Source organism: Peromyscus californicus, unplaced genomic scaffold (genome assembly GCF_007827085.1).
Source record: "Peromyscus californicus insignis strain IS unplaced genomic scaffold, ASM782708v3 Scaffold_18__1_contigs__length_77618521, whole genome shotgun sequence".
NCBI classification, from domain to species: Eukaryota; Metazoa; Chordata; class Mammalia; order Rodentia; family Cricetidae; genus Peromyscus; species Peromyscus californicus.
In genome coordinates, this window is record NW_026294480.1 from 59,993,198 (window position 1) to 60,137,376 (window position 144,179).

Below are 144,179 nucleotides of genomic sequence, written 5' to 3' on the forward strand. Positions count from 1 at the left end.
ATGTACGTAAGCCCTCCACCAGGACACCCAGCATTCACACACACACACACTCACACACACACACACACACACACACACACACACACACACGCGCACGCGCACACGCACACACACACACACACACACACACACACACACACACACACATTTTAAAAAAAAACCCTCTTAAACATCCAAAGATAGGGGCTGGAGAGATGGCTCAGTGGTTAAGAGCACTGACTGCTCTTCCAGAGGTCCTGGGTTCAGTCCCCAGCAACCACATCATGGCTCACAACCATTTATAATGAGATCTGGTGCCCTCTTCTGGCCTGCAGTCATACATGCTGTATACATAATAAATAAATAAACCTTAAAAAAAAAAAATCCAAAGATATAAGTAACCAAAAGTGCTAATTTGAAGCTAATCATAAGTGTTACATAATCATATATTGATAAGTATGATCAAAGACAGCCTGGCTTTTACGTTCATCAGTTCCTTGAAATTGTTCATGCCACTAGTATCATTAATAATTCCTCTCTTAACATAGAGTGGTGGATTTTTCAGCCTTTAACCTTACTTGACAGTTCCTTCCTTCTGATATTAATCATGTAGATGTACACGGCTAGAACTGAGGAGGTCTTGCCAGCGTAGGAAAAGAGAACTACAATACTTCAGATGGTCCAGTCCTACCAAACTTCCTAAGTGATTTAATAACACCATCGCCTCAGCTTCTGTTATTAAGAGGTTTTTTTTTTTTTAAATCTGCAGCCAAACGCTTGCTGCTGACACTCTCTATAATCATCTTATTCAGAGATTACTTACCCCAAACTAAAAAAATAAGTGTGTCCCAATTCTCCAATGCCTTGTCTCTTGTTCACCTTGTAATGCAGTCTGGGTTTCCTCCTCAATGGTCCCTTAAAATTGTTGGTGCTGGCGGCACCAAAGACCATCCGCTGGTCCTAAGGGTCCTTTTCAGCTTTTATTCTTACTTGATGGTTCCTTATGCTCGGACCCTCTTTCCCATCTCCCCATTCTCAAAAGGTTTGGTCCCTTTGACATTTATGACACTATCATTTTGTTTGTTTTTGTTTTTTCAAGACAGGGTTTCTCTGTGTAGCTTTGCACCTTTCCTGGAACTCACTTTGTAGACCAGGCTGGCCTCGAACTCACGGAGATCTGCTTGGCTCTGCCTCCCGAGTGCTGGGATTAAAGGCATGCACCACCACCGCCTGGCACTATCATTTTTAACTGAAGAGTTATCTGTTCTATTCCTAAATGCTCACCTGAAGCTTCTGTAGTCTGGACAGCCCTGGAAAGCAGTGTTGCCAGGGAAACCTCTTCTTAAGAAAGGAATTTAGAACGGGACTCAGAAGGAAGCTTTGCAACGGTTTTATTAGTGTCTGAGAGAAAGTTCAACAGACCCGAGAGAGAGAGAGAGAGAGAGAGAGAGAGAGAGAGAGAGAGAGAGAGAGAGAGAGCCATGGTGTTTGCGACTGAGGTCAGCCAGCACCTGGGTGGTGGAAGGGTAAGGTCTTCAGAGAAAGAGGAGAAAGCCCAGACTTCAGGGAACACACGTGTAGGCTTTGGCCAATATCTGACGGGAGGAAAAGGCAAAGGCAGGACCGAGAAAAGCAGGCAGGCTCTGCCGTGCTGCTTCATGGGGTACCTCGCGTATCCCCGACAAAGGGCTGCTGGGAAGGTAAGCACACTGTCGCATGAAGGGGACAGTTCCTCCCCTTGCCTGTACGTGTCTGCACGTGAACTAGTGTCCCTACTCAAGTGACTGACAGGCCCAGCCGGATCCTTAGCAGGAGAGAATAGTATATAACGTTTTGGGTATCTTAGACTGTGGAGTCTCCACCCAGGGTCGTAGTCAACTTAGATCCTATTCTTTTGACCAGAGGAAGTAGCTTTGCTTTGAAGGGCCTCAACAGGGCCCAGATTCCTCCCCACCTCTTTATCCTGCTACTTAAATCCGAAGAAGGGAGTTTCTTGTTCAAGGGTTAACAAGAAAACAAGAGGTGGGATCCGAAGCCCACCCGGAGAGAGGGGTCCGTCCTTAATGGCCCCCAATCTCTGTAATGGGGGGGGTGCTTGTTTGTTCAGTAATCATTGCTTTCCCTGGGCTAGTCTGTATAGATCAACAAATCCTTCTCTAAGCTGCAAATCACACATTTGAAATATATGCGTGGCTTCAGAGATGGAGTGTGAGCCATGGTTCATTGATGACAGGTCTTTGAGAAGCAGGTCTGGAGTCCTTCAGGTCTGAAGCCTCCACACTATCCACTACCTCTGTTCCGTGGCTATCAAATCAGTTCCTAGAAAATGCTAGTTAGTGTGTAGTCCACTTATCCTCATGGAGCTTTCTGTAAACCACGAACTATTTTTATGATTCATTAATGGCAGAGAGATAAAACTGGGATGGTAATTTATACACTAAAAATTTCTTAAAGATTTATTTACTTTATCGTATGTCTTAGGAGTGGTTTGCCTGCATGTACGTATGTGTACCACATGTGTGTCAGGGAGGGCATTAGATCCCCAGGAACCAGAGTTACACACGGTTGTGAGTTGCCATGTAGGTGCTGAAAATTGAACCCAGTCTTCGGCGAGAGCAACATGTACTCTAAAACACTAACCTGGATCTCTAGCTTCCCTATTTTTCTAAATTTTATAAACTTTATTATTTAAAAATATAACTTGCAAATAAATAAAAACACCACACACCAAAATTAACCAGACCCAATGTCTATTCAACTCAACAGACACGGTGACAATAGGCGTTTGGGGCTGGAGCCCATTCCGTGCTCTGACCTCTCAAAAGAGACGATTAACTCAATTTGCTTTCTCAGAACTTAGTGTTGTGAAACATCCTGGCTTTCATGGCTGCTCTTTCCTAACCCTCCTCGACTTTCCTCTGGCTCCGTTTAAATATTCACAGAGGGAGGGCCATGAAAGTCCAGAATCCAGTCTACGTATTTGATATCCTCCACGGCATACTTCAAAGCATCTAAAATAGTTTTTCTCCTGTCATTTTTCCGTATCAGTAGAAAAGAAGAAAAATGGAGATTCCCTAGGATGTGAGTGCCAGCAACACAGTAACGTCCATAAACATCTTGAAAGAGAGTCCCTCTCCCGTACCTGGGTCTCTTGGAGCCCAGGATGACCTTGAACTCCCAACCTCCTGCCTCAGCCCCAAGTGCTGGGATTTCAGGTGTATGCCCCTAGGTGCGGCCATCATCAATTCTCTAGAATGATTCTCCTTACACATCTCTCTAGTACTTTTAAAAGTTGTATTACATTTATTTATTTACTTACTTACTGGGAGGGAGGGTCAGGTGTACCATGGTGAGTAGAGGTCAGGGGACAACGTGGGAGTTGGCTCTCTCCTTCCACTGTGCAGGTCCTAGTTAATTGAACTCAGGTTGTCAGGTTTGGCTACAAGCCTCTCTGTCTACTGAGCCATCTTGCCAGCCCTCTCTCTGGTATTTTCAAGAATGCTGGCTGTTGGCTCTTCAGAGCTCACACCAGACCTAGGCCCAGTTCTCAGAGATCTCTCAGTGTATGGCCCACACTCCAGAACTGGTTACCACCTGGGCTTTCCTTCCACTCTTCACTCCTACCCCTGATGCTGAGGATCAAACCTGGGGCCTCCTAGTGGTTGGAAAGTACTCTGTCATTGTGCTATATCCCTGACCCATTTTACTTTTGATTTTGAGGCAGGATCTCACTCACTTCCCCAGGCTGGCCTTGAACTTGGGTATCTCCTGCCTCCGGCTTCCAAGTAATTGGGATTATAAACCTGATCTACCAAGCCTGACTTCACTTGGTACTCATCCATGAGCTGCTGACTAGCCATCAAGAGCTGAGTGCTTGGGGACCTGGTATTCCTTCCCTGTCTCTCTCGGGGCTCTCTTCTTAGGAGCTCTCATCCTCTGTAGGCTTTATGGCTTCCTTTTCTGTCTCTTTTCAGCTCCAACTCCGTGTGCTAACCAGCTTGTTCGCTGTGAGTCCCAGCCTATTCCCACGGGGAGAAATCTGCCTAACCCGCCTTTCTAAGGGTGAACTGGGCTGTATATATATCATTGGTTAGCCGTGGGTTGCCTAGAGCGAGGCTAGGCTGTTGGCTGGTGGGGATAAGAGCACAGGAATGACTTAGCTCCTAACGGCACAACATGAACAGAAGAGGGAACCTGGGCAACTTCCTAGGAGAGTCAAGATGCGGACTTCTAATGCAAGAGAGGACCTCTTTGCGAGGCTGAAGTCCCATGCATTCCAGTGATGTGCTCGGTTTTTCTTTGGTTTCTGATGTTGTTGTTTGGTTTGGAGATTTTTCTAAAAAATAAAGACTTACTCTGTATCCCAGGCTGGCCTGGAACTTGAGGTAATCCTCCTGCTTCAGTCTTCCCAAGGGCTAGGATGACAGGCATGAGCCACTGCGTGTGTCTAGCTACTGACATTGTGCTTTCAACGTAGCTTCTTGCTGTTGTATCCTCAGAAAAAGAGGGATGTGAGCCCGCTTGGCATAAATAGAGAGTAACTCTCCTGAGGCCGCTGGGTACCGGAGCTGGAGGATAGGAAGCCAGGCTCCCATTCCCACCCAGGGGCTTCTACCAGTCTTGCCTGGGAACCCAGCTCAAGCCTGGATAATATTCCTGATAGTCAGGAAGCATTTGTAAACAAGGGTCCCTCTTTATGTAAGAGGACATACCGAAAGGAATGATGGGAGAGACTTTTAGTATACGATTATGCAGATAAAACATTTAAAAATGTACATTTGGTGTCATTTCAAAACTCACAAGCTAAGAACTCATTTTAGAGTCTATTCTGGCTACAGATTCTTAAAAACTTTCAAATCCAGCTTTCTTTAGTACCTAGGAAAAGTTCAAAACCCTAATGATTTGAAGAAGTACATCAAAGGATTATTTCTCGGTTTTTCCCTCACCATCCACAGTGCCGAGGGTAATCCTGTCGTCTCTTAAGCTTGTGTTTGACCTGTGTTGTCAAATGCTTTGTGAAAAGCTGTTCAGAAGGGCGCCGTGTGATGTCAGCTCGCATTAATTCCTTCTCCAGGAGAGGCACTCAGTATTCAAACTGTGTTTGTGCTGGCATAATCTATTTAGTCTTCAGCTTCGTTTCTGACAGTTTACAAGCACGCTTCCTTGGGAAGCCTCTTCTCTCTGCAAGCCTTGTGGAAAAGCAAGCCTCAGGAAGGGCAATCACAATGTCCCCAAAGCCGCTTTCCACGGGAACCGTTAGGAAACTGGAAAATATTTGAGAGAGCCGCCTAAGAATGTGTGTGACCAACTGGTAAGAAGTGCAGCTGTTTCCACCAAAACATCTTATGAAAACTGAAAACTAGCACTTATCCACCTAAGGAAAAATGTCTCAATAGAGCAAATCCATTCATGTCAATGCATCTTTTCATGTAAGAGATAATTTATTCACTTGTTTTCAGCTATCAGCCACATACTGCGTTTCTAAAATCATGAAGTCCTTTAACTCCCTTAGAATCATGATTTCATATTAGCAAACACCTAATTTTTCTCTGATTAGTTTCATACACATCAGTGTGGGGTAGTAAAACATGTTCATCTTAAATTCCTCATTTGAATGGACAACACAAATTGCTGATTCATCAAACCACTGCGTTTAGAAAACAACTAAGAAAAAGCTTTTACTAAGATGTTGACCTAGATTTTGATGATTTTGAGATGAAGTCTTGGCAACCTTTATTCTGGTTGGAGCGGGACTCTCGAGCAGTCCCGTCAGCTACAGCCCAGCTGGCGGGCACGGCTCCTACTCAAGTTTTCACTTCCTACCGTCCTTCTGAAGCCTGGTTCTGGCAGGTTCTGTGAGCACCAGGGGCTCTTGGATGATGGTTGCTGTGTAATTCTTCCCCAGCAGTTCAACCTCCACCTGCTGCCCCACGTCACTGAGCTCTACAGGGACATAAGCAAAGGCCAGGCTCTTCTGGATGCTGTAACTATAGCTTCCGGACGTTGTGTTGCCAACCACCTGAGAAAGAAGAACAGCTGTCCTCAGTGTGGTATTGTGTTCCCCCAAAGATTGTGCATGCTATTAAACTTATCTGGGGTCAGAGACAGAGCAGCCACAATATTAAACATAAAGGATAGGCAGTGGTAGCACACGCCTTTAATCCTAGCATTCCAGAGGCAGAAATCCATGTGTTCAAGGATACAGACAGGCATGGTGACTCATCACGCCTTTAATCCCAGGGAGTGGTGATAGAACGCAGAAAGGTATATAAGGCGTGAGGACCAGAAACTAGAAGCATTTGGCTGGTTAAGCATTTGGCCTGGTTAAGCATTCAGGCTTTTGAGCAGCAGTTCAGCTGAGACCCATTCTGGATGAGGACACAGAGGCTTCCAGTCTGAGGAAACAGGACCAGCTGAGGAACTAGCGAGATTCCTGCTACATCTGGCGCCCAACGTTTGTGGTACGAATTCATGAAAAAGGTGCTTGCCTGCGGTCTTGTGGGCCCCAGCTCAGGCCCGAGCTACACTTGGCCAGTTGTGGTGGTGCACACTGGTAGGATTTGCTGAAGGAGAGAGAGGCAGGAGGATCCCGAGTTTGAGGCCAGCCTAGGAGGCTTGGGAGAAGCTTCGGCCCAGACCGAGCCACAAACAGCAGTGGGACCATGGAGGCAGTGGCTACTGCTCCATTGCCAGCTCCTTCTCATCGTGTTGGTGACTGCGGTGATGCTGCTACCTGGGACGAAGGATTTACTGCTGCTTGTTCAGAGAAGAATTGCCAGGACCATCATGTTACAAGAAAATATCGGCAAAGGTCAGTTTAGAAAAGTTTGGCAAGACAAATGGTGGGGAGAAATTGCTGTGAAGATTTTCTCTTCTAGGGAAGAATGTTCATGGTTCCGAGAGACAGACATTTATCAGACTGTGATTACTCCAAACCACAGAGGAGGCAAAAAAAAAAAAATCTGCAGGGAACCATGACCATGCCTAACAGCAACTTTGGAATCTTCAAAAGGAAGACGGGACTCCACAAAGATGATTCCACATGAACTATGGTAAAGCCATTAAGCTGATTAACACCAAGGAAAGATTGACGTTGGACTACAAACTACTCAGGACAATTTTGAGATAGCTAGCTGACATGATCCAGCTTGATGGACTACTCGAACAAGGACCCGACAAGCCCTGAACTTTCCTATTATACAGAGACTGGACAAATGATACAGGACTTGACAATTAACCCAAAAAATTTCTCTTCAAGATTCCCTAAAGATATCTTCACCCCTAGAAAGCAAAAAGAAAATGAGAATAAGATGTGAGATAGATCATTGAATCTACTCTGAGAAAAAAGATAAAGAAACAATAGGATAAATAGGTAAATCACTGAATCTACACTGAAGAAAAAGGGGAAGATATAAAAATGACAAAAGGTAGACTACTGAATGTATTATGAAAAGAAAAAAGAGAGAATATGGATATGATAAGATAAAAAGGGAGATTATGGAATCTACTTTTAAAAAGGAACTACTTGTTTTAAATAAGATAAGTAACGAAAATTTTTTTGGCCTGAGTTTATCAGATGTTACTGGACTGGACATTGTTAATATATATAATGGAGTTTGCTGTGGGATGGTCTGTATGTCAAATGTGTTGCTGATTGGTCAATGAATAAATCACTGATTGGTCAGTGGCCAGGCAGGAAGTATAGGCGGGACTAACAGAGAGGAGAATTGAGAGAACAGGAAGCTGGGTGGGAGAGACACTGCCAGCCGCCACCATGACAAGCTGCATGTGAAGATGCCGGTAAGCCACGAGCCATGTGGCAAGGTATAGATTAATGGAAATGGATTAATTTAAGCTGTAAGAACAGTTAGCAAGAAGCCTGCCACGGCCATACAGTTTGTAACCAATATAAGTCTCTGTGTTTACTTGGTCAGGTTTGAGCAGCTGTGGGACTGGCGGGTGTCAGAGATTTGTCCTGACTGTGGGCCAGGCAGGAAAACTCTAGCTACAGGAGTTTTTATCTGAATCTGTCAAATGTTAATGGACTAGACATCGTTAATGTAATCTTGACTGTGTATATTGTATATACTTACTGGATATAATTTTTCTTGTATTAGTTATAAGCTTTTTTAAATTTTAGACAAAAAGAGAGGAAATGTGGTATTGTATTCCCCCAAATATTGTGCATGCTAATAAACTTATCTGGGGTCAGAGACAGAGCAGCCACAATATTAAACATAAAGGATAGGCAGTGGTAGCACACGCCTTTAATCCTAGCATTCCAGAGGCAGAAATCCATGTGTTCAAGGATACAGACAGGCATGGTGACTCATCACGCCTTTAATCCCAGGGAGTGGTGGTAGAAAGCAGAAAGGTATATAAGGCGTGAGGACCAGAAACTAGAAGCATTTGGCTGGTTAAGCATTTGGCTGGTTAAGCATTTGGCTGGTTAAGCTTTCAGGCTTTTAAGCAGCAGTTCAGCTGAGAGCCATTCGCACATGAGGACACAGAGGCTTCCAGTCTGAGGAAACAAGACCAGCTAAGAAGTTGGCCAGGTGAGGTTAGCTGTGGCTTGTTCTGTCTCTCTGACCTTCCAGTATTCACCCCAATAACTGGCCTCAGGTTTGATTTTATTAATAAGAACTTTTAAGATTCCTGCTACATCTCAGCATATTAGCATAGTGGTCAGAGCATTGTGCTCCTTGTCTCCAGATGTTTCCCCAGCTAGAGTCAGTTCACAACGGGGAGGGGGCTGTTAGCATCTATTCATTGTCCATTATATAATTCATCCCGAAATAGTTACAGTGTATGTAACTTCACTCCATCCTTTCTCCTTCTGGTCCCTTTCTTCTCAAATCGCCTCCTTTCTACTTTTATGTCTTATCTACAGATACTTTTCGATCTGTATTCCACAGATGAAAGCAAACACGTACCATTGTCTTTCTGAGTCTGGTTTCTGTCACTTAATGCCCTGATCTCCCGTTCCACACACTCTTCTTTGTGGCTAAGTAAAACGTCTTTGGATATTTGCACTATTTTCTTTAATACCTCTTTTGATGGACACCTGAGCTGACCCCATGTTTGCTATTGTGAATACTGCTGATCATGAGTGTGGTATCCCTGTGGTGTGCTGACTCGGATTCCTTCATGTATTCTCAGGAGTGGTATGGCTATAATGCTGATTTCAGTCTTTGAGGAACGTCCACACTGATGTCCATGGTGGCTGGACCAGTTAAACTTCCCACCAACAGTGTATGAGGGTGTCTTTTCCCCTCACATTCTCACCAGCACTATTATTGTCTGAAGAAGGACTGTCTGGGGGAGTGCATTTTCAACCTTGCCAATTATAAGGTGTGATGTTAATTGTTAGTTTTATCATGTGTTCTAGACTCTGGAGAAATGAGTAGAAGTCCTGGTACCTACCTTCAAGAGCTTCCAGCTTAGTTGGGGGAATTAACAGAGCTACAAGAAAATAGAACCCAACAGCCGTGGCTTAAAACATGAAAGACTTTCTTTGAAAACAGTGGGATTAGGTTGACAGAAATAGAGGATGAAAGCTTCCAGAAGGAGGGAAGGCTACAACCAGCGAATGGTAGATAAACCAATAAAAACGGGGTGGGTGAATTTGGACCCTATCTCACCTAGCAATGGGCAAAGAAATGAGCCATCAAAGCCAGGGGTGCTTCAGGGAAACTGGGGTGTGACAATACCAATCAAGCAATCAAAACCCAGGAGACGAAAACGGGCTTTATCCAACAAAACAAACAAACAAACAAACAACAACCCATGCACTGAGTCCCATGAGAGGATCAGAGGGTTAGTGCAAGGCAGATCTAAAGGGAAGATGACAGAGAAATGCAAGCAGAACGCCGGGCTGGAGGTACGGCTCAGCAGTGTCAGCACCCATGTCCGGTGACTCCCAACTACCTGTAACTCCAGCTCCTATAACTGGCGCCCTCTTCAGGTCCTTAGGCACTGCACACACATGGTGCACATACAGACGTGCAGGCAAACAGGCATGCACATAAAATAAAGACTTTTGTTTATAGAAATCAGAATTCAAAACAAATTGTTAGGTCAAAACACTGCTTGGAAAAAAGAAGACAACAAAGACAAAATATGATCTGTAAAGAAATGTACACACATACATGCATACACATACACACCTATATACTCATACACACATACACATACACACATATACATACACACATACATACATATATACACACACATACACACATATACACATACACACCTATACACACATATACATATACACACATACATACATACACACATACAGACACATACACATACACACACATACATACACATACACACACAGACACATTCACACACACACACACACACACACACACACACACACACACACACACACACACTTGGGGTCTCATAACATTCTGCTGGTCCTTCTGGCCCCACTGTCCAGCACTGTGGACTGCACGTGGCTGATGTCAACACTCACAGCATGAGTCCACCTGGTCCCTCAGACAAGAGTTCAGTTTAGCACACACCACTTCCAGTCTTTTAGATGTTAACACACTCATGAACTTAACTGTAGACCCTTATCTCTGAGGTCTGGGCTTCTAACTATGTCTTTGAAACCCCAAATCAGCAGCTCTCGTGAGATTCTCAGCTTATGACGAGAACCGGTTATTAAAGACACAAACAACGGAGCTGAATGTTTTCACCTGTCATGTGATTGACAGCTAAAATTCAGCACGTGCTTTGAAGTTGTTTCTTCTCCTCTGGGTCGGAGTTTAGTAGCAGAAAGTAAGGATTGGGGTCCAAGAGGGTGGGGTTTTGAAGGCTGTCTTGGTGACTTTGGTTGCATTTCTAAGTCTGTAAACCAGGGATTTGTGTTGGGAGGTGGGAGAGTTGAGCTAGTTTGCCTCGGTGACTTAAAAAACAGGAAGAACTCTGGGTGACTCTGGGTGCAGCTCCGAGTCACTGGTCACAAGCCCTCGGTCACTTCAGAGATTCCTCAGCCGTCCTACCTCTCCCAACATCCCCACAGGAAATGCCTTCAGTCATTTCTTCCTTGGTCACCCAAGGAAAACTTGAGTGCTAATTTTTAAATGTGCTTGTTTTGTGCTAGCATTGACTTTCTACTTTAGCCGGGATAGTTTCAAAGTCGAGCCTTTCCTTTTATCTTACTTATAAAATCCACAGAGTTTTTTTTTTTTTCTTCTAGCACAAACTCTAAATAGTTCTACTCCTACTCTTTTGGGTTCAATTAGATCCATCCGATCCATCCGTTCTCGATGAGGACACCATTAAGGACACTTGTCCCACCCTCGCCTAGTAGGCCTTCACTCTGTTTATTGGAACATTGACCTTGGGTTTTTGTTTGTTTTTTGTTTTAGCAAATGTATATCATTCTCATTTATTTTTAGCCTTTCTCATTTGTCTCTTAAATTCAGTCTCTAACTGATGTGGGACAGCACGGGAAATGACCTTTGACAGGGTGACCCCCTTTGAAGCTTCATGGTAACTTGTGCCTCTGCTGTTGCTGTCCCTGTGTATTGCAATCTTTAAACAGAAGGCGAGGAAGAAGACAAAGATACCGACCATGGCCACCACCTCCTGAGCTCTCTAGACTTTCCCAGGGTCCTCTTCCTGAAAACGGCCTTTGCTGCTAAGGGTCTTTCAGAACTAATGTCCTTCTGTCTTGACTTTTTAAACTTTAACCATGTCTAAGTACAGACATTGCCCAGCCCCCACTTGCACTCTGCTTTTCCGAAGGCTACTCCTCACCATTTGAAGTGCATATACCTGTGGACTTCCCTCTTTGTCCACCCCGTCTTCTCTTGTGTGGAAACTCCACAAAGACAACGGTTCTCTTCTGTTTGATTTGTTGATGTGCCTACAACATTGCTGGCACAGAGTAAACGACAAAAATAAAAAAAAGTGTTGAAGAAGCACATAAGCCTATTCTCCGTCTCCAGCACTGGGAATGCTTGTAGGAATAAAATATAAAATATCAAAAGCATGGGAAATAAGCCAGGTCAGGAAACAAAAAACAAAAATATATGTCAGTTCTGAACCTAAAGAGTATCGGACCCGAGGGATAGCCTCTCATGTTTGGTTGGATAACTGTGGGTGTTAGTAGAGAGGGTTCAAAATGCTCCCAATTGCCTCACGTGGTGACACATGCCTTTAATCCCAGCACTGGGGAGTAGAGGCAGGTGAGGCCAGCCTGGCCTACATAGCAAATTCCAGGAGAGCCAGGGCTACCTAGAGAGGCTGGCGCTCTCTCTCTCTCTCTCTCTCTCTCTCTCTCTCTCTCTCTCTCACACACACACACACACACACACACACACACACACACACACACACACACAACCAACCAAGCAAACAAAAATAAGCACTCTCAACACAAAGAAATGATAATGTCTATGATAATGGAGATGTCAATCACCATGAGATGATTACCCCACATCCTGTCATGCTTGAGAGTGTCACACGGCCCCTCATAAATGTGCATAATTAGTGTGTCAATTCAAATCCTTACAAAACATTTTTAAAGAGTGGTCTTTGGAAGTGAGGATTTGTTGTGGAATATTATTCTAACTAGGAATATTATTTTATATTATATTATATATTAACTAGTTACATTGTTTTTGCTGTGGAGCATTAATTTAACTGTGTAAAGGTGTGTTCCTTTTGTTTATGTTGTATTTGTTTATCAATGTAAGGATGTGTGTTTAGTTATGTAAAGATATGTTGCATCTGTTTCACCTTGCCCACCTAAGGCACCTGACTGATCTAATAAAGAGCTGAACAGCCACTAGCTAGGCAGAAAAAGGATATGTGGGGTTAGCAGGCAGAGAGAATAAATAGGAGGAGAAATGTAGGCTCAAAAAGAAAGAAGAAGGAGAGAATGAGGGAGACGCCCAGGGCCAGAAGCCAGCCAGATATAGAGACAACAAGAAAGTAAGAAAAGGTAAAAAGCCCTGAGGCAAAAGGTAGATAAAGAGAAACAGGTTAATTTAAGTTAAAAGAGCTAGCCAGAAACATGCCTAAGCTAGACCGAGCATTGAAAACTAGTAGTAAGTCTCTGTGTCGTGATTTGGGAGCTGGTTGGTGGACCAAAAGAAGTAGCGTGGTACAAGGATTTAAAAAAAAAAAAGAAGGCTTTTAGCATGGTAGACATGGTGACCCCACTGAGCATCAGGAGCAGACAGGCTTCTGGTAGTAAATTTGAAAGGAAGGGTCCTATACTTGGGCTAGAACTCTATTAGCAGCTGACATGTGGTAAGAAAGATGAAAGTTAAGTTGAGCAGGGGGTGTGGTTCAGTCAGGAGGGCACCTGCCTAGCATACACAGAGTCCTGGGCTCCATCCCAAGGTCAGCATAAAGCTGGGTATAGTGGCATGCTCCTGAAACACCAGCCAGCACTTGGAAGTAAGGAGAATCAGAAGTCCACAGTCATCTTTAGCTACAGAGAGTTCAAGGCCAACCTGGGTAATATGAGGCCCTGTCTCTAAGTCACAAGAAAAGAAAAAATACATGATATAAACTCAGTGTATAAGTTTGTAAAAAAAAAAAAATACAATGTTACAGTAGAACTTGGATTTTCAGGTTTGCTAACTTTAGTTTGAGTATGATCATATTGACTATGGCCAGAAGTCTGTCGGTGGTTGTGATTGGCCTGGAGCTGCCTAGAGGCTGTGTGAGCATGGCATCTCCAGCATTCATGGCTGAGTAAAGCAGCATGTTGGTGGGAGGGTAACTGAGGACCACTGCAATGGTTAATTTTGATTGACAGCTTGCTTGAATTACTAAACACCCGTGAGATTAGCAAAGCCTGGCTCTGCGTAAGTCTATGAGGATGTTTCCAGTTACAGTTGCATCCTGGGAGCTCTTCTCTCATCAGCGGAGTGGTGCCGTGATGGATCCATGATAAGATAGCACTAGGGGAGGTAGCAAAAGCTAGGAGGCGGAGCCTAAGCGAGGAAGTAGGTCCCTGGGACCGTGTCTGGGAGCCTCTGTCTTGCTGTGGCCACTTCCGGTTGATTTCCCCCTCCATCTTCTGCCTGTCCACCATGAAGTGAAAAACCTGCTTTGCTTCACTCCCACCACCATGATGTTCTGATCACGAACATGGGGCCAGGCAGCGGAGGACTGGGCTCTCTGAAACCTTGAGCCAAAAGACTTCCTCCCTCCTGTAGGTTGTTCATTCTCTCGGGTAGTTTGGTCACAGCTACACAAACTAACCCAGACACTTTAAGAAATGCTGAAGAAGGTGGATGGGGGTAAAGGGAAAAAAACATAAAACAAAGGAAAGATAAAGTTGGGGGATTAATGACCAGAAAAAATTTAGAGACACTAAGAGCCACTGTGCTGGCTAGTCTTATGTCAACTTGATACACAAACTGGAGTTATCTACACAGAAAGACTCTCAGGCCTCCATAAGATCCATTTTTTTTTTCAATTAATGGTTGACAGGGAGGGCCCAGCCCATGGTGGGTGGTTCTATCCTTGGGCCAGTGGTCCTGGGTTCTATAAGAAAGCAGGCTGAGCAGACTATGGGAGGCGGGGCAAGCCAGTAAGCAGCTCCCCTCCATGGCTTCTGCATCAGCTCCTGCCTCCAGGATCCTGCCCTGTTTGAGTCCATGTCCTGACTTCCTTTGATGATGAACAGTGATGTGGAAATATAAAGCCCCCCCCCAAAAAAAAACCAAAAACAAACAAGCAAACAAACAAAAACCCCAAAAACAAAACAAAACAACAACAATAAAAAACTTTCCTCCCCAACTTGCTTTTTGGTCATGGTGTTTCCTCACAGCAGTAGAAACCCTGACTGAAACAGCCATCATTATCCTGTCCAGGGGCCTCATTCTGTACATGAGGAAATCAAGGTGAGAAATCAGGTCAAGAATCTGGTTAATAGCAGAGTTGGTGCTTGGTAGAAATCATGTCAACTGTGGGCAAATCAGAAACCGGAGGAAAAACAGGGGTTGCTATGTAACCCAGGCTGGCCCCAAATTCACCGCATAGCTCAGGCTGGCCTGAAACTGATGATCCTCCTGCTTCAGTTTATGGGATGCTGGGATTACCAGAATCCTTGGCTACCAACATGTATTAAGGAATGAAGTCTAGAGCTGGAGAGATGGCCCAGTAGCTGATCGAACTTGTTGCTGGATTTAATTCTCAGTGTCCATATGGTGGTTCACAACTATCTGTAACTCCATTTCCATGGGATCCAAAAATAGAGGAAGGAAAGAGGAAGGAAAAGCCACAAGGAACAACTCAAACAGAAGAGCAAGCTCAGCCCCATCTGAGAGGGGAAGTGAAGACCAGCCTGGAGAAGATGGCAGACAGGAACCGGAAATCCCAGGAAAACCTGTTAGCTCCACCGTGTGTGTAACATGATCAGATACGCAACTGCGGCATATAATTGGGTTGTAGAGTGACTTCAGGGGTTCACCAGCAAGGACAGCAAGAGGGCAGACTGGCATAGCCAGCAGTCTTTAGAGGAAGGGGCAAGAATCAAAGCCCGAGTGTAGGTGGATTGAACTCAGCTCCATCAACCAACCACTAACTACAGAAACTAAAAGGATTTAACCCAGTCTCTCTGAGCCTCATCTTTACAACCGAAGTGGTCACACAGATCTAACTGGGATGCTGTAACACTCAGTGAGCAAACGTGAAAAGTGTCTGGTGTGTAGGGGTCATGCGGCCACATCAGTTCTGTCAAAAGGCTTGTGTGTCAAAAGGCCTTAGTGTGTGTGTGTTTGTCAGTGAGGTTCCCCGACTCCAGCCATCTACCACTGAAGGGTGGAGAAAATGAAATAAAAAGTCAGAGATGCTGCAGTAGATGAGAAAATCCACAAGTCCAGGGTCTCTGAGCTTTGAGCATTAACAAAGCTGACCCTGCTCCACATAGAACAAATAGCTCTTAGAAGAGCTTGGAAGGGCCGTGCTCTCTCTCCCCGTCATCTCGCTGAGCATCCCACACCAGTCAAAGCACATCCTAATGCTGAGCCACACTGGACTTTACAAACAGAGAACGTGAAGGGAATGGGGTCCTGCTGATGGGCTAGCCCACTAACCCTGGTTATACTGAACTTCAAGAAGGACATGAACAATGCAAAGTTGGAAGACGGCAATCGATTCTTCCTGAAGAACGGAGTGGTGTGGCTGCTTTCCAAGTCACCTCCAACCCTCATTGTCCTGATGGGTCCATTTGGATTTGTGCTTGTTATGCTAATTGTATCTTTTAAAGAGATGCTGGAGAAATTAAATCAGAATACCAAATTCTTACAAAATCCATCTTTTGCATTCATAGATATAAATATGCTGTTACCCAATATTTTTAAACACACATAGATTCTTCCGTTTGCAAAAAAAATGAGCAGCATGTCAGTTTCTTGTCAGTGAATTGCTTTCTGTATCTCTAAAGTCAGCTCAGAAATTAAAAGTGCGCCATCCTTTCAATAAGTGAATAAATGAGGGGAAAAGACACCCTAGTAGTGCACAGAGACGTTCGGTCGTGGGTGATGTGGTGGCCCTGGCACCCACCTTGCCCTTGTACCAAATGCTTTCATTTCCCTCCGGATCCACATCCTCCGTTGCCAAGGTGAGGCAGACGAGTCTCCGTTTCAGCCCCTCGGCTTTGATCCGCCTCAGCGCTTGCTTTCCGACGAAGTTGGCCGGCTGCAGGAACCCAAGATAATGATGATGAATGAGGGCTCCGACACCGTGACAAGGTTAGCGATGCAAGCATTTAAATTTGTCTTTGCTGTTTTCTCACCAATTACACACCAAATAAAAGTACAGATTGGATCAAACGTCTAGACAAATATGTCTTAGTGCCCAAATGACAGTACCAGCCACCCATTCCTGTGGAATGAGTTAGACTTAATGTAATAACTTGGGCAGATAATTTTACCAGAGCCACCTCAGCAGAAAAGCGTAAGGCGCTGCGCTGTGCTGGCGGGTTACAAAAATGACCCCGTATCTAATGGGTCTGGACAGTGGCATCAGCTGTCTGAACAAAGTATGTCTCAATCTCTACCCATTGGAAGCTTTTTTATAAGAAACAAACATTCTTTGGTATGTGATGCCAGAAAACCCCCAAAATGCTACGCTTCCCTCTCCTTCAGAGTAACACTCCTTGGGATGTATTAACTACCAGGCTATCCTCATTAGTTCATTCAGGAGATATTTGTTTTGCCGGACTCCAAGTGAGGCCTCGTGTAGGCTGTGGGGTTACAAAATGAGTCAGATGTGGGCGTCTGGAACAAAGACCTTATTCTTGAACCCACCCTTTAGCCCTTCTTCCTCCTTCCAAGTAACACGTGACAGATGACACTCATGCTCCAGCTTGAAGACTTTCCCATTATTAGTCACCCCACAACTGAGCTGGACACACAGGTGAGCAGTCACTGATCAGTGGGGACCCTGGGTAACAGAGAAAGGAAGATGCAATTCTACCCAGCCAGAATGCCGGGGGACCTTGGATAAAGTAAGACAAATTCACCAGAGGCTAAGAGCGAGGACAGGGCCCAGGAGAGAGGCGTGCCCTTCAGGTGAGATGATAATAAGCCTACAGAAGCATGTCTTTAGGGGCGGAGAGGGAATTCAACACACAAAGCTCACCTTGCTAAAAAGACATTAGAGATGCAATAAAATTTCTCAAAATCAACTGTCACGTACACTCAAAAGTAAACTAAGAACTCCATAATCCAAAGAAGCCACCTCAAACTTCTATTTCTCTCCTGGCCCAGAAGGCAACAATAGTTTGTGCCAAAGATGTCCTCTGTGGCCAGCATTAAGATGGAAACATTTAGGACTGTGTGCAGTCAACCCCATGACCTCTGAGAATCAGCAGGAGGTCCTCACACCCCTTCCACCCGATGCCCCTCACCATGCCTTCCCTGATGCTAGACTCCCAGGGTGCAGCCACAGCACTGTATTGGTCCTGCAGGGATTGCAACTCTAAGTTGCTGACCTGCACAGGATGCTGAAGAAGGCTTCCATTACCCACGGTTTAAATACTATACAAACCCAAAGTCTAATTCTCTCTCCTTTCTTTCCCAGTGTGACCCAGATGGCGAAACCACCTCTATTACAACCCAGAGCATGAAAACATACAGATCAGCACATGAGCTAGTTACTACGTGAAGAGTTGAAAAGGGAAATCACAGGAAGAATTTGACTTATTTGGATCCATAGATAAATTTTAAAAAATTAAAAATTAAAAAACAAGTTTTATAAGCAAATTAAGTATACAGTGTGGGCTGGTAGAAAGACTCATGGGCATGTGCCACCAATCCTGGTGACCTGTGTTGGATTCCCCAGAACCCATAAACATAGCAAAGCCTCTGTGTGTGAGCCCACACACAATCAAAGAATAAATGTAAAAAAAAATGCATACTATACGGTCAACACTTACTGTAGAACCTGGAAAATACAGATGACGCAAAGCAACTGCGGTGTCCCCGGGGATCACCCCTACACACCACCCATTGTGATGAGCATTTTGTTACATTTATTTAATATCCTCTGTGCAATGGTTAGTCTTGTCAACTTGACAGGGCTTAGAATCCTCTAGACAAGTCCCAGAACATACCTGTGCAGAATTAGGTTCCCTGAGGTGGGAGGACCCACTTCAACTGTGGGCAACACCATTCCATAGGCTCTGGACCCTCAGTCTGTGACCCTAAATACACCCTTCCTTCTTTAAGACACTTTTGCCAGGAGACTTTATTATAGCAAAAGGAAAAGTAACTAATACACTCTATATATTTATAGTCTGTACTTTTCAGATAAGAGTACTGTAAACATTTTTATATATTTGCCTCTAACAAGAACAGTGGTTATATAAACGATACAAAAAAAACATTTATTTCAAACTTTTTCAAATGTTCATTCTCTTTTGTTACTTTACAGCCCATCTGCTTAGGTTATGAAATTGAAATCGTAGGAAACTAATGTTACTACAGCTAAACTCTGTATCTCCAGATACAGAAGAGAGACTGTATAATGGCAAAGACTTCTGCTCTGTTTTTGAAGAACATTTGCTACAACTGATGATGGCAGGGGCTGGTTATAACCTCTGTCTTCCTAGGAGACAACATCTGTGGAAATAAAACAAAAAGGCCTATGACTGGGTAGAAAACACTCACACAGGAGTGGCTAGTGCCTTACATGGTGTGATTTGCAGAATGCCAATGGCTCTTAAATTGTTTGGTGTAGTAATCCTCACAGTGACTCTGCGGTAGTATTGGGCAGGTACACCAGGTCACAGAACAATGACTTGAGGCTCAATCACGTGGCAACAGAAACCAGCATCTGTAGGTTTTGTCCATATTTTTAAAAAAATCTGTATCAGAATGCATGGCTGATAGAAATACTCAAAGTGCTGAGTTATAGATGGTGGTTCATGTCTGTCGTCCTAGCACTTGGGATGTAAAGGCAAGAGGATTTTGAGTTCAAGGCCAACCTAAGCTACATAGTGAGACCCTATCTCAAAATAAAATCAATAAATTGTAAGAGCCAAAATTAACCTGTAAGCCCAAGGACAAGGTGACTTCCTGGAGTACTGGGAGCTGCCGTTCTTGAGAAATAACAAGCCATATGTTTTTACTTCCCTAAACAGGTTTGTTTGAAAACAATGCCCTGACAACCAAATCCTCACTGCTCACACATCCTGTGATGGTTCAACGTGATCGAACTGAGAGATGCTGAGGATGTTTGTAAAGCACACCTTGGTGAGTCTGCCGGGGCACTCTCAGAGATTAGACCATGAGAGCTCTGACATAATGGTTTAATCGAGGGTGAATTCAGAATTCGCTTAGACCTATGGGAGTTGGTGGGCCTGGCTGTAGGCGATTGGTTCCCTTGGTTCCCTTCTGTAACTCCAGTTCTGCTCTGCTCCCTGGTGGCCATGAGGTGGAGAAGTCCCTTCGCATAGGCTCTCACTAGCATGATCTTATACTCCAATATATGAACGGAGCCCTCTGAAACCGTGAGCTGAATGAATTCTTCCTCTTTTGGGTGGTTTCTGCCGGGCATTTTGTCACAGCAATGAGGACAGTCACAGAGCGAAGTCAGTCCTGCCCCTCCCCAATCTTAAAGTGCAGGCATGACGTTTCATCCCTGCTGTATTTGGTTTACCTCTCAAGACTGTAGGCTTGACTCTACTACCTACTAATTAATTATAAGTGAGAAGAAACGAGTCTGAAGTCAGTGCTGTAGTTAGAAGTGGTGCTTTTGGAATGACCCAAGAACAGAAATACATCTGTTTAATGAGTCATTGATGAATTACCTATATAAATAGCAGTTAATGTCTTTGAGAAATGTCCAGATTTCTGAGGCACTAAGGCTTCAGCTTACAAATAGTCTAGACTATTTTTTTTAGTGTACTACTTTTAAATACCAATAAAAGTCATTAAGGCAGCCACCTGTAATACACACTAATTTAACATCCATATACATACACACACACACACACACACACACACACACACACACACACACACACACACACACAAAGTAGGCTTTAAGTGAAAGGTAATTACTCATCTTCTATTAGCCCTGCTAATGGCATGCATATTACCCGAATGCTGATGTAAATTAAATAAATTAAACCAGTGTATTTTGGGGAGTGATTCTTAGGGAAATGAAGTGTTTGAAGACACAGTCAAATCTGACCGCTGCACTGGGGCAAGATCTGGATGCAGAATTGGGAGAGGGGCCTGCCATAGACCAGAAGAGAGAATAAGGTTGAAGTCTTGGGCCTTTCTTTCCCATTTATATGGGGTAAAACCGCCATCAAAAAATTCAAGAATGTCATCAGTTTGACTTAACTTTTTGGCTCATATCCTTTAAACTCAAATATTAAAAGTTCCAAAGACAGAAATGACTAAGTTTCACATCTTGCATCACCGAATCCCCAGGAACCAGGCGTGGGCACCCAATCCTGTTCTGTGTTTTTCAGCCCCTGGTTACCAGCTCCTCCAAAGGGCGGAATGAAGATGAGAATCCAGGTGACAGCTCCTGTCACTGTCCCTCATGCACACTGGAAAGCTTCTTGTTTAAAATGGGCTCAGAGAAATCACTGAAGGCAGCCCGGAGGAGGCCTCCTTGTAAAGTTTGTGGCCATCGCCAGCCTGAGACTGCGTTAACTGTCGCATCCTTTGGTCAGCTTTTCGGCGCTCTGTGCATCTGGGTGTGACTCAGAGATGCTGAGAAAGCTGCATCCTGGGCTCACTCATTTGGGGAAAGGATTGACTTGGTCTGCATCCCATCAAGACAAACCACAGCCTCATTCGTTTCCTATTCCGAGTTAGACCACAGAAGCCTTTGAGCAGCTTGTGACTTGGGCCAGTCTACAAGAACTGCAAGGCCAGTGAAGGCTGGAGGGAGATTGAGCAAAAAAGCTCAAGCCCGGGCAGCCCTGGTGTGCTTTTACTGCCACACAGCCAAACATGTCGTCAATAGATCCTTTGTAGCGAAGTGTTAAATCACGAGTTTAGCCGCTGTTGTTGGCTGGGAAATGAAATCTCCCACATACATCAAGTTTTCACTCTCAGGCACAGGTGGCCGAGGCACATCTCAACTAGCATTTTCCTAGCCGAAGTACTAGCCAGAAGAGAATTCCTTCTCAAAAAAAAAAAAAAGGCTTTAAGGGAGCAGGAAAAGGGACTCTGGCAGGTATAGGGAAGGAGAGGATAGAAGAGAAACCCAAGGAACAAGTACAGTGTCACACACCTGGAATCCCAGCCCTTGAGAGGTTGAAGCAGGAGGATGACGGGTGTAGAGCCATTTTGGACTAAGTGGCGAAACCCTGTCTCAAATCCCAACAAGACAATCTGTAAACTGAGGAAAACATTAAAAACATGCCTAAGGCAGACCAATAACAAGGGTAATTACCATTTAAACCAAATTCAAATTTTTTGAAAACTAAAATAGTCCCTATTACACATGTTCTGTGACTTTCATTCCATTCAATTTTAAGGAAAATATTAGGCTTTGAAGCTTATGACTCAAAAGAAAGCTGTGGGATGGATGAGTGACCTTACCAGGTACACTTTTACATTTAACTTCAGCAGCAGCTAAAGTTTTAATATTCTCACAGTACAATTGATCATTTGCAAATTCTGCAAGTTCAATCAACTACACACCAAAAAAAATGGTCAGGGGAGAAAAAACACGCTTGTGTTGAACTTCTGTGAGCATTTTTCTTATCATTTCCTAAACATTACACGATGGCCCCATTTGCATAGTATTTGGGTTGTATTATGTGTTGTGTGATTTGAAGCATATAAGAGGATGCGGAGGGCTCAGAACTGGGTTCCTACACTGTTTTCTAGATGTGTTTGAGCCCATGGAGATTTCTGTACGTTGAAGTGGCCAGGTCTTCACTACCCACCCATCACAGGGACAGCTGGAGTTTTCATCTCTCTCTAGGGCAGAGAGATAAATGAGTATCCGTTTGGTGTTTTGAGTATATGCAAAGCAAACAGCTCTTAAGGAAATAAGCATGAAGAACAGAGCAAAGCTTTGCTACCTACATCTCCTCCCAGGCTCATAGCCTGCTTGGGAGGTTTATGTTTTCATCATTATCTAAGTAAGAGTGCTTGTAGATGAAATAATTTGTCTTAGACCGGCAAGTGGAACAGAAACCACTGAAGTCTGTCGACAGCCCAGACTTAGTTGCCACTTAGAGTGCCGGGTTGAGCTGAAGAGGCAGCCAGTGCTCTGAGCATGATGAACACTACCCAGGGCAGGCCCACAGGAGTTCCCAACACCCCTTGCCTTTAATTTCCACGCACATCTGAAGAGCCCAAATCCATGCTTCCCGAACAAAGCTCCAAACCCACAGGCACAGCTGCGTTCCAGACCTTCCCACTCAGTTATTCCACACCCACAAACCCTCCAGTTTGCCAGCCACATCTGTCCTTTTTCCAATGCTGACAATGTCCCCTGTCTTTCTCTCCACCCCACGGCGCCTCGGGTGAGTGCCATGCTACCTCCTAATAGTGCTCACATTATTTCCTTCTCCACCCCACAGCCTCTGCTTAACTGAAGCCTTTGCCCTTTCTCCACTGGCCTCCTTCAGTAATTGGGGAAAAGATCTTCCTGTCACACCAACAACTTTCTTTTAATCAGTTTTCCATCACCAGAATGTCACTTCTTGCTCAAAAGCCTTAAATCACTCCTTAGCTCCCCTTTCTGATGGGTACCGCTGCATTCCTGACAGCATTTCTGGACACTGCTTTCAACAGAATACACGTACTGAAAATTCTTCATGTGCCAGTCCCGAGTTAGGTGTAGAAGATAAAATAGCAAACCATATTTTGTATTGCTAGCACCTGAATTGAACTGTATCATTCTATTCAAATTAAATAAATAGAATAAGTTTACTTTTTGAACAAGTAAAATAATTTCAAATGCTCAAGACCTACAAGGAGATAATATCTGTGAAATTTATGTTGGATTCCATACTTTAGAAATGATCTAATAAAACCTGAAAATATCTTAAAAAGATCAATTGTAAACACCAAGTTAATTTTACGCCCAAAGCAAAAGACTTAACATTAGGAAATAAATATAGTTCAACAGATAACAAGTAAAAAAGAAAAATTAGCTGATTAGATGTAGAAAAACCCTTTAATAAAACTAATATTTACTCCCAACTAAAAGAAAACATTTAGCACTAGGAACAGAAGGAATCGCCCCAACCTGATACAAAGTGGCTGTGAAAACCTATTGAACACTGTCCCTGGTGTCCACAGTGAACACTGTCCCTGGTGATGGGGGCAGACACTTTCCACACGAGGTAGGATCAAGGCAAAGGTATTTGTAGTCACCACTTTTGTGTGGCTTTGGTGAAGGTTAAGCCAGTGGAGTTTCTAAGCAGTGCAGTAAGGCAGGAAAAAGAAATAGAAGACTTTAAAAGAAAAATGAAAAGCTGTATTTTTAAACGACATGGTTGTCTGTGTAGTAGATCTAACAGAACCTGCAAAAAAGATCTACCAGAACTACTGAGTAAGACTGAAAAGTACAGAAGCCAATTGTATTTGTGTGCATCTGTACATGTGTATGTAGGTGTAGAGGTGTGTATGTGTGTGTATTCTTGTAGGGGGTGCATATGTATGTGTTGAGTGCGGGTATATGTGTGTGTGCAGGTCTGCGGGTATGTGCGTTCTTGTAGAGGGTGTGCAGGTGTGTGCATGTGGAGTGTGTGCATGTGTGGGTGTGCAGGTGTGTGCACTCCTGTAGAGGGCACGTGTTTGTGTGTGTGGAGTGTGTGCATGTGTGGGTGTGTGGGTGTGTGCACTCCTGTAGAGGGCACGTGTTTGTGTGTGTGGAGTGTGTGCATGTGTGGGTGTGCAGGTGTGTGCACTCCTGTAGAGGGCACATGTGTGTGTGGAGTGTGTGCATGTGTGGGTGTGTGGGTGTGTGCACTCCTGTAGAGGGCACATGTGTGTGTGTGTGGAGTGTGTGCATGTGTGGGTGTGGGGGTGTGTGCACTCCTGTAGAGGGCACGTGTTTGTGTGTGTGGAGTGTGTGCATGTGTGGGTGTGCGGGTGTGTGCACTCCTGTAGAGGGCACATGTGTGTGTGTGCACCCATGGAAACTAGAGATTGATGGTGGGTGTCTTCCTCTATTTCCCTCCGACTTGTTTTCTGAGACAAGGTTTTGCACAGAACCTGGAGCCCACTGACTGGACTAGAACTTTGGCCAGCAAGCCCCCAAGACGATCTTGTTTCTGCCTACCCAGTACTGCGATTACATGTGTACACAGCCATGCCGGGCTTTTCAGGAGCTGAGAACTGAAACTCAGGTCCTCATAACACGGACGGCAGCACTTTTCTGACTGAGCTGTCTCCCAAGCTCCCAGTTGCATTTCTGTAGATTAACAATAAGCAATTGAAAATTGAATTTAAAACACCATTTATGATGGTATTACATTGTGAAATACTTAGGTAGGAAAATGTACAAAGATGCACAGACATGTACTAGAATCTACAAAATATTTTCGAGAAAAATGAATGATGCTCCAAATGGGCACAGAAATACACATTGTTCAAGTGTTGAAGACTTGAATTAACCTATAGATACAGTGTATTTCCAATCAAAATTCCAAGGGCTTTTAAAAATCAATTGACACACTGATTCTACAATTTATGGAAAACCGAAAGGACCTAGACTAGCCAAAATTAATCTCACACAACCTATAGTAATTGAGGCAGTGTGATATTAGTATCAGGAAACACTCGTAGTTCAATGGCACATGGCAGAGCCCAGAAATAGGACCTACGAATATACATGAGCTGAGTCCTCCAGATCTGTGCAGTCGGTGAGTGCAGACAAGGCAACCTTTTCAACAAATGGTGCTGGAGACTGAAGAACCACGTGCAAATGAACTTAATCCACACCTCAAAGCTGATAGAAAAATCAACTAAAAGTGGATCATAAATCTAAAAACGAGAAGGTGGTTTCAAACTTTGTTTCAAAATAAACCATTTTTTAAGTGTTTACAATTTCTAGAAGAAAACACAGATAGATGGCTATCGCCAAAAACTTTGGGTTAAGCAACAGTTTCTTAGACATGAGTTAAAAACATCATCCATAAATGATCAATTGAGGGCCAGTGAGATGGCCCAGTGTGTAAAGGTACTTGATGCCAAGCCTGAGGACCTGAAATTAATCTGCAGGACCCACATAGTGGAAGAAGAAAATCATTAAGTTGTCTTCTGGCCTCTAAGTCACATGTATGCCCTCCCCCACAATCATCAATCAATTAAGGTGAACCGTATTAAAGATCAATTGATAAAGGCTTTAAATTTTATAAACTAAAAACTCTGAAAGACACAGTTCAACAAACAAAATAATAAGATGCAAATTGCAAAAAATATTTACAAAGCCTGTACCTGATAAAAATTTACATGTAAAATATAAGGACCTTGAACAACTCGGCAATAAGAAAGTAAACTCCACTGAAAATGAGTAAGAGATCTCACCAGACGCTTGCCGAAGAAGAGACAGAAGTAGTAGACAGAGAAATAAAAAGATGCTCAACATCATTAGCCATGAAGAAAACAAATTACAGCCACTCCACACTTCACAGAATAACTCCAGTTAAAGAGACTGACCAAAGCCCAGAGGCGGTGGTATATGCCTTTAATCCCAGCACTCAGGAGGCAGAAACAAGCAATCTCTATGAGTTTGAGGCCAGCCTGGTCTACAGAGCAAGTTCCAGGACAGTCAAGGCTATAGAGAATCCCTGTCTCAAAAACAAAAAAAAAAAAAAAAAAAAAAAAAAAAGAAAGAAAGAAAAGAAAAAAGAAGAGAAAAAGAGAGACCGACCAGGATAACATCTGACAAGGCTGTAGAGAGAGTGAAATTCCTATATGCAGTTTGTAGAAATCTAAAACAAAAATGATGCACTTTGTAAAAATCAGCATCTTAAAACCTTAGCATAGGGGTTGGTGAGATGGCTCAGTGGTTAAGAGTATTTGCTGCTCTTCCAGAGGACATGGGTTCAATTCCCAGCACCCACATGGCAACTAACAAACCAGTTACAGGGGATCTGACACCCTCTTCTGGCCTCCATGGGTACCGCATGCACATGGTGCATATACATAAGTACAAACACACACACACACACACACACACACACACACACACACACACACACACAAACACACAGAGGCAAACATACATATAAAAATAAATCTTTAAAAAAAATAAAATAAATACAATATATCCTTGCCATTTGACTCAATAGTTATCCTCCCAGGTATTTATCCGAGTGAAAAGAAAGCATATGTTCATAGAATCAGTTGTACAGAAATGCTGCTAGGCACGGTGACACACGCCTGTAATCCTAGCACTTGGAAAGTAGAAGCAGAACGGGAGAATGGTCAAAGTCATCCCCAGCGAGTGGGTGAAGAACCACCCTGGGCAACATGAAACACCATTTCAAAATAAATATATTAAAAAATGTTTATAACAGCTGTGTTTGTAATAGTCCTAAACTGAAGCAACACAAATGTTCAGCAACATGTCTGTGTTTCAGCAAACGGCAGTCCAGAAGATGGACTACGGTGCACCATCAAAAGCAGTGAGCTGTTGCCGTGTCAGCAAATGCAATGGGTTTGCACCCTGATGCATGCAAAGCCAAAGCATGAAGAAGCAGAGAGAGTTTTGCTACCTACAGTAGACAAGAACAGCACTGAGTTATTTCCAAAACAACACCCTTCTCAAACAAAGGAAGCCCATGCATACTTATGTAATGGTTGGCCCATGGCTGAGCATGCTTGGTTGAAAGTCTTAATTTAAGAAAGACAGTAGACACATTTTTTGATTTCTTAGCTCAAGGATATGGATCATATATTTAAACGTTAAAATGGTGGACAAAAGGGGCCTCTGAGCATGCTCAGTTTTCAAGTTCTGGCTGGAAATAAAGGAAAGGACATTTTGAAGTTACAGTAACATAGGAGTTTGCCACCAAAGACTCCTGCTGCATCTTGCAACTAACATGTAACAACATGAATGACTCTTGACTTATGCTGACCCATATCCAAAAGTGTATATGGCATATATAATAGTTATCTTTGTCAACTTGACATAGCCTAGAGTCACCGGGAGAGAGTCTTGATGGGGGATTGTCTGCAATGAGTTGGTCTGTGGGCATTTCTAGGGGCGGGACTTGTCATAATTGATGTGGGAAGACCCAGCCCACTCTGGGTGGCACCATTCCCTTGGCAGGGCTTTCTGAACTATGTGGAGAAATCAAACTGAACACATCTAGTCTCTCTCTGCTGCGCACGTGACCGGCTCACTCCAGTTCCTGCTGCCGTGACTACCCCACATGATGGACTGTAACCTGGAATTGGGGGCTAAAATAATCTCTTTCTTCCCTAAATCGCTTCTCGTGGGGTATTTTATCACAGCAACATAAATGAAACTAGAGCCCTGTTTAATTTCATTTATATAGATGTTCCGTTTATTCCAAAAGATGCCAAAATAAATTATAGTGACAGAAAACAGGTAAATGGGTGCCTGGGATAGGGTGGAGCTGTGAGGAGGGTTGGGAGGTAGGGATCACCAAGGGTTGTGATTATTCCTTTTGCCTCTGGGGTAAGGTATATGCTAGCTTTATTGCAGCTATAATTTCATTTGGGTATGCATATCAAACCTTTCAAACTGTTTACTTCAAATGCCAATGATTTTGTGTTCAATATGCTGTTCAAATAAAAATAATATACATAAAAGAAAAATAGTCTAAAATTACTTAAAATTTATTCAGAGACCAGAGTTTCCAGATTTAAAAGCTTTAAAGCAGTTAGTAAAGAGCACACTTGAGCTTTTAGGGTAGAAATATTGTTTCATAACTGAAATTGGATATATATGAGGATGATAATTCAATAGCCGTTAGTCTAATATACCCTGACAGGTGTTCTGAGGATGGTAAAATATACTTCAGCCCGGGCTTAACTCCCCTTCTTCCCTTTTTCCCCTCATCACTTAGCAGTGAAGGTGGGTAGGAGGGTAAGGATGGCATAATTAAAATGGCACAATTATACAGCTCATAAAGAAACAGAATGGCTCCATCCTCCATGTAAAGTGGCATTTTGTAGACTTTGAGACTTGCAGAAGGAGGCTTCGTTTTACAGATTAGGAATCTCAGGTACAAAATGAAATTGAATTGTTCTCTCGGGCTTCATCGATCGGGTAGAAGGACTTTGCAAAACATCCAGGGGCCCGGCAGTTAGAAGCACTTGCTGCTCTCACAGAGAACCCCTGGTTCTGTTTCCAGCACCCACGCTGGACAGCCCAGCTGTCTGTAACTCAGTTCAAGGGGATCTGACACTCTCTCTTCTGACCTCCATAGGTAGTAGGTAGGCACATGGTACACACATATACATGAGTGTTACTTGGACATACAAATATAAATAATAAATATTTCTTAAATCCAGGAGCTGGAGACATGACTCAGTGGGTACAGGGTTTGCCCTGCACTATGAGGACCTGAGTTCGGATGTCCTCTACTCACGAAAAGCCAGACATGGGAATATGCAACCCCAGTACTCCTATGGCAACACGGGAGGTAGAGGCAGGAGAATCCCAGGACACTCCTTGGCCAGCTGACCCAGTGTACACAGTAGTGCACAAAAGAGACCCCACTTCAAACAAGGTGGAGATGAAGACCAACACCCGAAATTGTCCACACCAGTACCACAGCATGGGTGAACCCCGCCCCCTACATACACATACACACACACACACACACACACACACACACACACACACACACACACACACACGTTTTAAAAAGCCCATCCGGGACTTGCGCTGTGATTCAGTGACAGAATGCTTGTCTTGCAGGTCTGAGATGTGAGACCCTCATCTCAATCCCTACCTTCTCAAGGGAAAATAGCCGCTTGCTGTACACGTATAAGAACGAAGATGTGGGGCACAATATTAGTGCCATGCCGCAACCAGGACAGGCCGCAGACCTGCGAACTTCCTTCCGACACTGCAGGCCCCACAGCACGGCGCTCTGCTCAGTCCTACTGTTCTGTTGTCTAGTCTTAAGACCACCCTGGGTATGGGGCAAAAAGAACTAAGACAGTATCATCATCTTCATGCATTAAAAAAGAAAATGAAACAACGCAAAACAACTCGCCAGGGGGCGCTGTGAAGCCATCTGGATCCTACTTTTAGAATATTGGGTGTGGTGGGGGGGGGGCGGCTGACAAGGTGGCTCAGAGGTAAGGACACTTGCTGCCAAGACTACTAACCTGAGCTGGATCTCTAGAGCCCAAAAGGAGAAAAACAATTCCTACACGCTGTCCTCTGAGCTCCACACATGATGTGGCAAGCGCACGCCCCCTCTCCCTCCCCAAAACAAAAACACACAAGAAAAACTTTAAAAGGATAACATTGGCTTGGGACAGGTCGGGTGTTTTCAAATTAACTACATCAGAACAGCTACATTCAAACAAATCATTGAAAGTCAACTGTGGCAGCACACACTTGTAGGATCAGTACGCAGAAGGAGGAGAGGCAGGAGTTGCCACAGATTTGAGGCTAGCCTGGGCTACACAGCAAGACTCTTGTGAATGCAGGGCAAGCATTCTACATTACCCTGCATCTCCAGTTCTCTTTTTAACTCTCCCTCCGGTTCCTCGATCTTCTGTGTGTGTGTGGTGTGTGTGTGTGTGTGTGTGTGTGTGTGTGTGTGTGTTACTGTATACATGGGTATGAGTTTGTATGTGTTCAGGTCCAGGTGAACATGTGTGCACACAGAGGTTGTAGGTTGATGTCCGGTGTCTTCCTCCATCAGTCTGTGCTGGCTTAGTTTCATGTCAACTTGATACAAGCTAGAGCGGCGGTTCTCAACCTGTGGGTCACAACCATCGGAAAACACCTATTTCCAACGGCCTTAGGCACCGAGGCGCTGCTCGGTCGCAGCGTTACAGCTATGAAGCAGCCGTGAAAATACGTTTATGGTTGGGGGTTCCTCAGTATGTGTCTTCCAATGGTCATGACCCACAGGTTGAGAACTGCTGAGCTCGAGTTATCTGAAAGGAGAGACCCTCAGTTGAGAAAAATGCTTCTATAAGGTCTGGCTGTAGGGCATTTTCTAAATCAGTGACTGATGGGGGAGGGCCCAGCCCATGGTGGGTGGAGCCATCCCAGGGCTGGTGGTCCTGGGTTCTATAAGAAAGCAGGCTGAGCAAGCCATGGGGAGCAAGCCAGTAAGCAGCACTCCTCCACAGTCTGTGCATCAGCTCCTGCCTCCAGGTTCCTGCTCTGTGTGAGTTCCTGCCCTGACTTCCTTTAATGATGAACAGAGATATGGAAGTGTAAGCCGAATAAAGCCTTTCCTCCCCAAGTTGCTTTGGTCATGGTGTTTCATCTCAGTCATAGTGACCCCCAACTAAGACACTCGCATCTTATTTTTTGTGACTTGGCATCTCAGTGAACCTGGATCCTCCCTTTCTGCCCAGTGTCTGGGTTACAGGTGCACACCGCCATGCCTGGCTCTTAACTTGGATGCTGGGGTTCCAAACGCAGATCCTTATGTTTGCACTGCAGGTACTTTCGGCCTGGTCTTATGCAGCCCAGAGTGGTCTTCAACTCACAGCAATCCTCCTGCCTCAGCCCTCTTTCATTTTTTTTTAAATTTCGACTCTAGGTCTCACTACATTGCCAAAGTGGCGTTGCAGTCATCTGTAGCTCAAGCAGGGCTTGAACTTGAGACCCTCCAGTCTCAAACCTAGAAGTAGCTGGGATTAGCCTTGCTAAAATTCGTTTCAATTCAAGTAGGGTGGAGAATGGACCTGGGGTTGGGGATAAATGTATAAGAAAAAAAACCTGCTCTACCTAAGCACATCCCTCTGGGTACTTAACTCTCTGACTCTAGACATGAAAGGAAGTTTGGTAATCGCAGGAGAGAAATCCCAACGAATGCCTATGGTGTCCAGAAGCTTTAGTGATTAGAATAATGTATCGCTCCATTCCCAAAAGCTAACCAAATGCTGCCGATTTCCTCCCCGCATAAACTTCTTTTGGAATGAATCAAAATACCATGAGAACAATGGTAAGACTTATTTTGCTAGAGGAGGTTTGGTTTTAAAAAGCAAATTTTTGATTGGGTTGACCAATTTCGCTGGTTTGAAATTCTTCCTTTGCGGTGCTACCGCTCACGTCCACGAGATGGCAGTGCTGTGCCCCGCGGCCCCTCCTGCAGGGCAGTGTTTCCAGAATACAGGTATCATCCTGAGTGAGGTAACCCAGACTCAGAAGGACAAACATGGTATGTACTCACTCATGAGCGGATACGAGATGTAAAGCAAAGGATAACCAGACTGCAACCCACAGCTCCAGAGAAGCTAGATAACAAGGAGGACTCTAAGAGGGACGCATGGATCACCCAGCAAAGGAGAAATAGATGAGATCTACATGAGCAAACTGGGGGTGAGGTGGGGTAATGGAGGGCAGGGGATGGGGGATGAGAACATAAGGGAATGGGAGGTTCGAGCTGGAGCAGGGACAGAGTGAGAGAGCAAGGAGAGAGATACCATGACAAATGAAGACATCGTGGGAGTAGGGAGAAACAGAGTGCTAGGGAAGTTCCCAGGAATCCACAAGGATGACCCCAGCTTAGACTACTGGCAATAGTTGAGAGGGTGCCTGAACTGGCCTCCTTGGGTAATCACATTAATGAATTTGCTAACTGTCATCATAGGGCCTTCATCCAGTAACTGATGGAAGCAGATGCAGAGATCCACAGCCAGGTGCCAGGCTGAGCTCCAGGAGTCCAACCAATGAGAGAGAAGAGGGATTCTATGAGCAAGGGACATCGAGACCATGACTGGAAAAAGTACAGAGACAACTAGACAAACTAGTGGGAACACATGAACTGTGGAGCCCCCATGGTACTGGACTAGGCCCTCTGGATAAGCGAGACAGTTGTTTAGCTTGAACTGTTTAGGGGACCCCCAGGCAGTGGGATCGGGCCCCATCCCTGGTGCATGAGCCGGCTTTTTGGAGCCCAGTGCCAATGGTGGGACACTTTGTACAGCCTTGGTTCAGGGGGAGGGGCCTGGACCTGCCTAACTGAATGGACCAGGCTCTGCTGACTCCCCATGGGAGACCTTGCCTTGTTAGAGGAGGGAATGGAGGGTGGGTTGGGGGGGAAGGTTGGGGGTGGGAAGAGGGTGGAGAAGGGCAGAACTGATTCTCCCTCCACCTCTCAGGGCTAGCAGCAGAAAGCTGGGCACTTTAAGGAGTCAGGCATTTTTATCTTTATTTTAAACAGCCAAATGCAGACTTCTGTCACCACAAGGAGCAATCTGCTGCTAGGAGCTGCCCAAATTCCAAGCACCTGCTTTCCCTAGTCTAGAGACAGATGGCGCCTCATAAAAATAAAAGCCAGGGAAAATGCACAGAGAAGACGGATTCCTTTAAGAACTCGTTCTGGGGTCCTTGTTCCTAAAATCCAGCGCTACAAACACACATATTTCCTGTTGATACTTTAGCTGGGAATTTGGGAACTGATGCAAAACGTTAAAAAAAAGTTCCCATAGCCTGGTTTATAGACACATGTTTACATATTCCCACAGGAGAGAAAGCCGACCTAGGAATTAAAAATGAGAGCGTATTTGGGGACTCCTACAAATACCTCAGAGCAGCTGTGGTTCCTAACCTTGAACACAGTTGACTATGGCAAGTCCTTTCCAGTTCTTTCATATAACTCTCAAGCACGCCTCAATGGCATAACCTCATTTACATGTGTAGGACTGGCACAGATGAGCGGGACCATCATAAATTGGCCTCCTATGATATGAGTCTCCACAGTAATTATGCAGCCTAGTGTTTCTCAATTCCTAGGAACCCCTGTAGGGCTTATTAAAACACGGCTTTGTTGGCCTGGCTCCCAGATACTCTGCTTTTAGTAAGTCTAGGATTGGACCTGGGAATTGGCATTTCTTACAAGTTCCCAGATGAGGACGAGGCTGGTAGCCTGAAGACCACTGGTGTAGAGCATCCCTTTGACACATTGATGCCAATAATGATTTTTGGGGCCTGTGTCAGCTCCTAGGGAAATACTCACTTTGTACTGGGCACAATGGAAAGATGTCCTTTGTTTATATTAGATGCTGTCATCAGATACAGCCTGCTCCATAAGCACCTGCTTAATCCGATGTGGCGAGACAGCTTTAGCCTTTGAGTGTGCAGGAAGAGTCATCGTCTGGTCTGCTTGGTTTAGTTAGCTGATGTGCAGCCTCACCGGCCACCAGAAGTGGCCGATACATACACAACGTAGCACAATTTCTATAAAGATGTCTGCTGAAATCCAACTCATAATCACCTTATGACTTTTGTTACCTTTCTTTGGTTTTTCAAGACAGAGTTTCTCTGTGTCGTCTTGGCTTTCCTGTTGCTCACTCTGTAGACCAGGCTGGCCTCAAACTCATGGAGATTGTCTGCCCCTGTCTCCTAAGTGCTAGGATTAAAAGTGTTCGCCACCACCACCCAGTGATTTTTTATTACCTTTCATCTTGGGTTTTAGTCTTAACCCTTAAAGAAGCTGGATTCTGCTATCTTAAATCTCTAGCCCAAGGGTTCTCAACCTTCCTAATGCTTCGACCCTTTAATACAGCTCCTCATGCTGTGGTGACCTCCCCCACCATCAAATTATTTCATTGCTACTTCATAACTGTAATTTCACTGCTGTTATGAGTCGTAATGTAACTATCTGATAGGCAGGACATCTGATATGTGACCCCCCCAAAGGGGTCATGACCCACAGGTTGGGAACCACCGCTCTGAGGCACACTCCCATAGATTGAGCTCATCAAATTATGACAGATAGTTGATATGGATAAATTAAGCAGTGTTTAGTATTTATGTTCAACTGGTTTCTTCTATACCCACACTTGGTTAAATTTTAAAGCATGTCTCCAGTGCAAAACACTGCCTTCCTCTTAACACTTGTTTCATACACACTTGAGAACGTAAACATACCTTATTCAGCTTGACAAAATATTCCAGTCCAGCTTCCAAGGGGTTTGTATCACAGTTCATCTGAAAGGGAAACACATTTCGGATCTCGGATGAGCATGTTAATTTGGTTCACATCAGAACTGTGTTGCCTTTAAAAGGTTTAGCACTTCACCAAGATCTGCCTGCCTCTGCCTCCAGAGTCGGGGATTAAAGGAGTGTGCCACTCCCCCACCCCCAGCAAGTCTTAGTACATCTTGGGTAGGGGTGAGGGGTAGACAAGTTCCCCATTACCACAAAGAGAACAGTAAAATGGAAAAACAAACCTATTGCCTTCATTCAGCAAATACTGGCAAACGCTGGCTTCACCCTGGACTGATGTATAAAACTGATTCAAACAGTAACATCACTTTCTTATATTATTCTTTCTAGCAAGGGCACTTCATGGTTTTTGAGTAAGATTCTCAAAAAGACTAATTATGGACTAAGTCTCCAGAACAGTATTTTTAATTCAAAATTCAAATGAAGTCTTCAGCAAATGCTGTCATTTAAATATAGCAAGCACAGAAACAGAGTTGGGATTTGCTGCCACTGCTCCTTTATTTTAAAGATATTAATTAATTAATTTTTATTGTGTGCACATGTATGTGTCCACGTCTGTGTGTGGCTAGGTGCAGGTGTCCTTGGAGAACCAAGGCATCGGATTCCCAGTCCCAGAACTGGAATAACAGGGGGCTGTGGGCTGTTTGAGCAGGATGCTGGGACCTGACCTTGAGCCCTCTGCAAGAGCAGTACTGTTACTGCTCTCAACCACCCAGCCGTCTCTCTGGCCTCTTTTATCTTGATAAATATTTGAAGGCTAGCACATGCTGTTCCACAAACAAGAATCTCGTGTGTATTATGCAATAATTTTACATAATTATGCTTCTTAAAGTTCTTAAGTGACTTTGCTTATCCTGCAATTAGCCATGAATGGGAGTAAAGAGGAAAATGTTGATGGCGGGACACTGGCTTCTGTGGAGTTCAGGAAAGAACAGGGGAGGTAAGGCTGGACCTCAAGAGTGGTTGAATCGTGAGAGGATACATCGATTCAGGGGAAAGCCAATACTTAGTACTAAACCTGAATAAAGTTACGAGGTTTTGTCTCTGTTTTGTTCTTAAGTTATTTTTTTCCTCCTCAAAATTTTATTAAAAGATTCGAATTTATATGATGAGAACTAAGGAAAGATGAAAGTGCTTGAGATAAGCTCTGTGGAAACCGTTAAACGTATAGAAACGGGAACAGACAAGTGCCACGCCGTATTCAGTTACTGTGGTTAAGAACTTTCTAGACGTCAGCCTGTTTTGTCCTCTTTATGGCAATGGGAACTGCTTGCTCTAACCTCCCACAGAGTCAACACAGGACTTACATAAACCAGATAAACATAAGGCTACTTTACACCACGAAAAATTGTTCTCGTATTTCTTAAATCAGTTTGAGTTACCAGTTTGAAATTGTTTTTCAGTCTGCTCAAACTTGGAGAATGTTTTTTTGTTGTTGTTGTTTTCAGGAAAAACAGAGCAGCTTCATCGTTGTTTCAACACTAGAGGGCGCTCTGGCACTGTTGGGAAACAGGGCCCTAAGATGGAGCGCAGCGGGAGGAAGCAGGGAAAAAACTCCCACCAGAATACAGCAATGCTTAACTCTCAGGGGGCTGCCTCTCTGCACTCTTTTGGGGAGATCATGGAGACAAAACTGTCCTGTTTTTCCGAGGGTGCTAGCCTCACCCAAGTCCAGGCTGTAGACTATGCTCTGAAGCAGGCAAGAACTAATTTCCTCCAAGCTCGCTTCTATGCTAAGGCCCAAGACTCCTTACCTGAGCTAGAAATTAATTGTATGGTGTGTTTGTTCGGCTCATAATAAGCCATCTCTGTGTCTATGTTAATTCTGTAGGATAAATGCTCTATTTTATAGAAAGACAGAATTTCCAAGAGATAAGCCACAGAATAAGCATGTGAACGTGCAGGCTGTAGAGGATAGACTTAAACCCGAGAGTCTCCACTCCGAGGCCCATCTTTTCCATGGCCCCTAAAACCTCAGTGTCTTCCAAGGAAATAGTTCTCTGAAAAAGTTAGGAGTTTGGTTTTCTCACAAGGAAATAAAAATAGGTGAATAGGACCTGAATCGGGAATCTGGATCATGTGGTTGGATGTAAAATAAGAGTCGTGGTAACAGTACATTCATGGACAGCTGGGAAGATTGATAGTTAAATGCCAGACTCGTGGGACAAAGGCTTCTAGGTGTGCCTGTAGTGTGCCTTGATTACAACAATTGATGTAGGAAGACCCATCGCGACTGTGGACACTGCATTCCCCGGACAGGGATCCTGGATGAGTTAGAATGCACAAAGCCAGCCCAGCAGCTGAACGCAGGCATGCAGCCATTTCCAATTATGGACATGATATGACCAGATCTCTCAACCTCCTGCGACTGTGACGTCCCCACTATGAAGGACTGGAACTGGAGCTGAGAGCTGAATTCAGCCCCTTCTCCCTGAAGGTGCTTTGGTCGGGGCATTTTACCACAGCCACAGGGAAAAACAAAACCTAAGGCAGAAGCTCAGTAGAATCAATGGGTATAAAAATGTTGCATAAATGGTAAGCATTATCCAAAGAGAAACCCTTGGTTACTGCTATTACTGGTGGGGGATAGAACAACACAAACAGGACCACTGTGCCCGCCCCTCAGGAAAAAGAACATTCCTTCACCCAAGGATGTTTTATGAGAAAAAAATAAGACACAACGTAACAGAGGAGAAGGCAGGGATTTGAGGGGCGATAGTCGAATCCTCAGAGGATGTCAGAAAATGTCTGGGGTTCACCACCAAGCCGGGGGGGGGGGGACGGTATTTAGGCAGAATAAACATTATCCCAGAACCCAGTCAATGTTCAGTGGTAAATAGGGGTGCGTCCTCTTTCCCTCACCAAAGTCATCTAAGAGTGTATGATTTCTCTTACGGCCAGAATTGATAGTGATACTGTCAAAACTTGCCCTCCATCAAAAATTGGAAACAACCAGCATAAGGTTTTAATGAGGACGATAGTATCCAAACCTCTGATCCCCAGGCTCGGAAAGCTTTCTCCAGTCTTAAGGCATTCAGGGCATATGTTCCAAAATTGTCGATCCTCTCCTCCTGGCCTGCGTTCATGATGAGTTCATATAGCGCTGCGGAGTCTTCTCGTCTGTGGTACAGCTCCCACCCCAGCTCACCTGAAAAGCACGGGCAGAGCCCACACAGGAGTGAGAGCAGTCCTTGCAGGGTGAGCACTCACGTACATTAGCTAACACACTCAGGAGGAGCCCCACTCACACAATGCAGTCCTTGCCAGTTTTTAGCAGAACAGCTCACAAGGAGCTGGCCATCTCATCTCCCAGGTCATTTGCGTGTAGTCCTGGCTCCCTCAGAGGGTGGATGCTGGATGATTCATCATCTCCAGAGACAGACAGACTCTAGTCAGGACTTATCTCCCACCGTGGACCTTGGCTCCATCCCAAGCCTCGACTGTTTCAGGACAATGATAGGAGGTAAACAGCTGGCATGTATTTTCAAGGGGTTCAGCTGGATATGGGGAGGACATCTATGATGCCTACACTCAGAAAGTTGAGGAAGGATTGTGACTGCAGGGCTAACCTGGGCTACTGAAACGCTGTCTAAAAACAAAACAAAATAAAAGCCTTAAAGAGCCAGTTCAGACAGTAATGGACTTACCATGTACTTAAGCATGAAGGCGTGAGTTTGATCCTGAGAATGCACATTTTTAAAAAGCACGGGGTGGGGTGGGGGTACTCAATGGCTCAGTGAGTAAAGGTGACTGCTGCCAAGCCTGATGACCTGTGTTTGATCCCTGAGATCCACCACACACTGGAAAGAAAGAACTGGCTCTTGCCAGTCACCCCGTGTGCTGGGGAAGTAGGCACTCTCTCTGGCCAGCCAACAAGGTACCATCCAGGGTTGATCTCTGGCCCTCACATGCACACATGTGGACCCCCACAAACATGCACACACATATGCTCACATACACAAAAACATATGATAATGAGCTCAAGGTTTAGGCACTCTGGTTTCCAACCCAAGAACCACAAGCCTTTAAACATATAGAGAATGTGAAATTATTCGCATTTCTTTCTCATGGATAGCCAGCTATAGCCTTTAACTCTTTTGCTTCTCATCCCTCCACCCCCCGACATGATCCTTTCATTCACCACTAGAGCTAGGTGCTAGAAAACCAAAGAAAAGAAAAGCTACAATCCAAAGACTCCTTATTTTTTTATCCCAGTCTCCCTTTTTGCCAAGGTCGGGAAAAGTTAGAATGGAAAGCCAGGGATTTGTGATGTTAACAGTGAGCACATTCCTTGTACCCCATCATCACGGTTGATAATGATGGACTTCACCATGACACCACCAGAGCAGGAGCAACATGGAGCGAGGTGAATGCCTGGGCACACAGCGCCCCTTCAGTAAGGGGACACAGGAGTGACAGGAACTAGAGGTAAGCCTGAGTGTCACTGGGTAATGATACATACTCCGTGCAAAGCTGGGCGAAGGTCCCCCAGAGAACACACAACAGTGGTGGTGGGGGGGAGGATTGCCAGGGACCATGCTCTAGTGCAATGGTTCTCAACCTGTGGGCCTCGACCCCTTTGGGGGGTCAAACAACCCTTTCACAGGGGTTGCCTAGGACCATCAGAAAACACAGACATTTGCATTATGATTCATAACAGTATCAAAATTAGTTATGAAGCAGTAACAAAAATAATTGTATGGTTGGGGGTCACCACAACATGAGGAACTGTACCAAAGGGTCACAGCATTAGGAAGGTTGAGAACTACAACCCTAGTGGAAAGCTTGGCATGGGCACATCAGGCTGGAAGCCTGTGAGTGTTCCCATACAGTCTACTGACTGGGGTGTTCTAGTTACTCCAATGGCCATCCTTTGCTCCTTTGTCTGCTCTTCCAAAGAGAAGCAACTAGAAATGGGTGGAAACGCTACAGGAGTAGGAACGGCCAGACAGACTTCTTTCCTTAGAGTTGGGCAGAAGAAATCTTCCTTCAAAATCAGAGAAAGTCGGGGAGGGGAGTGTGCATGAGTGGTCATGGGTAAGTTTGAGTGTGTGTGTGAGTGAGCACATGAGTGTGAGAGTGTAGAAAGGTGAGCATGAGTGTGTGGGAAGGCGAGTAGAAGTGTGTGTTCAGGTAAGTGTGTGCATTGAAAGGTGTGACTGTGTGGGGGGGTAATGTGTGAGCATGTGAGTATGTGTGAGCATGCATTGTGAGGGTATAACTGTGTGTGGGGGTATGTGTGAGTGTGTGAGTGTGTGTGTATGAGCATTCATTGTGAGGGTATGATTGTGTGTGTGGGTATGTGTGAGTGTGTGAGTGTGTGTGTGTGTGTGTGAGAGAGAGAGAGAGAGAGAGCATGCATTGTGAGGGTATGACTGTGTGTGCGGGTGTGAGTGTGTGAGTGTGTGTGTGTGTGTGTGTGTGTGTGTGTGAGAGAGAGAGAGAGAGAGAGAGAGAGAGAGAGAGAGAGAGAGAGAGAGAGCATGCATTGTGAGGGTATGACTGTGTGTGTGGGTATGTGTGTGTGTGTGTGTGTGTGTGTGTGTGTGTATGAGCACGCATTGTGAGGGTACAACTGTGTGAGTGTGCATGTGTGACTGTGTGTGTCCCATTTCTGGTAGCCTTTCCTTACTATGGGTTGTTTTCCAGTCCTTACCAGTATAAGAGATCCTTATAGCAGTGACAGGAATGTCAGACATCTTTAAAGTCTTGGTTTGGAGAAACTTGAAAACACCATCGCTGAGGTCTTCTGAGGTCAGCTTCTGAAGGACCCGCCTGGCATACGGCCCTGCCACTCCCAGGACCCCGAGATCATCAGTTATGTTTCGAATTTCAACATTATACCCTCCTCTGACAGCTGCTTCTTCAATCCATCTGCATCGGGGTCATAAGCACTGTGTAAGCGTCGCTTGGATAATGCAGGCTTCGAACGTGTTATGTCTCTGAAGACTTGCTTCAAGTTAGGAATGATCAGAAAGTCCCTAGAGGGTCATGGCATGCAGCCACATCACTTTGAAAGCTGGCAAAACCGAGTCCCCGAGAGGTAAAGAGATTCTCTTTAAATTGCCCACTTAAGACTCGGGAGGGAATTTTCCAGGTAACAAGAATTGTCCGGTTTAAACGAGCTTTGCCACAGTTATAAATAGTGATGGTTCCGCTGCATTTAAACTAATGGTTCCCTCTCCAAAAATTAATTTAAACCTGAATTTGCTTCAATACCTGTATACAAGATGCACACTTGTGCTGCTAGCCATTAATAATGTGCCTGCCACCAGACACATAATTGCTCTGACAATCACCAAGAAAAGAGAAAAACTCTGCTCTCAATTTCTAGGCCTTGATGAGGTTTTGGAAGGCAGCTCTCTGGCCTGTCTGTAATTTATTGAGCCATCCCTGGAGCCCTGGGAGTCTATCACAGTGTTCGTCTAGACGAGGAGAGGCTTTAGTGGCTAAGGTGACCTCCACACCCCTTACACTTGCTCATCAGATTTCCATAATTCTACAACTAAGGCAAGACTGAGTCAGACCCTGATTTAATAATAACGTCCCGTGTACTTGCGGAATACTAAACTGAGGATGGAAACTTCACAGCGGCCTGGAAGTCCCGGCAAAGGCAGGTCAGCAATTTTTAAGTAGTGAGCAGTGTGCACAGGTTTCACAGAGGGAGACAATAACTAAGGGAGTAGGCTGGCTGAAGTGAACCCAATGGGGTACCTTAATCAGTCATGCAGACTTGAGCGGTGACTTTCCCACACCTGTTTCCTCATCTGAAAATGTGGATAATGCAAACTTTGCAAAATCTTTTCATTTGGCACATGCATGTGTATTCACACATGTTGTATGTGTATGCACATGCGTGTGTATGTGTGTGTAGAGGACCAAAATTTCACATTGAGTATCATCCTTGATGGTATTCCACCTTATAGTTTGAGGCAGGGTCTCTCACTTGAACCCAAAGCTTGTCTACTCAGATAGTGTAGCTAGCCAGTTTGCTCTGGAGATGTGCCATCTCTGCTTCCTAAGTGCTGGGGTTACCTGCAAGCCATGGTGCCTGTCTGCCATTATATGGTTGCTGGGGAGTCTAAACTCCAGCTCTCGTGTTTGTGAAGGATGCAGCTACCTACAGAACCGTCTCCCCAGCCCCTGCAAAATCTAAGAGAATTCAATGAGGTCATGTCTGAAAGGAGTTCTGGCTCACTGATGATGTTTAATAAATAAGAGTCAATATTATCAGAACCAGTATCCCCGCTGGATAGGTGACCTTGTGGAGTGGGCAGGGGCTTTTGCTTCAACTATTCCTATAAAACACATGAGGTTTAGTCACGTTGGTGAGGTTTAAGAATTAAAGTCAGGGGCTGGAGAGATGGCTCAGTGACTAAGAGAGTCGAGGCTCATGCAGAGAACTAGAATATGGTTCTCAGCACCCACGTATAATTCACAGGCACCTGTAAATCCAGCTCCAGGGGATCTGATGCCTTATTCTGACCTCTTCAACACCTGCATGCACATGCACACATACACACTCACACACACTCACTCACATGTACATTCACTAAACACACACACACACACACACACACACACACTCAAATACACACATACTTTAAGAAAGAACTAAAGTTGTTCTTTATGTACTGTGTGATGATTATCTTTGTTTTATTTATGTGTGGGTGTATTTTGCCTACATGTATGTGCCTGGAAATCCCAGAGGCCAGAAAAGGACATCAAATCCCCTGGAACTGGAGTTAAAATGGTTATGAGCTGCCACGCTGGTGCTGGGAATCAAACCCTGGTCCTCTGGAAGAGATACCAGTGCTGCTAATGGCTAACCCCCCCCCCCAGTCACCATGATGAGTATCTCTAATTGTCAACTTGATGCAACCTAGAGTCATCTGGGAAAAGAGTCTCAATGGAGAATGGTGGTCTATGGACATGTCTGTGGGGCATTGTCTTAAGTTAAATGATGTAGGAAGACTCATTCCATTGTGGTAACACTCTTCCCCAGGCAGGGGGTCCTAAATTGTATGAGAGTAGAAAATGGAGCTAAGTACAACCAAGTGATTGCTGTGGGATAATGCTCTTGTGCACTGAAAAGAATTGTCACTCGAATTGGTTTAATAAAATGCTGATTGGCCAGTAGACAGGCAGGAAGTATAGGTGGGGCGACCAGATGAGGAGAATTCTGGGAAGAGGAAGGGCAGAGTCAGGAGTCACCAGCCAGACGCAGCGGAAGCAAGATGAGAATGCCAGACTGAGAAAAGGTACCAAGTCACGTGGCTAAACATAAATAAGAATTATGGGTTAATTTAAGTGTGAGAAAGAGGAGAGAGAGGTGGCTCAGCAGTTAAGAGCACTGACTGATGCTCCAGAGGACCTGGGTTCAATTCCCAGGCCGTCAGGTGTCCATTCATGCCAGGATAAAATAAAAAAAATAAATATAGGAAGGAAGAATTTAAGTGTAAGAGCTAGTAATAAGCCTGAGCTACTGGCCAAGCTTTTATAAGTAATATTAAGCCTCTAAGTCAATTATTTGGGAAGCGGCTGCCAGGTATTTGGGAGGTGCTGGCTGGACAGAAACTTCTGCCTACAAGTGACTGTGCATGCATTCTCTTGATCGCACACGGAATATGAGTAGCTGCTTGAAGTCCCACCTGCCTTGACTTCCCCACAATGATGGACTATAGCCTGAAGTTGCAAACTGAACTCAGTGTCTTCCTTCTCTGAATTGCTTTTTGTCAAGGTATTTTATCGCAGCAAGAGAAATGAAACCAGAATGTGCTGGCACAAGAGAAACTCTTTTAAGATTGAGCCAGGGTGTCACTGGTTCAAAATGATTTTACTGGATGCATATTTACCTAAGATCGTGAAGCTCCGATCCAGAGCCGGTAATCAACAGGAACTCCCCCGGAGACTGGTGCGAAACAGTCAGCTCAGCATACACTCGACCTTTGGGTGTCAACATGTGACTTATGTTTGTAAACCCCACCTGCTCAAAAGAATTTAAAATCATTTTAGGATGAATTAAACATCTTAACATACATGTAAAGTGTGTGGACCATGAAAAACCCTCACCTCTTATCATTTATATCACGTATATGAACCAAACCAGAGATTAATTTAAATTTTCCATTTAAACAATCATACAAAATTATTTGTCCTAAAAAGAATTGTACTTCAGAGCTGGGAAGATGGTACTGGGGTAAGGGCAGTTTTGGCCAAAGCTGACACCCTAAATTCAACCCCTGGAACCCACAGGGTGAAAAGACACTTGCAAGTTGTCCTCTGACCTCTACACGCATGACACACATAGATAAATTAATGTAATAATTAAAAAACACCACATCCACTTAACTGCAGTCAACTTTTAGGATCTCATTGGTGCAGTAAATGAAATCATTAGTTCCCTAGGCGACAGAAATTGCAGTTGAGAATTAGCTTGCACACTCTCGGTCAGTTGAAATGTTCTAGCATCCAACTCAGAGTACGTGGAATCAAAGGAGGATGGGTCTGAGGTGTTCTTTTTTGAAAGGACCAGGTCAGAATCCTGGACCTTGTCTATTTACCTTTGGAATGACATTTGCAAAGAGATGGTCCAGAAGTCGGATGGAATCTTGGCCTTTGATGTTGAACTTGCCAAATGGAGACAGGTCAATTACACCAACTCTTTGCATAACCTGTTTGTACTCAGAACCTACTGGCTCAAACCAGTTTGTGCGGCGGAAACTTGGCCTGAAACATGATATTTACTATTCAAGACAATTGTCATCCAAAGAATATTTCAATCATTCCCCCTCAATCTAGAAAAGCCTGCTGGGCTGGAAGAGGGGCAACCTCAATCTGTTCTGTAAATCGTATACACATGTTGGAATCTGACCTTTTATAGTTTACTTATCTATCCATTTCACCCATTTTATAGTGAATGAGTGTTAATTAGCGAGGAAAAATAGGACAGAACTCTTGGGTATGCTGGTCTGAAGGGCAGTGTATAAAGCAACAGTCCAGGGGTTTTGAACCCTGGTTGCATATTAGAATCATCTAGGGAGCATTTTTCTTTTCTTTTCTTTTTCTTTCTTTCTTTCTTTCTTTTTTTTTGGGGGGGGGTGCTCTTTTATTTATTTATTTATTTATTTATTTATTAAGAGATTTTTCTATTCGCTTTACATATCAACAGCAATTTTCAAATACCAGTTGTTAAGGCTCATTAAATCTGAATGCAGTGTGTGTGTATACACACATGTATGTATGGATGTTCTGCATGTGTCTGTACACATGTGCATGTATATATATATATATATATATATATATATGTGTGTGTGTGTGTGTGTGTGTGTGTGTGTGTGTGTGTGTGTGTCTGTGTGTGCATGTGTGTGCACACTCACACATGACTATATAGCCAGCCCTTCTCCAGAACTGTGAATACAAGTCACTTTCACTTGTTAAAAAGGGGTTGGGCACCATGGTGGGCTGCAAGGAGTGCCTACGTCTGAAACAAGCAATGGGCTAGCCTAGCACTTTCACTTTTCAGGGAAAAGGCACAGAGTGGCTTCTGGGTCTTTTGAAGCAGCTGATGACAGAGTTGGGTCTAGAACAAAGGTCTCCTGACTCATTTCAAAAGGTCCTTTCCACTTAAGCAAATGGCTTCTAAAGTGCTGTTTTTAGCTTCAAAGCAGGGAGCTAAGTCTGCAGGATTTTCCAGTAGCTTAACTATTAAAATCTAAAAACAAATTAAGCCAGATCTAAACCTCACAAAAGGAAAAACAAAGCTAGTATTTATCCGAGTCACTCCTGGAAAACCAAGCAGGTACTGGGGCCCCGAACATGCTGGGTCAGCTGCTTCTAGAGTGAAACCCTCGTTCATTCACAGCTGCCCCACTTCTGTAGTTTACACCACTGATCTGAATTTAAAGTAGACGCCAAAACCTGTGTTCCCTGTGCATGCATGCTCATGTGTGGGTGCATGTGCACATATGTGCATGCTGAGGCCACAGGGCAATCTCAGGTGCCATACCCCAAGAGCCATCTACCTTCTCTTATTACCAAGACAGGATCTCTCACTGGCCTGGAGTTAGCCAATAGGCTAGGCTGACTGGTCAGCAAGATTCAGGGATCCACCCATCTCCACCTCCTTAGCACTGGGATTACAAGCATGCACCCCTACACCTGACTTTTATTCACGTGTGCTGGGGATCAGACTCAAGCCCTCATATTCTGTACAGCAAGTGCTTCATCATCTGGACTATCATTCTAGCCCCAAAGCCTGTTTAAAACTGCAAAATGTGCACTTGACAGTAACTGGAAATCATCTTCTAGACTTGCTATTCACTTTTCCTTAGTTCACAGGTTCTCATGAGAAAATAATCACCATCAACCCCAGGTCCAGCAATGACACACAGCACTTCCCAGGAACTCAGAGGCCCATTTAGGTGGCATGCCTGATGTTTTAGTTCAACCCAAAATGCGGGTGCTCTTGGCTGTTTCGTGACCCAGAGCTGTGGCTCCTTTCCATGTAGTATTTGAACCTAAGGCACAACAAACCTTCTGTAGTCAATCAAAGCCATGTCAGGACTTGGATGGGGACAAGGAAAGGACCTCTGAGGTTCTGGTAATTGCCGGTAGAAAAGGCTTCACAGAGACTGGCCCATGTCCCCTGGGCTGACCTAGTGAATACCTCCACCACAAGCAGATACATGATACCCGAGTAGACTCACTGCTTCTCTGAAAGTGATGCACAGTTATGATCGGAGGAGAATCCGTGGCCTGCTGTCCTTCTCTGCCCTTGCGGTGGAAGCCCTTGATCAGAACCACAGGCAGGCGAAGACACTCACTTACCTGTACTGAGTGTCCTGGCCGGGTTTATAGAACCAGTGTGGCTGTTCCCAGCCTGCATGGAAGCCCATGGAACACTTGGACGCCAGGGTCTTGTAAAGCCCACTGACCCTCTGGGTTGGCCTCCCGGCAAACCGTTCTTCTTTAGGATAACCGACTGAGGAGGGAACAGCAGTGTTCTAGTAGCTTATCACCGAAATGACACAATATACTGAGAGGATTTTAAAATGGAAACAATAGAACTTACAATCTAAGAGCATATATACATGTACATATACATACATACATATATATATATATATATATCAATGACGTACCCAATACAATAACTCTATACAGCCACATACATCCCTTGCTATGGCTTAAGTGCTGTTTACAGTTCCTCACCACCCCCGGGGGACAGAGCAGAGCGTCTAAACAGAGGTCTGTCGAGATGTCAGCAAGTTGGTACGTCACCAATGTTGTTGAAGCCGTACGATTCTCTGGCTTTGGCCTCCGTATACTGTGCCGTGGTCCATTTGCCATAGCGGTTGGGGTCCAGTTCTATCAGGTCGAAAGGGGGTTCTCCATGTAGGATCCAGTCACTGAGGTACTTCCCTACCCCACCAGCATGGATTATGCCGTAGCTTTTGGATACAGAGATTGGTGCCATGTTACAAATGTGGTGTATTCAAATGGTAAGACATGTTCAAATATCTTACAGGGCATCAAAGTTGGAGTCACCTGTGCCCGTTAAAACACACAAGGAGTACAATCTTTATGCTGTACATTTTTTTCATCAAAACCAGATCACCGCACGTTCTGGCATGCAAATGAAAGGTGCCTAACTGACTGCTGCCTTGTTTTCACAGTTCCACCAGGCGGGATACCAGACCCACAGATAGCCTGTGGCCACTGCCTAGTAAATACGCTGGCTTTAGGGAGGATGTATGTGGTGGGCACTCACCTTCTTGAGCTGGGATTTCCCTGCCTGATAGAAACTGGGAGGTGCCCCTCCATCTCTTCCCGACTCAGTGTAGTGATGATTCTCTTGGATGATGGTGGCCTCTGTGCAAGGAACCTTTAACTTAGAGGCACTCAGCCAGAGGCAGGCACCCAGTGGGGACTTGTGGGCGAGGGCAGAAAGGAATATGACCTCTGTAATTTGCAACTAATAGGTCCCTTGGAGGAGAAGGTCTGCTTGTCCCCTGTTTCCACAAGAAGATGCGTTGGGGTCTCATGTAAACCAGGCTGGCCTCAGACTGACTTCCTAGCTGAGGGTGACGAACTTCTGATCTTCCTCCCCCTCCCTAGCTCTGGTATCACAGGGATATAGCACTATGCCTGGCTTATAGGGCACTGGGGATCAAACCCGGGGCTTTTTTTTGTTTGTTTGTTTGTTTTTGTTTTTTTTTTTTTTTTTTCGAGACAGGGTTTCTCTGTGTAGCTTTGCGCCTTTCCTGGGACTCACTTTGTAGCCCAGGCTGGCCTCGAACTCACAGAGATCCGCCTGGCTCTGCCTCCCGAGTGCTGGGATTAAAGGCGTGCGCCACCACTGCCCGGCAAAACCCGGGGCTTTTTGCATATCAAGTTGGCATTCTATCAACTGAGCTACATTCCCCAGCCCCCAAGGATGCTTTAAACAACACGTATGATTGCATGTGATATCAGAATCACAGTTTCCAGTAGGCTTTATGCAGGTCTACCTGCCCGTTCTTATCCATCAAAGCCTTTCAACATAGATCTATCTGTGGTGCCATGAAAAGGAGCTTTTGAGGAACTGAATGGGGTGAGATTCTTGGAGAGAGAATCGAGGGAAATTGGTACTAAGTTGTGAGAACCCCATTCAATCCCTGGGTTTGATCTCCATTACCACATATTTTAAAAATCCTAACAAAAGAACTCCAGCATCCCCCAAACTATAGTGACTTAACAACCAGCACTTTACTTCTAAGAAGTGTGAGAGGAATTTGGCAGATGGCAAAAGGCTTTCTCCACCACTGCACTCCTTTAGAAAATGGATGTCCCTTGCCTGTTACCAAGTTAGTTCCCAAGGAGAACGCAAAGGCATCACTTGGTGCTTGCATCATGAGGCCTGGCGCAGAGCTGCAGTCATTAAAGATGATTTGAACAAACAGCCAATAGAATAAAGAAGAAAACTAGAGTATTAGAAACTGTGATTTGGCAGCAAAGTGAGTCTGACATCAATAGTCAGCATATTAATGGGACAAATACTAGAAATGAAACACGGGCAAGGAGTGGAATCTTAAATAGGAAGCAGCCCAGGGAGTTATACAGAGGGAAATCACGTTAGACAAACAGGAATTATGGTGAAAATACATAAGACATGTTATCCATTTGATAGTTTGAATATGTCACCTTCTGTTATGAAAACATTCTTGTCCAATTGGGACAAATTGACCCATTGGAAGGCAATGGCATAAAAAGAGACATAAAGAATGGAGGTGATAGGAAATACATGAAGACAGTTTCAGAAGATGATTGTCCTCTGTGTGCTAACCTTTATCGTCTAAGTGCTAATCCCATTATATGACTAGTTCCTGCCATCATTCCTTGGTCATCAAAAGGAGACAACCCCACCCTCATCTTACCCACCCCCACCCCCACTGCATCCCCATGCTCCATCACCTCTTCATTTTCCATCCTGGGGCCTGATATTTTGAAACTGGATTTAACTAAAAGTAAGTGATTCTACAAGAGATGTCAGACCTCAGGGTGCTACTCACCCAAAGCCTATGGCCACCCAGTAGTTTCTGACCCCCTGATGGGGCCCCACCATAGGCAGGATGTCGGGAGAGTAGGTGATGGGGCCGTTGACGATGTTGATGATGTCCGCCTTTTTCAAAACAGGAACCATTTCCATGGCAGCTTCCAGGTGGTCTGTGATCCGGTCCAGGTCAGACTCAAAAAGTTCCTTCCCAAAGCCTAGAGAGACAGACCTCTGTGGTCAGAATGTCCCCGGGTGCAAGCAAGTCTCAAAGCGATGCACTCTCTGAACCGGGTGCCAGTAAGGAAGACATTCCTTTGTCTCTATAAAGACGCTAAACTTGGGGCCAGTGACATGGTTCAGGGTAAAGGCACCTGCCACCAAGCCTAACAATCTGAGCTCATTCCCTAGGCAAGAACTGAGCCCTGGAAGTCATCCTTTGACACCCCCTCCCCCCTCCCCACCCCACCCCCACATACACCGTGGCATTTAAATGTCCACATACACATCTCAATCAATCAAGGTAAAAGACATTAATCCTAACCCTGGCACTCCCTATCCCCACACCAGTACCCATAACATTCCTGGGAACAGTAATGCTATTTCTTTCTAAAACAAAAGTCACCTTTTTAGTAAATAGAAATGGAAGTTTATGTTCGGGTTTTTTTTTTTCCCCAATCAATTTAACCCAATCATTATTTTAAAAAGAAAAATAATTTGGTTTGTCGGGAGTTTGTTTGTTTGTTTGTTTTGTTTTTTAAATCTTTCAATTAATGTAAAAGGGAGAGCAAATGGAGCGTATACAGTTATTCCAGGACCCTGGAGAATGAGGACCACTGCTCCAGGATCCAGGATGGTGGACTTAAGAACCCTTTGAACTCCCCCTTCCCCAGGTAGCCTCCTTCCTGAAGCTTGCTCCCATGTGCATCCACACAGGCCACTGTTCTGTGCACAGAGGTGAGTTTTGCGCAACAACTATCTTCCTCTTGTCCTAGAAGTCGCTGTGACTCAAGGCACAGCCACAGATAAACTTCATGACGTTTGTCCACATAATTTCCACCCGGGTTTTTAGCCCTTCTTGAGGTCTGCAGGACAGGGCAGTGTCATGGAGCCTCCAAGCTGGCTTGGTTACACTAGAACACCTGGACACCCATGCCAGGAGCAACACACAGTCCGAATCTCCCTCCAGCTAGGATTAGTTAAATATTTGTTCTGCATTTATTGGGAAGAAAAGCTACAGCATGGGCAGGGTGGAGACAGAGCCCCTCCTCACACCGGCCTCCCCTAGCAGCTCAGCCCTCACTCTGAAGTCAGGAGAGATTCTGTTCAGACCCAGATGTGCAGGGCCCACTGAGCAAAACCAAAGTCCTCCGGCTGCAGGACCAGCCTCTGCAGGAGGTGAGGTGGGTCAGACACCCTTTCCCGTTACACGGGATGGAGGGATATGTTCTCTGCCCCAAACTACGTATCAACATACAACTCCAAAAAAAAATACACTTTTATTTTTCTTCATGTTCCCTCAAATATTTCAGCGCCCAAACCATATGTTAGCTCCTTTTACAGACTAAAACTAGAAGGTTTGGGAGATGGCTCTGTCTAGAAAAGAACTGGCCTTGCAAGCAGAAGGACCTAAGTTCAACCCCAGAGCCCATGTTTTAAACAAACAAACAAATAAATAAATAAATGAAAGCTGGGTGTGGCTGCATGCACTTGTAATCCCAACACTAGGGAGGTGGAGGCACAGTGGATCCTGGGGCTCACTGGCCATCCATCCTAGCTTCTGATGGGTTCCTGGCCAGTGAGAATCTCATCCCAAAAAGTAAAATAAAATGTAGACATGTAGATAATGTTCCCCAGGAGGTTCTCAGGGCTTCACATGTACACACATCTGTGCATACATGCACTCGCATACATGGACACGCACATACACACAAGATTAAAACTAGGGACTTCTGCCTAGATAACCCAATTCTTGATTTGGCTTCATGGAAATGTTTCATGGGGAAAAAAAAATGAAAAACCAAACAAAAAAACCTTGGCCCTTCTCCGCTATGGCACCAGAACAGATGGCGCCTCCTGTTGCCGCCTAGAGCTCTGAGCCTTCCCTGCTTGTGAAGTGCAGGAGGGCTCTGCCCATAGTTCCAGCTCTGCTGAGGACTCTGGCCTGCATTCTTTGCAGGCTGGATGTCCGGTCTTGGGTACTTGCAGTGTGGACAACTGTCAGAGCACGTGCATCCATCTGTATTCAGATCTTGAAACTAGACCAAGCAGGCAGATCGAGGGCAAGGGGCTGGCAGAAGGTTGGCATGGGCAGATGAAAATGTACCTGGAGCCTTTCCCAGCGGCCCCGGCACAGGCGTCATCTTCTCTCCTCACCCAACTGCACCTCTCTCCCCCCTTTCCTCGGCTCTGCTTACCCTCCACAAGGGTATGGAGACAGTCACCTCCAGCCCCTCGCTCACGCCATCCCAGACACCTGAAGGCCAGCACTGGGGTTCTGTCTTGCTGTCTACCTGGCTCCCAGCCGTGGGGAGTTGACCCATCTTTCCTGCTTCTTGCCCCTTTCATTCGCCGAACCCACCTGGAGGGACTCCGTGAGTGACCCAGGAGGCCTGGAGTTTCATCTTCTCCTGACTTTCGTAGGGGCCAAACAAAAGCCCGTCCCTTTCCTGTCGGAGGTAGTAGGATCCTTCCAGGTCACGGAGTACCGGGAGTTCTCGTTTCAAAGCTTTCACTTCCGGTATTGTTGATGTGACCACGTATTGATGTTGTACAGGGATGAGAGGATGCTCTAGTCCAATCATTTTGCCTACTTCACGAGCCCAAAATCCTTAAGTGAGAAAATCGTTTAAAAATACATCACCACGTGTATACATATACCTATGGCATTGATATACAATTTGTATTTAGAAACATCTTCATTTTTTATGTGGTTCCAGTGCTGGAGATCAAACCAAAGGCCTGGTCCATGCTTGCCAGGTGGAGCTCTACCACTGAGCCATATCCCCAACCTCCTAAGTATCTTTGAACATTGAAAAATTGAATGGAAGGAAGGGAGGAAAAGAGGGAAGATGAGACAATAGTGGGCATTGTCCAGAGTTCTGATGATTATCTGAAAATCAAAGGTGCTCCTTCCATGGAAAAACTTATTATTCACAAGCTAAGGTGATCAGAAAAAAATGAAAGGGAAAAAAAGTAACCCAAACATTTTATATATATATTACAAGAAAGGTGGTACAAGCCCTGCCTATAGACAGAAACAGTTAGGCAAAGGGCGAGTCCTTGTGTGGATGTGATCAGCACAGTTCAGAACATCACCACCTGAGGCAGCTCTCCAAGTCAGCTCCCACACCCTCCAAACCTGCTCACCTCAAATTGTTGAGTCAAGGCTCTTCTGTTGACTTAAAATTTAGAGTCTATGTACTTTGGGAGGGAGAACAAACACATTAAGTTCTGCTACTTCCAGAGTGACAGTGAGCTCGTGAAGCTCCTTCTTGGAAAGCACTGTAGTCAAAAAGCAGGAGAAACTGGTAGGGAAGCTCAGTGGTGAGACTTTGAGTTATGTATGAGGCCCTGGGTTCAACCCTAGCACAGCAGAAAGGGAAACAACAAGATGGAGACTGGGCACATCAGTTCCTAAAGAAGATGTTTTCCCCTGCACATCATTTCCCAAGGCTAGACCTGGATATGTATGTCTGAAAGACCCTAGAGACTATGACCATCAAATCTAAAAGGTTTTGCTGCTGCTGCAAGACTTTAGTGTCTGTCTGTCTCTGTCTCTCTCTGTCTCTCTCTCTCTGTGTGTGTGTGTGTGTGTGTGTGTGTGTGTGTGTGTGTGTGTGTCTTTTTTTAAAACATGGGGTTACATGTAGCCAGAGCTGGCCTTAAACACTTAATGTTTAAGTGTTTACTGGTACTGAACTTCTAAACTTCTGGCCTCCATCTCCCTAGTCCAGGACTCCAGACTTGAGTCACCCAATTAGCAAGACATTATTTTAAATAAACATCACACCTTTACCAATAAAAGGGTATTTCAGCATCTAAAATGATCAATGTGGGTTTTTTTTTTTTTTTTTTTTTTTGGACAAAGGAGTGGTGTTGTTTCACCCATCAATTAATTATTTGTAGGGAGGGACTTCTGTTGACCGGCTTGTTTCATAGCAGTTTTGAGTAATTATCAAAGGACTGACAAACCCTCTCAAATACTGCTGTTTTTTAAGTTGTAGTCTAAAATTTCAACAGTTTCTGTTTCTGCTTTTTAAAAGAATCTGGCAAAGGGTTCTGAGATCTTCATCATTACATAGCTCAAGGCTAGGGATGGAAGTACCCATGAGTCAGCCTGGGAACTCAGAGCAGGTCCCCAGAGCAGGTCCCCAGAGCAGGTCCCCAGAGCAGGTCCCCAGAGCAGCTAGCCCTTGTCTCCATTTGAGCAAATGCCATCTATATGCTCTCTTGCTCGGTTTTGGTCTGTCAGGTTGTTCATGCTTGAGTAATCACCCACCACAGGCTGCCCTTTGTAAACTTGGAATCCAACCTGTGGGCATCAGAGGCATGTGCTGGTCTTCAATAATTTAGAGACTTAATTTACTGTTTCCTGTTGAAAGGTACGAATTACCAATGTCGGAGCTTTGTAGAAAAATATAGTAAAGCTATATATTGTCGTTATACACACTAGGACAGTTTTTAAATCTAAAGTCAAACATTTAGCCAAGTAATTCAAAGTAATGCATGTCCCCAATCTAGTTGTTCCCATTAAAAACATAAATTGAAGAAAATAAATTCTGTCCTATTCAAACATAATTACAAATTTCTGAGTTCGATGCCTTGCTTATTAATGCATTTTATCATTAAAATAAACTATCCATGTTTGCCCGCAGCTCATCTTACTGTATTGCTTTAAATCCCACAAGCTCCCCACCGGTTACCCTTTGGTGTTGGAGTGTGAGACGCCTCCTTTTCTGTATTAAATTAATCTAAGTCCAACCAGGATTATACTTCAACTCCTGCCAGAGCGCCCAGCAACCAAGGTCAACGCAGTGAGTCAAGCATCGAAAAAAATCATCCTAAAAGGAAGTCACTGAAGGGCCCATAAGGGGGAGCACAGAAAACAGCCCCTGTTTAAAAGAGTGCAGAGCTGGTCATGTACCTCAGTGGTAGAGCCTTTACCCAGCATGTGTGAGGCCCTATGTGTGATGCCCAGACACACAAACACAGACACACACACACACACACACACACACGCACACACACACACATGCACGCACGCACGCAGGCATGCACACATGCACATGCTTGTGCATGAATGCACATGCATGCGTACTAATTTAGCAAAGATACAGTGATGGAAATAAACGAGATTAGAATGGAGGGAGCTTGATTCAGGACCGGATTTACTTCTTCAAGATGCCCTGTGCACAGTGACAAAGGTCTCGTCTGATACGGTGACAGGCAGAATGCAGCAACTCCTTTTGGATAAACACGAGGCTCCATGTGAGGGTCATTCCTGATTTGTCATTCTAGAGAAATTCTTAAATAAAATTTACAGAGTTTTCTCAGGTTTAATGAGTCAGCCAGACACAAGGTCAAGAGGCACTTTCCTTACTGTGGACAAGAAAGCTTCACTTCACAGTGAGTGGCCTCTGTGTGTGCTAGGCCAAGTCTCCATGCCGTGTCCCTGTGTTCTGTATCCCTGTGTCCTGTGTCCTGTGTTCCTGTGTCCTGTGTCCCTGTGTCCTGTGTCCTGTGTCCCTGTGACCTGTGTCCTGTGTCCTGTGTCCCTGTGTGCTGTGTCCTTGTGTCTTGTGTCCTGTGTCTCTGTGTCCCTGTCCTGTGTCCCTGTGTCCTGTGTTCTGTGTCCTGTGTCCCTGTGTCCCTGTCCTGTGTCCTGTGTGCCTGTGTCCTGTGTCCTGTGTCCCTGTGACCTGTGTCCTGTGTCCTGTGTCCCTGTGTGCTGTGTCCTTGTGTCTTGTGTTCTGTGTCCCTGTGTCCCTGTCCTGTGTCCTGTGTCCCTGTGTCCTGTGTCCCTGTGTCCCTGTGTCTTGTGTCCTGCGTCCTGTGTCTCTGTGTCCTGTGTCCCTGTGTCCCTGTGTCCCTGTGTCTTGTGTCCTGTGTCCCTGTGTCCTGTGTCCCTGTCCTGTGTCCTGTGTCCCTGTGTCCTGTGTCCCTGTGTCCTGTGTCCTTGTGTCCTGTGTCTCTGTGTCCTGTGTCCCTATGTCCTGTGTCCTGTGTCTCTGTGTCCTATGTCCCTGTCCTGTGTCCTGTGTCCTGTGTCCCGTGTCCCTGTTTTTCTGTGTTTCTGTGTCCCTGTGTCCCTGTCCTGTGTCCTGTGTCCCTGTCCTGTGTCCTGTGTCCCTGTGTCTTGTGTCCTGTGTCCTGTGTCCCTGTGTCCCCATGTCCTGTGTCCCAGTCCTGTGTCCTGTGTCCCTGTGTCCTGTGTCCTGTGTCCCTGTGTCCCCGTGTCCTGTGCCCTGTGCCTAAACAAGGTGTGGAATAAAGTAGAATCCAGCTCATTTATAAAGCTGTGGGTAGAAAAGGGCAGTTATTCTGCTGCACGCTAAGATGTAGAACACTGAGAGTCCCTCCTCAGGCCTGCGTGCTCACAACTAGGGTCACATGAAAAAGAAAACAAGAAAAGAGGGGAAGGGAGTGGGAGGAAAGGAAGAGAAGGGAAAGGCAGGGGAGGGATTAGAAATGGATGAATGAATGTGCAGGCTGTGGCTCAGTGGCACGTAGCGTGAATGAGGCCCTGGGTTCAGTCCTCAGCAACAGCCCCCAACCCTGCCCCTACCACAGCCAAAGAAAAGGTCTTGAAAAAATCATCTGGTACAGACAGTACAGTTTAAAACGCAGTGTCTAGACCAGGGATGTAGCTCAGAGCTAGGACACCAGCATCCTGGCTAGTTTTATGTCAACTTGACCTAAGCCAGAGTCCTTTGGAAGAGGGAACCACAACTGGGGAAATGTCTCTGTAAGATTGGCTGGAGACAAGCTTGTGGAGCATTTTAAATTAGTGGCGGATGTGGGAGGGCCCATCCATGTGGGTGGTGCTGTCCCTGGGCTAGCGATCCTGCCTGGGGTGTAAGGAAGCAAACTGAGCAAGCCTTGTAAGTAAGCTACGCTCTTCTGTGGCTCCTGCTTCAGTTCCTGCCTCTGGGTTCCTGCCCCAACTTCCCATGGCGACGGGCTATGAGGGAGGAGTACAAAATGAAATAAATCCTTTGCTCCCCAATTTGTTTTTGGTCATGGTGTTTTTTCACAGCAAGAGAGACCCTCACTAAGATAACTGGCCCAGCTTGTGCAAGGCTCTGGGCCCAATCCCCAGCATTTCAAAACAAAATACATACAATAAATACACTTTGCAAACCCCCAGCTAGACTGCCTAAATTAAAATCTTTCTGAAGCCTGGGAAACATTCCAAGGTGATTCCCAGGTACCCTACTTACTTGACAAGCATGTTCCTTAGGAAGTCATTTCCTAGTGAATGTTTGCTAGATGGTTTTGGGCAAAAGAAAGGAATAATCTAATGATTAGCACCAAGAAGCCATGATAACATGATGCTAACGTTCCCCAGACAAAGGCAAAAACTCTCAAGGACATAGGCATTACAGTCCTAATTATTATCATTATAACTAATGTTTTTACTGTTTTCCACATATACCCTGCCCTGGGTATTTTACATTTTACTGTCCACAATAACTTTTTGAGAAGATATTATTATCTTTTATAAGTTGCTAACTTGCCTCAAGCACGGGCTTGGCAAAGCATGTGTCTCTGGACCAGAGTGCCTCAGTGCTGTGGACAAAGCTGGAAACACATCGGCAAACTCCCCAATCTTTGTTCTCACTCACTCCTTACGGGCATCCCAAAGACTCAGCAGCCTTCACGTTTCTCACAGTGTGACTGTGCTTCTGAGTCTGCATCCTGGTTCCTTTAATTGGATTCCAGAGCTACCCTCAGGACTTTGCCCCGAAGGTGTGTGGCATCTTGGTCTCACTGAGTAACTCTGGGAAATGTTCCAGCTGCCACACTCCAAAACCATTAACACGATGCTTGCTTTTATTCAGAAAATTGATCTTATTAAAACAGCATCCGTGCTACAAGAGGGGCATATCTGGATCTCTGCCAATTACCAAGGCCAAAGCTTACCTTATAGAATGCCTCCAGCCTTCAGAAAAAGCTTCTTGAAAACACAGATAGAAATACACACACACACACACACACACACACACACACACACACACACACACACCCCTTACTTCCCAGGGCCTACTAATATGTAATCAATGACTTCCACCCAGTGGAAGAAAAGGAAGAGAAAATGGGAAGGATAGATTATAGATAGTTGAAGATTTGGTGTGAATGGGATGGAGTTGAGAACTGAGACAGGACAGCTCACACAGCTTTCAGCAAGGAGCTTCCTAGAGTACCACGGAGAAAGAGTAAAGGTAGTTGGGCAGCTGTGAGGAGCCAAGCATGAAGGGAAGGACGGCCACCCTATGCAGGACCATCATTAGAATCAGAACCCTAGAACATGTCTTCCCAGGCAGCTCAGACAGCCTTTTCCCAGGGCTATCTGCACTGCTTTCCCAAGCCCTCAGAATTTCACTGCTGCATAGAAAATGCCACCTGATGACCAGTTCCTGGGCTCAGGTCAGATCTTTGGAGCAACTCTCACTTAGCTCTTCAGAAATGCTTTAGATGTCATATTATGCAGTTAAAAAGAAATGTTGCCATGGTACCCTATTACGTAAGTAATTTTATCCATTTTAGAAAAGCAATGGGTAAAGGTGTTAAACTGAGAGTTATTTCTCAAAATATACATTATGGCTTCATGAGTTCCTGAAGCATTGTGTTGAAACAAAACACAGTGGGCCTCTGTGCAAGCTTGCCTAAAATAAGTGCAGGTGTTGATTAGTAATGTCTGCCACAGGAACTGGATACGGAGGTCTCAGCGTTATCACTGTGAAAGTAGCCAAATGTTTTAGGAGTAAATTTAGGAGACCATAAAATGTTACAAACTTACAAAGAACCTTTGTTATTTGGTGGAGTTGGTGGGATGAATGATTTCAAAGTCTAGTCTTCTTCTTCTTCTTCTTCTTCTTCTTCTTCTTCTTTTTTTTTTTTTTTTTTTTTTTTTTTTTTTTTTTTAGTTTTTTTTGAGACAGGGTTTCTCAATGTAGTTTTGGTACCTGTCCTGGAACTAGCTTTATAAACCAGGCTGGCTCAAACTCACAGAGATCTGCCTGGCTCTGCCTCCGGAGTGCTAGGATTAAAGGCACTCGCCACCACCACCTTCTAAGCTAACTTGGACTAGAGGTTCCCAAGGACCATGGGACAGAGGAGTGACAGACAGAGAATCGAGGGAAGTTTAAGGCCGGACTCAATTGCTTGTACTTTTTAGACAAGTTTTATAATGTGTTTAATAACGTTTTGAAAGGTAAGGGGTTAAAAGTTTTTGATTAGTCAAAGTGATCTTTGGATAAGAGAGAGAATGAGAGAGCAGAAATGATCAAATCTGCCTCAAAAGGTAAACTAAGAACAAGTTACTTGGTAAGAAACTGGAACAGTGGAATTTAGTTTGTTTGCTTGCTTGGTTATTTGTTTTGAGGCAGGGTCTCAAGTATCCCAGGCTAGACTCCACCTCCCTATGTAGCCAAGAGAGACCTTGAACTTCTGATCCAAGGGCTTCATGCATGCTAGGCAAGCACTCTACAGATTGAGCTCCATCCTTAGTTCCTGGAACTCAATCGTGAGCATAACCAGTAAAGGATAAAGGTAAAATCTGAAAGGAGAAGAAGCCTAAGTTGGCGAAACACAATCTAGACTAGAAGGGACTACATCGGTGAGGATGGAGGGTAAACCGAGGCAGAGTGGCAGAGAGAAGGCTGGTGGCTTACCGGCAGCATTCACAATTCTATTTGCTCTCACGGACCCTTGTGGAGTTTCCACATCCCATGTCCCATCTGGCCTGGGCTTCAGAGATGTCACTGGTGCAGGATACTTTAGAAGGGCCCCGTATTTCCTAGCCCCAGCAGCCAGGGCCATTGTCATTGAATAAGGATCAATGTGACCATCTCCTGGATTATACAGTCCAGCTAAAATCTAAACCAAACATAAGAAAGTCAGTATTCAAAGAAATGTATATTTATTCCTCAATGCAAATATATCCTGCTAAACAGATGTTTAATAAGACTAGACTTTAAAAGTGCATCAGTGGCTAGAGGTGTACATAGCTGTGTGGCAGAGGGCTGCCCTGACATGCACAGGCCCCTGGGTTTTGATTCCAGCATGGAGGGAAAACATCTTGAAAGCAGTTGGCATGCCTGTTTTCTAAGTCCTACTTAGACTTGAGCAAGATTCACAGTGAGAGTTGAGTGACTGGTCACAATGACAAGCCACAGGATAACGCCTCGCCGTGGTCTCCAATAGTGGGACACATGCCACTAAGAACAGAGTCTAGTTTCCGATCTTCCGGCAGGTAGTCTCTCCAGCAGTGGCTGAAGCTAACATTAAGTTCTAGTCAATGGAAATGCAAAGGGAAGAGTTACATGGCAGCTTCTGTGAGCCACTCCAAAAAGACAGTTAGTGTATGTCCATCTTTGTTCCTTTCTCCGCCCTGGGGTCTGGAATTCAGATATGGTGCCTGGGCTCTAACTGCCATTGTGGAATAATAACACAAGAGTCACACCCCAGGAATGACAAAGCAGTGATCCAGAAGGTGACTTGATCCTTGAGATCTTGATGACTTTGTAACTACTCAATACATTCTTAGTTAGGGTTCCTATTGCTGTGATGAAACACCATGACCAAAATCAACTTGAGGAGGAAAGGGTTTATTCAGCTTAGGCTTCTAAATAACAGATCACCATCAAAGGAAGTCAGGACAGGAACTCAAGCAGGGCAGGGGCTGATGCAGAGGCCATGGAGGGGTGCTGCTTACTGGTTTGATCCTCATGGTTGCTCAACCTGCTTTCTGATAGAACCCAGGACCACCAGCCCAGGGATGGCACCACCCACCATGGGCTGGGCCCTCCCCATCAATCACTCATTAAGAAAATGTCTTACAAGCTTGCCTAGAGCCTGGTCTTATGGAGTCATTTTCCTCATTGAGGGTCCCTCCTCTCAGGTAACTTTCGTTTGTGTCAAGTTGACATAAAAGTGGCCAGGACAAATGCTTAAATGAAAGGGAAATAGACTTGCTTAAGCATTATTTTTTTAGTTTCTCATGTTTAAAGCCAGATCTAATTCTAGCTGACATATCAGTTATAACGTATTTAATTATTCAATACTGTAAATAAATTTGCGTGTTAATGCATCTCTGATATCAGCTGGGTCTGGTGGTGCTGGTCTGTAATCCTAGCTACTAGGAAGGCTAAGGCAAGAATTCCAAGTTCAATACCTGCCTGGAATAGAGTGAGTTCTGGGGCAGTTTGGGGAGACCTTGTCTCAAAATAAAAAGCAAACAATGGGCTGGGAGGGTAGTTCAGCACTGGAGTGGTAGCCTAGCAAACGAAAGCACCAGGTTTCCATCTCCCCCGTATCCATGTGCACACACATACATGCTTGACAAAAACGCATACTCAGTTCATAAATCAACAATGACTTCGTGCACATCTGCTCTGTGTTAAGGCTTCAGCTTAGGTCTTGTGAGAGAACTAATAAAGGATGGGCAAGGGGGAACGAATTGACAGAGTCGTGCTATAATGAGATCTCGTCTACTGGACAAGAATCTGCCATCAACTATGAAAACAGAGTTTTGACAATTGTTTTTCCTGCATCTGTTTAAACTATGTTGTGCTCTTTGCCCTTTGTTAATGTGATGTTACTACATCACACTGACTGATATTTAGTTTTTAAACCAATTTTGCATTCCTGGGACACACTCCATTTGACCATATTGTAGCATCCTTGGTACAATTTACTGTATTTTTGTTAAAGACTTTCACATCTATATTCATAAAGGACTATAGTCTGTCTTTTCTTCTGATGTTTTTTTTTTTTTGTCTCGTTTTTATGTCAGAGCCATACTAGCTTTATAGGCTGTGTCGAGAAGTATTCAATTCTAATTTTAGAAGACTTTGTGAAGGATTGTTATTAATACCACCTGGCCAAGGCTCGTCTTTGTCTGAGTTTTTTTTTCTTACTATAATTTAGTCTTTGTCCTTATGGGTCCAGTGCAAAAGACTTGGAGTTTTAATGGAATTCACACTCCTGACGACTTGCAAATGTCACACTGGTGTTTTCTAACGACCATGTCCTTGTAGTGATCCCATGTCTGTTTGGTTTGGCACTCTGTCCCTGGTCCATGTGTTTCCATTGCCTAATATCTTTGAGAAAAACCTGTAATGATGAGAGCTTCTGGGGAAGTGTTGCAGGGTTGACATATAAAGAGACATAAATGGATTCTTAGTAGTGTAGTGGAGGTGGATTTCAGTGAAGACCCTGCTCTTACACAACCCCATCGACAAGGAGTTCCCATGGCCTGTAAAGACTCACAAGAGCACAGCACTCTGGCACCCACAACAGTTACATAACACTCAGAGACAGGACTATGACACTGTCACTATCAGGGTAACAGCTGTCTGCTTCCCTAAACAACCTGCTGGCTACCCATATCCAGGATGTCTGCACAGCACGAGTCAGAGGACCCGGGTTCAAATCTTTCCTCTAGTAATTCTGAACTGAACAAACTCATCCCACTGTGTAAACTATTTAAGACTCTGCTTTCTGGGCCATAATAGCCAGATTTTTCATAGGAGGGCCTTACCATGGTCTCTGTTGCATAAATATTACTCTAGTAGATGTTAATGCTGCTATCATTGTGCTAAAAGGATGGTCACCCAGGAGGGAAACACATTACCTTTCCTGTCAAGTGGATTCTCTTAAGGAAATTCAGAGTTGATCTAAATCTGTGCCTGGCGCAGTCTGAAAGGAAAGAACAGCCAGGAGCCAGGAAGTGTATGAGGATGGTACAGGGCTTCCTGGGTTTTAAAAATTCAGTAACTCCTTTCTAGACTCCTCATAACAGGATGTCATTCTCTTTGAAGTCCCCCAACAGACAGCTGGTGTGTGGAAGGACTTCAGTGTGAGGGATCTGGTCCTAGAAAGGCTTTGAAATGTTTCTTTAGTCATCACAGGCAGAAACTAAAAGGGTTTTCATCACCCCTGCGTATATTACTTAGTAACAGCTCACCTTGTGATTTGCCCACATTCCAGGATCAATCACCTCGTGTTGCCTTTCTAAATGTATGCATGGATTATTTTTACTTTTAACTTATTAAACTCATAAATTCACTGAACTCATTAAAATACATTTTAAAAATAATTTTAGCTCAAGTTGACAAAGTGAAATTGCCCTTCAAATAAACATCTTGTTAAAGCAGGGCAGTGGTGGCACACACCTTTAATCCCAGTACTTGGGAGGCAGAGGTAGGCAGACCTCTGAGTTCAAGGACAGCTTGATCCACAAAGAGAGTTCTAGAACAGCCAGGGTTGTTACATAAAGAAAACCTGTCTCAAAAAAACCAAAACCAGACAAACAAACAAATAAAATACCTTGTTCATGTTGAGTAAAGGGAACATCTCTTGGATTTTTTCAGGCTCAATAATATACTGTTCTGTGGCATGCCAGTTGGTCCGTGTCATTTGATATTTAAATTCATCTACCCTTACAGGTGTCGTAGCAAGTCTGATACTACCTGGTTGATGGAATCCCACCACCTGTGACAATAATTCCAATAAAAGCATGTCAATAAACTATCCTCTGGCACTCCAACACAGTTTTCCAACACAACAAAAACTCAAGTGAGTAAAAGAGAAATTCACTATGTGGCAAACATATTAATTACATAGGATATTTGTAGCTTATGAAGAGATATTCATTCAGCAGTAATTTACACCAGGCAGTACTGTAAGCCTGAGGTGCTGGGTGAACAAGAGAGGCAGAGCCCCTGATTGATGGAACTCTCCATCCACGGGTAAAGGCAGGGCAGTTAAGAGCGTACAGATGCATGGACCGAGGGTTCAAATGCAGAGTGAGGGAGCAGTCCATGAAAAGGAGAAAGCCAGAGGGTTTAAGGAGGGACTCTAGAGAACCGACATGCCGCTACAGTGAGAGTGATTGTAAGTTCACGCTCATTTGGCATTTCATAGTCTTTCCATTTGAAAAGCCTCGGTGAAGCCCGGGGTCACAGAACAAGAGGGCAGTCCTGGTCTTCAAGTTGCTCACACTCTGCAGGGAAGATCAACAATAAAGTAACGATGACAGTGGGACCGTGTGTTAGAAGAGTGTGCACACACGCTGTGTGTAAGAAGAGTGTGCCTACAAGCTGTGTGTAAGAAGAGTGTGCACATCATGCTGTATGTAAGAAGTGTGCACACAAGCTATGTGTTAGAACAGTGTGCACACACACTGTGTGTTAGAACAGTGTGCACACATGCTGTGTTAGAACAGTGTGCACACATGCTGTGTTAGAACAGTGTACACACACTGTGTGTTAGAAGAGTGTGCACACACGCTGTGTGTTAGAAGAGTGTGCACACACGCTGTGTTAGAACAGTGTGCACACACGCTGTGTGTTAGAACAGTGTGCACACACGCTGTGTGTTAGAACAGTGTGCACACACGCTGTGTTAGAACAGTGTGCACACACGCTGTGTGTTAGAAGAGTGTGCACACACGCTGTGTGTTAGAAGAGTGTGCACACACGCTGTGTGTTAGAACAGTGTGCACACACGCTGTGTGTTAGAAGAGTGTGCACACACGCTGTGTGTTAGAACAGTGTGCACACACGCTGTGTGTTAGAACAGTGTGCACACACGCTGTGTGTTAGAACAGTGTGCACACACGCTGTGTGTTAGAACAGTGTGCACACACGCTGTGTCTTAGAAGCGTGAGGGGTTGCTTGTCCATGTAGGGTGAGGGCAAAGTGATTCCAGTCAGAACAGGAAAAAAGGAAGCAACACAAATTTAGAAAGCAGAGGTGTGACAGCACCTAGAACATTCCAGAAGTATACGCTGTTGAGAACAATTAAAGCTCAGGAGCAAAGGAAACAGAGACAAGAGAGGATGTTAGAAACTCAGGCGACGAGGGCTGGAAGTCCCAGACCCTGCTAAGCCTTTGGTCTGGCCATCAGCAAGAATAAATGCATGAAAACATGAAGAAGCCTTTGATCTGAGCCCATGGAAGCTTTTTAGTTTGTGAGTTCAGTCAATATGAGAAGGGATGAAAATAAAGACAGGGAGGAGGCTTAGTGCGCTGTTTCTAAAGTCACGTGACAGTCGGCTCAGTCAGACCCTGTGCGATCCCCTTGCTGAAGTGTTCTGACTCTGTATTTTCTAGATATGGGAACCGGCTAAACAAAGTTTGAAAAGTCGCTATTTATTATCTCTTCCTTTTCAAACAAATGAAGACTAGTTAATTACATGGGTAATACGCTTGAAGAAAATGAAGCGATGTGAACATCGAGCCCGGCTCTTCCCTGGACCTTCCTCTCTACCACAGCAAGCACTGCACATGCGCCTGTATCTAAGTGGCCGAGCGCACAGACCCCTTCAAACTAAGTGCGTTTACCTGTCCGGTTTCTTCTTCCAGCTTCTCGTAAAGTTTGATGCTGTCATAGTGTATCTTCTTCAAGTTTATCCCGGGGTGAAAGTAAGTTGTTAAGCCTGCCTTAAACAGAGAGAGGGAAGAAAAGGCTGGACTAAGTCAGCGTTTGCACAATGTTGATAACTTCTCTGCTAAGCAGTGGCGTGATGCTGCTGAGACATGAAGGCGTATAGCGGGGATGCAAGAAAGAACACACGGGTTGGAGACCCCAGAGCAGATGGCTCATCACAGGGTATATGAAGCAACTTCAACCACTCAAGTCGACTGAGAGCCAGCCCACAGACGTGTCCACGAAGAGCCTAAAAACCACCAGGGAAAGGGTAGGTGGGAGGTTTAGAACATATGCTGCTGTTGACTGTCTTTTTATCTGAAATGCATGGGACCAGAAGTGTTTTGGCTTTGAGTTTGGGGCCCATCAAGATGGCTCAATGGGTCAAGGTACCTGCCAGCAAACCTGAGGAGCTCCATTGGCAGGATCCCCAGAGACCACTGGGTAATAAGGGAGGACCAACTCCTGCACATTGTCCTCAAATATTCATGGCACATGTGAGTGAACAAGTGCACACACACACACACACACACACACACACACACACAAGTAAATTAATTAGTTCCTGGGCAGTGGTGGCACACACCTTTCATCCCTGTGCTTGGGAGGCACAGGCAGGTAGATCTCTGAGTTCAAGGTCAGTCTGATCTATGGAGGGAGTTCTAGGAAGGCCAGGGCTACACAGAGAAATCCTGTCTGGAAAAACTAAAACCAGTAATTAATTAAATGAAATTAAAAACAAAAATATAGATTTTGAATTTTTAAATTTTGGATATTTGCATATATACAATAATGCCTTGTTATGAGAGCCCAGGTCTATATAAAAAGAAATCTATTTGTTTCCTAGACACTTTATATACACATTATATTATACAGTATTCCAAATAACTCTAAATAGGCAGCTCCTATACATACTCTTGTTGAGTAAGTACTGATTAATTATTCTTTGGAAAAGATTGATTAATATTAGAAATGTTGTAGCCCCTTCCATCAACTCTGAGAGATGCAATGTAGCATCCAGACCAAGAATTCTAGGCAATTACACAAAGCAAGAGTTTTCTTAATTAAGTATCTGGGGTCTCATTTTTCAGCTAATGTATCTTGGGGAGCTCATCAGAACACATCTGTTCAAACTCAACTCCATTTAGGAATATTTATAACTTTCTCCTATGGGAATTTGGTTCTCTGAAACGAAAACTATTCCCATTAAAGTTGGTCAACCACCGTTTAATGCTCAACCACGCTCAATGCTTCTATCTAAACTTGTCGAAGCATCTAACATACACACAAGTGATGCTTCTGACAAGAATTCCATCCCAGTTCCTGGCTCTGGTAAGAGTAGAGAAACATTTCACTACAAAAGGACTGCTGCCAGGGTCTCGGAAACATGGCCAAACCACTCTTTTCCTTTCACATGTTTGATATTCGGTGGTGCATGATATTTTGCTCGTGTTCTGACAAATAAAGCTTGCCTGGAGAGCAGAGGGTGGAGCTAGCCACTAGTAAACCATAGAGGCCAGGGGGTGGTGGTACATGCCTTTAACCCCAGCACTTGGAAGGCTCATGCCTTTGATCTCAGCACTTGGAAGGTTCACGCCTTTAATTCCAGCACAATCGGGAGGTGGAAACAGGAATATAAGGCAGGTGGAGACAGGATCTTGGCCCTCTTTTCCATCTGAGGATTCGTAGAGGTAAGAAGTCTCTAGTGGCTGCTGCTCTGCTGATCTTTCAGGCTACTACCCCATTATTTGACTCTTGGTTTTTATTGATAAGACTAATTAAGATTATGCTTCAATTCAGTGTGTGTATGGACTTTCCTCATTCAATCAGGGAGCCATCTCTAGCCTTCAGGTATCTGCCACTGACCATAATTCTGTCTTCAATGCATCTTCTACCCATCAATTGAGAAAATGAATGCTCATGAGTACTGGTTAAAGTTCTGATCCTGGAGATCCTGTAAGCCACAGCAGAGAGAGAGAGAGACAGACAGACAGACAGAGAGACAGAGACAGAGACAGAGAGAGAGAGAGAGAGAGAGAGAGAGAGAGAGAGAGAGAGAGAGAGAAAGAGAGAGACTGGGCCTGACTTGAGCTTTTGAAACCCAAAGCTCACCCCTAGTGACACACTTCCTCCAACAAGGCCACACCCTCTAATCCCTGTCAAGTAGCACCACTCCTTAACAACCAAGCATTCAAATATATGAACTTGAATAGGGGGCAATTCCTATTCAAACCACCATACCAGGTCACTAGAAAGTTCCATTATCTACATCCATCTATACTGTATCCTCTGTTACCCTACCCCAGAAACTAGGGGCTAATAAATTTTCATTTGAAAGAACCACATGGATTCATTAAAGACATTTAGCCCTGTGTACTTTGTTTAGGGAACAAATTCTTTTGGAAATGCTTAGTCAAGAAAAAGTTAAATCCCTTACTGAAAGAGAATATCCATCTAGGAACAGTCCATGCATCTCTCTATTTGCTGGGACAGTCAGGAGTAAGTGAGTGGGCTTTTCTTAGCCGTAATAACTAGTTAGCAGTCTTTTATGTTGGCTTTTGTTTTTTCATTTGTGTTGAAAATCTAGAGCTATCCCTACCATGCTTCTACTGTGTTCAGATCATTTGAATATTCTTTTTTTTTTTTTTTTTTTTTTTGGTTTTTCGAGACAGGGTTTCTCTGTGTAGCTTTGTGCCTTTCCTGGAACTCACTTGGTAGCCCAGGCTGCATTTGAATATTCTTGCATACTGTCTACTGTTAATTAAACACCTGCTTTGTGACATTTGGACATGTGGAGTACACAGTGTTTTTCTCTTCTGTGACTTCAACATGGATATAGTAAATGAAAAGCTTGAAAAAGAAGAAAAATACTGGTCTTAGCCTCCAGGCACATGGTTAAATGCCAAGTCACAGAGCAGGGGACATTAAGAAGTAAAGGGGCTGAAGAGATGGCTCATTAGTTAAGACTCCCAGACATGGTTAAGACCAGAGAAGTCTTCACAGCAAGAGATCCTTGAACTCCAATGACTTGAAGAAAAAAAAACAAACAATAGCAGTTGGTCGAGAAGGTAAAGGAAAAGGCGGAGACAGAATCCTTCCTTCGGAAGCACAGCCCTTTGAAGCAGGGCGTGGCACAGGCTGCCATCCCAGTACTAGGGAAGTAGAAGCAGGAGGATCAGGAGTTCAAGGTCATCCTTGGCTACATAGTGAGTTCAAGGGCAGCCTGGGCTACATGAGATTGACCCTGTCTCAAATACACACACACACACACACACACACACACACACACACACACACACACACACACACACAATCTTTGAGTAAGTTTAGAATTTGCAAATTCTTGTTGACATAAATTTAAACTAACAAGAAAGGAATGCTCTTCCCTAGAGTGCCATGACAATTACCAAGTAAGAGAATCATGAAAGGGTGCTACGTAGTGGGGACTGTGTTGGAGGCTAACTCGTGGTGTTTTCCTGTCTTTCCGGGACTTCTGCTGCCTCAGAAACTCAGCCATTGGCCTAAACCATAATCCCAGTGGCCCAAATCTTTTATTCATACACTTATGCTCAGAATGTTTGCACATAACCACTAAAAATATTCTTATGCCTTTATTTACACAAAACATGTAAATATAGGTTACTGTATTAATAGAGATCGTAAAGCACACTAAATGAGCTTGGGGTGAGTGGAGTATTTTAAATAAATTTCATCTTACTTATTGTGCCAGAAATGTTTTGGATATTAAGCTCATGAATCACGTTTTTGATAGAGTGTTGTGATTAACGTACTTCATTATTAAGCTCTGTACACACTGGATTAACCTTTGAAAATACAGCCTGATTCTGGGCTTTCTTTACATCCAGAATGGTTTATTTGTTTGCTTGTTTTAATTCCTTTTTGTTTTAAGCAGTCAGCCTGGGTAGCCCAGGCTGGCATTAGACTTTCAATCTCCCTGTGCATTAGTTTCTTGCTGGGAGCAAATACCAAACCGGAAGCCACTTGAGGAAGAAAAGGTTTATTTTGCCTTCCAATTTGAGGATTACAGTCCATCGTGGTGTGGAAGGCACAGAAGTGGGGTGAAGGCAGCAGCTGCATCTGCCCTCAGGAAGCAGCTCTCGAGGGGTGAATGCTGGGTCTGAGCGCTCCTTCTCCTTTCCATTCAGCTGGGGACCCTGGCCTGTGGCATGATGCACCCCACAGTCAGGTGGGTGTTCCCACCTCGATTAACACAATCTAGCAACGCCCTCACAGATGTGCCCAGATGTTTGTCTTCTAGGTGATTCTCGAGTCTGTCAACTTGACACATAGGATTAGCATTCTTCCTAGGCCTCCTGTGCTTGAGACTGATTTCAGGGGCTAAGACAGCAGCAGATGCCTCTCAGTCCTGCGTGGACCCAAGTGGAAGCGGTGTTCTCTGTGTGTTAAATCTCCTCTTCCATTTCAAGCACCTGTTACTGCACCGAACTATACAAACGTTTCTGGTGACCGATGACTATCATGTTCTTGTCTCTCCATTCTTGCTACAACCTGGAAAGTATCATGCTCTTTGTATTTTAAATACATGGGAACAAATCCTACTGGAATTCCTTATCAGAAAAAATTTTTCAACAGGTTAAAAATTTTATCTCTCACAAAGGAGAGACACCTCCCCCCGCAACCAGGAGATATCATTTAGTCTAGAAAATCTAACCATAATATTCACATTTCTTTTTTTTTCCTTGGTTTTTCAAGACAGGGTTTCTCTGTGTAGTTTTGGTGCCTGTCCTGGATCTCGCTCTGTAGACCAGGCTGGCCTTGAACTCACAGAGATCCGCCTGGCTCTACCTCCCGAGTGCTGGGATTAAAGGCATGTGTCACCACTGCCCGGCAATATTCACATTTCTGACTAACTCTTAGCATACTCTCTTCCCAACAGGGCTGCTTTGCAAGCTAGCTACCACCCTCTGTAAAGCATCACACTTGTACACCTATTTTTTCTAGTGCTGGGATCAAGACTGGAGCTTTGCGCTTACTCCTAGGCAGGCACTCTACCATTAATCCACACCCCCAGACACAGCTTTTAAAACCTATATAACTGCTTTGTAGAAACCACCCATGTCCACTGAATTCCTGAAGATCAACACATTTGGAACATTTGCCTATTTGTACAAGAAATACATGTTTAAAATCCACTACCCTTTCCATCATTGCCAGGTAATAAATCTTTCCGTAGTGTGACGCTCTGGACCACAAACAACTCCCCTTCCTCTCCTCACAAACTATACTACTTATACAAGTCTCAGTAAAGCTAGTCACAGTGATGGCCTCACATAGCAATCAAAGAAAGAGCCAAGATGAGCCCATCATGCAGAGCCAACCTGCCCCCAGAGAATCTTGGGATCTTAAGCAATATGTCATGCTGGGCGGCGGTGGCACACGTCTTTAATCCCAGCACTCGGGAGGCTGAGCCAGGCAGATCTTTGTGAGTTCGAGGTCACCTTGGTCTACAGAGTGAAATCCAGGACAGGCACCAAAACTACGCAGAAAAACCCTGTCTTGAAAGACCAAGAAAAGAAAAAGAAAAAAGAAAAAAAGCAATATGTCAATCACATCAGATGCTACTTGTGTTAGTAAAGTTTAAGTTCTTTCTTATGTTTGTAAATAAGTGGAAAGTTCTAGATTATCTTCCATCTTAGGTCTTCCATCCTGGGATCTCTTAAAGATTGTGCTGTGATATCATTCTTGGGGAAGTGGAGGACCCTACTCTCCAAAACCACCTCTGATGCCATTTCTTGTGTACTGATGAAAGTGAGCAAGACCTCGGGATCTGCAGACTTGACTTGACTTTGAACATTCGGTCTCAGGCTGTGCCGACCTCCAGCCCTCACTTCCTGTTCCTTGTGGACACATACATCACAGAAGACATATGGAACTCCAGGGATGCTGTCTTCATTCTCAGTCTGTCCATTTTGCTGGTGCTCCAACTGTGCACACTCCCAAACTGTTCCCAGATATGTCTGGGCTGAAAATTCTTGGTGTGTGGAACTTCCTGATGTCATTCCTTACAGAGAAGGCTCATAGACTTGTAAAAGCTCCCAGAACCAGTTCCTAGGACAGGTCCTGCCCTGTCCCTTATTCCAAGGGGCACAAATCACCCAGCTGCTGCGGTCTGACTCCACCCCGAGTACACAATCGTTCCCCATTTGGTTCTGCTCACTGCCTTGTCTACAGGGGGCGGGGCCGGGGCGGGGGGTACTTTCCCCACTATTTTGCTGTCTCTTAGGGAAAAAAAAAATCTTTCACACAGTTAACTTCACATAAGGGACTATCATCTTCAAATCTTTGCCTGCTTGTCTTAAAGAGTTCAGGCTAAAGTGTGGACCTTGTATTTAGTGGGAGAGCTGGTGAAATCTCAGGGAATCCTGTAATCAGCTCTGAAATGCAAGCCATACCAAATCCCTGTCAGGGAACAAATAAGCCATTCCACTTTGATGTGTATCTGCCTGCTGCCACTTAGCAGTCAGGAAGTGTGAGGCGGTATAAGTACCATTTGCCTCAATTTGCCACTGTCTAAAGATTCTTGCCTGGTTGACCTCTAAGCCCCCCTGTACCTTGTTTCCTGCTCTGTTTGGTGTCCGTTTCTGTAGCTGTCTGCCTAGCTGCTCCTTCAGCATTCTGGACTCCTTAGTTTCTCTTTTCTTTTCTTTCTTTCTTTCTTTTTTTTTTTTTTTTAAGAGCTGAGGATCAAACCCAGTGCCTTGCGCTTGCTAGGGCTAAATCCCCAACCCATTTCTTTTCTTTTTTTCTTTCTTTCTTTTTTTTTTTTTTGGTTTTTTGAGACACGGTTTCTCTATGTAGCTTTGGTGCCTGTCCTGGATCTCACTCTGTAGACCAGGCTGGCCTCGAACTCACAGAGATCCGCCTGCCTCTGCCTCCCGAGTGCTGGGATTACAGGCGTGTGCCACCACCGCCCGGTGCAGTTTCTCTTTTCTTTAAGGCTCAGGTCCCTCTCTGAGTGTTCTCTGTGCCCGAGACTGGCTCCAGGAGGAAAGGACTGCTCTGTGCCCTTGTGTCCTCATTTCTGGGACCAACCGTGGTGCCCTAACATAATCCTTCTGTCTTGAGTGATGACAAAATGTATACTGTGCTGGCTAGTTGTCTATCAGCTGGACACAGGATATAGAGGAGGGAACATCGATTGAGAAAATATCTCCACAAGATGGAGTGTGGGTAAGCCTGTAGGGCAATTTCTTAGTTGGTGATTGACAGGAGAGGGCCCAGCCCAATGTGCATGGTGCCATCCTTGGCCTTGGGTTCTATAAGAAAGCAGGCTGAGCAAGCCATGAAGAGCAAGCCAATAAGCAGCACCCCTCCATGACATCTGCAGCAGGTCCTGCCTCCAGGTTCCTGCTCTGCTTGAGTTCCTGCCCAACTGCATTTGATGATGAACTGTCAAATGAAACCGTGAGTGAAATAAACTCTCTCCTCCCCAAGTTGCTTTTGGTCATGGTGTCTCATCACAGCAATAGTGACCCTAAGGCTCACACTAAGGAAAAATTAGAGGCGGTAGACTTGCATTTAGAGGGACAACATGAGGTCTACACAGAAAATCTAGTTTAGGGATGTGAGATAAGCCTAGAGTGCCAGAGCTTCTGCAGGCGTGAGGACAGCAGTGAGGAACCAATGAAAGGAGACCCCTGTGCTGGGGAGACTGCTATGGGAAAGTGATGGGATGCCCATCCCCCTACACACACACTGAGGATGAGGGGTCGGAGGAAGAGGAGCTAGACTTGATGCTGTTTTTCTGGGAGCACTGGCTGACCAGTGGGATTAGAGACTGCAGCCACCTGAGCTTGAATCTGGGGGGCACTGTTCACCAGCATTCAGCTTTGACAACCATTCTTATCTAGACACCTGGCCCGTGCGTCGAGTGTGTGCTGAGCATGAAGAGGCCTTAAGAGAGAGTTCCTCTTTCCTCTCCTCATCACAGGAAAGCTGATTACGGAAAAAGATGGCCAATGAGACCAAGATCTTCCTCCAAATATGGATGGATAGAAATAAAGACAGCAAGAAAGAAAGAAAGAAAGAAAGAAAGAAAGAAAGAAAGAGAGAGAGAGAGGGAGGGAGGGAGGGAGAAAGGAAGGAAGGGAGGAAGGAAGGAAGGGAGGAAGGAAGGAAGGAAGGAAGGAAGAAAAGTAGGTGGATGGATAGATAGATAGATAGATAGATAGATAGATAGATAGATAGATAGCACATTGACAATCATATCTTAGAATCTTCCTTTCCTATCCCTCGCGGACTCAGGAGTAGCCTCCTGGTAATATGAGAACCATGCCAATCCAGGGCCTTTACCTAGGCCATTCTCCAGTGCAGCCCAGGCATCCTGCTTCACTAGAACAATGACTCGTGCTGACTACAGGGTGAGACTCTGTCACAAAAATACGAAACAAAACCAACTCAGAAAATGGAAACTGAAGGAACTTTCTGGAAGTTACCAGGGGGAAAAATGGCAAAGCCAGGATCAGAATCCAGAATCCACATGTTCAACATAAAGCGTATCTAAATAACCATTTCCCACTTCCTGGAAGCACACCAGTCAGGTGACAACACCCTTTCTGGCGAGGTGAGCGGGTCCAGTACTCTGAAGAGCTCTCTGTAGGAGCTGTGACTGGGAGGAACTGGTGTACAGTTTGGGGCATACAGAGTACACTTTTGGGGTGTTTCCTTACTGCGTGCCAGGTAGAGCCAGCTGTGAGCTCCGATTTCTCCAGCAGGACCACGTCTTTCATGCCGGCCTTGGCCAGATGATAAGCCAGACTCACGCCCACACAGCCGCCTCCAATGATCACCGTCTCTGCCGTGTCCTTCCATTCTGGGGGGGAGGGTGGGACTTCCTGTCTGGAAGACAGCGTTTTTAACGGTGGTGACTCACTTGCACATAGCAGGTCCAGTTTGCTATGTGTTTCCCTTGCTTGCCTGTCTCTAGCACTTCACACCTACAGGCTGCAACTCGCCCTTAGAAACCTGGGGCATCTGAAGCCCGACTAGGCAACCTGTACTGAACGTGGCTCAGGAAATGAGCAGTGGCCGGGGGCAGTGGCTGCTCCTTTTTCAATCTAGACATCATTTTTTTCCCACTTAAAAAACACATTCTGGCAGGGTGGCATGTGCCTTTAATCCCGACACTGGGGAGGCAGAGGCAGGTGGGTCTTTGTGAGTTTGAGGCCAGCCTGGTCTACAGAGTGAGTTCCAGGGCAGCCAGGACTACACAGAGAAACCCTGTCTCAACAAACAAACAAACAAACAAACAAAAACCCACCCACATTCTGGGGCTGGAGTTCAGCTGGTAAAGTGCTTGCTGTTCAAGCATGAGAGCCCAAGTTCAATCCTCAGGATCCACACAAACGGGGTTGGGCATGTGGCCCCCACCTGAAATCTCAGCTCTGGTGACGCAAAGACAAGAGGATCCCTGGGTCTTGCTGGCCAGCCTTCCTGGCCTAATCAGTGAGAGACTCTGTCTCAAAAAAAAAAAACAAAACAATTTGGGCCTGGAGAGATGGCTCAGAGGTTAAGAGCACTGGCTGTTCTTCCAGAGGTCCTGAGTTCAATTCCCAGCAACCACATGGTGGCTCTCAACCATCTGCAATGAGATATGGTGCCCTCTTCTGGCCTGCAGGCTGAACATTGACTGTATACATGATAAATAAAAATCTTAAAAAAAAAAAAAGAACAGTTTGGAGAGCAGCTGAAGAAGGCACCCCACCTCTGGGCTGCACATGCCCACACCCCACACACGCCTATCGATTTTAGTCTTAGAAATCCCCAGTCTTCACCCTCTTCTCTCTAGGGCTCCCCAAGCTGAAGGGAGATGGATGGAGAAGTATCCTCCTCTTCTGGCTTCTCTAAGGCATCGGTTTGCAGAATGGTCTTCCTGGCTGCCCTGTGAGCTTTTTGAAGGCAGGCAGGGACAATATCATATTCGTCACTGGTCTCAGCCCCCTCCCAGTGCCCACACCCCATAGGTATGCCCAGTGAACACATCTGATCATTTTCATGACCTATTCCCAGCCCTCTCCTGGCACGCCTTCCCTACACAGGTCCCCAAAGGGTGGCGTTCTGGCATTGGCCTTGCTGTTAAGGTAGAGGGGCTTGTTGGTCATTGCCTCATTTCCTTCAGTGAATTTCCTCTTTTATTTATGACGTGCTTCCTGCCTTCCTAGGGCTGGACACACAGGACCTCGGAGCTCCGAAGCTCACAGCAGAGCCAGGAGATGAAGCAAGTGAACTAGAAATGTGGACCTCACAGCAACGAAGCACTCTTTGAGGGGAGGTGCGGGATGCAGCAGCATCCATCAACAGGAAGGCATGATGGGGCTGGATGAGGAAGGATAAAGGGGCGGGGCATGAAGGCTCCCAGGCCGCAGGGGCAGCTGGGGGCAGTCAGCACAGGGAAGGGCTGGGCTCTGAAAGGCCACTGAGGCTGGGGCCTCAAGGGTGCATCTGGCTCCCCTAACACAAGGAACACTCAGTCAGTCCTGTGAAGCATGACCAAAGAATGTGATGTGTTAATTCCTTAATCCTTTCCTGGTCACCAGTCTCTTTATTCCATTAGCGTCTAACATAGAAAGTCACGATACGAATTAATAAGAATTCTGGGAAGATTCACCATGGCATATTTGGTGACACCAAACCAAAAGTTGTCATTTTAAGGATAAGGTTTTGTTGTTTTGTTTTGTTTCAAGCAGGGTTTCTCTGTGTAGCCCCCAGCTGTCCTGGAACTCACTCTGTAGACCAAGCTAACCTTGACCTCAGAGACTGCCTGCCTGCCTCTGCCTCCTGAGTACTGGAAAGAAAAGCATGCGCCACCACTGCCAGCTTAAGGATAAGTTTCAAAGTGAGAAAAAAGCAGTCTGGAACCTTCCCTCGGACCGACATGATAGTAACTGCTGTGCTTGTCTAATCACACCCTTATTCGGGAAAAGACAATATGTTTATCTGATGAAGATTAAATTGTTGAGCATATTGTTATCTGAATTCTAATCTGCCTTCAGAGTTTGTCAGACAAAACTCACATTTTCCACACAGGTTTAATGACATGGAATGTGACTTTGTATTCAGACACACAATTTCAGACTGACAGAAAAGTTGTAAAGCTTGTAGAAGGAATTCATGGAACTCTCATTTGTGGTTGTTGTTTCGGGTTGGTTTTTGAGACAAGGTCTCACTTCCATAGCCTACGATGGCTTTGAAGTTGACATCCTGCCTCAGCCTCCCGAGTGCTGGGACTTCAGGCTTTTACCAACACTGCCAGTCTGCTTTACAGTTCTTAGAAGAGAAATGTCATCTGTGATGACTCAACCTTGCAGAATAGATGCATATGCCATATGAATATAAACACTTCTGCACACATAATAGTGAATAAAGCCTTTAATGTTACACTGTATTTGTCTAATCAGTTTTAAACAACTTAACCCAAGCTCAACAACTTTTATCTCCTTCTGTCTTTGGTGCAGTTTCCCAATTGTGATGCTTTTGCAGCTCATGAATCTCTCTTGTGTGTTCCTTCACTTGGGGTTTGCAGCGCCCCTGTAAGCCAGGCAGAGCAGAATTAGCATCCTGTCTTTGAGCTCAGCCAGCAGCTGCTGTGTCTTCCAGAACTACCATTCTGTGGGCCTTGTTTTCCCAGAACCAGGAACAAGCCTGCACACCACAGGCGTCATGTAAAAAATCTGCCAATAAAGGATGGCTGGATGCGACTCAAAAGCAGCCCTTGCATACCATAGGATGTAAAATACAAGCGGAGTCAGCTCCTAATAATGTTTGTTGAGTGACTCCGTGAGTAGAAACCTCACCTTGCCACTGTGGGTGACGTCAGGAATGACGTCAGGACAGGAGAGTCAAAGATGCTGTCCTGCTTTAGTACATACAGACAGATACTACAGGAAAACGCCATCTCACTTCTGCAGTTTCACAACCTTACTCTGGGAGCCAAGGAAGACATGGGAAATAAGCACCCACCCGAGGAGCATCCGGTTCTTACCCGAATCTCGCTGTCTTTGGGCAAGTTTGCTGCTGTCTTTTGAACTTTCAAAGGACCTAACCCTTTCCCTAACTTTTGAGTCCCAGGAAAGGCGCAAAGCTACACAGAGAAACCCTGTCTCGAAAAACGGAAAAAAAAAAAAAAAAAAAAAAAAAAAGAGCCGGGCGGTGGTGGCGCACGCCTTTAATCCCAGCACTCGGGAGGCAGAGCCAGGCGGATCTCTGTGAGTTCGAGGCCAGCCTGGTCTCCAAAGTGAGTTCCAGGAAAGGCGCAAAGCTACACAGAGAAACCCTGTCTTGAAAAACCAAAAAAAAAAAAAAAAAAAAAAAAAAAAAGATTTAAAAAACAAAACAAAACAGACTGTCATATTTGCCAAAACACACGTGCATTAAAAATGTCAGGTTCACGTTCTCTGCGCTGCCAACCAACCCAAAGCAGTCTAATTGTTCATGAGTAGGCTGCTTAATTATATGATAGAATATTGATCCAATGAAAAACTATGCAGCCATTAAAAAGAATAAGGCAAATCAATACGCCCTGGAATAGAATAAGCTCGACGACGTATTCATCATTGAAAACACAACAGTGATGATAACAACCACCATCGGGGTGCGAGTGAATCGCAGACAGCAGCATCCAGCTGTTTGCGCACAGGAGACAGGCTCTTGCAGACATCCTCACACCTGCCCACTGCTGACCCGGCAGGGGTTGGGGTCAGAGAGACTGATAGTTTTCCCTGGTAGTAAGTAGTAAGGAATCCCAGGAGGATCCCAGCCTGTTCCTGGGAGGCCCCTCTTCCCCACCTGCAGGCGGCGGGCACTCACCCTTCCCGGCGGCCGGTGGAGCTTGGGCGCCCGGGGGAGCCCCGCAGCACGAGACCCCGCAGCCGCAGCGCGCCCGGGCGGAGCATGGTGGAGGGGAGGCCGAGCATGAGCACGGATGCACGAGCACCGACGGCGGCCTAAGGCAGGAGGGCGGGAGGAGAGGGGCAGGACGAGGAGGGCGGGAGAGGTCCTCCCACCCAGGGGCGGGCTCCAGCACCGCAGCGCCTCCGGGACCCGTGCCACCGGGACCCGCGCCTGCACAGTCGTGGAGACATGGCACCAGCCGGAGGCCCGCGGGCCAAGAAGGTGAGTGTCGCCCAGGCCTTCTTCCTTTCCTGGGGACTTCGAATCCCGCTTCAGCCAAACCCCTACCGCACCGGAGCTGGGCGGCCCAGAGCCTCAGTTTACCGGATCGAGAGTGGATTAGCATTCATGGAGCCCTTACTCAGCCCAGAGTATCTGCATTTCCTGGTATCCCCAGTATGGGCAGCGGCGCGGGGGGAGGGACTGAGGCCCCAAAGTCAGGAGATTGTGCCCAGAGTGATCGCATTCAGGGCAGAGGAGGGACCTGAGGTCAAGTTTTTGGACTCAGGGGACTCTCATTGTTCTTGCTCAAGGGAGCGCACGCAATAGCTCCTGAGGTTTACACACGGGTGTTCCTATCAGTTTCCCTTATGTTTTGTAAGCGCATCAACCAGTGCTGTGTGAAGCAAGGACAGCTTGCAGGTCACAGGGGTGGGTGTGGGAGTCCCCTCTGTTGCCTTCAGAAGGCAGTCCCATAGCCTGCCCTTCTCCCATGGCGACCAGATACCGGCTTCATTCCCACAGCCTTGAGGACTTGTTGTGGAAGTGAGGGATCCCAACCAACCAGAAAGGCATTAACTTGGAGGAGGGGCCTTCCAGGACCCACCTACCCCCAACAGCCCGCCTAGACGGAATTCAAAGTCTTGGGGGCAGTAGACATAGGAAATGCTAAGAAACTGGGAACAGAGGTGACCTGTGCTAGGTTCACAGTCCAGGTTCAATCACTTGCTAAGCTGTTAGTCAGACATTAACAGCTGTGTCCCACTAGCCGTGGGGCAAATGGCCTCCTCCGAGGATCAACAGTCTCATCCTGAGCCCCGAGGGTAAATCCAGAGGTTTCAGGGTTGATGTCTTCAAAAAAGGAATGCAAAGGAACCCCAGGCCCTCACCATCAGATCAGCAGGTGCACTGCCACTAATGAGCGTGAAAGAGAAGGCAGGACTGCTGTAGGTGAATTCACGTCCTCTGCGGTTGACTCTCCCGGTCCTTTTCACCTAAGCTGGCACTAGAATTAAATGAGGTGGCCGAGACAACAAGGAGGGATGGGCTACAGGCTGCTCCGGGTTCAAATTTCCATAAACTAGTCATTTTAGAATGACGGTGAAGAAAAATAGAGAATTTAAAATGTTGGGCAGGGACTCGGGAGGTGGTTCAGAAGTCAAAGGCCCTTGCTGCTCTTCCAGAGGACCTGAACTCACTTCCAGCACCATGTATAGTTAGACCCAGAAAGTGTCAATTGAGAAAAAAAAAAGTACCTATCCATAGCTCCTTAACTGCACAAAATAGGTATTTAGATTGGCCAGGAATCATGCTGCAATGTCTTCTGAAACACTCTTAGACATAATTTTAGCAGAATTGCTGCCTGAAGAACACAAGACCAACATTCCTACAATTGGAAATGGCTTTAAAAGGCAAAGCGGGTGTGTAGAGAGTCTGGTGTCTCTGGTCTGTTCCCCAGGGCATTTTGGACCGTCTGGACAGCGGGGAGCTTGTGGTTGGGGACGGCGGCTTTCTCTTCGCTCTGGAGAAGAGAGGGTTCGTGAAGGCAGGGCTGTGGACTCCAGAAGCAGTGGTGGAGCATCCAAGTGCAGGTGAGTGCCCACGTCACCCAGAAGTCTGTATGCAGGTGACAGCTTCAACACCGGCAGAGACAATCAAGGAATAACAGCAAGCATTTCCTAAGGACTGTTTCCCTTGCAAAATTACCAAGAGGTGGAGGCCATGGCAGTGTGTGGACTGAAGCACAGAGATAATTATCTTTCTGTCTCCCTCGCTTTCCTCCTCCTTTCTGTCTCTGTCTCTCTGTCTCTTTCTCCCCCCATCCCTCCCTTCCTCTCTCCCTCTCTGCACTCACATTTTCTTGAACAAGCATTGTTAATATATATTTTTTCACAGTTTATTCCTTGGAAAGTTTCCTTGTAGCTATTCAAGAGTTTTCTTAAGTTAGCAAAAATCGTTAATTGCTTTAGATTCATCCTGCTGAAGGTTGTGCACGGTAGAGAACACCCATGGCCATGGTGATAATGGCTGATGGCCATCACTAGCTTAATGGAGCAGACAGCCAGACGGTGGGGACCAGAGTGCAGAGAAAGGAATAACATCTCTTCATCTTCCTGACTTGGGGGGGGGGGGGGAATATAAATAAAAGAGTTGGAAGTAGAAACCATTGCAATTGGTTGGTGACGTCACAATGGTGCTTTAACTATACCTGGCTTTATTGATTTCCCTTGCTTTCCTAGTGTGTGTGTGTGTGTGTGTGTGTGTGTGTGGCAGGGAGGCAGGTAAGGCCAAAGAATAAGAAGGGAGATCAGGCCACACACTGGAAGTGTGGCTTGAATCTACCTGATTTCATTCAGGTATATATATTGCATGAGACAAAGTTGGAGTCCTTGCGTGGTTCCTCCCCAGACCAGCTGTGTGACCTTAGATGAGTCCCTTGACCTCTTTGAGAATCTGCTTCTTTGTCTGTCACGTGGGGCAGGACGTGGCCCAGCTGTGAGGACAGTTTACTCCCATGAGCTGCCCAGACATCCTTAGAGCCCTGAGGCCGTTAGTGTTATTTCCCCAGGTTGCCCATACACCTGCTTTCCATGAAGGACAGAATAGCTTTGCTTCTCTGGTGCCTCTTGGGAATTTTTCATTTTTTTTTTCTTACTTTTGGGAGATCTTTCAGCTAAACTGAATATATTAAATTAGCCGGGGGTGGGGGGTGATGGTGGGGAAGAGAAGTAGTGGAGGGGGAGTTTCTTTTCTTTCCTTTTCATTTTTTTTTTTTAGACAGGGTCTCAGACATCCTAGGCTGGCCTCAAGCTAGCTATGTAGCTGAGGCTCCCCCTGCCTCCACCTGAGTGCTAAGATTACAGGTGTGAGCTATCACATCTGCCTTACAGGATGCTGGAGATCAAACCCAGGACTTTATTCTTACTAAGGAAGCATTCTGCCAACTGAGCTACATTCCCAGCTCCAGGGAGGTGACTTTCCCAGAGGCTGGGGCAGAGGGGGCTGCCTATCACATGGCTCCTTCACACTTGCTGCTGAATCAGCCTGCTGCGGATGTCATACACAGGCCTGCAGGCCTGTGTGTGAGCTGCTTGACCCTTCCCACGCTGGTGATAAGAGGCCAGTGGCATCCTTCACACGTTGCTGTGTGAATAAACTCCAGACAAGGGATGAGGGGACACAGAGCTAGCCAGATTTTATTCTCTGCGTGCGACCCTCTTGGGGCCAGTCAGCAGGCCCCTGTGCGGTGATCCATGGTGCATGTTGCCCTGTCACAGGACTGACTTTATCAGTTCTGGGTTTGAAACTGGGTCTGGTGGGGAGGGAAGGAAGCAGGGGGGGTTGGGTGGGAGTGGGGGGAGCTGCTACCGAGAATGTAAGCATCTGGAGCTTGATTTTGTCATTGCGATTTCAATTGCTCGGCAGTTCGTCAGCTCCACACAGAATTCTTGAGAGCGGGAGCCAATGTCTTGCAGACGTTCACCTTTTCTGCCTCTGAGGACAACATGGATGACAAGGTAACTGGGGTGCAGGTAGGGAGCAGCTACAAAGGACAGAGGCTTCCCGCGGGAGGGGGTGGAACTGGGATCCTGTGTGTGTCTGCACTTCGCTGCCAGTTATGAACTCACCACTCCACACATACGTGTATGAAACAGAATGTCTTAGTTGGGGTTTTCATTGCTGTGAAGAGACACCACGACCTTGGCGACTCATAAAGTAAACATTTATTTGGGGCGGCTCTCTTACGGTTTCAGGGGTTCAGTCCACTATCACCATGATGGAGAACATGGCAGTGCGGAGGCAGATGTGGTGCTGGAGCTGAGAGTGTTCTGTCTTGGAGGCAACAGGAAGACAACCAACAGTCACACCCAGGGAAGCTTGAGCAAAAGAGACCTCAGAGCCCGCCCCCACAATGACACGCTTCCTCCAGACAAGGCCTCACCTCCTAATAGTGCCACTCCCTTTGAGGGAGGCATTTTCTTTCAAACCACCACACAGAACAATGTCAGTTTAGGTGGAAGCTGACAAGACCAGACAGAACAGGCTTTGGGAAGGGTGAGGCATCCCTTCAGAGGTGTTTTGTGGAGAAAGAACATTTGGCTGGATGATTTTTTTATCCCCTCATTCTGTATTCTTTTATTCCCGTACCTGTCTGGAGACAGGGAAGCCCTGGGGAACTTAGGACCTCTGTCCTACAAATGACAAAAATCAGGCTTGCTCCTCAACTTTTCTGTCTCCTGCCTGTGTGACTTCATGTAAGACCATTCCTGCATGGCACATTGGCTTTAGCTCTGAAAAAACATAATAATCAGTGCTGTGCTCAGACCTGCCAGGAGGAGCAGATGAGATGGAGAATGGGGAAACATTTGCAAAGCCAACTGTTAATGACAACTGACTATTATGGATGGTCATGTTCATTGGAGAAACCCACATTTAATGAGAACCAATATATGTTATGTTTATGGTTACATCCATGGACTGTTCTCTGCGCTAAATAGAAAGGTAATCATAGAAAGAGGTGTCTTAGTTAGGGTTTCTATTGCTGTGAAGAGACATCATGACCCCAGCAACTCTTATAAAGGAAACATTTAACTGAGGTGGCGGCTTACAGTTTCAGAGGTTTAGTCCATTATCATTCATGGCGGAGAGCATAGCTGTGTGCAGGCTACATGTTGATCAGAAGGCAACAGGAAGTCAACTGTCTCACTGAGCAAAGCTTAAGTAAAAAAAAAAAAAAAAGACCTCAAAGCCCGTCCCCACAGTGAAACACTTCATTCAACACGGCCACATCTCCCAATAGTGCCACTGCCTATGAGCTTATGGGAGCCAATTACATTCAAACTATCACAAGAGGCTTAGACCCTCTTCTGAAGAAGCTAATGATCTTTATGGGAGGGGAACGAACAAAGTTACTAAAATCCAATGTAGTAGAACTGAAAAATGGCTCGGCAAGTAAGAGCACTTGCTCTTCCAGAGGACCTGGGTTCAATTCCCAGTACCCACATGGCAACTCACAGCTGTCTATAGCCCTAACCCCTGGGGATCTGAGGCTCTCTTCTGGCCTCCAAGGGCATCAGGGACACACATGGTGCACAGACATACATGCAGGTAAAATACCTATACACATCATCATCATCATCACAATAGTAAAAGAATGCACCACTATAATTCACAATTAATCTAAACTTACATTTTAAAAATTCAGTGCGGATAATAACGATGATGGAAGTATAAAGTTACTGGTGGGGCTGGGGAGAAGGCTCCGTTAATAAAGTACTTGATGTATAAGCACAAAACCTGAGTTGGGATTCCCAGAACCCGTGTAAAAGCCAGGTACATTGACGCATATCTGTAACCCCATCACCAGGTTTGGGGGTGGACGGGGGTGGGGTGGGGAGGCAGGCGGATTCCCTGAAGCTTCTTGGCCAGACAATCTAGCTAAATCCGTGAGAATCAGACTCAATGAAAGACCCTGTGTCAAAAAATAACACGTACATGCACCTGCCCACCTCTGGCTCACACAGGAGTCACTGGTAACAGAGGAGATTATGCCCAACTCTTCTCCAATGGCCGTTTGCAGGGCTGACTTGCTCATTGTTCCGTCCGTCCGTGACTTGCTTTATTTTGCGTTTAAAACACCAGGCCCATATTTCTGCTCTTGCTCTCAGTGGGAAGACGTAAATGCAGCTGCCTGTGACCTCGCCAGGGAAGTGGCTGACGGAGGGGACGCTTTGGTGGCAGGCTGCCTCTGCCAGACATCACTGTACAAATACCACAAGGATGAAACCAGAATTAAAAACCTTTTTCGACTACAGTTAGAAGTTTTTGTCAGGAAAAATGTGGACTTCTTGATTGCAGAGGTAAGGCTGGTCTGAGAGGAACTGGACAGGGATGCTCTATGTCCTCATTTCTTCCCTGTGGACGGTCAGAGGTGGAGGTTGATACCCTGCATTCCAGGCAAGGCTTCGCCATCTTCACGCTGGGTTCTCTGTGAGGCAAGGGGCGGACCCACCGCATGCCTCAGTATGGGTTTTGCTTCCTGAGGTTTATGTGATTGTAGTAGCTGACTTGGGGGGCAGTGAGAAGAGAAAAAGAGGACAGTGGCTTAGGACGTATCCCCTCCCAAAGGAGAGACCAGGCTGGAAAGTGCTGGGGGGGCTGGGGGAGATTGGAGCCAGAGGGAGAGCAAAGCCTGGCAGGCAGATGGCTGCCCAGGTTCACCTGGACCTCACTAGCAAGACTCAGCACTGAGTAACTGTCTTCTCCATCCTGGCCTTTCTCACTGCCTCTCTGCTGTTCCTCAGCTTATCCCATGTACACGGCATTTAAAGAAAGGATTGATATATTAAGTCAGGTTTTTGTTATTGTTGTTGCTGGGACATATACCTGAGAAGATCAACTTAAGAAGAAACCACTTGGGTTCACGGTTTTGGGGGTCCTCGGCCAGCTGGCTCTGGTCACCTGGCTCCGTTCTAGGTCAGGAGTCATGACGGAGGGAGGGCAAGGCAGAGTGGGACATGGCAACCAGGAAAAGGAGGGGCAGCAGGAAGGAGCCAGAGACAAGATGGCCTTCAAAGGGACACCTCCAGGACCTACTTCCTCTCACCAGACCCCACCTCGTTCTATTTCCCAAAGATGCTATGAATCCATCCACATCTAAGTGGATTGATGAAGTCAGAGCCCTCGTGGTCCAATCCTGCTCAACGCCTGGCTCCACCAGCTAAGTGCCGAGCCTTCGTCACATGAACCTATTGAGGGACATTTCATATCTAAGCCAAACAATTGGTCACTGACTGGACATGAGAGTGACATGGACACTCTCTCCCTTTTCTTCCCCATTGTTCCTGCCTGGGATCAAGCCCTCCACTCAGGTCTTCTCCTCATCACTATGTCTGCTAGTTCAGACCAGCTCAAGGCTCAGGGCTGTCTGCTCCTCGATGCAGATTCCAGGAATACTGTCCAGCTGGGCAGGAACATGAGCCATGTTTTCAGAGCTTCCTTTGATTATCTTTTCATTCCTCAATGAGCTTGTGTAGAATTTCTTTCAATAGTGAAGAAAGAAACCATGCCTGGTGGGTGGCACACACCTTTATTCCCAGCACTCAGGAGGCAGAGGCAGGCAGGTCTCCAAGTTCGAGTCCAGCCTAATCTTCACAGCAAGTTCCAGGACAGCCAAGGATACATAGAAAAACCCTATCTTAAATATTAAAAAAAAGAGAGAGAGAGAGAGAGAGCGCGAGGAAACAAGAAACAGGGAGATTGCTGCTGGCTCTTGTCCAGTTAGTTTAGGTCACCCTTTTAATTGTGGCACCAAAGGGGAATTCTGGGAAGCACCCCTGCAAGGACACCCTGGCCACCATCAGCAAGGACACCCAGTAGCTCCATCTCTTGCTCTGTGCTTCAGTCTAACCTTCTGGGAACACCTTCCTACTTTCCTCTTCCAGCTTCATGGAGTGCCTGGGATACCTAACCAGAAATGATACAGAATCACTGTGAAGAATAATGCATGATAAACTATTATTTTTCAGAGCTAACCCCAGTTCCATAAAAGATGATGCTCAAATCAATAAGTAAAATGTTTATTCCTAGGTGGCTCTGTGGTGCAAGAATAACACATTGGACTTCCGGTGACAAAAATGTGTGTTCCTTCAAGATTTTTATTTTAAATATATAACTAAATTTTTGTTTTTGTTTTTGTTTTTGTTGTTGTTTTGTTTTTAGAGACAGGGTTTCTCTGTGTAGCGCTGGCTGTCCTGGTACTTGCTTTGTAGACCAGGCTGGTCTTGAACTCACAGAGATCCTCCTGCCTCTGCTTCCTGAATGCTGGGATTAAAGGCATGTGCCACCATTGCCTGTTTCAACACATATATACATATATTACATATTTAAACAACCTTTAGTGGTTTTTAATGGTTTTGATTTTTGTTTTACTAACAGTCACAACATCACCATATACTGACCCCCAAATAAAACTCCAGATAGTCTCATGGACGGAATTCAAATGTTTACTAGGAAAGCTGTTCTTTACACAATCTGTTAGGGATGCATTCCTCAGCAAGCTGCATCACATATTATAGATTGGTCGTTTTTATGAGTTTCCCAGCATTTGGGCTTTACCATTCAAAAGTCTACTTTCACTTGAGGCCAGTTTTAAAAAGTGCTGTCTCCTAGTATTTTGAGCATGTGGAAGAAGCTGTGTGGGCTGTGGAAGTCTTGAGGGAAGTGGGCAAACCTGTGGCTGTGACCATGTGCATCGGGCCGGAGGGGGACATGCATGACGTGACCCCTGGAGAATGCGCAGTCAAGCTGGCGCAGGCAGGTAAAGTGGACCTCGATGAGGCAGGCGGGCGGTGCACGGGCTGCTTATGAAATGCATTTGCTCAATATTGTCAGAGAAATAAAAGAACAAGAAGGAAATGGTCTTGTCTACAAATCCCAGGGTAGCTAATCTCTAAACCAGCTTCTAAGGTTGATTGGTTGGATGGTTGGTTGGTTGGTTGATTTGGAATGAGATTGAATCATTTCTAATCTATGTGGCCCAGGCTAGTGTTGAATTTGTGACCAGCCTGCTCTCTCAGACGCTGTAATGACAGGCATGCACCCCAGCCAGCTCAGCTTCTAACGGTCATGAACAGAACGAACAAATGAATCCACCGTAAATTGTAATTGTTCTTTATTGCCTTGCACAGGGGCAAACATCATTGGGGTCAACTGCCGATTCGGACCCTGGACCAGCCTGCAGACCATGAAGCTCATGAAGGAGGGGCTAAGGGATTCGGGGCTGCCAGCTCACCTGATGGTGCAATGCCTGGGCTTCCACACACCTGACTGTGGCAAAGGAGGGTTTGTGGACCTCCCAGAATATCCCTTTGGTAAGCTCAGGTGCATGTAAAGTCCCTTATGGTTTGGATTGGTTTTCAAAAAGACAGGGTTTCTCTGTGTAGAACTTGCTCTGTAGTTCCCAGACTGGCCTTGAACTCATAGAGAACTTCCTGCCTCTGCCTCTCCAATGCTGGGATTAAACTCGTGTGTCACCACCACCTGGCCCTTATGTTTCTTACTGTGACTAAATTGATACAGTTTTATAAGGCCATATAAGAAAAAGAAAATCCTTCAGTGCTAACCAAACAGAAGTCACCTAAAGGGTGCATAATCTTTCCAGCACTATATTGTTTTTTTTTTAAAACTGGGGTGCGGGTGGGGTGGAGGAAAAGGCCAACCAGCCGAGAATCTGTCATTTGAAAATGGGAGCTGCATTGGTCACTTTTCCGGTTGTTTTCGCCAAATATCTGATGAGAAGGAACTTCGGGGAAGATCAGAGTCAAGGGCAGGCAGTCAGTCCATCTCGATAGGAAGGCTTGGCCACAGGAACATGCGGTAGATGGTCACGTGACCTCCACAGTCAGGAAACCAAATGAAGACAGGACGCCAAGGTGCCAATCAAACCTCAAGGCCCGCCTCCAGGGAAAGTTGCGCAACATTTCCAAATAGTCCACCGCTGGGGACCAAGTATTCAAACAAACATATGAGCCTATGCGGCACATTTCGCTCTCAAACCACAGCAGAGTGATAACAGAAACCACTGTATTACAGGCCTGGAGCCCAGAGTTGCGACCCGATGGGATATTCAAAAATACGCCAGAGAGGCCTACAACCTGGGCGTCAGGTACATCGGCGGCTGCTGCGGATTCGAGCCCTACCACATCAGGGCGATTGCTGAGGAACTGGCCCCGGAAAGGGGTTTTTTGCCTCCGGCTTCAGAGAAACACGGCAGCTGGGGCAGTGGTTTGGACATGCACACCAAACCCTGGATCAGAGCAAGGTGGGGTTGCCGTTCATTGCACTCCTGATTCCTCCCTGTCCTCTTCTATGTATTGCTGTAAACATGATGCGTGCACAAGGCAAAGGAACCCACACAGTGCAAGCCGCCCCTGCCCCCTTCCCAGGGACTCCTGGTCTACTCAGGCTACTGTAACAAAACACCATCAACTGCCTGGCTTATAAACAACAGAAATGTAGGCATGGCATCCTGTACCTCAACCAAAGCACTCACAACACAAAGGCATGCAGATTTCCTGTGAGTGCCAGGCCAGCCTGGCCTTTACATGGCAAGCTCCAGGCCAGCCTCAGCTACGGAATGAGATCCTATCTCAAAACCAACCAACCAACCAACCAGAAATGTGTTTCTCATAGAGTTCTGAAGTCCAGAATCAAGCTGCCAGTGATGCAGTGTGTGGTGAAGGTCCACTTTCTCAAAGACAGTGGCTTTTGCTGGGGGCTCTGTAATGAGTCTTTCCCTGTCCTGCCAGCCAGCTCCCAAATAATGACACGGAGACTGACTATAAATTGTGAAAGCTCGGCCTTAGCTTAGGCTTGTCCCACTAGCTCTTATGACTTAAATTAACCCATTTATATTAATCTATGCTTTACCTTGTGGCTTTTTACCTTTCTTTCATTCTGTATGTCTGACTCCTTCCATGTCTCTCTCGTTGGCATCTCCCTGCGTGCCTAGATTCATCTTCTACTTCCTCTCTCTGCCGGGAAGTCTCATCTATACCTCTTACCTAGCTTTTGGCCATTTAGCTCTTTATTAAACCAATCACAGCAATACATTTTCATACAGTGTACAAATATCCCACAACAGGACTCTCATAATACAATGGTCAAGGCAAGCTCTCTGGAGCGTCTTTGATAAGGCCACTAATGGAATTAACTAGGGTTCCACCCTTGTGACTCAATTATACCCCCCCCAAAGACCCAACTCTTGTGATTATATGGATTAGGTTTCAAAATACATTTTTAGTGGATACAAAAATTACACATATTTATGGGTGCCACATGATGTTTCCTCACATGTACACATTGGGTAATGTCCAAGTGAGGGTAAAAACCAAAACCGTGCCTATCTCCTCCAGTAGTTACCATTTCTTTGTGGTAAAAATATTCAAACCCCTTTCTTCTAGCTCCTTTGAGATATATACAGTACAGTAGTGCTCTCTGTATTCACCCTACTATATAGCTACCTATGTCTTAATCCATCAGTATGAAGTACACTCTATAAAGTAAGAATAGATTCTTTCCTGTTTCTCTCTACTCTCCTTCTCTCTTCTACTTTTTGGTCTATCTCCTTGCACCGTGTGTGTGTGTGTGTGTGTGTGTGTGTGTGTGTGTGTGTGTATGTGTGTGTAGGAATTATTCTGAACAACCTCAGGTGCTATCCACCTTGGTTTTTTGACATAGTGTTTCTCACTAGCGCCTGGAGTTTGCCAATTAGATTAGGCTGGCTGGCTTGCGGGCCCCACCCATGTCTGCCTCCCAGCACCAAGATTACAAATGCACACCACTAGACCTGGCTTTTTGTGTGGGTGCTAAGACTTGAACTTGGGTCCTCATGCTTGCCTGGCACACACTTTTCTGACTGAGTGATTTTCCTGGCCCCATCCTTCGGCTGCCTCAAGTTATACTATTAACATTTTTAACCACTATGTTCTATTCTGTGATCATAATTAAGTCTTCCAGGCTTTGTCTACAGGTTGCTTCTAAAATATAAAGCCGGAGAATGGTATTTACAATATTGTTACAGTTGTCATTCAAGCAGCGGGACTCATGACAAATCATCAGACGTTTTCTGTCCTATCTCTTAACCCTGCTTGATGAGTAAATTCCTTTCTTTGTAGGTACAAAGGGAACACACTGACATGCCCCAAGATTGCATTCTTAGGGAACAGGAAGTCTCATTATCACTTTAAATTGAGACATGGTCTCAACTTAACAATTAAGAGTTCAGTTCCACACAGAATCAAGACTCAGAACACATTTTAAACTTAAAACTTCTTTTGTCTGGCAAAGCCTCCCAAAGGAAGGAGCGAGCAGAGAGATGGCTCAGAGGTTAAGGGCACTGGCTGCTCTTAAGAGGCCCTGAGTTCAATTCCCAGCACCCACATGGTGGCTCACAGCCATCTATAATGGGATCTAACACCCTCTTCTGGTGTGCCTAAAAACAGAGCACTCATATATGTATCATACATGGAGTAAAAAGAAAACAGACAGGAAAGGAAATCTTCTCATCACTGGGTTGTCACCCTATTAGAGGCAACCCTCTCGAGCCTGGCAGATCTCTAGCACAAGCATGGGACAGGTTCTTCAGTCTTCCCTGCAAACTCTGGTCTGCTCCCACACCTCTAGCGTTCTCTTGGACTGCTACCTCCCCTCAGCTTCCTGCTTTCCCAGCAGGTCACCCCAGAGATGCCCTGTTTGGGGTCCCATTGTCCTTCAGGTGGTTCTCGGGGTCAGGCCCATGCTCTCGCTCTCATGCACAGACTCAGAGTGTGGCCTGACCCTTTGTTCTTTGGTGATTCTGAGTTTCCAGTGTGGTGTCTTGTGGGTGTGACAGGCCATCTTTTGAGACTTCCGGGGAGTGACCCTGGGAGGGGTCCCCTGTCATGTCCCATCTCTTGGTGCCTTCACACTTCCATTTCAATGTCCCACTGTGCAACAGTCTCCTCAGAACACAGCGCTCTGCTGGAACCACAGGGAAGAGCAACGTTCCCACTTTTGCAAACCTTGAGCCACTTGAAGGCGACTGCTCCAAGCATCAGGGTCTGGTGGATTCTCCCCTCTTACATTTCATCACTCGTCCAAATTCTCACCAGATGTAAACTGGCTTCATGATTGGACTGGCATTCTTTGTGTAACATCTGGCTTTCTAGTTAATTTCTAATTAACTTCCTCTTTCATTGTTGAAAGAAAAATCACAGGCCTCCTCCATCTTCTCTGAGTTCTTCCTGATTCTAAATTATACTATATGTTACCATCGTTTTATTGTTAAAGATGTTTCGCTCAGGGATCCATGAACCTTGCTCTGTCTTCCGATGTGTCTGTATATTCTTTCTTGCCATATCAATACAACGCCATCTCCTTTACATTTCCTAGAAGTTGGTCATGACACTTCCTCTTCCTACACAGCTCTATCACTGTCTGTCTATACAGACCTCCAGGTCTCTATGGTTGGTACTGGGATTAAGGGCGTGTGTCACCATGCTTGGTTCTGTTCCCTAGTGTGGCCTTGAACACACAGAGATCCTGCCTTCTAAGGGATTAAGGGCATGTGCTGCCTGACTTCTTTGTTTACTTAAAATGGCTGACCTTTCCCCCCTGATCTCCAGGCAAGCTTTATTTATTAACCCACAAATAAAATATCACCACATTTAAGCACAAATAAAATATCACCACACACATGTACACATATATACCACACTTAAGAGTTGTGAGAAAGCCACTGGTGTGAATATAGAGAATTCTTCTGACTATATGTTGAAACAAAAGTTCTGCTTTAGTCTGATCTCTCGCTCTCTCCCTCTCTCTTTCTCTCTCCCTTCCTCCCCCTCTTCCTCTCTAACACGCGTGCGCGCGCGCGCGCACACACACACACACACACACACACATACACACACACCATACAGAATTTATAAAGTGAGTATGGATCTTTTCCTTAACGGTGCATATCTTCCAAACCCAGGGCTAGACGGGAATACTGGGAGAATCTGCTGCCAGCTTCAGGCAGACCTTTCTGTCCTTCGCTGTCGAAGCCAGATGCGTAAGAAGCAAGGAAAGAAAACTCTGAAATGACGGAACAGAAAGAAATGGCCTCAAGCCCTGACTTCCATGCTGCTGTCCTCAGCCTGCCCTGTTCTTCCAGCTGCTGTGCATCGGTGAGCTACTGTCCCTTCAGTTCAAGCAACACATCCCTCCTGAGCATGCTCACCAGATGCTGTGGGGATGTGGAGACACCGGGACCTGTCCTCCCTCCCCAAGTACTCTCTGACTAATAATGCCACAGTGCACCCATATGAAGGTCATCAGGCATGACCAGAGTTGGCTCTCAGAGTGGATCTGACATTCTTAAATCATCAGAAGCCAGCAAGAAGCTATCTTAGTGAATAATTCAGATGTCGAAGCTAGATGCTTGAGGAAGCGGGAGCAGGGCTCTGAACTAGCAATCGGCATGCTTTTCTCAAGTGATTTCTATTGTAGCTACAAACACATCTCAGTAGAAGATATGTCAAAAGTGTGAGTGATGGCAGGATTATTAAAATCTCAGCACTTTGCTTTCAAAGAGGATTTTTGCTTTAAGGTCTTAGAGTTTGTAAGTGTATCTTTATAACCACACACAGTCAGATTATAAGCTACTGAAGCTCAGGACCATATCACATGCTGCTTACATTCTTCTTTATTTAGCATTATGCGTAACATAATCACCAATGCTCAATGAAATGCTTGTTGATTAAGTCAAACAGCCGAACCCTGCAAGACCTTTTCAGAAGTCAGAGTTCAAGTCCATCTTGTTGTAATACTTTCTTGATTCACGGTTGTGTTGTACACTGACAGTGTGCCCACTTTTCTCTTTTTTTGCAACAATGTAGCCATGTGTGACAATTAATAAAATCACAAATTATTTTCCTTGTATAGAATTTGAGTGTCTTAAACTTCATAGGCATTCTTTGGAATAATGATAACAAATATCTGTTCCTAGCTTTGTCCTCTACTCTCGTGGCTACATAGTCGCAGAGTTAAAACTGGGATGGTTTCATTGTTAACACAGCAGTTTACAGGTGAGGAAACAGGCCTGATGAGTACTTGCACTTGCCAAGGTCACACATGTGGGAGTGACGTGACATTTGAGCCCACGTGCTGTCGATCTGGAACCCTCAACCACTGCTCTGCACGCACACGGCCATTGCTTTTATTTTTTTATAATGACTGAATCGAGGCATTAGTATTTCCACTTCCTTATATGTTTAACATGTCTTTGTTTGAAGCCTGCAAATCCCTCTCTTTCAGAGCCTCACAAAACGTAAAGCCTGGAGTTTAAGGTCATTTTTATCCACTTTCTTACGACTGAATCAACCTTTCAGCCCAGATATGGTTGTTTCTGTGATGCTAACAACCTGGGATTCATTCACCGTTCCCACTTAGCAGAATGCCATCTGATGTAGTTAGAGAGTGATATATCTCTAATCACATCCAGGCCTTTGGAGACCTTGAGGGTGACCAACCTAAGTGATCAAATGCCCAACCAACTCTCTTTGCAAACCTCTCCAGCCAGTACCCATTCACTGGAGCCTCGCCACTTCTCAAGGTCACCTACTTCTGAGGATATGTCTCATTCTTAGGAAGCGCCTCCATCGTAACCAGAAGCCTGCTCTCTACAACCTTCACTAGGTCCAAACACTAGGCTTTGAGTTTCCCTAGAACAACTGTCTTTTCCACTTGCTAATTCTTCCAACTTAAAAGTAGCTGTCAGGAGGCATGAGAAGATGGCTCAGGGGTTGAAAGTAGGCACTGCTTTGGCAGAAGACCTTAGTTTGGTTCCCAGCGCCCACGTGGAGGCTCACGGTTGCCTGTTGATCCAGTTTCAGGGGATCTTATGCTCTCTTCTTGCCTCTTCAAGCTCTTGCACACACATGGTATACAAAAACTCACTCAGGCTCACAAGCATGCACTAAATAGATGATGGATAGATAGATAATAGATAGATAGATAGATAGATAGATAGATAGATAGATAGATAGATAGATAGATAGATAGATGATAGATAGAAGATAGATATATGATAGATAGATAGATAGATAGATAGATAGATAGATGATAGATAGATAGATAGATAGATAGATAGATAGATAGATAGATAGATAGATAGATCCTCTTTCTCAATAATTTTTTAAGATAGCTGTTATGTTTCCCTGGGCCTCCTTTTCCTCATATCCTTTAAACCAAAAGCTTTCAAGACATCATTTGTCCTGTCCCATCTGTGTGACAGTCACTTAACTTTTCTGTCAATGTCCTCTTCTGTGACATGAAGGGGGCAATGGAAGCATTTTCACTGAGGTGCTTTGGGGACTACATGAGATAATAGGGTGCTTAAAACAGTGACTGCCGTGTGCTAGGCACGCTCTGCCCGTTACACAGTGCCTGTGTAAGCAGGTTGGCAGTCTCCTCGTCCTCCTGCTGGCTCACCCTGGACCAAAGCTTCACCTGTGTTAGCGACTGAGATCGAACCTGCACTCCAGCGGGACTTCCCACCCTGTAGCCACTCGCTGAATATGTTGAAGTCATGTGGAGAGGGAAGTGTGTGGCACTGTGAGAAGGGCGAGAGTGGAGAGGCCATGCTGGGGGTGGGGGGCGGGGGAGGACAGGCTGTCCCTTCCGGTGTCTCCACAGCCCTTTCATCTAGTTCTGTGGCATTCAGTACAGAAACGACATAACAAGTTCAAAAAAGAAGTGACATAGGGTAGATGGTAAAGACGCGTTTTTAAATCTAGATCCATCAACCTATAAAACAGGAAAATCAGCTGAGACTCAAATTAACAAAGACTAGCTCATTTAGACCTGAAGAAAGCGTTAGGGCTGTTCATCAGCTTTTCAGATTGACAGTTGCAAAAAAATGGAAGTAAAGTGTTTTGTTCAGAATGTGGGCACAGGAATGCCACGGCTAGAAGGATGTGAACAGGGACAATCCTGAGGACCAGGAGTTGAAGATGTTCAGAAGTAACAAGACCTGAGGAAGGGGAGGCACAGAGACTGAGCTGAGCAACCCGGGCCATGTGCTCCCTTAACGAAACGGTGCACAGCCAGTGGAAACTGGGTCAAGAAGACTGTTGGATAACCTGGTTGTGTGTGTTGTTTTGCTTTGCTGATGTGTAGTTGGAACATTATTGATAGGACAAAAGTCATCTCATGTCATTAAACATGAAGGTCTCACTTTGGGTGTAGAGGTTCAGCGGCCTTGCCTAAGATGTTGGTGTCACTAAAGTTCATAAAGCTCCCAACAGACAAACAGGTACACCATTAAAGTTAGGGTCCATGTGCTCTGGATTGAACACACAGCTTTGCACATGCTCACCAGGCAGCCTTCCACTGAGCTACACCTCCAAGCCACAAATCAAAGTGACAAAAAAAAAAAAAAAGTTTTGAGACAGAGCCGCATTGTGTGGTCCAGGCCAACCCTGAATTACTGATTCTTCTGCTTCAACTTCCCAAGTACTGAGATTCCAGATGTGTGGGAACACACCTGGCTGCGAACATTTCTAAAGGATTAATTTCCTATGTGGAAAGACTGAAAAACCTATATAGTGATTGGATCACAGTTTAAATGACAATAGAACATATTAAGAGAAAGAATTTCAACTCCATTAAAAACAAAACCAAAAACTATCCCCCTAAACACAGCCAGGAACTTACCATAGCACCACTGTGTTCTGGCAGTACTAGACAACACAGTAGATCATTCAAAATATCAGAAAAGTAAAGATGAAAACGTTGTTCAGGCTGTACTTTCTGATACTTTTGGATAGTCTTTGTGACTATCTAAAAGGCTATTATAGGCCATAAAAGAATCCAGTAATGACGATTAAATTTCTCTACACAAAAGTCATTGCTTTTCTATATATACTTGAGAACTCTTTTGAAAGTATAGTGGAAAGTATTTATTCCACGTTTTAGCAAAACAATCAACTATCTAGGGACAAAATCGACATGAACTGTGCAAGAGCTATTGAAGGGGATGCTGCTGTGGGATGCATAAGAGTGAGGCTTCAGGTAATGCATGCACCTGCTCAAAGGAAAGTGTCCAGGTGCTCTGAACTGATGAACTACTGGCACAGGACCTCAGGGAAAAATACCATCAGAACTGAGGAGAAAGAGGCATGCAAACTGTCGTGGGTGTATGGGGCAAAGCTGTGGAGCTCAAGGTAAAATTAGAAACAGAAAGGTTGTTAGGCAGGTGGCATTGCCAGACAACCACTGTCTAATAATAACACTAATAATAATAACAACAGAATAATTAAAGCCAGGGGTGTGGGCCTGAGGAGATGGCTCAGTAGTTAAGAGCACCCGTCGCTCTTCCAGAAGACCTTGGGTTCAATTCCTGGCACCCGCATGGATGTTCACAACCATCTCTAAGTCCATTTCCAGGGGATCTGATGCCCTCTTCCGGCCTCTTTGAGCACCCGGCATAGACCTGCATACACATAAAACATGCATACATGTAAAATAAAAAGAATAAAATCAAATTAAAAATACACAGGCTATCTGTGTTAAAAAGCAGTGGTCTCTACAATGGGGCATTTCAAATCAGCATTAGTTAAAAATGGGGACCAGTGACCAACCATCCAGTGCACGCATTCTCTCTCTCTCTCTCTCTCTCTCTCTCTCTCTCTCTCTCTCTCTCTCTCTCTTTTAAAGCTGATCAAAGTTTTGACCAAAATTCCACAAAAGAAAGAAAGCAGACTGTTACATAAAATTTTTAACGGTGTGTATACACACAAATACCCTGGTTAGGGGGTGGTAAAGGTGAGTGGGAAGAGAGTGCAGTGGGCATCAGTAAGCACTCCTCCAGGAAGGGTATCCTGAGGTACTTTAGCCCAACCTTTTCCCCGCTCAGGCACACATTACGAGGGAGGTGCAGCAATATTCAGGACCCCCCCCCCATTCTGTTTTATTTGGCTGAACAAGGAGATATCAGAGGGAGCTGTACGAAGCTGGGACCCAGACAAAGCCCTTAGGTCAGCACTCATGGTGTCACTGTCCCTGTTGATGGCCACTGCTCCGGGTACAGCAGAAGACACTGTCCCCCGATGCTTGGGGGGCACAACACACAGGGAAGAGATGGCTTCAGGCTGGGAGCTCCATCGGCAATCATTGGCCCAGCACACGGGCCGTTTCTGAGGAGTTACACACAGTCCCTAACAGAGCCTGGGGAGCCCAACGTGACTTCCCTTCCCAGGTAGCAGGCTCTCTCCCCTCCATCAGCTTCTGGGGATCAGCTCTCTCCACTTGTGTCCCACATGACCCGACACTCAACCGTCAGAACCATTAAAGGTTTTCAAACAAAACAAAACCAATACCTCTTGATGCATTATTTCTATGGATATTCCATCAAAAGCAATGATGAAATCATCTTTCCCTCAGACATGCCCTCATTGGAGGTCTGAACAAGGGCTTACTTGATGTCTTTTTGGTGCCAGAGAGACAGCAGGCGACAGTGTGTATAGACAGAAGCATCTGAGTGCTAACACCATGCTGCAAACATTGGCATATGTTTACTAGACTCCTGGAGACTTTCCTGGATTTACAAATTAGAAAATAGATTACCTTAATCCACTAAACACGGGAAAAGATAAGCAACACATTCCAGATGAGGGAAACGTACAGCAAAGCAGTGAGGTGTCTTTTTTTCCACCTGTGTTGACAAGACCAAGAAGCTAATGATGCTTTATATTGATGAAGATTCAGGTCACTGGCGCCCCTATACATACACACTATGTAGAAATGTAAAAATATTGTAAACTATTTGGAAAACAGTTTGCCTGTATCTACCAAAATTTCAAGTTACACATCCTTGTATGAGTGATTTCCTTACTAGGGTGTAACATGTATTTTCATGTGTCCAAAGGTGCATGTCTGGAAACCACCTAAATATCCAACAATAAGTTAGTGACTTCTCAGACATTTATGTATATTAAAGTACAGAGTCATTGAAAAGGATACATTAAGGCTGGTGAGATGGCTCAGCCGCAGGAAAAGGTACTTACCACCACGCCTGATGACCTGAGTTCGATACCCCTAGTGCCCTCATGATGATACAAGGAGAAAAAGAACCTACGATAGCAAGTAGTCCTCTGATCACATGTAAGTGCACACATGCATGCATGTAAACACACACATGTACCGACACAGATGGGAACATGTTAGATCAGCACGCTGTGAAATAGATGGACATTTCTAGATGTGTTAGGTGAAAACCTGCACCCCTCTGTGAGTACAGAACATGTCTGGAAGAAGTACTTCCCTTCCTTCAAAGAAAGATTGGCAATTGAAAGTCCGATGACAGACAAGGACTTCCTTTTTGCCCACACCCTATTTAGTCTGAATGTGTTTATATGGATAGGCATTACCTTCTCCAGAAGATAAATTAGTTTGACAAGTTAAGTAAAAATTTCTGGATGTGAGGGGTGTGACAAGATATCATGAGTTCCTGTAATAGCACAGAACAGGAAGTCCACACCACCAATGATGTATAGCAACCAAGAATGCCAGAGTGAAGTCTAATCAAGCCAACTAAGAGGACATAGGAAGTTTCTGTACACTTTCTGTTGCTGTAATTGGATACTATGAATACTATGACTGGGTGTTTCTAAAGAATAAAGGTTCCAGGGGTTGGGAAGTCCCAGGGCATGGTGGCCACACATGGTGAGGGCTGTCTTACTGTATCTGAGCATAGTGGCGGGCATTAGATGTGAGGTAGGGCTAGTGTGTTAGTTGGGAGTTGTCTTCTATGAAATCCACTAATGCTATTTTGACCACCTTCATGACCTCCTACATTCTGATCACAAAGGACTTCTCTCTGAATGTGTTACATGTGACTTTGGAGACTGTCTCAACATGAGTTTTAAAGGAGACATTCAAAGGGTGGTATAGAGTCATAGGAACAAGATAAATACCACCAAAGGAAGCAATCAGGTAAATCGTGTTTTCTAGGAAGCTGGTTTCTTTTACATGCCAGTGTCATGGGAGTGTCTGTCTAGAGAGTCAGTCCTACGTCCTTGTGAGTTTTCATACCCGGAGATGCAAGCAGCACAGATTCACAGACTGGGGCAGGGATTGCACTTGCAGCAACAATAATAATTAATAATAATTCCATTATTAACAGTGCGGTGTAGTAGTTAGGGGCACACACTGTGTGCTGTGTTTGTTATTAGAGGAATTTGACAGTCATGGGAGGAAATCTGGAGATCATGTGATGGTCCCACGACATCTCATAAGAGGGAGTTGAGCATCCCCAAGAGACAACTCGTAACTAACTGATGCACGGTTGTGGTTGCAGACGGGTATCTGCTTGGGAAATGATGTCTATGAAACGGTCCTGTGGGAACAGCTGGAGGAATTAGCACATGACCCAGATAATAAGGACTCAGAATTCATTCTAGTAATGCAGAAACATGTTCTTAACTTTTTGGAGAAAAAAATTAAAAATGCACACTAAATGTTAAATTATTCTTTATAATTTACCTTAAATATTTTAGCATAAAAAGTGAGGGGATTTTTTTTTTTAAGGCAAGATTTCCACAGACTCTGGTTTGGTAGGATGAAATCAACAGGGAGGTAATTGTTAACTGAAAACTCCCACAAGACTGATGATCAGTGAACTAAGAAAATCTGGTTTGAACCAGCTCTTTCTAGTTCCACAGTAGATATTTGCTGTCCTGGAGTTATCAAGAAGAGCAGATGGCCCTCTGATAAACCCTGCTGTGGGGAGAATCACAAATGCAAGCCAGCAAATAGCTGGTGTAGAAACCACTGGAAAAGAATCGAAGAGATGAGGGGAAGCTAGGGGTGGAAGCCAGGGAGGGGTGGAAGCCCGGGAGCTAGAGGTGAAGGTCAGCTGGAAAAACAGTTCCTGCTTTTCAGTGGCCACAGCCATGGTCTGACACCTTATGCACAATCACAGGAAAGGTTAGGCAACCCAGTTTTGGCTGTACAGTCAGCGACCTTGAAGACAGGCACATACTTTGTCTAATCAATAATGAAAATGCTGGGAAGAGTTTTATTTTAGAAGGGCACACGCCCGCCTGACCTTGGGCTTTTTACTAGTGGCTTAGAGAGGTCAGGGATGGCTGACTGCAGAATTCTGGCCAGCATGGTTAAGGAAGGCCTCCTGGCTCTGTCATTTGGGTACTGCAGAGAGATGGGTAGAAAAGCTTGTGACACATGACAGACCAGCACCATACTGTGTGGCTTAAATGACACTGGCAGTACAGTGTTAATCCCACAGTTCAAGAGTAAGACCACTACCACGATTTTGAGCAAAGTTGAAGCAAGCTTGATTTTTCTTGGGGGACACCCAAGACCTGGCCAGCGACTGCCTCCTAAGTGGGGTTAAAGAGAGCAGCCCAGAACGCGTTTCTTGGACCCCTTTAAGGAGTAAAATCACAAGTAGTTGCAAAGCAGGTTTGCAAAATTGAGACAATGGAGCAATTAAGGAAGTTTAGAAAAATCTCACAAAAGACTGTGTGGTTGCCATGTGACTAGGGAGGGTGATTGGGGGCGGTGGCTAGGGAGGGTCAGGGCATTCTCAAAAACAAATCAAGGCCATGCGTTGGGACAGGTCAGGCTCCAGGCAACAAATTTAAAAGCAGCAACTTCAATCTTACAGTGAACGCGAACTTATTTTTAGCAGTACAGCATAATGGCTCCTGTCTTCAAATGGAGCCAGGCAGGTTCCTCAAGCAATAGCTGACAGGATGGAGGACATCAGGAATGGCAGGCTGGACAAGTGGAGTGGGTCAGGGGAAAGACAGCCCAGACCAGAGCAGATGGGAAAGTGTTAGAGGAAAGAGCTGGGACTTAAGATGAGCAATGGAAAACAGGCCTAAAATGCAGGGACCATTTTGTTTGTTTGCGTGTTTGGTTGGCTGGTTTTATGCATGCACCCACATGTGGTCTATGCATGTGTTCCTGTGGGTTTGTGGAAATGCATGTGTGCAAGGCAGAGATGTCTTCCTCTACTAGAAGACAGGGACTTGTTAATTCAATAAAAATGGCTGGCCAATAAGGCCCCTGGGATAGATCTGTCTCCACACCTCACACACACACACACTGTCACATGCCCACCCCTCCAGCACTGGAGTTACAGACACATGCCATTGTACCAGGCTTTCACATGTGTGCTGGGATCCAAACTCAGGTCTTCATACTTAGGTGACGTGTTCTTTCCTGACTGGAGCCATATCACCAGCCCCCTGGTGTTTTTGTTCATTTGTTTTTGTTTCAATAGCTCTCGATATGTAGACCATGCTAGCCCCAACTTGCTTGTAGACCATGCTAGCCCCAACTTTTGTCAATACTCCTGCCTCTGTTTCCCAAGTGCTGGGATTACAGGCGTGTAATTGTGGAGGGGCCCCAAAACAGCTTGACCACACAGCTGCCATGACAGGCTTAGAGGCCCAGGCACAGCTTCTGCGACAGGTTTACTGGCAGGCAACTCCCAGACCCAGGAAAAGCCATAAGCTGATCCCACCCAGGGAGGGCCTACATCTAAGGGGAAGTACCTGACATCCCAAACATTCCAACCATTAGATAAGGTTAGATAAGATGGCCAGATGTCCCTGAGTCTAGCACATACCTGTTTTTGTTTTACAGACACCCCTAGACAAATGTCAGCCAATCAGGGTCCTGAACCCTGGAAATCCCCTCACCCCAACAGCTGCTATGATAAAAACTCTACCCCACCTGGGCTCAGGGCTCTCTGCTCTCACTGCTGCATGGGAAAGACAGAGAGACCAAGCCCCGGAGCTTGAAAATAAAGGCTCTTTGCTTTTACATACAGGATTCGCTCTCTGTGGTGGTCTTTTGGGGGTCCCTGAGATCTGGGCATAACAGTAATGCCACATCTGAGGTGGGAACTATTTTTTTTTGGGGGGGAAGGAGGGTTTATTTAGCTTACATTTCCACATCACTATTCATCATTGAAGGAAGCCAGATAGGCAACAACCTGGAGGCAAGGAGCTGATGCAGAGGCCATGGAGGGGCACTGATTACCGGCTTGGTCAGCCTGCTGTTCTGGGCTCTAAGTCTGTGCCAAGCTGATTGCAGGCAAATCTGAGAACTGGCCACTTCCAGCTTCCCATCTTCCTCGCCAAAGAAATGAAGGTCTTTGCACAAGGAGTTCATGTGTGACAGGGTTTGACATGCCCGGTGTGTTGGCATCAATAGTGTGGAGTGTGGCTATCGCAATGGATAGAGGGAGTGAGGTGCTACCAGAGAGACGGGGTGAGGCAAGCGTACAAGGTTAGCGGAGAGAGGATCCAAAGAAACAGCCTCCTCCATCGTTTCTTGATGAACCTGGGAGGGTGACAAAAGCTGGCTGAGGTTATCGAGACTGCGAACCCAGAAGAGAAGTGCAGCAGCCAGTGTGAGGGCCACTTGGGGAGACACGCATTTAAAGACCGGAATGCATCTTCTAATTGGGTGTGGTGGCTCACGCCAGGGTGGGGGCTGAGGTAGAAAAATCATGAGTTAAAGGCTAGCCTGGGTTTATATAGGAGTTCTAAGCCAGGCTAGGCTACACAGTGAGTCTCTCTCTCTGTCTCTCTGTCTGTCTCTCTCATCTCCACACATACACACACACACACACACACACACACACACACACACACACACACACACACCCCTTCAGCAGCGGCTGAGAAGTATGCACACTGGGCATGGTGTGGAGGACACACAGGAAGGGGCGAATGCCCTGCACAAAGGAATCCACATTTCCCTTTTTAGCAAACACCGGCTTTGCCAAAGGAAACATGGATATTGGCTGCACTTCCATGTCACCAGTTTGCGAAGAGCTCTGCACAGGTGTCAAAACATTGTTAGACCTGGGGTTAAAATGCAAAGACTCTTCAGTCCTTTAAAACTCAGTGGTTGGTTTTTTTTTAATAATAATAATAATCTGAGGAAAGTCAGTTTCATCTTTAATTGTTTTATTTATTCGATCATTCGTTTATTTGTACAAGAGGTGCCGGGGGTCAAAGCCACGGCTTTATGCACGCAAGGCGAGCACTGTAGCACTGAGCTACACCTCAGCCTGACTCCATTTCAAAGGAAATCCCAACTGAATAAAAGACGAAAAGCCCTGACGTTCCCCCGTCTACATATCGATAAAAAGGACATTATCCCTTACGAGAGCTATTGTCTGGTTCCTCATTGGAGGAACACGGAGGAGGAGGAGGAGGAGGAGGAGGAGGAGGAGGAGGAGGAGGAGGAGCAGGAGCAGGAGGAGGGGGAGGAGGTGTGCGTGGTGTTTGGAATACTGCGCCTTTGTACTTCGTGTTTGTCAAGTGGCACTTAACAAACGCTTCTCAGGTCCTGCGTGGGGCAATGCATAACCTGAAGGCAGAACAGTAACCTCCCTTTCGAGGTTATGAAACTCGGGGGTGGATTTCCTGCTCAAACCCTCCTCTTGCCCTTTGGGATTTATTTTTAACCTTGAACACTTTGCACTAGGCGAGGACTTCGGCCGTAGGTCTTCCAGCGGACTTAGTTAGCCCTGTGGTATCAGGGCACAGACCTGGAGATCTGTGGCTGAGTTTTAAGGGTTCTTCTTCCTGCCTGCCTGTCTCAGGACGACTGAGCAGCGTATAGTAGCTCCGCCACTGCGCTGAGCTGTGAGGCGTAAATAACCACGTGGAGACGGCACAACTGATGCTTGGACGCAGAAGCACTCAGTGTGGGCTTTAGTATCTAACATGGAAATAACAAGTGGGTGATATTTTAATACACCCAGTTTAGGAGGAGAAGAAAAGTTAGGACAGCAAACTGATAGGCCAGAGAAAGAGAAAGATAAAAATATCTCAAAAGCTGCCTATAAACCACGTGGGGGAAGTAGGAGTTAGTTCGCATTCAAAAAGCTAAAAGTCTCCATGTTCAGATACGATTTTTAATATACATGCTTATACTGAAATGGGCATAACATTCCCCTAGGAAAATAGTGGACTTCCTAGGCTGGGAGAGGTGGCTCAGCAGATCAGAGCAGTTCCTACTCCTCCAGGGGACCTGAGGTGGGTTCTCAGCATCCCACATCCAGATGCTCACAACTACCTACCTGGAACTTTAGCTCCAGGGGATCTGATGCCTCAAGTCTTCATGGTCACCTGCACTTATATGCACACACAGACACAAGCACATATGCATAATTTAAGGTAATAAAAATAAATCTTTTTTTTAAAAAGATAGTTATCTCCAGAGCAAGGACTTGAATTTGCAGCAGCAACTAGGACAATCTTTTAAAAAATGCTGTGTATCTATATTATTTATTAAAACTTCATGGTTTGTTTTCAACTTAAAGCTACTAGTTTTTCTTTTCTGTGCATCCGTGTTTTGTCTGCATGTATGTCTGTATGAGGGTATCAGATCCCCTGGAACTGGAGTTACAACTGTGAGCTGCCGTGTGGGTTCTGGGAATTGAATCCTATGAAAGAGCAGCCAGTGCTCTTAACCATTGGGCCATCTCTCCAGCGCAAAGCTACAAGTTTAAAACCCACACAGTTTTGCTGAGTCTGGATGGCCTGTAAAGGTGAGGATGTTGGCTTTATTGACAGGCAGAATCCTGATAGAGCCCTCTAGTGCCTGGTGCAAAAAAGCCCAGCACCGTCCCTGAGGCCCCAGAGCTCTCCACCAACACTGGCTGTTACCGCTAAAGCCAGTGAGGCCATTAACTAACTGCTATTACTACTTAGATTCTCCAGGACATTATCGGTGGAAGATCTGGGCACTGCAAAAGATGACATCAATGTATGCCTCATTCTTGCTAGCTCCTGATAGTGTCTTGGGTTGTAGGATAGGTGGGGCAGTTAAAAAAATGTCACTTGAATTGCTTTCAATATATTCTTTCTTTTTTTTTCCATTTTTTTTTTTTTTTTTTTTTTTTTTTTTTTTTTGGTTTTTTCAAGACAGGGTTTCTCTGTGTAGCTTTGCGCCTTTCCTGGATCTCGCTCTGTAGCCCAGGCTGGCCTCGAACTCACAGAGATCCGCCTGGCTCTGCCTCCCGAGTGCTGGGATTAAAGGCGTGCGCCACCACCGCCCGGCTTTTTTTCCATTTTAAGTTTTGCATATTCGTCAGAGGAAAACAGGCTTTAAAAAGCTTTCTCAGTTGTATATCATTCATATACCACCTTAAACTTCTATCAATTTGTTATCCGCTACTATAATTTCTTCCACATGTGCGAAATTGAGGCCATTGTTCCACATGGAGAGTTTCCTGCTGTGCTTTTATATTTAGATAAAAAGGTTCCAAACCCTCACACTTTGTTGTCTTGTATTTGCTAGTATGTTGTACGATTTTTAAAAGTGATATTTCCAGTGTCTTTAAATCATTGTTATAATTTTAAAAGTATTTAGGGAAATATCATAAAACAGAAAACAGGTTAAAAACGGTCCCCATTCTATGATCCACAGACAGCTACCCTGCGCTGCGCTTGAGGCTGCTTCCGGTTCCTCTCAGGTCTGCTTGCCTTTGTTTTTCATGCGGAATTTTAAAGTTTTCAAAGTCATTTCCTTTTTGCTGTTGACATGCAAGACCCTGAGCTTGTGAGATAGAGCAGGCATTCCTATCAGAAGTCACTCTTACTAGAAACTGCAGAGCCTGTTGGACGGTGAGGTCACTGAGAGCGTACCCACTATTTGAGGACTGGCATTGAATGATTCTGTAAATGCCAAGTCTGTGTTCCTTATGCCAGGTGTAGGTCATGCAGATTACACTCTGAACGAAGTTCTTGCAGGATGTCACATCCTCATGCAACGATCTCGAATCTTCGCCTTTGTCAAATATTTGGGCACTGAATGGAGTTCTTAGGAGCTTGGTCTGACAGCTTAAGTGGGTCATGGGTACCTGACCCCAGATCAAGGTCAGAGACCTGTGACTGGCCAAAAGGGCAGTGTGTAGATGAGCAAGCTGCGACCTCAGTACTTTTTTTCTTATCTTACTTCTCCGCGTTTCCACCCATCTCGGAGACCAATCTCGACATCTCCTCAGCCAGGCAGCTTCCCAGCTAGCCGCTGGCCTGAGTCAAAGGCTGGTGGGCGTGTTCCACGCCTGAGGCGGTGTGTTGGACCTGGTCAAGGCTGGGGAAACCAAACCACTGTATAAAGAGACTGCAGCCACCGGGCAGCACAGGCTTTGCTACGGACCGCTCGCCTCCAGTCCGCTGCTGTGTCCAGAGCCACTCACTACCCGGGAAAGATGGCACCGGTTGCAGGCAAGAAGGCCAAGAGGGTGAGTCTGCAGGGAGCCTGAGAGCGCTCTCAGTACCACCACCAGCTGGGTACCCCCCAACGGTGCCGAGGGGTGCTTGGAGCCCGCCTGTGGCCCAGCATCCTCCTCCTTGGCGGCCTTTGGTCAGAGGGGACACCCAGAACTTTTGTGTGACCCAGGGCTTCTCCTACAGAACGCACTACACTATAGGCAGCCTCTGTCTCCCTGCACCCCACGGCTCCACTTCGGACCATGGTGCACCCCGATGTGTGGGATGATTGCCTTCTGGACCCAAGGCACCCCCGCAGCCACCTCGGAAGTCAGGGCGCCCCCTTCAGCCCCCTCAGACTCTCAACACTTCGTGAGTGCAGCACCCTAAAGACCAGGGAACTCTCCCGAGAAGCTGCTCACAGACCCAGGGTGCAATTTCCTACCCAGTGGAGGTGGCCCTGGCTGGTGGCTTGCGGTGTGTCGGTGCAGGAGGGGCAGGAGGGGCAGGCAGCGGCCGAGCCCGCCTGACTGCCCGACGGTTCCTGGCTCGTGCCACCTCCCACCCGACATCCCGCCAGCTGCGGCCAGGAGGACAGGACCGCGGGGTCGTGATGGTAGGTTTCACCTGCAGTTTGTCTCAACAACCACAGAAAAATGCCTTACACCAAAAATAGTTTCGGAAAAGAATAAGTAGAGTGATTGTAAGACCCTGAGGAAGGGCTGTTCATAGAATTCTAAAAACCGAAATGCCTGCGGGTCGCACTCCTGTCTCACAAGAAGCACGTTGCTGCTTCCCAGGGTACCGCTGGACACAGGAGTTCAGTACAAAGCAGACCTTCTTCTGGGTTAGGGAGAGGAGGGATGGACGGGGAGGAGGGAATAAACTTGACTCTGATATCAAACCCAGTCACAGAAGACCCCAGGAGATGTCTGGGAGACAGATGGAGCCAGGCTGATTATACCCCTCAGTACCGCCTCCCCCGCCCCCCAAGCAAGGCATGTCCTGCTGAGAAACACCTGGGTGGCCCAGTTTGTAAAAGGAGAGCCCCCAATTCAGAAAGACACCCCCTCATGGAAGAAAGCTAAGCTTGTTAAAATTTGAGAAGGATGTAAGGCTCATGTTTTTGAATTACTGACAGTCCATTGATGTCCCTTAAAGATTGCAAAGAGGGACTCATCACACACACACACACACACACACACACACACACACACACACACACACACACACACACACACGGAGTTTGGCCCCATTTGTAGAACCATGGATTCTAATCCACTTCCCAAACTAAAGCTTAGAATCTTCTAATGGCATGTGGATGAAATCCCAGGAAAAAGGCAAGAAGACCACAGTTCAAATCCAGCCTAGCCTACACAGTGACACATGTCTGAAAAAACAGTAACTGTGTGTGTGTGTGTGTGTGTGTGTGTGTGTGTGTGTGTGTGTGTGTGTGTGTGTTGGGGGGTGGTCTTTAGAGAATTATCAAGAAACAAGTGGCATAAGGGTGCCTCCCCAATAACCTTGTTTCTGTATAAATGTTAAAACAAGAAACAAGGGCAATAATATGCCTACATATTTGCATTTAAAAGATGTTACAAGGACACATATTCATTGCAAAAAACTGGATAAAACCCAAAGAACAGAGCCTGCAATATTTTGATATTTTTATTCTGCTAGTTACCTAGGCAGATACATACTTTAAAAAATAAAATGATATTACATATACTCCTTTGTAATAATTCTTCACACACACACACACCAACTAACCTTTTCATAGCACATTCCACTGTTTAGCTTAGGAACAAAGAAATTCTGATGTCTACGTAACTAAAGACTTAGTAGAGTCTAAGTGTATGCTGATAACCACTCAGCCATATGATTGGCATAATAATTAAATCACCACTCCCCCTATTTCCAAAGATCAGATTTCTGGCTATGCTGTGTATTAAAGTGCTGTGGTACTAAATTTGAAAACATGTTCAGGGAGAGCTGTTAACTGCCACAATGTCACTAGTTATTTCCACCCAAAGTGAGTCATAGCTTATGTATGGGACCATTGTTCATGTGAGTGATATATACAAACACACACACACACACATAACATACATATACTATATATGTATACATAGTGTATGTATATATGTGTGTATATGCATACATATACTTGTTAATTTGTATATATATACACATATATACTTGTTAATTTAAGATGTAGTGTTTAGACACATTGTAGTCATGATGAATATTTGGATTTCAAAATTGCACATGAGCAATTCTATATCTTTATAGCTGTTTGTTAACTCCCAGACTTCCAGACTAAGGCAATAGGTAGCATACACCCCCATGTAATTTCCAGTTCCACAGTGAAAATGTCAATGGTTTCTGAGCACTTGCTGTCAGAAGGCATGGGGTGGGGCTGTGGAGGGTTGAAATGAAGGAGGCGCTAAGAAAATGGACAGGAATTTTGGTGCAAAAGCCTGTGATTCCTCATGCTGTTTATGTAGCCCATGCTCTCTTCTCCTTTCTAAAAATCTGCAGATGTGGCTAGTAAACAGAATGGAATAAGTGTGCACATACCAATGTATCCCTCAGAATTATTCAGAGCTGCCCCTCCCTCCCTCACCTCCTGAAATGAAATCTAGAAACCATTTAAGGATGCAAGTGATAAGGATCTTGAATAAATTATTCAGAGACTTTCATTCCCCATTTCTAAAATCAAAGAAAGAACTTGAAGATATGGTATGTTTAATTTAAAATTCGTGATTCTTAGAAACTGGAAAAACAGTTATACTAGTAAATTACCTTCACATCCATAAAACTCCTTTCCAATTCACAGTTCAAAATTCATCTCTTGCACCTGGGCACAGTGGCAATTGTTCCACAGCACTGAAATGGAGTAGCTATGGAGAGTGGACTGGAAGTCATCTCATGAACGCTGTGCCTGTCGCTTCCCTGTTCTTGGCATGGAGTACAGGATGCACGTAGTTACAGACTCCTGGGTGCATAACAGATCTGCTGTTGCAGAGGACGCCAAGAACAGAGCCCATAAGAGATTTGGCCACCTCTGTTCTAGCTGTCCCAGGTGTCATGTGACTTTTCGGTCTTCTACCGCAGCACTCTATGCTACCCCCACATCTTTGGCAGTGTTAAGCCTCTCTCTCATTATTGATAGAGCAAGAAGATGGGCTGTCATCCTTTAAGAACACGCACCCCTGGTGATGTATCTCAGTAGCAGAGTCTTGCCGAGCATGCACAGCTCCTGAGCTAAGTTTCCAGCACTTCTAAAAAAGAAAAAAGATGGGCTTTCTCCGAGTGGCCATAGTCTACAATCTATTGCATATTTTATAAGGAATTAGAGGAAAAGAATTTAAGGATCCCAACCCCCCCAATAATAAATGATTAATAAAATTGAAATCCCAATTGCCCTAATTTGCTCATTATTCACTGTTTATGAACTGAATTATTATATTATGCCCATAAGTATGCAAAATTTAAAAATATATATACAAATGGGAAAAATTTGTGTTTTTTTTTTTTATCCTGTTGGGGATAGAACCCTCAGCCTCGGGCATGTTAGGCAAGTGCTCTACCACTGTGCTGTAGCTCCAAGTAATTTATCATGTGTACTGAAAGACTTCCAGGCTATGCACATACCCACAAACCCAGCACATACACATGAATATACCAATTTTTCAATAGCTGAGCATTCTAAATAAAGTAATGTATAAAACCCATAATAAATTAATGTATACAATATAAATATATTTTTCTGATATTGATGCAAAAACACAGCTCTTACCTAACAGTTTATTCTGGAGTCACTCTGAGTGGTTATGGCTCAAGTCACTCTAGATTCCACATTCCATTATCGTACCAGCTTGACAAAGTTTTATAGCCATACAACAAAGACATTCGTAAGCAAAGGCACTCTTTAAATACATTGGTGGAAATGTTAGGTAGGCCAGTTACAGCAAAGCAGAGAAACTCTGTTATCAGCCTCAGACACTATCTGACAGCATTCATAGCCCTTTGGTTGGTTGGAAACTGGGGGTCTGTTGGAACATTCCAGAGGATTTACCTAAGTGTCACAAAGATGTTAGGTCATGTACAGAGGAAGACAATTAATGACCATTAAGAGGATGATTTGGCTCTGGACTTGCAACATTTCAAACTCTCCTCGTCACTGAAGTTTTCTTTTTCTTTTTCTTTTTTTAATGTATGTTTATTGCTCTATCTGCATGTACACCTTTATGTCAGATGAGGGCATCAGACCCACCCACCCCCACTATAGATAGCTGTGAGCCACCATGTGGTTGCTGGAAATTGAACTCAGGACCTCTGGAAGAACAGCCAGTGCTCCTAACCATTGAGCCATCTCTCCAGCCCCATCACTGATGTTCTAGTTAGCCAGTCATCCTCGCAAAGGTGGAAAGGCATTCACACTAAGAGTGCTAGAGACACTATACTTCTCAGGAATACATGTGCAAAATCACCGAAGATAGAAAGTGTCTTTGAAACTCAACTCCCTCCTCTCCTCGTCTGTAAATTCAGGGAATCTTAGAACGTTTAAACGCTGGAGAAGTTGTGATCGGAGATGGAGGATTTGTCTTTGCGCTGGAAAAGAGGGGCTACGTCAAGGCCGGACCCTGGACCCCGGAAGCTGCTGTGGAGCACCCGGAGGCAGGTTGGTGCACGCTCCATTGAAAACTTCGATAATGTGTGCTATGTTGAATGAACCTCAAGAGCCAACCACGAGGCAGGTGCATGCTTGCAATGTTTCCTATGCCTGCTGTTGACCCTGAGCACTGGCAGCCATCGGTGCAGATTCGCAGGCTGCAAAGCACAAAGGCTGTCCCTGCTTCTACAGACAACCCACCACCTGGTCCCGGCCCTTCACTTTAGATGAGTCTAGAACGTGGATCATCACCTTTTTCTCTGCCCCTCTCCCCCCTCACCAATCTCTGTGTATTCACTGTTCATACGGACAATCCACCCAGCAGTTTGGTAACGCCTGAATCTCCTCTTCAGGGAACTTTCCCCTTGTCATACCTCTGCCACCCACCCTAAAATTTACCATTACCAGGAGATGTCCACACAGGATGCGCTGACAACAAGCCGCCTCTTGACGCCCACCTCTTGTCTTCCTGTCCCTCTCTGTAGTCCTCCCATTCCTCCATCTCATGAAGACCCTCCATCTTTTGTTCCAACCAAACTCTGATCATTCTCCCTCATGGGCCTGTCCTTCTCTTGTACATGTCAGGGTCCGTGGTACCACATCATGTCCCTCCATCGTATATTTAACAACTAGCTCCGTTCACATTACTTCAGCCCAGGCCTGTTTGCAGTCAACTACCTGCCTGTCTCTACCCATTCCACGCACCTTATTCCCATTTGACTTTTTAAACCACCAATCAATAGTAACCAGGAAGGAACAATTGCTGTCTTCCAAGGCAGAGGTCTCTACAGATTCTTTTTTGTTTGTTTGTTTTTGTTTTCTTGAGACAGGGCTTCTCTGTGTAGCTTTGGAGCCTGTCCTGGATCTCGCTCTGTAGACCAGGCTGGCCTCGAACTCACAGAGATCTGCCTGCCTCTGCTTCCCGAGAGCTGGGATTAAAGGTCTTTGCCCCCACTGCCAAGTTCTCTGCAGATTTCTAAGCAAAAGGAAAGCATTCATCTTTAAATGGGAGGAACTGGGACTGGACAAATGTCTCAGTCGTAGTTGTACTTTCTCGTCGGGACCACCAGCTCACAAACAATGATATGGAGACTTCTTACTAATTATGAAAGCTTGGCCTTCGCTTAGGCTTTTCCCCAGTAGTTCTTCTAACTCAATGAACCTGCTGCGATTAACCTACATTCTGCCTCGTCATTTGCTTACCTCTCCTCTGTACGGCATGTCTGATTGGTTTCACATTTTGCTGGCATCTGCCCGCCTCCCAGAGTTCTCTCTCTCCCTGGAAATCCTGCCTATTCTCTTCTGCCTAGCGACTGGCCACTCTGCTCTTTATTACACCAATCACAGCCATACCTCTTCACTCAGTGTACAAATATCCCACAACCCTTGTGCTGCTCCTCAAGCACAAGGACCTGAATTCTGCCCCCACCCCATAACACAACCCACATAAAAAGGTAGATGCCTGTAATCCAAACACTGGGGAGGCATCAATGGAGGATCTCCGATGCTTGCTAGCAAACCAGTGAGCTTTGGGTTCAGTGAGAGACCCCATGTCAAAAAGTTAGGTAGAAAGCAATTGAGAAAGACATTCATTATCAACCTCTGGAACACACACACACACACACACACACACACACACACACACACACCTGTGTGGGGCGTTTACCCAACCACCCCCACAGTTCCCCAGAGTTTTCTTGAGTGCGAGCAGCAGGAAATATTAGATAGAAGGATTCATTGCGGAGAATCTTGAGGAGATAAACAGATAGAAAATAAAGGATAGCCTCGAGAGGGCCTGGAACCTATTCCAACAGGCCCCGACTGTCTCTGCCCCAGGGTTTTTATAGAGACGCCAGGGGGTGGAGCAAAAGACCTCCACCCCCAGCACAGCCAAGTGCAGACCATCTCAGACACCTGCACTCAGGCCCGTGGTCCTAATCATCCTCTATGTGGACCTGCTGGGTAAAGCCACGAGGAACCCGAGAACGGGCTCCCACACACCTGGAATGAATTACTTCTCTGGCCCAGAGCATTCTGGAAGGGATCTGTGTTCTCAGAGTTCTTGCATGAATCGACTCACACGTTATCACCCCTGTCTTGAGGTCCCATTTCTCTCTAATCGGTACCCTGACTTTAGCGTAGCAGGCCTGTCTGGTTGATACTCCAGCCTTCAGGAGCTCCGCTTCTGTGTAACTTTGGTGCTAGATGGTTAGCTCTTTCTGCTCTCTAGATACAGGAGATGAGCCTCTACCAAGCCTTCCAGGAGGTCCTGACCTCCACACTCTGCCTTCAGCTGGGATAATTTACCCTGAATCCTTCACTATCTTCTTCTAGTCTGTTGATGGCACTCCACAGCAGATAGAACATGGCCGCAGACCTCTCATCCATCTGGGAAACTGTCCCTTTTGCCCCCCTTTTCAGGGGCAGTCACCACAGTTCACCAGAGGTGAACATTTTCATTGTATCTCCCTGTGAGCCTGCCAGGAGCTACCAATGACGAGGGTGGGGTACTCACTCCTGGTGGGTGGGAATGCTTATCATTGGCTTGAGGAAACTACTGAAAAACATTTTGAAGTTGGAGCTCCTTCAGGCCATCACCCCCAACACTGCAAAGGAAAAACAGAAAGAAAGCCAAAAGAAACTGTTCATTTTCTGTCTGTAGCAGGGTCAGAAAAGACAGATCTGTAACACATCCTTCCTGGGACCATTCTTACAGGATGGTGGCTGTGTTTGCCTTTTCGGGGAAGGTTTTATATATATATATATATATATATATATATATATATATATATATATATATATATATATATATATATTTGAAACATTGATGCTGAGGGCTGGGGGGATGTAGCTAAGTATTAGAATACTTGCCTGACATACAGAAAGACCTGGGTTTACGCCTTAGTACCGTGCAAAAACAAGAAGAAAAAATACTCACTCTCTGAATGGGTGGGGTGATCAGTTGCATGTATATTTTATGCAAATAAAACTATGTGTCTACCGGTGATTTTTTTTTTGTTAAGTTTGACTGAGCAGTAGCTAGAATTGACAGAGGCCCTGAGGAGGTTTCCTGTAAGCTGGACTTGATGTGAAACACTTTATGCAAGTGCAGCAAGACCTGAATGTTCAGTGCTGGAGGCAGAACCAGAAAGGAAAGGCTGTGTTATGGTCCCATGACCCCCATGCAAACCACGTGGGGATCAGATGTAGGCCCTGAGTTCTAGAAATGTGAGGATTTCAGAAAGTTGCTTCTATAGTGCATATGCTGCATGTTGTACAATACTCCCATAGGGTCCTACAGCAACCCCCTCAATTAAATGTGTTGACCCCCAAACCCCCGTACTGGGGATTGAACTCAGGGTTTCAGACATGCTAGGCTTGTGCTTTATCATGGAATTACCTCTTCAGCCCTGGATTATGTTTTATTCATATGTTCTATTCATTTGTATTTTTTGAGACAGAGTGTCCCTAAGTTCCCTAGGCTGGCCTGAAACTCATGATCCTTCTGCTCAGCCTCCAGTGCTGGGTTTACCAAATCCACTACACCCAAACCTCATTACTTTAAACATCAATGTATATGAGTACTGACACCCATACTTTCGTGTTAGTTCAGGTCACCTTTTGCTCCCAAGTGATGTTTCTGCCAACTTAATATTCCACTGGATTATAGTTTTGACTTGATAAAGCAGTGATTCTCAACCTGTGGGTCGCAGCCTCTTGTGGGTCAAATTACCCGTTCACAGGGGTGCCTAAGACCATCAGAAAACACAGAGATTTACATTATGACTCATAACTAGCAAAATCACAGTTATGAAGTAGGAATAAAAATAATTTTATGGTTGGGGCTCACCACAGCATGAGGAACTGTATTAAAAGGTGGCAGCATTAGGAAGGTTGAGAACCACTGTTGTAGAATAGGCTTGAAATTTCAAAAACTTGGATTTCTCAACTGGACATGGAGGCACACACCTTTAATCCCAGCACTCAGGAGGCGGGGGGCAGGGGGATCTCTGTGAGTTCTAGGCCAGCCAGGACTGCATAGTGAGAGCCTGTCTCAAAAGAGAGAGAGAGAGAGAGAGAGAGAGAGAGAGAGAGAGAGAGAGAGAGAGAGAATGAAGGAACAAATTGGTTGAAAGTAAAGAGATGTCTCAGTTATTTGGGCTCCCTAGGAAAGTCTATAAAAACATAGACTTTCTGTATTATAGAATGTACGTGTACACAAACAGGTACACAAACATCTCCTTCCAGGATGTTTTCGTGGGCTTTCTAGAAATCCACTCGTGGACCACCTTGGTGGACTTTCTGATTATAAATCATGCCATCCTAGTACCTGGGGTCTCAGTCTGTACTCCTAAATCCCCGGTAAAATTCCTCTCCAACTCCAGCAGCTCAGCGTTAGTTTGATAGGGGCTCCCTATGTGCTGTTTTTATCTGATTCCAGGGCTAATTAAAACGAGCTTTAAAGCTTAGGTGCGTGGTTAAGTTCCTTTCCCACGGAGAGCTGAAGTTCCCGTGATTAAAAGAGAGGAAAATCATGAAAGGGTTGGCTTCAAGCTTGGGAAGCTGTTTTCTAAAGTAGGGGAGCTTTTTTCTCACTGGTTCGTCCATTCAAAAACAAAAAACCGTGGGTTTCTGCAGTCTAGGCACTCAACTGGAGCATAGGCACCACTCCAGCCTTGCCCTCCAGTGCCCCAGCTCACTTCCCGGTCTCTGACACAGCTGCCCTCATCTGGGTTTTATAGGCCTCTGACAGTTCAGAACACATTCCAGGGATCTGCAAGGCTGCTGGTCCCTTCCTTTGCCTGGCTAATTCCCCTGACAAACACGAACACTAAGATTCTCATTCTATAAGAGGAGTGCTTCTCATCTGTCTTAGGATGACAGTTCTCAGCAAGGCTTAAACCAAGAATCAACCAGGGAACCTTCAAAAAAATAAAAATGAAAGACAAAAATAATGCCTGAATCCCACCCAAAATGAGCTAGAATATCTGTGGGTTTGACCCTCCCTCACACCTATCATTTTTAAAAAACCTGCAGGGGGCCTGATAAGCACCATAGGTTTAGAGGCAATATTTTAGAGCCAAGTACAGCTTTGTAAATTGAATATAGGTAGCTATGTGGGAGACAGTTTCCACATACGTCTTCAGCCATGAAAGTGTTTCTACTTGCCATTCATCTATGGGCTTAGAGTTGAAGGCAGTGCTCCAATTCCCATTTTACTGAACATTCACATTCTCTCTGTCTCTGTCTCTCTCTCTCTCCTAAGATTTATTATTTATTAATTATATGCATGAGGTGAGGAGGTACCCTGGGAGGCCAGAAGAGGTCATCAGATCCACTGGACCCAGAGTGACAGGCGGTTTGTAAGTCTCCTGGCCTGGGTGCTGGGAACCAAACACAGGACCTTTGCAAAGGCAGCTGGTGCTCTTAATCCGTGACCCACAGAATCATCTTTTAATGCTGGAGGACACTGATTCACCACTGTAATCCCAGCACCTGAGAAATAGCGGCAGAAGGATCAGTTGGAGGTTATCCTTAGCTCCAGAACAAGTTTGAGGCTAGCTTAGGCTACATGAGACCGGTTTTAGTTACTTTTCTATTACTGTGACAAAACACCATGATCAGAGCAACTTAGAAAAGAAAGCATTTAATTACACTTACAGTTTTAGTCCATGATGACAGAGAAAAGGCATGGTAGCAAGTTGCCAAAGCAGCAGCTGAGAGCTCATCTCTCTGTCTCTGTCTCTGTCTCTCTCTGTCTCTGTCTCTCTCTGTCTCTCTGTTTTTTTTGAGGCAGGGTTTATCTGCATAGCCCTGGCTGTCCTGGAATTAGCTCTGTAGATCAGGCTGGCTTCAAACTCTGCCTCCAGAGTACCGGGCTTATAGGCACGCATCACCACAACCCTGCTGAGAGCTTCACATTCTCATAAGAAGGAGGCAAAGTGAACCCCCAAATGGGGAGAGTCTTTTTAAATCTCAAAACCAAGCCCCAATGACACACCCCCTCCAACAAGGCCACACCTCCCAATCCTTTCTAAGTAGTTCTACCAACTGGGAACCAAGAATTCAAACACATGAGCCTATGGGGGCCATTTTCATTCAAACCATCACAAGACCCTTTCTCAAAACACAATCAAACAGAAACTCAAAATGATCATTCAGAAAACACTGGGCTAATCACACATATCCCTGAGGTCCAGAGCATAATCTTTGGGGTGTCAGACTCGTAGGCCATTTGTACTCAACTGGTGTCCTGACACTTCCCACACATCTCTTCAGTCTTCATCTAGACTTCCTTCATCCCCCAAATGCCAAAGCTGATCCTACCTTGTGTTTGCTCAGGCTGCTCCCTCTACAGGGGCTTGCCTTCCCACTTCCACCCTGTAAGAACCTGGAACTCCAACATGCAGCCCAATGACTTCTCTTCCTGTGGTAGTGAGCAGCTCCTACAGAGCCCCTCCACACACTGCTTCAGTCAGGTGTCCTCGAATGGATCATGAGATATTCCCAAGGACGAGAAAGCAGATTGGTCTCCTCGTGTTGATTAGTGCCTTCCGCAACGAGTCATGGACAAGTTGACAAGGAGCAAACTAAACCAAGAACACATGGGGGAGAGGGGCAAATTCAGTGCCATGGGCCCTACCCCCTGCCCTCTCCAACCACCCAACCATCTAGCCACAGCAGCTTGGAGAGAGGTTCCAGGAGACCCAGGTTGCCCCCTCCCTAAGCCCAGTGTGAATGCCAGGCTGCTGAAACAGCCATTTTGATGTTTGTTCACCTGAGAGCCCCTAGAAAGCCTTGCGCGTGGGTGTGTGGGTGGAATCACGGATCTGCTTGTGCTCTCCTCCAGTTCGCCAGCTTCACAGGGAGTTCCTCAGAGCCGGATCAAACGTCATGCAGACCTTCACTTTCTACGCCAGTGAAGACAAGCTGGAGAACAGAGGGAACTACGTGGCAGAGAAGATATCTGTGAGTGCCACCCGCCATGGCCACTACCTGTGAAGGACACCACAGATACTCCACTCCACAAGTTCCCACAGAGAAAATCTAGAGTTTTGTTCTATCACCAAAATAAGAGACATGTGACTCGCATTCTCAGGGCCGAGGTGCTCTCTCTAAGATGAATGGGAAGGCATTTCGGAGGCAGATTAAAGTCTACTCAACAATGTGTCCTGCTCCTACGTTGCTAAACAAAGTGGCATCTTTGCAGGTCCATACATCCCCACACACTCCTTTTTGAGACAGAATCTTACTATGCAGCCAGGCTGGCCTCGAACTCACAGAGATCCACCTGCCTCTGCCTCCCGAGTGCCGGGATCAAAGGCGTGCAGAATACAGGGGACAGCAAGCCTGAGCACTGCCCAGTTCAGCGGCAGTCGCTTCTGTCATTGCCAAACCCTTTGCTCATCAGGGCTGAGATTTTGTCATATCTAAAACCAATTGGGGGCTCTGAAATCCTGACAGTCTGAATGACCTGTGGTGCTGGGTGTCCTGGGGTTTTGTTCATTTTTGTTGTTGTTTGGGAAGGTGGTTGGTTTGTTTTGCTTTATTTTTTTAAGATTAATTTATTTATTACATATACTACTGTATATGTCTGCATGTATGCCTGCAGGCCAGAAGAGGGCACCAGATCTCATTACAGGTGGTTATTAGCCACCATGTGGTTGCTGGGAATTGAACTCAGGACCTCTGGAAGAGCAGTCAGTGCTCCTAACCTCTGAGCCATATCTCCAGCCCGCTGTTTTGCTTTATTTTTTAAGGATAAAATGGGATTTTGTGGCCGTTGTCTGTAGTGAGGGGTGGAACCCAGTACCTCAAACATGCTAGTCAAGAGCCCTGCCCACAAGCTACACCCCAGATCAGGTGGCCCCACATGCACTCCTGGGCACTCAAGAGACTGAGTTGAGAGGGTCGCTTGAAGGTGACAGGATGAGACTATCTCAGCACAAAACAAGCTAGCCCGGGTTGTGCATGCCTGTGATCCCCGCACTTGGGAGATGAAGGCAGGGGTATCAGGAGTTCAAGAACACCCTGGGCTAAGTGTGATTCTACTTCAAAAAACCAAACAGAAATGCCATCCTCCAGGCCGGCTCAATCTTAAACGTCTAAATGATTAGAATGGGCCTTACTCGGTATGTATTTATTGTGTAAGAAATACACAGTAGTCATGAATTTGGTCATCATTCTAATTGGATTTTAGTCTTATTAATCATAAAGGCTATTATCTCCTGTCACCACCACAATAATTTGCTAAGTATTGATCTAGGTGCAGGTTTGGAATTGGAAAATTCTGCATTAGTCCTTTTCATGTAAAAACTGTTTTCATATAAAATCTCATCGATTTTTGACCAAGAGCTGTAGACTCGATGTTACCACTGCCTTGCCATTGTCTTCGTGATTGTTAATGTAGTTTTACAAAGTTCAGGACTCAATAAACCATTGATCTACACAACCCTTGTTTTCTGAGATAAAAACAATGATTTTAAAAATAAAATCGAAAGGCAGGCATGTAACTAATCATTTTTTCTTCAGTTTCGCGTGTAAATTTAGATGTGTCCTCTCCTCACCCACTCTAGGGGCATAAGGTCAATGAAGCTGCCTGTGACATTGCCCGTCAGGTGGCTGATGAAGGGGATGCCTTGGTTGCGGGAGGGGTGAGCCAGACGCCTTCATACCTCAGCTGTAAGAGTGAAACAGAAGTTAAAAAAATATTCCAGCAACAGCTGGAGGTCTTCATGAAGAAGAATGTGGACTTCCTCATTGCTGAGGTAAGCAAGGATAATCCATGACCGGACGAAACCCCTTTCTCTAGCCTTCTGCTCTCTCCATGTCAACGTGGGGTGGTGTTCAGATCTCAACACAGAGCAATACTATTTAGCTTTGAGATATTTTTCCATCTAAGACTTCTGCTAATGTTGACTCAATTCACTGAATACAGTAGATTATCATCAAACCTTTTTCTTTGATTCACACTAAGGAACTGTCAACTCCATTCTATTCTGCATCAAAACTGCTTAGTAAATGGGTTACCATTAGACAGTTCCTCAGGTAATAGCAGAGTGGCATTCTTACTGCTTTGTGGGAAACATGATTAAAATGTTCTTCCCTTCACTGATTTCAGTATTTTGAACATGTGGAAGAAGCTGTGTGGGCGGTAGAAGCATTAAAAACATCCGGTAAACCTATAGCGGCTACCATGTGCATTGGGCCTGAAGGAGACCTGCATGGAGTGTCGCCCGGAGAGTGTGCTGTGCGTCTGGTCAAAGCAGGTAACCATACATTTCCGTCAGTTTGCCACTAGTGACCTTTTAAAATAACATAAAGAAAATGCACTGTTGCAGGAATCAATACATCCTGTGGTATGTGCCAAGGAAATAGACACAGAAAAGCCACAATTTTACTTTGTATACACGTGGAGGGATATCCATGTTCGTGTGTGTGTGTGTGTGTGTGTGTGTGTGTGTGTGTGTGTGTGTGCACATGTGGAGGCCCAAGGTAAACGTTGGCTGTCCTCCTCTGTTGCTTTTTCACCTTATTTCTTAAGACAGGGTCTCTCACTGAACCCGGAGCTCATTGATCAGCTAGACTGGCTTGGCCACTGAGCTCCTGGAAGCCCATCTTGACCACAACAGCACGAAGGCTACAGGCGTGTGCTACTATGACCAGCTCTTTATTTGGCTGCTGGGGTTCTAAAGTTAGGATCCACTGAGCCATCTCCCCAACTCACCAACTTACCTTTTTAAGGAATGGTCAAATTTCATTCTCTAATCCCCAAGCCACAGCAAATGCATGGCAGCCTTTTGAAAGGGGCAGCCAGACATATGGCTGGAGGTTTAATGCTTAGAAACAAGAAGAATGTTCGGGTAAGTCCAAAGAAACGTTAGGAGAAATCGTGTTTTATTTAAACGTGTCTCAAACTGAGAATCTTTAAACATTAATAACTTCAAAGTTAGTTGTCTCTTTGCCAAAGTTTTTCCTTTCTCATAGTGGCTAGCTTGCTTTGCTTCGTGTAATTGGTATAATAAATCAAAAGAAATGTTGATATGAAATACTAACCACCTAATATATCTTTTTATCCAATTTCTGTTCCTAACATTGGGTTTCATTTCAATTAGGAGAAACTCACAGGCTGTTTTCTAAACTGTCGCATTTTAAATCCAAGTTATAACTCAGTGTCAGGGGAAGAACGACCCACTCTGTGAACTAGAGACACTTCAGTGACTTGTTTAATTTACGGTTCTTACCCACCTCGTGATTGTTCATAAAAATCTTTTTCATACTTACCATTAACAGTAACCAATATTTATATTTAGGAAGGAAATGGTATAATACTAACTTTTATGGGAAATATAAAATGAGGAGAGGGGTAAGTTAGCTGTCTACAAGAGGACAAAAGGGAACGCCATCATTTGTGTTGGTAATTGGCAGGCATGCTGGGCCTGCAGCAAGCCCTTCCCCATCATTCTGCTGGCCCTTCACGTCCTGTGCACCAGCAATAAGCCTTCAAAGGTAACCTCACTTATTTCATGTACTGTTTAAACTCTCCCTCCTCCCTAGATTAACATCCGTGAAGGTGGAGAGTAGGTCTGAACACTCTGTGGCTAGGACAGTGCCTGTCACATAACGGACTTTTAATAACCCCTGTCTAATAAACCCAGTCCATCTCCCGATGTTTAGCTCAGATTTTATCTCCGTGTGCCTGACATGGCCAGCCCGGCCCTGAGAGCACATCACTTTCTAGTTATACCACTCATTTGGAATATCTGCAGTTGGCATTTTTCCACCTATGAAAATGTTGGTAGGTCGGATGTATTTAGAATATGCCATGCTAAACCTAGCTGTGCATGGATCTCCACTGCAGACTTAGCAGAATCCTTGACACATCTTTATGTCACGCCAGTATCCAAGAAGGAAATGTGATGTATAGCCATTACCTAGTTTAATTCATCATAAAACCTTACGTTCATGGGCCAAATCTTGGAAAGTACTGAGCTAAAATATAAAGTCTGTGATGTCAGAGATCACATTATATCTATATTTTCTCTTACAAGGAACCTTACGTCTAGCAAGTATCTAATAAATAGCCAATATATAATTAATTAATCGTTATAAAAATTAAACAAAGGAAGAGAAGCTGTGGGCACTCCACGTTCAAAATCAAGGTAAAAAGGTCAAGATCCAGGTGAGAATGGGTGTGGTGTGTGCACACCTGTAACCCAGTGCCAGGGAAGCTGAAGCAGGAGGATGGCTTGGAGTTTGAGACCAGCCTGGGCTACAGAGTGAGACCTAGTCTCACAAAAACTCCAAGTGAAGATGTAAAATAAACAGAGGTAGGTAGGATCGCTCTCTCCGAGCCTGAAGCTTGCCACTTAGGTGGGCTGGGTGGCCAGCAAGCTCCTGCCTGGGATTGGCCTGTCCCCACCCCGCCCCCCACCCCAGTGTGGTGCTTACAGTCTTCCACAGCTTTGCCAGTGGTTTGGTAGGCACCGAATTTGAACTCAGATCCTCTTGTGTTCACAGCAGGTGCCATCTCCCCCAACCTTTTACCAAATGTTTTTAAATTCAAAAAAAGAAAGAAAGAAAGAAAGAAAGAGACTGTAATGGGAAATCCTCTCATGTTGAGAGGATAGAGCAACAGCACGCTGCCCCTTCAAATCTTTTGAATGAGGAAATTTCCAAAATCATACCTAACGATGGCCACCACGGGTCATCCTGGGTCCAGATGCAGGACATAATGACTATAAAAGGATTTTGGGTGGGTTTTTTTTTTTGAGACATCTAAAACATATTTGTCGAATTCAATCAAGCATCACAACAACAGATTTCAGAAGAACACACACGTTTAAGGGTGACAGCTCCGTATAGCTTCCTGTCTGAGAGGCTGATATGCAAATGAGAACTTTGTCCACATGACTGATAGGTGTTAACCAGATTAGTCACCTCAAGTCAGAAGAGGGTTTTTTTCCCCCAAACTACTTGTCCTAGACACAAAATTCTTTCTCAGAAACAGAGTTCAAAAAAAAAAAAAAAAAAAAAACAAAGGACTTTTTCCCTTTCTTCTTTCTGCTGCTGTGCCCAAGAAGTCTTTGTGAACTTATTAAACATGCCTGGTGAGAGAGGACATTTATTCTGGCTTCAGATGAGCAGCGTGATGGTAAACACAGGCGCCAGGCAGCAGCTGGGAGTGTTGAAAAATTATCGTGCTCGCCACATAATGTCAAACCCTGAAAAACTGACGGCTGAAATTGAAAGTAAAAAATAAAAAATAAAGCCTCTAATAATGATTAAAAAAAAAAAAAAAAAAGATGGACAGCCCCACGTACTTAAGTGACACTTCAATTATACCAGACTCTTCCGAGCACTTTTCCCAGAAAACACTTCCTGGCTGCTCGCGATCGCTCTTGCTCAGGGGTGACAGAGGTTAGGGTGAGTGAAGGAAGACCAAATGCTGTCCTTCAATTCATCGCCGGGTACACGCTTCCCGCTGGAGACAGGAGCATTGAACCTGCCAGAACCCAGCATCTCCCCGCAGCTAACCCGCCCCTCCCACCTCCAGGAGCCTCCATCGTGGGGGTGAACTGCCACTTCGACCCCACCACGAGCTTGCAGACCGTGAAGCTCATGAAGGAGGGTCTGGAGGGCGCTCGGCTGAAGGCGTTCCTGATGAGCCAGCCCCTGGCCTACCACACCCCCGACTGCGGCAAACAGGGATTTATCGATCTCCCCGAGTTCCCCTTCGGTAAGACAGACGTCCTTATAAATTGTCTCAGTTATCTTTGCTTGAGAAATCCCAGATGGATTCGTGCAGCCGGAGAGAGAGCTTTTGTCGTGGGAGAGAGATGGCTGTACTGTCATCTCTGGCCCCTCGATTCTGTCCCCGCAGCCAACACTTCACATTAGGCATGGGCGGGGCAGATCGGCCCGCCATGGCAACACCAACCACGAATTTCAGTGCGAACCAGCGGCTGCAGCCTCGGAGTTGATGAAAAGGCCGTCCTCTGGGGTGCGGGGTGGGGGTCTGTAGGGAGCAGGTCCTGATTCTAGCTCTGTTGCCGCGGTGTGTGACCTCAGGAAATATCCTTTCATCCCTTTGCTTTATTTTTTCAATCACAAGAATAAGACTAAATGACTTACTTCCAAAGCCCTATTCCCTCTTTAAAAAGTATGTTAATTGTGTATGTGTGTATGTGTGTGTACGTGTGTGTGAGAGACTGAGAGACAGACAGAGAGAGAGAGAGAGAGAGAGAGAGAGAGAGAGAGAGAGAGAGAGAGAGAGAGAGAGAGAGAGAGAGAGAGAGAGACGTTTACATGTAGACATGTACATACATGTGGAGGCCAGAGAAGGGCATCAGGTATCCTACCCTCTCGTTTTCCACCCTTTTTAAAGATTTATTTCTAATTATGTGTATACAGATGTGTGCCTGTGTGTGGGTATGTGCACTCATGAGTATAGGTGCCGCAGAGTCCAGATATTTGTGAGCCGCCAACATGGTCCCAACCCAGGTCCTCACGCTTGAGCAGGAAGTGTTGTTATTCACTGAGCTGTCTCTCCAGCCTTTCTCATTTTTTTTTTTTTAATAAAAAGAATTCAGACACAATATCATTTGTTCCAGGCCTGGAGCCCAGAGTTGCGACCCGATGGGATATTCAAAAATACGCCAGAGAGGCCTACAACCTGGGCGTCAGGTACATCGGCGGCTGCTGCGGATTCGAGCCCTACCACATCAGGGCGATTGCTGAGGAGCTGGCCCCGGAAAGGGGTTTTTTGCCTCCGGCTTCAGAGAAACACGGCAGCTGGGGCAGTGGTTTGGACATGCACACCAAACCCTGGATCAGAGCAAGGTCAGTCCCTCTCTACTCCAGCGGCTTCCCCTGTGTCCAAACGGGGCCATGGAAGGACCCTTCCCATTCCCTGCACCACGAGGGTGGGCTAGCTCCTCCTCCTCAGAGCCCCTCACAGAGCCGCTCCCAAAGCGTCTTCCCAGGTGATTTAGGGAGCCGACTTCAAGACAGATTGTAATTTAAACAGCGTGCCAATGTGGGTCTGTGCTCCGGTAGAGCACCACCACAGCATGCCGATGTGGGTCTGTACTCCAGTAGAGCACCACCCACGATTCCACTAACGCTGAATCACTTGAATTGTAAAGAGCTGAAGCCGGGTGTAGCGGTGCGTGCCTTTAATCCCAACGCTAGGGAAGCAGAAGCAGTCAGATCTCTGAATCCGAGGCCAGTCTAGACTACAGAACAAGTTCCAAGACAGCCACGGCTACACGGAGAAACGCTGTCTCAAAACAAACAAACAGGCAATGGGATGGGATCACAGAAAAAGGGCTCTGCAGTTAGTTGTTTTTATTCTTTTGGGGGGCCCACCCCCCAGTTCCCAAATAAATCATACACAGAGGCTTAGTCTTACTTATAAATGTCCGGTCTCAGCTTGGCTTGTTTCTTGCCAGCTTTTCTTAACTTAAATTATCCCATCTACCTTTTATCTCTGGACTTTTTCCTTTTCTTAATTCTGCAAATCTTACTTTCACTCCAGTGTGTGACTGGCTGGGTGGCTGGGAGGCTGGGAGGCTGGGTGGCTCGGTGGCTGGGAGGCTGGGTGGCCGGGTGGCTGGCTCCTACCATCCTCCTCTCCTTGTTCTCTTGCTCTTTCTCTTCTTTCTTCTCCCAAGATTTCTCTTTCTATTTATTCTCTCTGCCTGCCAGCCCTGCCTATCCTTTCTCCTGTCTCGCTATTGACTGTCCAGCTCTCTATCAGACCATCAGGTGTTTTAAACAGGTACAGTAACACAGTTCCACAGAATTAAACAATATTCTACAACAGGGCTCTTGAGAGCTGGATTTTGAAGGCTATATAGGATCCCACCCGGTAGAAAAGGAGGATGGGAGCTCCAGGCCAAAAGATCTGGGGTCTGCTCTACCGCTTTCAACAGATGTTGATTCAACACAGATATCTGTCAGGCACGGCTGTGGATGCAGAAGCAACAAGGCACAGCCCGATCCCCAGAGAGCTAGCCTAAAAGACAGAAATGAGCAAGAAAGTTCAAATGGCATGGTGAGTTCAAGTACAGCGGTGCACGGCAGGGTGAGCTCTGAGCTCATGGTCCACTGCGGCAAAAGGCAGAAGGGGGCTAATGGAGGAGCCTATGGAAGGTGAATCTTGAAGGATGAGTTACATGGCCAGACAAAAGGGCAGCCTGAGGGGAGGCAGTAAGCGGTGGAAAGAGGATGGGGTGTTGAGAGAGTCTGAGAGTGGAGATGGAGTTTCCCAGAAAGCAGGCTCCAGGCCGAGGAGCGGTAGGTCCGTTACCATCAGTGTGCTTGCTAGCGTATGGCTTCATCCCCAAGGGGATGTCCAAGAGCTTAGCAAATGCAATGGCCTTTGAGACTCCTGGGCAGGTCTACCAGACACGATGCGGCCAGAAGCTGAAAGAGATGAAATAAAACAAAGAAGGGTAGAGGCAGAATCCAGTCACAGGGACCAGCTTGTCTCCAGATGAGTGTAAATGTGGGTGCAGGGCAAGAGTGACAGAAGGAACTAGGGGTGGATGTGACCGAAGTATGTTATCCGCACATGAGAGTGCCATCATGAAACACATTATTTTACACAATTACTATATTCTAATAAAAGTTCTCTGTGTGGTCCTGGTTGTCCTGGAACGGGCTTTGTAGACCAGGCTGGCCTTGAACTCACAGAGATCCACTTGCTTCTGCCTCTTGAGTGCTGGGATTAAAGGCGTGCGCCACCGCCGCCGCCACCACCACCACCCCCCCCCCCCCAGCTAATAAAAGATTCTTAGATGTGGCCAGGACACAAAGACAGAAAGGTCATATCTATTGGATAGAAACTATCCTGATTCTAAACTGTAGACTTTTGATCTCTATGCTTGGGTTCAAAGAAGATCTAAAGATTTAAGGGGCAAAAATGTCTTAGTCTGGATTAATAAACACGTGTTCGCAGCCGTACTTTCAGAGACTAATAAGGGCTCTGGGGGTGTCCTGGGGATCCTGGTGTGTGCTTTGGGTGTATTGTGGATCCTGATGTGTGTTTTGATTCCCCAGGGCCAGGAAGGAGTACTGGCAGAATCTTCGGATAGCTTCTGGCAGACCATACAACCCTTCAATGTCCAAGCCAGATGCCTGGGGAGTGACCAAAGGGACCTCGGAGTTGATGCAGCAGAAGGAAGCCACCAGTGAGCAGCAGCTGAAGGAACTCTTTGAGAAACAGAAGTTCAAATCTGCACAGTAGCTGCAGGGCCACCATTTGGGGTGAATTCTTCTCTGTCTGGGCCACAGTGTACACAGAGAAGGAAGAGGTGGCTGAAAGGCAACGCTTGTGCCCATACCAGCCTGTACCTATGCTTGGCATTAGCTAGACAAAATAGAATCACGCGTAGCATTTTACAGTTATAAGAGGATGCTCTAGAAGTATACTAGAAACCAAGAGAAGAAAAGTCCACAGTAAATCCTAAACAGATTTTCTAAGTGTCTGCCATGTTAACAGACATTCCAGAGATCACTGCAGCAAAAAGACAAGTCACTCAGATGTTAACCCCACTTCAGGTAGGAGGATGGGACACAGTAGCCACTTAGGGACCACATCATAAACTGCACAGCAACCAACTTTATCTAAGATGCTACTAGCAGTGAACCACGGGGTCTTTGGAGTATGACCCTTGTTAAGAAACATTTTATGTAATAGCCCTGTAAAACAGAACATAGAACCACAAGGAAGAAATGAATAATCCATTCTGGAATTTCTGTTCTATCCCTTTCCATCCCATTTCATTAATAAAGACACGCTGGTTGAAAAGCTTCAAGGCAATTTTTTTGTGGCCCATTGATGGTTTTGATTAATGCTATGGAACACTTCAGATACGGGGCCCACCCAAGGTAAATATATCAGAGAAAACCAATCATATGGGACTAGAATAATTGAAAAAAAAGAGAGATGTGGCCAAGTGTGCTGGCTGCATCATCAGGGGTCTCTAGAGGAATAGAAGTCATAGGATGAATCCATATTTATGAAGAGGGGATTTATTACAGTGGTTTTATGATTTATTACAGTAGTTTACAGGCTGTGGTCTGGCCAGTCCAACAATGGCTGTCTCCCCAGTTCACAAGGCTGGGTATCTCAGCTGGTCTTCAGTATACATTGGAATCCCAAAGAAGTGGGTTCCACCAGCAAAGGCATGCCTCAGATGAACCTGCCAGTGAGAGTGAGGGCAAGCAGGCAAAGAGCAAAGGCTTCCTTCTCTCATGTCCTTTTATGTGGGCTTCTACAAGAAGTTACGGTTCACATTTAGAGTGGCCCTTCTGACCTCAAATGATCCAGATACGGGGTGGCTTTTCCCACTCCAAATGATTCCCTTCACAGGTGTGCCCAGTTGCGTTGGTTTTAGTGGATGCCAGATGTGCTAAAGTCCACAACTAAGATTAGTCATGGAGGTGGCTCATGCCTTTTAGTCCCAGCAATCAAGATGCTGAGGTAGAAGTAGGAGGATTTCTGGGAGTTCCAGACTAGCCTGGTCTCCTTACCAAGTTCGAAGCCAGCTAGAGCTGCATAGTGAGAGCCTGTCTCAAAAAAAAAAAGTAAATATTAAAAAAAAAGAAGACAGGGCTGGAGAGATGGCCCAGTGGTTAAGAGCACATGTTGAGTGTGTGTGTGGGGGGGAGGTGTGAGACCATCTCCTGGAGCATAAGTAGCCAATCAAGGACCATATCCCTAAAGAGAACCGATTCTTCAAGCCGTCAATTGCCAGTGAGTGGCTCCTCAGCCAGGGGTGGGGCTTCATGAGTCCCTCCGGAATTGCTGTGATCTTCGGTTAGATTGATCATGTGTAGGTCCTGTGCATGCAATCACAGCCACTGTGTGCCGTCGCTTGTTACAACCAGAAAATTCTGCCGTGCTAACTAGTTTTATGTCAACCTGATAGTCATTTAGGAAGAGGGAACCTCAATTGAGAAAATGCCCCCCCCCAGACTGGCCTGTGGACAAACCTGAGGGATTTTCTTAATTGATTTATTGATGTGGGAGGGCCTGCCCATTGTGTGTGATGCCAACCCTGGACAGGTGGTTCTGGTGTATCTAAGAAAGAAAAGTGAGCAAGCCAGTAAGCGCAGTGCTCTTCCATGGCTTCCACATTAGTTCCTGCCTCTAGGTTCCTGCCTTGAGTTCCTGCCCAGACTTCAGGATGAAATAAACCTTTTCCTTTCCAGATTTTTTTTTTTTAAATTTAAATCATGGTCTTTTACCACAGCAATGGAAATCCTAGACATGCTGTATCCTGGCAAGCATTCACTCCTTCTGGTTGTTAAAACCTCTCCACACCCTCTTTTCTGGTCCTACCTGAGCCTGAGGGGGAAGGGAGGGAGAAAAACGTGTTCCGTTGGGGCCGAACACTCCACAGTCCGATCAGAAAGCGATCGGTTACTTTCACAGCATTTGCGACACTTTCGCACCCCGGGGCCGATCTCGCCAGGCCGTTTGTTATTGTACTTCCAACTGTAACCTTTTTCAACTGTTAAAAAAGAGCGGCGACCCCCGCCCCCTTCCCCAGCAGTCATCATTTGTGTGCACCCAAGCACATCCTGGCCGCACTTAGGCACTCTGCCGGTTTAAAAAAGAACACATGGAGTTGAGAGGGGAAAGTGGAAGCAGGGGCATGGAGGAAGCTAGGGAGGAGGGAGGAGGGGTGGGTTTCATCAAGACACACTGCATGTGTGCATGAAATTGTTAAGCAATAAAAAGGCAAATGTGAGCAGTGAGGCTGTCTTGATTAAACTTGATTCACTGCAGTTCTGTAATTTTAGTCTTGTATAAAATCTCTACACCTCAATTTCCCCATCTATAAAAAAATAGCAATTTTTATTTCACAGGGATGTGTATGAAGGGAAAAGAAACTTCTAGAATTTTCTGGGAGTTAAATCCCCTGCTCCCAGAACATGGATCTAAAACAGCACACCTTTCAGAGAGAGCCAAGTAAGAGTGGGCCCCCCGTTTTTCTTTGCCACCTGGTGTCTCTTATGTTTCTCATATTCTCAAGCCAAGTTCAGTATTTTTCCATCTTAGATGATAGAAACGCTACCAGACTTACAGTTGTCTTACTCTGAAAAATGTATTCCCCTTTAATATTCTTTCCAGAACTTTATTACTGCACAAAATATTACAGTCTTTCATCATTCTTATATCCTTTGATTTAAAAAAAAAATCTCATGAGAAGGAACAATGATGATGAAGCTATTCTTGAACTGTATATCAACACTGTCTCCTAGTGGCAGGCTTCACTGTTGGACTTTTTTTTTTTTTAATTTAGCCCCTCCTCCTCCAAGCACATATTGCTTCCAAACTCTTGTTCATTACAAGAGAAGGCTCATTTAATGCCTCAGTTTATTTGAGTTAAATAGATGTTTCTTTCCAGTAAAGGGTTTTGTTTTTTTATTTTTATTTTAGTGGAACCAGAGCCCAAGGTAGCTTAGACATCAAAGTCCAAACGCTCCCTTTTAAGGGCAGGATTTCCAAGGCGGGATGCCAAGTCAGGAAACTCTCCTTGCTAGTCCAAGGCGGCCAAGAAGGATGGTGTAGTTAACTCAGCCCCACAGGAGAGTGGAATCAAAACAGATGGTTCATGAAGCTAAGGAGACATCCCTTGCCCCAGGAAATAAAAATCCCTGGAGTTACTGGGATTTGGCATAAACCGAATCAACTTTTCAGATTATGGTCTGGCATTTCTTCACATGTCTGCAAAACACGTCTGCATAGGACAGCCAAGCAAATGCAGAGGCATAGGGATCTGGGAACTGGACTGGAACAGATCAGAACTTCAGTTCCCAGCGTCTCCAGATGGGGGCAGCAGCTCGCCAGCAGGGACTACCTGAGAAGCCCTGGCTTTGCTTTGAAGAGCTGTTTCATCAACACAGATTCATGTTACTTGGCAGAAATGTCCGTATCCCTTTTTGTTTTGGTCACTTTCTTTCCAGCCCTAAGACATGTGAATCTTTGACTAACATCCAGGACAACTAACCCAGCAAGGAAAGCCCTTATATGTCTTCAACTAGATTCCCTAGAATTCTCCCCTGCTGTGAGCATGCTCACGTGCTTGTCAACTTTACAGACTGTTTTTCCCAAACAGCTGCCCGTTACCCAACAACGTGCCCTCAGCCAGTCTGGAACTTCTCACAAGCTGCTTGCTAGGTCAACGACTCTGAAACAAGGAGAAAGTCAGCTTGAAGGAGGAAAAGCACCCGGGAGCGGCGTCGCGAGTAAGCATGCATGGTCCTGTGTGAAAGAACTAAGGACCCAGCATCTTCATAACGAATGTTCAACATCCCAACCACAACAAAACACGGAAGACATCCGAATGCAAGACTTGGTTACAAACGGCCATAGGCAGGGCGGGGCACCTTGTGGAAACTGACCGGCTCACAGCTGGGGGAAGTAACAGCTGCAAATGCTTCCCGTTGGAAAGCAGCTCCAGGCACTCCTGCGACCTTGGAGAGGGGACAACGTAAAGGTGGAGAGTGAGGGGACAGGTGTCTTCGCTGCACCGCTATGAGCTACGAGAATAGCGCCAAACTGGTCAAGCACAGCAGAGCCATAACATGAGAGACAGAGACAGAGACCCACAGACAGGGAGAGACAGACTAGCCAGACTGAGAACTGCATTTTACCCTCTTGAGAATTCAAAGCTGATCACACAAGAGTCTTAGGACAAAGGTGGCCATCCTTAATGTAAGAGTTCGTGTTGTTTTGTAAATAAATGGACTAGTTGGGTGGTTCTGATTCTTTTTTTTAGCTATTAAAATTGAACACATTGAGTGTGCTGTTGAAGCCCTATAATCGCAATCCTGAGGGAGCCTGAGCTGGAAGCATCCTGAGTTGGAGGCCAGCCTTGGCTCCATAGGGAAACCAGATCTCAAAATACAAAGGAAAAAGTGGGGGAGGAGGGGGAGAAGGGGGAGGGACGGTGGAATGGGAAGTGCTAAGTTGTATTTGATTATCATTTTAGCTTTATAGTTTGTCCTTAAATTTGATTAATTTAGATGCCATTAAACTCGTGATAATTTTAATGAGGTATTTGACTTACGTTTATTTTTAAATCTGTGAGTTTCCCATGTACATTTTTTACATGAGAATAATATTTATTTATTTATTTGGTTGGTTGTTTTTGTGGGTTTTTTGTTTTGTTTTGTTTTTCATGCCTGGTTTCTCTGTGTAGTTTTGGTGCCTGTCCTGGAATTGGATTTGTAGACCAGGCTGGCCTGGACCTCACAGAGATCCACCTGCCTCTGCCTCCTGAGTGCTGAGATTAAAGGTGTGCACCACCATGCCCAGAGAAAATAAGTTTCAAGGGAAATAGTTAGCTTACTTTTAACAAAAATATGTTTCTCCAAATTCCTAAAATATCTTTGGCAATCACCAGTTACACCCAAATTATTAAGTGCTATTTATAGGGTGCATAAATGTGTGTTGTTTTTTCAGGGGGTTCAGTTAGACCTACGTGTCCCCATTCTATGTTTTAATTTACCACAACGCCTTGAAAGGAAGAAGCTGAAAATCTTTTTTAAATAGCTCAAACCTTTCTCCAGCTCAGCCGGGCCTTTCTTCCAATTATTTGGACTTAATGAGATTTTACTGTTCTTTGCAGAGGCTGATGTCACGAACATCTGAACCAGCTTGGTGGGACTCAGCCATTTCTCAAAAACACCAGGGCAATGCAACAGGAAAAAAAAAAAGTAACGGATGCCTTTAGAGTCAGGAGTTTGGGGGCACCCGTTCAGGCTCTGCTCTTCCTTGTTGTGAGAGGTCCAACAAGTCATCACTCCTCTCTGGCTCTCCCAACTTCACTTCCTCTGTGAGAAGACCAACCTCAGACACAGATTTCTTCCTAATTTGCTGACACCGGTAAATAGCAGCCTCAATCGCTGCCGATATTTGCTGAGTGCCACTCGGTGGTGGGTTTCCAGCAGATTTAATTGTAAATTAGTTATTCCCTGGCTAAACAGACATCAGACTAAAATAACACTGTTGAGGGGAGGGGGACGGGGCTGCCTTCTGAGTAACCTCTGCCTGGTACGGAAAACTGAAACCATCACACACACACACAAACCCAGCCCTGTTTCCTTATGGGGTTTGGGTCTGTGGCTTCTCAGAGTATAGCTGTCTGTTTCCAGGGCTGGGAGTTCTTTGTAAGTTTACATAAGCCATAGAAGTTCCAGAAACTGTCATGTGGATAATCCCCATTTTAGAGTTCTGTGTCTTCCGAAGAAGGGACTGAACTGGCTTCTCACATTTGGGGAAGATAAAAGTTTGGGAATGAGAACTCTCAGAATTATCCTCTGCTGAAGCTATTTTCAGCAGTGTGACGAGTCCCAGAGTGATGTCTCCAGCCTGGACTGTTCCCAAGAACGTGGGCACACATCAGTTCAGGCTGCAGACCTAAGCCAGCCTCCCTGCCTGCGCCCCACACCCCTTCTCAGGGTTACCCAGACAGTGTTCCCAAACCTGGACCAGGTCCTATATGACTTCTGCTTACCAGGGGTGACTTCCGCAAAACTCTGTCCTCCTCCAGGCTAGGAGTGGCCAGTGCCAGCTGTGTCCCCTGAGAGAAGCACCCCCAAACCTGAACCAGATGGCACAGGACTCAGTCCTGGTTTGTCCTCTTCTGGTGCTCAGTGCCCTTCTACATTTTGTCTTCACATCCTACTCTGGGTGAGCTGAGAAGCCCTGAAAAATCACAGACTTGGGTTCTGGAAAGGGACCCGAAGGACTGGATGGTTTTCATTAGCCGCAGATGTTCCTGTCACCGGGTCTGATGGGAATGCGATGTCTAGTACAGGACTCTAATTTGGGATGTTTTCATCCCAAGACAAGGTCAAGGTTCTGGGCCATGGACGTTCTTCTGCTAGCCCTTGCCTTGAGTGGTAGATGGAGACTTTATCTCTGCTCCACCCCAAAGTGTTGCTTAGGGAGGTCAACTCACTTCTCCACAGGATCCCTTCCTCATGTCGGCCCATTTTCTAGGAATGTTTGTAACCTTCTCCTCTGAGGTGACAATGTCAACAGGCTATTACAGTCAGTGTCCCTGGCCTCATGGAGGGAATGCCATTGTGGTCTCTCAGCTGATGTGAAGTCATGTGAGATAAAGAAGGGACATTCCTTGAATGAATGAGACCTCTCTTGTAGTCTCATCCAGACTCACTCTCTCCTAATGGAGGTGTGTGGCAGCTAAGAGTGCAGGCAAAAGCCAAGGAGGTCACATTGTGCTGCCAATACCTAAAGAATTAGACAAGTTTAAAAGATGTGTCCTCTCACACGTAGAGTATGAAATTCCAAATGATAGGGGCTGGAGGGATGGCTTTAGTGGTTAAGAGCACTTGTTCTTCCAGAGGATCTGAGTTCAGTTCCCAACACCCACATGACAGCTCACAATTATCTGTAACTCTAGCTCCAGGGGATCCAACACCATCTTCTAGCTTCTACACACATGTAGCATGCGTGGGTAGTAGAACCTTTTTCGTGCCATGGGAGATAAACATAGAATGTTTGCCGATAAAGACAAAGACCTCTCTGCTCTTCTTCCTCACTAGGAGCAGGTGGGTCTGCCTGCCATGACGACCCTCATGGACACTGCTTGGCCAGCAAACTCGTAAAACGGACCCCGGCTCAACCTATTGTTCTAACTCTTCAGTCAGGTTGTTGGACCTCACGGAGGATCCCTCTTTGTTCTCCAAAGCCCCCCCCCAACCCCCCAGCTTGTTTCTATCTCAAGGCTTTTGTACTGGGTGCTCCTCAGTGAGGCCTGTGTGGCTCTCCAGATTTCCACGAGTCATTCATGCCTCGGATCAAACTCTTGCCGGAGGCCCTTCTCAATGCGTACAGTGGTCCACCTATATCCCAGTCCCCACCTCGGTCACAGCCAAACAGCCTCGCTCTCATCCTTCAGGGTGTCACGAGATCTGCTTGTTTGCTGTCGCCTACGGTGTCTCCTCCGGCCTGGGCCTTAAGCCCTGGGACCAAAGGCCTGACAGATGTCTTAAGGGAGGGAACATGTATTCAGGTTCACAGCTCCAGTGTTGGGAGTGAAGACACAGAAGCGTACATGGCAGAGAATGTGGCAGAGGCTCTCATGTCTCGGTGGATCAGGAGGAAGGATGTGAGACAAGCACCGGAAATAGATCCCGAACTGAAGGCCCACTCCCAGAGAGCCGCTGCTGCTGTGTAGGCCGAGTGTCTCCAAGCTTCCACACCCTTCCCAAACATGGCTGGGAAGCTCTCGTGTTCAAATGCCCACGCCTGCTGGAGACACTGCACGTCCAAACCACCACCCGCGGCAGCTCCAGCACCTTCCAGAAGGCTGGGCACATAGGAGGGCTCAACAATACCAGTTGGATGGTTGTTTGGAAAATAATGATGCTTCTATAGAGACACAGAAAGTGGGGGCCTGTCAGTGTGGGGGTGAGGGCCAGCATTCTACACCGGGGGTAATTTTCATTTAAAAGAAAAAGTGTGTGTGTGTGTGTGTGTGTGTGTGTGTATGTGTAGGGGAGGGGAGTTAGGCCACTCTCATTGTCTCCCTGAAGGTCCCAACTTCCGAAGTCCTCAGTTGTAGGTGATACAGGTGTAGGTGATCACAATCTCAACTTTTGTAATTAGAAATGTTTCATAACAAAAATAAGCAAGCAAACAAACAAAAATAAACAAGTCTTAGGGCCCAGTAAGAAATATAAATAAATGAAACACATCAGTTGAAAGTTTAATGGCGCTGGAGAGGGTCCACTCTGGACACAGGTAATCATGCCCAATCATTTCCCTCAACTCGGGTGGGAACTCCACCAAATGAGGTGGAGGTCAGCCAGTTTGTGATCCCAGCACAGCACAGGCCAAGTCCTATGTCCCACACAACCGACCCACTCCACTCTGTAGAAGATTTATGAAGGAACTTCCAACTGCTCAGAGACCTTTAACCCCCAACGACGCTGAAGCCGGGTCCTCCTGCCCAGGCCCATTCTTCTCTCTCAGTTCCATTTCATGACAGGTGGCTCCTTTTTCCATCTTCTCCCAAGCTCCCTGCAGAGAAGGTTGGTTACAGCTCCTCCAGGCTCCAACTGCAATGTCCAGCCCTCCCTCTCCCCAGCCCTCCCTCTCCCCAGCCCTCCCTCTCCCCAGCCCTCTCCCTTGAGGCTTGTGCCTGCAACCATCACCCACAGCCCCCTTGGTCCTTGTTCTCTGGAGTTCTTCCCCAGGCCGCTGCCCCCAATCCTACTAACACAGGCTGTGGGGCCTGAGCGCCTCCCTCCAGCTGACGGTCATCATCCTGGAAAATTAGAACCACCCATGAAGGTGACCCAGCCCACATGCTCCCTCCCTGCGGGTTTACTTCAACAGTCCCTTCAAGGCTGCCAAGCCACTCTGGAAACAGGATGGCTTTCCTCCACTCTGACAGTCCAGCGAGGAGGTGGTCTTTAGTCCGCGTTCTCTAGGGTATCTAGGGTCCCGTGCCCTACCCTTCGATCTTTCTCAGTCCTTCAGTCCCGTCTCATTTCACTTCTTTTCCTCAGCTACAGCTTTGGTTTGGCACCTGAGCTACGTGTCGGTTGCGTGGGGAGCTTCCCGCCTTAGGATGGCTGGCCCTGCCTCAGTTACAGCTTATGCTCTGGAGCTCCTCAACTCCCTCGCCTGGAGGCTCCTCGGGTGATTTCCAAGAGCCAAGTGGACAGCCCCTCAGTGTCCTGCACCCACCCCCAGGGGCCCCCAGGGCTCACCACTGAACGTTTTCCCGATGTCCCAGGCTTCACCTTCGCTTCCTCTCTCTTCTCTCCTGTGTATCCACCCAAAGTCTCGACCTTGGAGCTATCCCACCCCGTTACACTTGGACCCCTACACGAGAGGCCCAGGGCTCTGCTAAAACATGCCAGCTTTCGCAGAAGGCAGGTCTTACCTAAGGGGCTGTTTGATGGAATTTAAAGATTACCAGGAAGTCACAGCAACCAGCCCTACTAAGTGCTGGAGGAAGGGCAAGGGCTATGAATCCAACAGGCACAGCAACTTACCAGCCCTACTAAGTGCCGGAGGAAGGGCAAGAGCTATGAATCCAATAGGCACAGCAACTTACCAGCCCTACTAAGTGCTGGAGGAAGGGCAAGGGCTATGAATCCAATAGGCACTTGGAGTTTTCAAATGCATCAGGAGAAGGAATCTGACTGGCAGAGAGGATCAGCTGTGGCTGGAGCCACATCGTGGAAGAATGGCTGATTGGTAGCTAATAAGAGAGGCAGGCTGAAAACTGATGCAGCGAGCACCTTGGACAAGTTAAGGGTTGTCTACCACTCTTCCTCGTGGGAGATGGGGGAGTTTAAGAGTTTCTGAGGGGCCAAGGCACGCTGGAGTGGGGAGGAAGAAGCAGAAGAGTGAGACAGAGCGTGGCAGAACTAAACGCCCTACTGTGTGCCAGGCCACGTCTGTCCACTTCCTCTCCCAGGCTTTCGTCTGCAACTTGCAGGGCGCCACGGGAATCATCTTGGACTAGTCCGTTACCAGAGCAACGAATTACTATTTACAAGATAGAGGAGAAAAGAACAACTTAGGGCCAAAGCAATACCTGAAAGAATGTGGAGAAGGCTAGAAAAATAAAATATGGCTACCCCCCCCCAAAAAAAACCCACTAAAGTGGGAGAAAGGCTTGCTACAAATACCTTTAAGGTATGGCAAGAACCTGGAATTCTACCTGTCACATCTTCTGCCTGGGAAACAAGGGTGATACATAGCACCACTGTGACACATAGGTGCTATTACAGGAAAGCATCTCCAGGTGACTGCCCAAGGGTAGCCACCTGTCGGAAGCAGGTGACTGTCGGGATGAATCAGAGCTGTGTAAATTAACCAGCGAGTACACTGTAGGCAGAAATACGTGTCAGTGAGAGACAGGAGCCTTGACTGTGTGGGCAGGAGTGGGCGTGCAGAGAATGAAAAACAACCAGGAAAGAGCAAAACAGATTCCCAATCCTTCTCCTCCGCCGTGTACGCAATTTAGTAGCCGGGCTCGGGTTTTCAAACAGGATAAGAGATGGCCAATAGCAACATCAGTGAAAGGGCCCGTGGAACCCAGAGAATGGCTGATGTATTTTTCACACCAGAAAGCAAGTCTAAGAAAGAACGGCGGTACTTACTTTGAAGGTAAACTCAAGTACGTATTTCCTCAAGCAACTCAAGGCTGCTTTCCCGAAAGCAGGCAGAACGGTTCATTGATGAGCCTGCGCTAAGCCTCATTGAGTCCTCACGTTGTAATAACCCACACTCCCAATCCACTGTTTAAGATCAAAGAACAGGATGAGTCAGTATGAAGAGCTCATTAAACCAAATGTGGTGGTCCACACCTGTGATCCCAGCACAGGGGAGGCTGAGGCAGGAGGATTGCAAATGTGAGCCCAGCCGGAGCTACAGACCCTGTCTCAGAAAACAAAAGTAAAAAGACTGTCTGTGTCACAAGGCCCACGGTCTCAGATGTCCTTTCCTCTCTTCCATGTCCCCAGTACCACTCTGCAGGCAATGCCCTTTGAGGATGTGTCCAGAGACAGAGGTGGGGAGAGGGGAGTGAACAGAACGAGATGCCAGGGAAGACTCGGAGGCCTGGGACTTGAGCCATTCACCTTGGAAAGGTGAAGAAGTGACCTTTCGGCCCATCCCACTAAGCCCCAAAGAATGTAAGAAAAATGATCTGGCAATGATGTGTCTTCTACGGACCTCTTGACTCTGATCTCAACGAGATTCTGAAGCCCTCATCTCCCATTTTCCCTCGGGAATCTTCAAAGATGTAAAAATGATTTTTTCTACTAGATCATTCAGTTTCTAGGAAACCTGCTGATTTCCTGGAACTCTTTTGTATAATTTATAAAGAGCCTACAAATTCACACACCAAAGACTCTGCTAATAAAAGAGATGGGAAAATGTTTGAATAGACAGAAAGCTCTCTGACAGGGAGATTTATGACTCCTTTGGACAGCAGGAGAGAAAGAACCGTGTTAAAGATACGTGGAGGCAGAGTGCCTTCCACAGTGTAAACGGAACTATATGAGAATAACCTGCCAACCGTGTCCTGCCTTTTATCCACAAACGGGGCGGATCATTAAGACAGGCGCTGCTTTCTGTTGTTTGCCGATTCATTTGTTGATTCAAGAGCATCCACAGAGCATCTGTTTCTATATACTGGCATTGTTGCAGGTGCCTGGGTGGAAAGAGAAAAACAATTGTGGTAACAATCACATAACTTCCTGGCTGCTTGCTGCGTGACTGTCTCCTAGAGTCCTGAAGCAAGAAGATGAGCAACAGGAGTATTTTTATTTTCCAGAAGGAGAAACTGAGGCTTGCCTGAGGTCTAACGTGCTGAAAGGATACAGTCCTTGTTTACCCAAGAGTGGCCAAGTGTTTGCTGATCTTGACTGATTTTATACACACCTTCCTGCAATAAGCTAATTAGGTTAGAATTAATTTCAAGTTCTCCAGCTGCCAATATATTCTTGGCACATATTAGACTCAATAAATATTTGCTAAATAAAACATTTAGCTAAGTTGACAACCAAAAATATTTGCTAACTTTAATAATTAAAATGAATGGTATAAATTGAAAATATTAAGTTAAATCATTGAAGACTTGAAAATATTTGCCAAGTGGAAAATGAATCATCACACCACCAAATATTTTCATTTCATGAAAGCGTGGTACTTGTTTGCTGAATGTTATTGTGAGGAGCCTATAAACATTGTCTTGACTGTCCAACCACCACACCTGAACTTCCAGGATAAATAGGTCCCCACAGCAAGCTGCGTAAGCAAAAAGTGTGTGCTGGATCATTCCAGAACTCAGTACTCCTTTTCCTCCATGAATTATTCATAGTTCGGTCTTGACTGGAGTTGCTGGGGCTTTATAAGCTAATTGCACTTGAGTATTTCATATATATATATATTAATATTAACATATATAAGTGTGACAGAGAAGCGCAGCAGCCTGGGCACTTGGGTCCCATCCACGTCTGCCATGACTCGTGGTGTGACCACTGAAGAGCACTGAAGAGCACCGTGCCTGATTCAAAACGCGTGGTTTTCCAACCAGGATGGGGCATACCTCTGGGGCACACAGAAGTGGTTGCTCAGTTTCCATTGCAAAGGATCCCCTCCACCATTACTCTTCTGGGAAACTCACCCAGTGGGTCCTCCTGCCCACCTTCCCTACAACGATGGCCCTTTGCCATTAAAACGCAACAGAACGAGGCGCTCTGCCCCCCTTCCAAGCCTTGCTATGGCGCTTGGGTGTGAAACCCAGCTTGTCCTGAGATGTAAAACCCTCTGGACCCCGAACACAGAAGACTACGGACACTGGGCACTGTGAAGTAACTTTAATTGAGCAACTTGAATGCCGATTGAGTGATCTTCCAGGTCAGGAGGCCCCCGTGGTTTGTTGTCAGTATCTCTAGATCGGGGCGATCAGCAGGCAGAACGTTGCTAAGTCTCAGTGATGGATCACTGCATGCTTTTTGAAGTAAAACTTGGAAGGAGAATTGAGTGGTGTTGCTCTAATGGAAGCTTCCATTCCCATCTGCTTGTTAGTGAGGAAGGGTTCTCAGAACTCACCGCTCTCACATGATAGATAGACTGAGAACTGATGCTCAGCTCCGTCTCACTCAGGTGATGTCTTGGTATCCCGGCAACAGCAGTTGCGGAAGTACCTTATACCCACTCAGAGGCCCACCTCACACGGCTGCTGTTGGACACTCGTGACCCCCGGAAAGAGCGTGGGGATTAGAGATGTCTTCCCACCCACCACAGGAAGTACTCCTGTTCTGTGGGCTGAAATCATGAACTGGCCCCACGGGGTGTCTGAATTAAGTCGCCTGCGTCCTCAGGTTCACGTGTGACAACACCGTGGACAGATACAAGGGTGAACTTACTGGACTCTTTTCCTGAGAGACTGACAATGTTAAACACAAACATGGCAGTAAGCAAGAAGACCTATGAGGCCATGCTCTGTACTTAGCTCATGATGAGCTATGAACCACTGGGGCAGTGTGGATAATGGTGCTCCTTTTAGATTATGTGTTTGTGGAGATGAAGTAAAAATATCTGAAGCCAAAAGTGAAAAAAAAAAGATAATTTGGAAATATGTAATAGCACCAATGGCTTTTCTATTATTTGGGAGGCTCAGTGAGCGAGGACATTTGATGGGTGCTGTATCAAAGACCCAAGGCTCAGGGAAACTAAAGAAGACGTGGTTTTGTTGTTTCAAAACTCTTAGTTAACATCCTGTACGAACTCCTGTTTCAGAAAAGTATCCTATTAAGCACAATTAATGATTGAAACATTATAGGATATGCAACTGTGTTAAATTAAATTGATTTTTATAGAAAATCAACATTCATAAATTCTAATCCCAACAAATTCCAGAGATTGACATTAAATACTCCCTAACATCCATTGACTCATTCAGCAATGTGTTGCTTCCCTCTCCTGGGCTGAGCCCTCAGCCTGAACCATGAAGACCAGTTCCCTGTTCTCATGAGCTCTCCCTGCAGCCGGGAGAGGGTGGTATAGAAACGGGTACGCACACAACCAAAACAAGATCAAGAGGAGCAAAAACAGTGTGAAGGGGCAACAAGTACCTGGGGGAGTGTCAGTCTAAGCTTCACAGCGCCTCCTCTAGCTACAGAACCCTCCTGAGCCCTGGGAAGAGTACTAGAACCCTGGGCTGAAGACACACGTGTACACACTGCCCACATACCATGCAAGTATCCTTCACCCCCACATACATCCCACGGATGTGCCCCACTATACATGCACACACACACACACACACACACACACACACACACACACACACACACACATACACACACACCAACCATAGATAACGCACTACCACATAACACACACATATACATCATACAGTACACCACATACATGCACATGTACTATCACTATAAATTTATACCACATCACATACATATACAATGAGCACAAATATACCCTAATACACACACACCACCACCAACAATACACACAAACATCATGAAGATACAACACAGAAGCACATCATACAGGTACAGCACATCATATACATATACGTAGCATAGAAATACCCCACCACACACACATAGATACATGACAGATATACCCTACCACATATAACATACACACGTGCACACATCCCATAGATATGCCCTGCCCTGACACATACATACTCCCGCAGATCTACCCCATCACATACCACAAAGCCCAAACACTTGAAACACCCTAAAAATTGAAAGCTTAAATAAAAATAATAGAGATTTAATAGATAATAAATATTAACAATCCTAAAATTTTCATGACATTACTAACAATGAATAATGAAGTACAAAAGATATTTCTTATTTGTTAGATAGACAATGTCACACAGTCCTTGTGTATAAGGAGGATATCAATGAGAATATAGTCAGAATCGTATGGTAAACAAGACTGTATGTGTCAGTAATCAATAAAATGTGTCTTGTTCTGGCCGGGCTATTTATCAGGTTGGGTTTTTTTGTTTGTTTGTTTTATGGGTTTTTTTTTTTTTGAGACAGGGTTTCTCTGTGCAACAGCCCTAGCTGTCCTGGAACTTGCTTTGTAGACCAGGCTGGCCTCAATTCACAGAGATCACCTGCCTCTGCCTCCTGAGTGCTGGGATAAAAGATGTGTACCACCACCGCCCAGCTTATTTATCAAGTTGTTGTTTTTTAACTTGTTGTGATTTCTTTTTCTAACTGGTATTTGCTTTTATACGACATTTTAGATTTGTAATTTTGTATTCTTTTTCTCGAATTATATGTTTCCACTTCTACAAACCTATAGGGTTCTAGAGTGGAGCTACTTCAGATGGAGGGATCTGGAATACCCTTTCTGAATTGTTAACATGAATGAATGAAGTGATCATTCCAGGAAGAAATGGTGTCAGGTTCTGAAGGGAGACATAGGAGATGGAAAGGATGGCAGACAGCTTCTTTGGGCTGTGACAACTTCTGTGAAGTCTGGGTTCTACATCCAACCTTATGGTTGATACACAGCAACATCAGTGTGACGTGTGGAATATTAAGAACAGCCTGGGAGCTGGAGAGATGGCTCGGCGGTTAAGAGCACTGGCTGCTCTTCCACAGGTCCTGAGTTCAATTCCCAGCAACCACATGGTGGCTCACAACCATCTGTAATGAGATCTGGCACCCTCTTCTGTCATGTAGGCAGAGCACTGTATACATAATAGATAATAAATTAAAAAAAAAAAAAGAACAGTCTGAAGGCTGGATGTGGTGATGCACACCTTTAATCCTAGCACTCTGAGTTCAAAGCCAGACTGGTCTACAAAGGGAGTTCCACGACAGCCAGGACTACACAGAGAAACTCTGTCTTGGAGAAACAAACAAACAAAACCAGCCTGACGGGCTTAAATACAGTATCTTCTTATTCATGGAAGCATTACATCATCGCTCCTTATTCATGGTAACATCACATCACCATTTCTTTTTTCTTTTCTTTTTTTTTTTTTTTTGATTTTTCGAGACAGGGTTTCTCTGTGTAGTTTTGGAGCCTATCCTGGAACTCACTCTGTAGCCCAGGCTGGCCTCGAACTCACAGAGATCCACCTGCCTCTGCCTCCTGGGTGCTGGGATTAAAGGTGTGTTCCACCACCGCCCGGTTCACATCACCATTTCTTGTGGCAAGGGCTTGTGGTACTTGGAGGCCTTTAAAAAATGAAACCAAGTGTGCTAGTGCACACCTGCAATCCCAGCTTCAGTAGGCTGAGGCAGGAGGATCTCTAGTTTGAGGCCAGCTTTGGCTACATAGTAAGACACTATCTCAAAACAAAAAAGCCAACAATAAACAACAAAGAAAGAGCAATCACTTCAGTCTGGGCTCATATAACAAGATTTTGTTTAAAAAACAAACAAAAACTCAGAATAACATGATTTTGAACAAAGCGAAATAAAAATTAACCCCCCCACACACAAAATAACAAAGAATACCCAAATTTCTGTAAAATATAAATTTTAAGGCAACAGAATTAACAATACAACTTTTAAGTAAATCTGAGAATACTAAGCCCGTACACTAATGACTGTCACAAACAGTGCATAAGACCATTCATGACATCGTATCTGAGAACCTGGTAGGCATTCCCTACCCTCCCATCTTTCCTCACTCCCTTGCTGGTTCTCTTCTGTCCCCACCTCCTTCATTCTCTCCCTATTCCTTTCTTCCCCACCCCATCCCTGCCACCTCCTCCAAATGTTCACTGGGGGACTCTGGTGGGCATACACACACAGCATTCCGACACCTGTAAACACACCTTCTTCTGAAAGAGAAGTTGAGAGGCACCCACCACACCATGTGGATCAGAGGATGACCTTGGAAAGTTCTGCCTCATGCAGGAGCCTCCAAAATTCACCACTGAGAATTTAGCGAGGATAGGGCAGTGGGGAGGGGCACTCCAGACAGGGGAAGAGCATTGACCAAGGCTGTGGAATAGGGAAGAGAATGGGCTTAGAGGAACTAAAGATGGCCAAGGAAAGAGGGGAGGGACTGAGTGATGAGGCAGGAAGAGGGGTGGGGTTCTGTCACAAGCACCTACACGCCACAATAAGGACTTCAGACCTCCTTCTAAAAGCGTAGGAGGATGATAAAGCTTGAAAGAAGTGGTTCAAACAGTGGCTTTTTGGTTCCAAGTGGAAAAAAAAAAAACCACTTAGTTCCCCATTTCCTCTCCACCTAGATACCTGACTG

At 45.6% G+C, this 144,179-nt stretch overlaps 3 protein-coding genes and 1 long non-coding RNA gene across 6 annotated transcripts; 3 read left to right on the forward strand and 1 right to left on the reverse strand.

The window, feature by feature from the left end:
- Positions 1 to 792: 792 nt before the first annotated feature.
- Dmgdh (dimethylglycine dehydrogenase) lies at positions 793 to 77,727 on the reverse strand. 3 transcript variants are annotated; one of them, XM_052743559.1, is made up of 18 exons: positions 77,621 to 77,727; positions 73,486 to 73,654; positions 64,690 to 64,788; positions 62,672 to 62,836; positions 59,014 to 59,218; positions 51,699 to 51,947; positions 49,137 to 49,335; positions 46,867 to 47,036; positions 46,414 to 46,567; positions 44,148 to 44,313; positions 43,440 to 43,570; positions 40,241 to 40,458; positions 37,575 to 37,732; positions 34,507 to 34,566; positions 29,390 to 29,572; positions 16,531 to 16,665; positions 5,803 to 5,998; positions 793 to 5,243 (listed from the first exon to the last, which is right to left on the reverse strand). In XM_052743559.1, exons 1-18 carry the CDS (start codon positions 77,725 to 77,727, stop codon positions 5,236 to 5,238), a joined length of 2,772 nt encoding a protein of 923 aa, XP_052599519.1. In that variant the 3' UTR covers positions 793 to 5,235. The 3 variants fall into 3 exon arrangements, with proteins under 3 accessions (XP_052599519.1, XP_052599518.1, XP_052599520.1); XM_052743558.1 differs by having other exon boundaries at positions 793 to 5,998; XM_052743560.1 differs by lacking the exon at positions 29,390 to 29,572 and having other exon boundaries at positions 793 to 5,998.
- Positions 16,613 to 26,196, forward strand: LOC128113695 (uncharacterized). The gene is made up of 3 exons (XR_008219593.1): positions 16,613 to 16,718; positions 19,613 to 19,724; positions 20,954 to 26,196. It is a non-coding gene; the product is annotated as an uncharacterized LOC128113695 (long non-coding RNA).
- Positions 77,728 to 77,775: 48 nt separating the features above from the next.
- On the forward strand, positions 77,776 to 92,388 carry Bhmt2 (betaine--homocysteine S-methyltransferase 2). The gene is made up of 8 exons (XM_052743561.1): positions 77,776 to 77,926; positions 79,383 to 79,515; positions 81,350 to 81,441; positions 83,593 to 83,784; positions 86,096 to 86,243; positions 86,614 to 86,796; positions 87,518 to 87,746; positions 91,443 to 92,388. The coding sequence occupies exons 1-8, from the start codon at positions 77,894 to 77,896 to the stop codon at positions 91,522 to 91,524; spliced, it is 1,092 nt and encodes a 363-aa protein (XP_052599521.1). The 5' UTR covers positions 77,776 to 77,893; the 3' UTR covers positions 91,525 to 92,388.
- Positions 92,389 to 105,618: 13,230 nt separating this feature from the next.
- On the forward strand, positions 105,619 to 127,210 carry Bhmt (betaine--homocysteine S-methyltransferase). The gene is made up of 8 exons (XM_052742841.1): positions 105,619 to 105,746; positions 110,269 to 110,401; positions 117,243 to 117,361; positions 118,969 to 119,160; positions 119,514 to 119,661; positions 122,949 to 123,131; positions 124,006 to 124,234; positions 126,458 to 127,210. Exons 1-8 carry the CDS (start codon positions 105,714 to 105,716, stop codon positions 126,642 to 126,644), a joined length of 1,224 nt encoding a protein of 407 aa, XP_052598801.1. The 5' UTR covers positions 105,619 to 105,713; the 3' UTR covers positions 126,645 to 127,210.
- The last annotated feature ends 16,969 nt before the right edge of the window (positions 127,211 to 144,179 follow it).

Coding starts and splice junctions, on each gene's coding strand:
- Dmgdh (XM_052743558.1), bottom strand. CDS start 77,727: ATGCTCGGCCTCCCCTCCACCATGCTCCGCCCGGGCGCGCTGCGGCTG. Junction 62,837..64,689: donor TGGAAGAAGAAACCGGACAG/GTAAACGCACTT, acceptor TTATTGTCACAG/GTGGTGGGATTCCATCAACC. Junction 16,666..29,389: donor GGCTATTTTCCCTTGAGAAG/GTAGGGATTGAG, acceptor GGGTTCCTGCAG/CCGGCCAACTTCGTCGGAAA.
- Bhmt2 (XM_052743561.1), top strand. CDS start 77,894: ATGGCACCAGCCGGAGGCCCGCGGGCCAAGAAG. Junction 83,785..86,095: donor TGGACTTCTTGATTGCAGAG/GTAAGGCTGGTC, acceptor GCTGTCTCCTAG/TATTTTGAGCATGTGGAAGA. Junction 86,244..86,613: donor AGTCAAGCTGGCGCAGGCAG/GTAAAGTGGACC, acceptor TGCCTTGCACAG/GGGCAAACATCATTGGGGTC.
- Bhmt (XM_052742841.1), top strand. CDS start 105,714: ATGGCACCGGTTGCAGGCAAGAAGGCCAAGAGG. Junction 110,402..117,242: donor TGTGGAGCACCCGGAGGCAG/GTTGGTGCACGC, acceptor GCTCTCCTCCAG/TTCGCCAGCTTCACAGGGAG. Junction 124,235..126,457: donor AAACCCTGGATCAGAGCAAG/GTCAGTCCCTCT, acceptor TTGATTCCCCAG/GGCCAGGAAGGAGTACTGGC.